This window comes from Cornus florida, unplaced genomic scaffold (genome assembly GCF_030987335.1).
Source record: "Cornus florida cultivar Cherokee Brave unplaced genomic scaffold, ASM3098733v1 CherokeeBrave_3.0.0_Hap2_Chr05, whole genome shotgun sequence".
In the NCBI taxonomy this organism is placed as follows: Eukaryota; Viridiplantae; Streptophyta; class Magnoliopsida; order Cornales; family Cornaceae; genus Cornus; species Cornus florida.
The window spans coordinates 41724911-41869089 of record NW_026775575.1 but is presented as its reverse complement, the minus strand read 5'-3'; the positions used below and the strand labels follow the sequence as shown (position 1 = coordinate 41869089).

Genomic DNA, 144179 nt, shown 5'->3' with positions numbered 1-144179 from the left:
AATCAAAACAAGTCATTAATCCTTTCATTAAGCTCACAATCCGAATACAACACAAGGATAGAGACATATGCTAATTGCATTCAAAAGCTTGGATTATCAAACAACAAGCATAGATTGTCCTCTCATTTAACACTACACTACAACTACACTACTAGGAAGATAATAAACTAGGGGAGAGGCACAATCCATCAAGAGATAAGTATGAACCATTAATAGAATCACAAAAGCATTCTTTTAAGCACAATGTTTTGACAATTTCCAAATCTATAGCATCAATACACATAGACATGCATCAATAACACAAAATTTAGAGATAAACACATGAACATCTATTCTAGCATACATAGACATATGGATAGAATGAAATGACCAATTGGAAGCATTAAACCACATAAATCATTGAATAAACAAGATCTATATATATCAAAGTGTCAAAACATCAATTACAACACTAATCCCTCAATAATACATAAGATTAAGATATATAAAGCATGCTTGGGGCTAACTCTAGCCCCAAAAGGATGTCTAGCCACTCATGGTGATGATGCTCCAACCCTCAAGGGCTAATTTCATGGTTGAAATCTGCTCCTTGTTGATGAAGAGTCTCCAATGGTGTCTCTAGCCTCCTCATCCTCTAAGCTTCCTCTCCAAAAGATGATATGAAAAATTAAATTGGCTCCCTTTTGTAAAAGCAATCCTTATCCTTATATAGGTAGGTCAAAATGACACCCAAAATGAGTTAGGGTCGTGCACACAATATTCCCTAATGATTGGATAAATGACAACTTTCAATGAGATGGAATTTTAACTTTTTTGCACTGGAGGAAGTTCGATCGATCGAATCTTGAACTTGGATCGATCGAAAGTAAGTGAGATCGATCGAACTTAGGCTGGATCGATCCAACTGGCTGAGCTTTTTGAAAAAAGACAAATCCGAGATATTTATGGGAGATATTTATGGGAAAAGGACAAAAGTGGTTAGTGGGTGGTACAGCTATGGATATGATCAATCATTTGAATAAGGACAAAAGTATTCGATCGATCGAAGGATGGTATTGGATCGATAAGTGCCTAAAAAAGGAAATAATACAAAATCAATTTAAAACGGTAAAGTAAGATAGATAAAGATACTAGAATGCCTAAACTTAAGGGGTTTAAATACACACTTTTCCTCATCAGCGCCACTCCATATTGTTGGACTCCCCTCATGCATTAATAGATCAAACTCCATAAATGCATTTACAAAATTATCTATAAATATTATAATTTTAATAAAATATTCTTGTTATTCAAGACCACCCTCTTTCGTAATTTTAAAATATTCTTGTTATTTAAAATATTCTTGTTACTCCATGGAATTTTATTTTATTTTTTTGTCTTTTCAAATTTCCACCGGTTCAGACAGCATCTTACAAATCAGACCGTTAGACGGCAGCGTTTTATCGATACAAATTTTCAAATATTCTTGTTACTCCGTGGATTTTTTTTTTTTTTTTGGGTCTTTTCGGAATTTTCTTGTTTTTATTTTTTATTTTTTTTGTCTTTTCAAATTTCCACCCGTTCAGACAGCATCTTACAAATCAGACCGTTAGACAGCAGCGTTTTATATTTACTCTAGGTTACCCATCGAAACAACCAAACCAGGAAATTTGAATTGATCGGAGGCGCGATCGAGTGTGTCCAAGAAGAAATTGATTCTTAGTATCATCGTCCTGTTGATTCTCCACTGATTTTGATTAGATATATCTATATACATATATATTGGTGATCAAGTGGGTTCAAAGGGAGTTTGTCCAAGGATAGATTAAATCAGTTTTTGAACAATTTGTTCCTGGGTTTTTGTTGGTTTTAGAAGTATTTTGTTGGGTTGAATCGTGGTTTTCGATCAGAGTGATATGTTGGACTTCAGGGAAGTTGATACATTGGGGCTAGGGTTTTGGGGTTGAAGTCAGAATTAGGGTTAGGGTTAGGGTTGGCTTTGGGGGTGAGATGGAGGAAACAGAGCTTGAAGAAGGCGAGGTTTACAAGGACAATACACTCGTTGATCCTGACGTCGCTTTCTCTTACATTGATGAGAAACTTAAAAGTGTGTTGGGTCATTTTCAGAAAGATTTTGAAGGCTTGATTTCGGCAGAGAATTTGGGGCCTAAATTTGGTGGGTATGGTTCGTTTTTACCTACCTATCAGCGGTCTCAACCAAAGCGTCCACAAAGAGTTCAGAATCATAGCCTTCCAAGATCTCCCTTATCTCAGAATTCCACAGCACTGTCAGATGCACCCTTATCTCAGAGGCTTCACACTGCTACCCACAGTTTGCAGTCATTGCATATTGCAAGGGTCGCATCTGGGGATGTTTCAGCCATACAAGTTCCTTGCTTGTCTTCTGGTCAAGTTGCTGACAAGTTATGCATGAAATTTGAACCATCTTCAAATAAGTCAATTTATCCAACTAACCAGAGAACACTAAAGGTTCGAATGAAAGTTGGTTCCGATTACAAAGTGCCGAAAAATGCGGCAATTTATAGTGGTATAGGGCTAATTTCTCCATCATCATCAACGGGGAACAGACCCGAGGAAAGTGGTGGGATAATATTAGAATCTGAAGAGCAAAGTGAATCTCCCACCAGTATTCTTCAGATTATGACTTCTTCACATGTTCCTGGGAGCCTACTGCTTTCGCCTCTCCAAGGCAGTGTGCTTTGCTTGATAAGGAAGGACAAACTCCCACAGAACAGTAAGCCTGTGCCTGCCCTCAAAAGCAAGGCCGATAAGGATGGAATAGAAGACAGATTATCATATACTGATTCTGGGAAGGAAGAGTCCTTGGAGTCAATATCTGGCCAACATGGTAAGAATGAGAAGCAAGAAGCTAGGGGTAATTGGGTGGAGAAAACCGGAGATCACAGAATGAGAAGTTCCCATAGAAATGTTTCAATTGATGATGACCGGAGCAAATCTATCAAAATTTATAGCCCATTTAAAGCTGGCTCTAATGTTTCTAGGTGCAAGGAAGATCCTAATGTTTGGACCATGAATCATCTTAAAGCAAAGGTTGTTCAGAAATCTACTTCCCATGAGCAAGATGAAAAAATGCCTAGTGGTAGGAAGTCGGTATTTGAGGGCAACAGGAAGTCAAGGGGAAGCCAAAGTAATGCTAAGGTGGCTTCTGATTTGGCAGAGGAAAGCTTGATGGTTGGAGTTTCTGCAGTGTCAAATGACAAGAAGAAAGCTATTAAAATGCATAATTTAAATTTAAAGTCACTAAAGGATATTTACAAGGCACATGATAAACATAGAGATGTGTTAGAGGACACAAGACGAGAGCAAATGGGTAATCAAATGGATCGATTTCAGAGGCGTACTGGTGATAGTGGAAAAGACTCTGAAGTTGGGGCTGTTGATAAAGAGCTACGTGCTTCCTCTGAAAAATTGAAAGGGAGATCAAGTTATAAGAAAGCTGATAACCAGCTGACATCTGAGACATTTCTAAAAGAGGATGGAAACGATTGCCCTCCTACCAGTGGGGCACTTGCTTCTGAGTTGGAACCAACTTTGGCGCCTTCTGTAGTTATTCAAGAAAATTGGGTCTGTTGTGACCAATGTCAGAGGTGGCGTCTTCTACCATTTGGTACGAAGCCTGAGGAACTTCCTGAGAAGTGGTTGTGTAGCATGCTTAACTGGCTGCCTGGAATGAATCGATGTGATATCAGTGAGGAAGAGACAACAAGAGCTCTCAATGAATTGTACCAACTTCCGCTTCCTGGAAGTCATAATGGCCTTCAAAATCATGCTGATAAAATTGTAACTGGAGGAAATTCAGCTGAAGTTCGGCATTTTGACCACAAGCACAAGAATCCCAATTCACATGCCATACCTATTAATCGAGGAAAGAAGAAACAGGTTTCAAAAGAAACACCCAACATGGCTAGTGATGGTGGCCAGATGCAGCTTTCCAACTTAAAAAAGAACTCACAACAAGAGGCAGTGAAAAGCAGAAGCATAAATGACATGAACAACTCTAGTGTTCAGCATTTGAGCAAGTCTTGCAACTTTGCTGTGGAAAAAAATAATATTAAACAGAAAGAGAAGCAAGAGAATGGAGCTGATGTGACAAGGAAAAAGCCAAAAAGCAAGAGAGAGGCTGAACAGCATGCATACGGGGCTAAAAAGAAAATCAAGACTGAAGGTGCAGTTGATACCAATAAGTATTGGAATTCGAAACATGATGAGTACCTTGTTAAGGCGGATTTCAGTTCCGGTGTTGAATTGCCAAATAAGGTAGCTGGTAAGAGTATGCAGAAACACAATGGAGATTATTATTCTATGGATGCAAAGTGTGACGCCAAGAACATATTACAAATTTCTGTAAAGAAACCGGGAGAGAGTGTTCAGATCTCTCGGGATACTGGGTCCTTGGATATGAAAAGTTACAACGGAAGGGAAATGTCTTTGAAGAAAAGAAAATTGGACTGGCATGATAGTCAGAAATGTTTAGAGACATTGCAAAGTAGTGGGAAGCATCTGCCGGACATCAAGTTCTCTGCAAAAGAGGAGCCTGTTGATGGTGAATTCAGAAAGGAAAAGAAATACAGGGAGGTCAGGGATCTCAATGCTTCAAGTCCTCAAAGATGGGATGCCTCTGGACATACTGCTAGTAATGCCCTGAAAGAAGCTGAAGATCTCAGAGAGTATGCTGATCAACTTAAGATCTCTGGGTTTGATTTTGAATGCAATGAGGCATACTTCCAAGCTGCATTAAAGTTTCTTCATTGTGCGTTGCTTCTAGAAACCTGCAATAGTGATAATTATAAACACGGGGAGATGTCTCCAATGCAAATCTATAATAGTAGTGCCAAACTCTGTGAAATTTGTGGCCATGAATATGAGAAGCGTCAAGAAATGGCTGCCGCTGCTTTGGCCTATAAATGCATGGAGGTGGCATACATGAAGGTTGTTTATTGCAAACATTCTAGTACAAGTAGAGATAGACTTGAAGTGCTAGCCAGTTTACAGGTGGTTCCTCAAGGAGAATCTCCATCATCTTCTGCATCAGAGGTTGATAACTTGAACAATGAAGCAATTGTGAATAAAGCTGGTCTATCCAAGGGCATTGGTTCTCATGCTGGAAACCATTTTATCATCGCTCGAAACCGTCCCAACTTTGTTCGGCTCCTTGATTTCACAAAGGATGTAAATTCTGCAATGGAGGCTTCCTGGAAATCCCAGAATGCTTTTGCCGCTGCTAATGTTATTCTGGAAGACGGTCAGAATAAAGAGGGCATTGTTTCTGTTAAGAGGGTTATTGACTTTGGCTTCCAAGATGTGGAGGAACTCATACGTTTGGTGAAGCTTGCAATTGGGGCCATCAGCCGCCAAGGTTTTAGTGGCAGTAGAAATTAAGTGAACCTTGTATATATTGTGCTTGTTCTGTTTATTATCTTTGTGTACATGTGTACAAAATGAGATTGATTTGAAATATACATAATGTATTAGTAACGTTCAGCTTATTTTTGACCTTGTATATATATTGCATGCTCACCCTTACATTTAATGGGGTTGGGGAGGATTGTGTAAATCTTCTAGTTGTTTGGTGATGGACTTGGAGGTAATGTGAGAGTGCGGTTTTAAATTTTTTAGGCTCAATTATTTTGGAGCCGGAGGAAGATGGTATTATAGAGATTAGGAACTTTAGGCAACCTAGCTGAGGAGGTTGAATTTTGATGTAGTTCTGAGTTATGACTGTTCCATTCTCACGAAGGACTTCATTTTTGTTACCATGTTGTTCAACTTATTTGGAATTAATGGTTTTTGTTTACTCCATTATTTTTGGCCTAATGGAAAAGCGACATGTGGCGAGTTCCAATGAACTTACCACTATATTTTAATGTCCGAAAGAGGAAGCATAGTATGATATTACTAAAGATTGATTTTTGTGTTATCCACCAATAAGGAGTTCCAATGGAACTTGCTAAGCTAGATCACAACTTTGGGAAAATTCCATTCTGAGTGTTTAAATTACATAATATCATGTGGAAGCAAGGACTATGTGGACCCACGAAAGTTTTATTATGTAAAATTCTCTATTACTAGAAGGAAAGAGGCAAGTCCATCTTTAAAGCAAGGGCCTACCTTTTCCTATATGGAATGATTTTTACCACACATGGCGAGTTTTACTAAGCTTACTATGGTGCTAACCACGATAGATCAATTTTTTTAAGAATTGATATTTTGGAAGGTTTTCATTTTACAAAACCAAGAGTTGACCAGGTCAAAAGAAGGGGAACGTGGGCTGGAATTTCTCCTAAATTTTAGGAAGCTCCAACAGCTATCTTAGCTAGATCAACAATGCTGCTAAAGGAAAAGGGATGACACACACACACACACACACACACACACACACACATATATATATACGCCATGTCTCGGCTTTCATGGCATTGTGACCCTTTCTTGAAAGGGTCACAATGCCATGAAAGCCGAGACCAGTTTGAAAAGTTTAACTAGAAGGAAGTTACCCAAAGATAGAGGGAGCGTGGGTCTGTAAATGATTCCTATATACGTGCATGTATATACGGAATTAGAGGAAAAGAAGGACTTTAAAGAAAGAAATCATGGGACACTTGATCAGTTGAAAGTGGTGGAACCATGAAAGGCAACTACCACTGTTTGAAGTCAATAATTAAATCGTGTCTGAGAAGAGGAAGAAATCTGCAACAAATAAATTAAGGAGACGTGGGTTTACAGAATTAGACTTTAATGACCCGAACCCGAAGGTCCGAATCACTAACCGGGTCCTTACCTGAACCTGAGGTCAACTAAGGGCACTACCGTTATTTCTTATATCATAATATACATATCATCACAGGGTTTATAAAATAATAATAATAATATCATAGTTACAAAGTATGTCTAAACGGTCTACTAACCTATCGAACCCTGTGGAGGAGCGTCGTCCGTCACTTCCTTTCCATGTCCTGAAAAATATTAATAATAAGGGGTGAGCAAAATTGCTCAGTAGGTGGTGCCTAAGACACACCTCTTATGACCCCGTGAATCCAAATAATGAATAGAGCAAAAGAGAACGAGATCATACAACTCCAGGGAGAAAATTTAATCATAATATCAACAACAAACAATTCAAGTCATAACAGACCATGCCATGCAATAGGATGCAATGTCATGCAATGTAATTCCCCATTTTTCAAAAAAATCATTTCTGCCATCATTTCCAAACCGTTAGTGCAACCCGTCCCATGGCAGCTCCATGGTGGCACGAGAGAAGGAATTGCCTAACTGTCCCTGACCACAAGGCAACTCCATGGAGTCATTTGGGGCCCAGTCAACTCAACCACACTAGGGCAGTCTCCCTAGTTCTCTTTGGGTCACATTAACGCCATGGACCTATAGGCAACTCCTAGGTGACCGGGTTTTTCGCAAACCTTTCATATATCAAAAACCTTTTTCCCAAAATCATTTTCATTTCCTTTAAAATCATTTTCCCATTCCTTCCCAATGCTTAAGCATGAAATGTATCATAAAATTATATAATTCTACTTTAACAACCTTGCATGCTTAATTAGGAAATTCATACACAACATCTCATACTCATAATTAGTACAATTTTCAACAACAACCCATTTAAATTAAGAACATAATCATTTAAGCATGCCTTTGTCATGTCCCTTCAACAAATTAATTATGTATACCATTTAAGCATGTAATTTACATAAAGATATATTTCATACATATAACTTCACAACAATTTTTAACACAATCTCAACAATTATACATCTAAATTAAAAATATAATCATTTAAGTATGTCTATATCATATTTCATCAACAAACAACATACACATCACTAAACATGAAATTTACATGGGATTATAACTCATACACATAACATCAAGACCATGAATTAATCATAATTTAATGTGTTATACTACAAATTAAGAGAGAATAATTCACCAAAGTCCAAGAGATTGTAGATTAAACCCCCCTACCTTGAAAAAGAAAATTTTCTCACTAGATCACCAAAACTTCAAGCTCCAAGACCTCCTCTGCAACTCTCAGGCCTCTTTGTGCACTCCTCAGTCTCGGTCCTCTCTTCGTTTCTCAAACTCTCTGTCTCTCTCTCTGCTTACTCTATCTTTCTCGACTCTTTTTCTTTCAATAACCATCAGTGCAAAACACCTATTTAAATAAACAATTTCACCGACCCAACCCACCATCTGCTTACCAAACCAATATATATATATATATATATATATATATATATATATATAATAAAAAAATAAAAAAATCAACATAATCATTATACAACAAGTCAGCCCACGTGAACAATTCAGGTTGAAAAGCTTTTTGCCCCCAAAAAAAGTATTTTCATGAGTCACGCCAATACCCATCACAACTGTCAGTTTTATCTTTATTCAACTAATCTCTCTTCCTTCATCAAACAAAGCAAATATATATATATATATATACAAACAATACACTCTTTCCAAACTGACAACCCACGTGAACAACCAACCTAATGAATATTTGCCCTAAAAAAATCTCCTTGTGGACCCAACATTTCATTTACTTTTCTCTTTTTCCTTTTTATCTCCCTATTTCGGCTATGCAACATAATATATATCCTTTCAACAAAAAAAAAAAAAATTAAAAAAATAATATATATATATATATATATATATATATATATATATATATATAAATGAAAACTTAAATCAAACTCATAATATCTTCCTGGGACCCGCAATTAACAAAACCCATTTATCTTCCCACAACATTTCGTATACCTGTTGCCATCTTTCTCCATGTGACAATATATATAGATATATACAATAAAATTAAATACATTATCATCAGTAAGTGAACCCCACAAAGACTATCACCATCTCAATCTTTCCTCCTTTATTTTTCCTTCGGCCTGCTCTGTTTCAAAACCCACTTTTCTTGTAGTGTCCCTTCCATTTCTTACCTCCATCAAAAATACAATACATATATAAATATATTATATAACAAAACTAAATTAAATTTCAAAACCCACTAACTTTAATAAATAAATAATTAATTTAGACGGTCTAAAAATTATAAAATAATTAAATTAAAATCTTAAAAATTCAGATCATCACAATCTCCACCACTTAAAAAGAATTTCGTCCTCGAAATTCAAATCCAACAGCCTTCGTATACCCGAAAATACCAATAACCACAAAACCAAAATCCAAATCCTTACCCCAGGCGATGTGAGATATCGTGATATGTAGGACATTGTGGTAGCTGCCAGTGCTAATCACATGCCCACACACTCCATAACCATTGTAGTAGCTAGTCGATACGTTACCCGCCCACTAAAAAAAAAAAAAAACAAAAAATGACAAACTCAGGCTACCTGCCCAACCACACTAACCAACCATCCCAATAGCTGCCAGTGAACGCCATCAGCCCACACACACCCTGCTACGAGTGGTAGCTAACCAGTACTACACACTCGCCCACTCACACCCGTCTACATCATCATTATACTCATACTTCCGGCTGGGTACAAGCTCTGTCAGACCAAACACTAGCTATCTAAGGCATAGCTACACCGTCACATATCGGTACAAGCGACCACCAACTGCACCATTCAGCAATCATTACACTTAACAATCTCAAGATGACTAAACAATGAATCTTCCAACAACTATATAATCACGAGTCACCAGAACAATAAAACGAGCTATCCTATACCTAGGACACAAATCCTCAAAACATGATCTTTAATAATCAATGGTCGTAACACAACCTTTTATCAGACACTTGGTCCTACCTAACACCTCTCTTCACCTGAGACCAATCATTTAAATCCACACTATCACATCGACACAACACGCAATACTGTGCTCTCACTATCCCTGACAAATTGAAATGATCATTGACCTTTGACCCAACATCGTGCTAAAGAGGGACTAATTCAAGACAAATGGTTGTCTAGGCCATCCTCATCCTCGATCCGGTCTTAGCACAGACGTCATTCCTGTCCTCATGAACAAACCTCAAATACAACCTCACACAGTCCATAAAACAACCATGAGATCTACTCACTATTCCTCAATCGTTCTACATAACTCCATAACTATACAATTACATACCAACTCTAAGAATCTCGATCATACTTTAATCACACAACCCTTAACCAGCTAGAAACAATACGGCACCAAGCGTCATGATCATGGACACCCGATCTCACCTGAATGAAATAAACTCCTTACGCACAAGGAGATGAACTAACCGGATACCCGTACAGAACTATGAACACAATTCTAGGCAATCTCGCCACTAACGGACCATCATACACTATCAACATCGAAACCTCGCACATGCTACTCTGCAACACCCATGCTAATCAAAACCAATCAGATAAGAGCACCCATTGCTCTCAGTGTACAAACACTAGGAATGATCACAGCCTACCGAACACTGTGTCTTGCTATATCTGGAACCTGTTACTCCCAAATGACAACCCCTATGCCATAAAATGACATTTTACCACCCATTTCATCTCTACCTCACTAGGCAACACTACCTCGAACACCATGCACAAGATTTGTGACGTTAGTCACATCAACCCACTACTCGTCAAAAGAAAAAGGTGCCTATTTGGCAACATCATCCTTACTGACTCTAAAAACTAATCAATCCCCAATCGCCTCAACCGATGCACAATCTCACCAACTACCTAACAACACACAACAAATAATCCCCAAACTACATTCGGATCATACCTTAAACCGTTCTGTTCATCGGCGCTAAACATTACACTATAACACCTCTATTACCATTCTTCCCAGAGGACAATTCGAACCTCTATTATCATCAAGCCGCTACTAAGTGATTCTTCCTCAAACATCCTTAAAATAATAACATCATAACAAAAAAATAAGCATTACTCTCGATACTCCCCCATAACAACCACTTTTATTATTATAAAAGAACCTCCATACGGCAATGTCATGCCGACAAACCCTCAAAACAAAATGAGCATAAATCTCAAAATGCTCAACACCCAATTGTCACCTTAATACCATCAACGATGCCCTCATTCATTAACGTTTAACCGACAACATCAAACCACTATTTCTAAGTGATCTACGCATCTAACCAAGGAAACTTCATACCCTAAGCTCAACATCGTTACTTTTCCTCATTCCCGTTCCTTAAAACATCCCTAGCCCGACAAAATCAAATAGGGCTACCAACTAACTTATAAGATCAACCTCGTCCCAATCACTCCAATCATTAGTCTATCTCTTCGAATCTTCAAACAACAAGCACTATCTCCTGGTACTCCAGACGTAATCTGAAATACAATCCCTAATCTACAACTTTTAAATTCTAAAACACAATTCATTTGATAACACAATACTCACCAGCTATCACTTCATCCGCAAACAACCAAGCACTCCAATGACCCCATACTACCTACCTTATTATACAATCCTGCACTACACAGCTAAAACTAACCATTATACACCACCTCAAGACTCTCTAGACAGCCGCACCAACCCAGAACCCCGCTGATCGACCGAGCCATGCAACAGACTCGCCAAGAGTCGATTACCCATAGCACACTCCCGCAACTTTTTGAAATGGAAAATCACCCCTCAACCAACCATAACCAATACACTTTCTTAAACTGCACCAGAACACCCGTAATACACATCTACAACCCATAGACTACATTCGCGACTCAAACAACTTCTGTCACACCTACAGCGATCGGTTTGAAAAGAACCTCCACACCAAACCATGACCTAAGTCGCAAACGCTGACTTCTTGAGGTTATACTGAAACCCTCACCTGCACAGTTGACCTCCACGGTCACCAGAACCCATCCACTAATGCACGAAACTTACATGCAACAAGGACACCATGTCATGAAATATGAACACATTCCCTAAACACCGCACAAAACGTAACACGAAAATCAGAATGACTACACACTGAATAGCTCAATCCACGAGCTAGAAGTCCACGCTATTTGTTCGATAAGAACCAACACTCTAAACACCCCTGGAGCAACCAAGCTCCTCGCTTACTCAGATCAAAAACCACATAACAATCCTTGCTCAACTGCATACTCCGATACATGTATACATATATATATACATATATATATATATATATATATATATATATATATAATAACCGTATCCCCTACCATGATACAATCATATCCCATCTTTTAAATTTATTTATTTATTTAAACACCCTGTCTTTTATATTAAAAAAATACTTGCATACCCATGCCTAATAACCATCACCATACAAAACAAGACATGCTTGCACTTACCGTGCTCAATACTTGTTACATTATCATTTAAAATAAAACTGCACATACCATGCCGACCACTTGCTATTGCCACCTAAATCACACTTGTCATCATATCATAATTAATTTATTTTCAATTATTTATACAGTTCATCATTATGACCATATAACACTCATTTTAGCAATTAAACATTTAAGCATGTGAACACTTAGCAAATAAGCACGCCTTTTTAAAACCGTAAACACATAAGCAATTAAACAAGTAAACATGCCTCTCATGTAACAAACACTTTAACACATAAGCACATAAACAATGCAATCCACCTTCCACACAACCCCAGGTAGGCCTTTACCCGTCGTCCTATTGGTTTTTGAACTATTACTCTGGTACCAATTTTGTAACGACCCGAACCCAAGGGTCCAAATCACTAACCGGGTCCTTACCCGAACCCGAGGGCAACTAAGGGCACTACCGTTATTTCCTATGTCATAATATACATATCATCACAGGGTTTATAAAATAATAATAAATAAATAAATAAATAATATCATAGTTACAAAGTATGTCTAAACGATCTACTAACCCATCGAAACCTTGTGGAGGAGTATCGTCCGTCACTTCCTTTCCATGTCCTGAAAAATATTAATAATAAGGGGTGAGCAAAATTGCTCAGTACGTGGTGCCTAAGACACACCTCTTGTAACCCCGTGAATCCAAATAATGAATAAAGCAAAAGAGAACGGGATCATACAACTCCGGGGAGAAAATATAATCATAATATCAACAACAAACAATTCAAGTCATAACAAACCATATTGTGCAATACGATAAAATGTCATGCAATGTCACTCCCCATTTTTCAAAAAACCATTTCTGCCATCATTTCCAAACAGTTAATGCAACCCGTCCCATGGCAGCTCCATGTCGGCACGAGAGAAGGAATTGGCGAACTATCCTTGACCACAAGGCAACTCCAAGGCGTCATTTGGGCCAAGTCAACTCAACCACGATAGGGCAATCTCCCTAATTCCTTCTAGGTCACATTAACGCCTCGGACCCATAGGCAACTCCTAGGCGACCTAGTTTCACAAACCTTTCATATATCAAAAACCTTTTTCCCAAAATCATTTTCATTTCCTTTAAAATCATTTTCCTATTCCTTCTCAATGTTTATGCATGAAATGTATCATAAAATTATATAATTCTACTTTAACAACCTTGCATCCTTAATAAGGAAATTCATACACAACATCTAATACTCACAATTAGTACAATTTTCAACAACAATCCATTTAAATTAAGAACATAATCATTTAAGCATGCCTTTGTCATGTCCCTTCAACAAATCAATTATATATACCATTTAAGCATGAAGTTCACATACAGATATATTTCATACATATAACTTCACAACAATTTTTAATACAATCTCAACAATTACACATCTAAATTAAAAATATAATCATTTAAGTATGTCTATATCATATTTCATCAATAAACAATATACACATTACTAAACATGAAATTTACATGAGATTATAACTCATACACATAACATCAAGACAACTTAACATGAATTAATCACAATTTAATGTGTTATACTACAAATTAAGAGAGAATAATTCATCAAAGTGCAAACGATTGTAGATTAAACACCCCTACCTTGAAAAAGAAATTTTTCTCACTAGATCACCAAAGCTTCAAGCTCTAAGACATCCTCTGCAACTCTCGGGCCTCTCTGTGCACTCCTCAGTCTTGGCCCTCTCTTTGTTTCTCAAACTCTCTGTCTCTCTCTCTGCTTACTCTATTTTTCTCGACTCTTTTTCTTTCAATAACCATCAATGCACAAACAACCCACCATCTGCTCACCAAACAAATATATATATAAAAATAATAATAATAAAAAAAATCAACATAATCATTATACAAGAAGTCAGCCCATGTGAACAATTCAGGGTGAAACTTTTTGCCCAAAAAAAAGTATTTTCATGGATCCCGCCAGTACCCATCACAACTGTCATTTTTCTCTTTATTCGGCTAATCTCTCTTCCTTCATCAGACAAAGCAAATATATATATATATATATATATATATATATATATAAACAATACACTCTTTCCAAACTGACAACCCACATGAACAACCAACCTAATGAATATTTGCCCTAAAAAAATCTCCTAGTGGACCCCATAATTCATTTACTTTTCTCTTTTTCCTTTTTATCTCCCCACTTCGGCTATGCAACATAATATATATCCTTTCAAAAAAAAAAAACATAATATATATATATATATATATATATATATATAGCATATATATAAATGAAAACTTAAATCAAACTCATAATATCTTCTTGGGACCCGCAATTAACAAAACCCATTTCTCTTCCCACAACATTTCGTGTACCTGTTGCCACCTTTCTCCACGTGACAATATATATAAATATATACAATAAAATTAAATTCATTATCGTCAGTAAGTGAACCCAATAAATACCATCACCATCTCAATCTTTCTTCCTTTATTTTTCCTTCGGCCAGCCACCTGCTCCCTTCCATTTCCTACCTCCATAAAAAATACAATACATATATAAATATATTATATAACAAAACAAAATTAAATTTCAAAACCCACTAACTTTAATAAATAAATAATTAATTTAGACGGTCTAAAAATCATAAATTAATTAAATTAAAATCTTAAAAATTCGAGTCATCACATAGACATATATATATGCATGTATATATGGACTTTCAAGGATCATGGGACACTTGGCCAAACAAGAATACGTTAGTTGAAGGTGGTGGTATTTCATGCAACTGCTACCACTAACTGAAGGGAAGTTGTCATAAATTATGGATGGTAAGGCTAATTAAATCGTGTCTGAATGGGAAGATATTTACGGCAGAAGAAAGGGAAAAAGAAAGCATGGAAGACAGAGTGGAAGATATGATAGCAAAAGATGGAAGGAAGAAGTTACATAACTGCCAAGAGAACATGGGACACTTGGCAATTCGAAATCAATACAAGTGGAAGTTGCTAAGGCTGCTATGCATGCAAGGAAAACTCTATAAATAGAACGTTTAGGCTTCACTTGTAAACCCTGTTCATGTAATGACTCAGTCATTTCCTTCCTTTCCTTTTTCCTCAAAATTTTACGGATGAATTTTTTTCGTTGAAATTTCTTTTCTGAGTTCAGTTTCTCGTCGCTTAGTGTCGTCTCGATTGCTTGGAAATGGTTTCTGAGACTCTTTCCTTTGAATTGACAACTTCCTTTGAGGACCGAGTCATTTCCACAATTTTCGTTTTTCGAAACTATTCATTTTTTTGTCCTTATTCCTATTTCATCCTTTTCCCTATTTCGTCTTTTTTCCGTTTGTCACTTTGTTAGTAAAACCTCACTTCTTATGCTCGGAGTTGGTTTTTGACTTCACGTATCTTTATTGTGAGTGGTTTTCACGAAATACATATCTTTATCGTGAGTGGTTTCCACGAAATACGTATCTTTACCTTTGTAGGAAAGTACTCTAGTTGCTCCCAATGTCCATAGGGGCATGGATGCATAATTCTTTGAAATTAATTTCTTTTCTTGGGGTATTTTTCATAAATATCTTTTGAAGATATTTTATTTTAGGGGTATCTAAGAAAATATCTTTTGGAAGATAATTTCATTCTGGGGCAGTTTTGCAGTTAACCCTTTTGTGGGGGCCATTGTGCAATTAATGAAAGTTGTTGCAAATTATCTTGTTTTGAGCTTGGATCCTCGTACGGGATTCATTTTCACTTTTCGTCGAGTCTTAAACTCTTAAAAGTCCCTTCTGGTCGATATTTTCCAGTTTCAGGGTTTTTGGCCCTGGTTTGCTCCAAACTTGTTTGGGGCATAACTTTCTGCTCAGGACTCAGTTTTTGACGCCGTTTCTTCCATTATTCTTATTTTCTCATTTTGAATCTTTTTCATTCACAGACTTTCATCATTTGAGCGCATCTACTCAAATTTCACTTTTCCGGACCCGGCGAGGCCCGTTCGGGGCACTTTTTGAGATTTCTATAAAAGGGGGATGAGATATTTTATTTTTTCATCTTCCCCACTCTCTTGCACGACCTGAAGCTTCCATGGCAGCCCAAGGGAGGCTGCCACCTTCTCTTTCCTCATTTGAACTTCATTTCTTTGTCAGAACATAGTAGGGCCTTTGCGTTTTGTGTTCGTGTTGACTACATGCATCTTTCCCCCTTATTAAAACCCGTTTTTGGCCAAATTTTGAGTTCGGGTTTTAAGTCAAGTTGTGATTTTGATGGGGCTTCTTGTGGGCTCATGTAGATCATGTTGTCCCCGACAAAACCCTTCGGTATCGTCGGATTCGAAGCACTTTTTTTTCGATGGGCTTTTGAGATTTTCATCTCAAATTGAGGTAGGGGATGTCTTAGGTTTATATTATTGTTGTATTGATTATTTTATAAACATATACAACTTGTGACCATGCCTTGTTCAAGTTTTTAAATTTTAATTTATTTATTTTCTTTGTTTAGGATTTAATTCTAGTGATGATATATAGTTTAGAATTAAATTGTGGCATGCTAGTAAATTAGGCCTTGGTGAGTTGTGTAACATATATTAAATTTGGAGCATTTGAGTAAGAATTGCAAAACTTATTTAATATTTATCTTTGTGAAAGATTAATTCACATAGTTGTATCAAGTATGAAACCAACTTGTAATGTGATATTAAAGTAGGCCTTTGTGAGTTCTTTAACATATATTAAATTGAGGACATTTGGATATGTTTGAAAATCTAAAGAAAAATTAATTCATGAGCTTAATTAATTTTATTTTAAGTGTGTTGGTCACTTAAATTGATATTGGAGGTAATAGGTTGATAATCCCTTGAAATGTAGTCTGTTTAATCACCTTGTGAGTATGTTACTAATTTGATGTAGAATTAGTACTTGAGACCTCTTGAAATGGTAATTAGACTTAGCATGATATAGAATATCATTGACTTGCATAGCTTGTTTAGATATTTCTTGTATATGTGTATAGCTTGTTAGAATATTACAATTGTTTACCTTGAAAGTTAGTTACTAAATTGGGACTTATTTAGTACTTGTGGCTTAGTGTGGTAATATGGTTCAATTGTTGTAAAATATTCTTATTTTGGTGTATAAATTGCATATTGGAGGCTTGACATGTCATATGTTATCTAGACTTGAATTATAGGACATGGTTTGTGTGGATTCAACCTTATTTGTGCATGGAAGATGGTTTTATGCATTAGTGGATTTGGGATAAGTTTGGTCTAACTTACTGGTTTTTGTATAAGTTTTGGACTTATTGATTTTGGAAAGCTTGTAAGGACATATTTCACGTGATGGCTAGGGTTTGGCTCTAGTACGGAGACAAGAGTCTTCTAAGTCATAAGTGCGCACTAGGTAGTACCTTGTGGGTCGTAATTGCCCGGAATAACTTATGCATGTGCGCACTAGGTAGTGCCTTGTGGGTCGTAATTACCCGGAAACACTTGCTTGGTCTAGTGACCACATGTCCTAGTCTTTCTACTTTGATTTCGCGTTCAATTTCAAGTTGTTAATCATGGATTACTTTTAACTTGAGAATTGGTGCTTGCCTATGTATTTTGATCTCATTTAGTATATTTGAAACTGTATACTTGAACTTGTATCCTTGTTGGTGTATCTAAACTCTATCTAGTGTATTTACGCTTAGTATGCTTGTCTTGTGTGTGCGGATTTCATTTTTGTATACTTGTGCCATGTATACTTGTCTTGTGCGTATGTATTTAGCTTAGTATACTTGTGTTATACTTGCTTTATGAGTACTCTATACATATATCTTATACTTGTGTATGTATGCTAGATATTGCTTATCCCGTTTAACATGATTTAGTATACTTGTGAGCATGTGTACTTGAATGTCGTGTATCATGTTTTAATACGGTTTAGTGTACTTTGGCATATATACTTGTATGTCATAGTTCATTTCAATTGCATAAGTAGCTTAGGATACTCCCCGAGTCTTATTTTGATATAGACGTTAGGTGGCATGAGCCCTTTTAACATGTTTCACCATAAGGTGATCTTATTGTAAAATGCTAGGTCGATGCATGCTCATCTCCTACGAGTAGCTTTATGTTACTCACCCACGTAGTGGGGACATTTTTCAGGTACATGAATCAAGATTCGAGATTCTCATATTGCTTGGATGATTTGTAGCCTTGAAGGTTTCAATTCTTGTAAAAGTTGGCTTGAAATGCCACTTGTAACCTTATATGTCAAAATGTGTATATTTGATTCCAATTATGTAATGTGTACATAAGTACACTCTATGCAATGTATTTTACATGTATGAGATGAGGACGGAAGCCAATGACATGTATCTTGTATTCTATACAACTTTAACTTTATGAAATATTATGAAAATATTGAAAAATGCTACGTCATTGCTTCATAACTTTTGCATCGGGTGTGGAAATTCCATTCTTATTCATTCATAGGGTCTTAAAAATCATGTTTGAAGTGTGGCCAAGGGCCAAACGGTAATTTGAAATCATTTGATAATTTTGGTTTTCAAATTTCCCTTTTCTTATTCATTTTTGCCTTTTTACCCGTTTGGAGGTCGGATTTTGTATCACTGGTATTTTTAAGCCATGGACCATTGTAGCGCATCCAAATAGGTAAGTTACGTTTGCGTCCATGGTCGTTTCTGGGCAAACCTTCTTCTTTGGTGAAATGAGCCTCCTATAGACTTATTTTGAAATTTTGTTGCATAATCTGATCTAGGGGCATTCTAGACCTTTCACATCATTTTTAATTTCTTCTTTTGACATGGTTGAATAGAAAATGTGATTTTGGGGGGGGGGGGGGTCTTCTACATGTTTTTCCAGAAAAATGTCGTCTTGGTACTGTAAATCCCTCATGAAGTTTCAGCTTCCAGTTACATTTTAGCAGCTTTTTGGCCTTCATGACTAGATTTCATGGAGGGGCATTTTGAGCATTTTACAGTGAGTTTTTTTTTTTAATTCTCTCACATGTCACATAGAAAACTCGATTTTAGGGGAGGTTTCTTCTTCGTGTTTTTCCAGAAAAACTCGTCTTGAGTTCCGTTTCAAGCCTCAGTTCTGGAAAACTTGTTTTGGACCCTTGCTGTCAGCATGGGCATGCAATTGGGCGCCGGGCACGCATGGGGCATGTCATGGCCTTCGTCGGGCCGCAGTGACATCAAAACTTCAAACACTCGTTTCTCCCTCGTCCGGACTCCAAATCGAGTGAACTTGTTTTTTAACTTGATTTATTTTTTGCTATCTTTCCAACGATGTGCTCAGTTACACCCGGATCTTCTTAGATAATTATCAGTTTACCCTTTTAGCCTTAAGTGCTCGTTTTTCTTCGTCATGTCGTTTCTCCTTCGTCCGGACTCCGAATCATGCGATTCTTGAGTCCATCTTGATTAGTTTTTCGTTGTCCTTCCAGTGGTGTGCTAGGTGGCACCCAAGTCCACAATTTTCAGAAATGACTATTTTTCCCCTGAGGATTTATTTGTCATATTTTTTATCTTTTGCTTCCGCATCAGTTCTCATTGAGTTCCACGACCTCATGGAAGGTCACTTTGACTTCTTAGAGTCTTTTTTTCTGTTTTCGCTTCCGCAATTCGGATCCATTATCGGGTCAGTCTTCGGTTCATCACTGGACGCACTGGCTTGAAAAACCACGGCCGTCACAATTTAAATCACACAGCAATACGACACTTCAATTTTTTGACATTCATGTAATGCACCTTCAATACGTTTAATTCAAGTCCTGCACTTATCTTTCTTACTTTCCAGCACCTTACTTTGAAGTCCTGCACTTTCAATACCGCTTTCCTTTCTACTAGCCATAGATCAGTCCAGAAGTCCTTTTTCAAGGCAAAAAGAACCTCTGAAGGTGATAATTCTAGTCCTTCGTACAATCGTCTGATCCCTACAATCTGCTACTGGATGATTGTTCGGATATCCACTTTGAAACAACAGTAGTTCTTGGCACGCCCGACATTCACCCTCCTTTCCGCAATTGGAAAGAACCACGGTTTTTAGGAGCCGAACAGTTTTATTATTAATGTTGAAAAAAAAAAAAAAAAAAAGATCAAATTTTACAACAGTACTGTCACGACCCGAATGTCTAATAAAATGCTCTGTTTACACAAATCCAAATACATCAAAATACACCCAGGATCATAAAATAAAAAAAATGCCCTCTTTTATACAAAATCAATTTCTTAAAAAATATACAAAAATTCTCCAAAATAAATAAAGTAAATCATGCAACGCCGACTCTTCACTCTAAGCCCGTGTCTAGTAATCCCCATTCATCATCGGTACCTGAAACTGGAGAGTGGTGAGCCCAAAAATCCTAGTAAGGAAAAACTATAACAAGAATTTCATAGAGGTTTAACAAATAACAAGAATTTCATGGAGGTTTAACAAACAACTTCACAAAATATACATACACAAGTAAATATATAAACAAAATACATATGCATTTAATAAAAACATTTGAAGTAAAATCACACCAAACTATGCAAGGTATAGAGAACCCTACACTAAAAAAGAATTTTCCTCACTGGATCATCAAAGCCTCAAGCTCCCGACTTCCTCTGCAACTCTTAGATCTCTCTCTGTCTGTCCATCTTGGCTCTCACTATCTCTCTCTCTGCTCACTTTATCTTTCTCGGCTCACTCTATCTTTCTCGGCTCACTCTCTCTGTGTCTTCACTCTAATTTTTCCTTCTATTACATTTTCCAAAGTCACAAAACTGATACTGATATTTAAAGGCAAACTCACCGACAAACCCACATGAACCCCACTACTTTCCTTCCTTACATTATCTTTCCAATTTCTTTCATTTTGTATACACTCCATCAAAACCCACGTGAAGGCAAAACAATTTTGCCCAAATAGTCACCCAGTGGGCCCCGCGAATCATCACAATTGTTTTCTCAATTCCCACTCTCGGCAGCCACCCATTTGCTTCTTTCCTTCGCCGAGAGTGAGAATTTTGCCCAAAATACCCTCTTTTTATGTATTTGGATTTGTACAAACAGAGCATTTTATTAGAAATTCAGGTCGTCACAAGTACCATGGCAAAACTTATCTTGATCTCTCTTTATCTTTCTTTCATTATCATCGCATCCGGCGAAGCCAGTATTTGAATTCACGGTGATCATCACAAAACAAAATGTAGTTGTTGGTGTTTTTATTTTGATAGCAAAGCATGAAATTACACCCATTAATAAATTTAAAAGAGAAGAAAAAAAAAATGCATACTACATACATTACGTAAGTGCAAAAAGAAGAATTTTAAGAAATAGACGGACAAGAAGAAAAATGAGAACTTTGATAGAAAAAAAATTACAATTTGGTTAAAGAAGGAAAATTTATCTTCTTTTTAAGTAAATCAAAGGAATTTGAAGAAAAAAATTTAAGAGTAAATTTTAGAATTTAAAATTTTTAGGGGATGTGTCCGCCAGCCCGTGCATGCAGTATTGCATGGTACAAAGTGATAATACCTGCTCATTTATACTGAAAAATTATTACATGATCTGCTACTACTATTTTTTTCCTCTGAACTTATATATGGTCCAAAGTTGAAAAAACGCAACCTAACATTAGAACCGCACATGCAACTTCCGGCACTTTCACGTGCGGGAACCAATCCTATCCTATTATTTCGCTACTCACTAACACAGTCAAATTGGCCCAAGATCCTTAAATGTGAACTCCTGACAAAATAAGTGTAAAATTTTGACAAATTGTACATGACATCAATTCAAGAGTAGGTAAACAAAGACTTTGTAGCCAATGCATTTCAAGTTAATGATGTATAAGCACACCCCTCTCGATTAACCTTCCAACACAACATTTGAGTAGAGTAACCATGGCAAATCTTCTCCTGGTCTCTCTTTATCTTTCTTTCATTATCATGTCAACCCTTCCATGTCCTGGAACCTCTAGTGATCCCAATTGTGTGCCATCTGGCCTGTTCAATTGCGCACCGTTCCATCCCTGTAAACCGTGCTCCCCTCCCCTCGCAAAACTTACCAACAATGATTTTAGCGAAGAAGGCGATAGCGCGAAAAATCGGAATTGATCGTTGCAAAAACAAAAAGAAAAAGAGAGAGAGAATCACCTTGTCTAAGACCTTATGAATTAAGATGTGGAAAGATGTTCGCATCACCTGAAATAATGCAATGAGTTTGTTGGCTAAGGTTGTCTTAGATAAGTGGAATTTTTTATATGCATGTTAATTGATTTTATTTATTTATTTTGGTTGTTGGTGTGGTTGTGGGAGTGCTGTTTTTTTCTCTTTGACATGCATTTATTTATTTTGGTTGTTGTTGAAATCAAGTCCTCAGAGCAAAATTACTAGAGGTCTCTAGTCAAATGATATAATTTGTATAATCTTTTCATTTTCAAAAAGAAGGGGACGAGTTGAAATCCGATGGTGAGAAAAATGTGCGTGTTTGTTTATCATTCAAAATAAATAAATAAAATAAAAATAGTTAGACCAAACTAACTAAAAAAAATTGAATGTTGTTTATTATTACTAATAATTAAGCATAGTGTTAGTTTGGATTGATGGAACTGAACTGAAAAGAAAAGAAAAGAAGGGAATGGATAATGTTTTTATGTTTATTTTGCCATTAATAAGAGAGAGGAGATCATAAAGAAAAATTTTATAAAAATACTAAAATTAACCCTAATATGTTAAAGAATAAAATTTAAAAGACATTTGGATCCATTAGTGCAAATAATCATTCTTCATTCACAACCCCATTCTTATCCTCTTTTCCAATGGTTCAATTTCACTAAAGTTCTATATATATATATATATATATATATAGCCCGAAAGATACGATTTAGTAGAGAGTGGTTCGAACCCAAAGTGAAACTGAGCAAGTAGGAGGCCCGAAAGATACGATTTAGTAGAGAGTGGTTCGAACCCAAAGTGAAACTGAGCAAGTAGGAGGATATATATATATATATATATATATATATATATATATTGTAATGTTTTTGGATTTTGTCATTTTTCATTTTCTGAAAGTTTCTTTTTAAGATTATTTTAGTCTTTTCTCGTTTTACGTGCCATGTGGGTCCCGGTGTTATTTTCCATTCCCATGCATTTATCTGTTTATGAGTTAATGTATTAGATGTGTATGTATATATATATATGTGTGTGTGTGTGTGTGTGCGCTCGCGTGTGTGTGTGCGCGCGCGCGCGTGTTATGTGGGTAGAGATGGATATTATGTGGTAATGGTGTAGTTTAGTGAGCTTTGGAGGGCATTTTTGGCATTTGCGCTTGGGTAGACTTTTGACTCATTTTAGGCCATACATTTTTAGGAGAAAATTGGCCAAGCTTAGGCCACATTTCATTTCCTCTCCCTCACTTTCAGCCACACACACTCTCTCTCATCCATTTCACTTCCTCTCTCTAAAATCTCAAGCTTCTCTCTAAGATTTGAGCTAGCTAAAGGAAGATCTAGGTGGGGAGCAAAAAGGAAAGGTTGTTCTACTCTTCAAGGTCTACATTTTTACTCCGGTCTTGCTTCCATTTGGGGATTTTCGAGCTTGGGAGCTAGGGACTTTGGGTTGTATCTTTGAGGTATGGATGTTTAAAGTACCATGCTTTATCTGTTGTTTGAGTTTCTTTTCTTGATTCCATGTCTTACTTTCTCTAAATGTTAAATTTTAAGTTGAAATGATGTTGTATGTTCAATAGAAAAAGCATGTCTAAATGTGATGTTAATTATATGTGTAATTTGGTTACTATGACTTTAAAAGCATGAAAATATTGATCACTATAATGCATGACTTCATTCATGGCATGAGCATGGTTGGGGAATTGTGGTTGAAATGTTTTTTTAAAAAAGAAAGTGATTTGGGAATGGTTGGGAAAGGGATCGGGTTTCGCGAGCCAGGGCTAATTCGACCTAGAGGGAGCGCGTGCCGAATTTGGATGTGTAACGTTGATTGTTAGGCCCCAAATAGTTGCCAGATTTGGAACTAAGGATAGTTAATCAATCTCACCTCAGTAAAGTCGGTTAGCGGTTTTCGGTGTGCGTTGAGTTGGGCTATAAATAGTGGTCAGGAAAGCATAACATTGCATAGCATGATTGTATGTTTATGTTGATTGTGGCTTATTAGTATTCCCGCGCATGACCTCGATTCCTTTTAACTATTCTTTGTTTGTTGACTCAAGGGAGCCCAAAGCTAATCCTTTAGGCATCCCCTACTGAGCCGTCGTGCTCACCATATATTTATCATTTTCAGGACACAACAAAGATATTGTAGACGATGCACCCTCACAAGTTTAGAAGTGTAGAATGGACTTTTGACATCTTTTGTAATAGACTAGTATTGACAATGATTTTATAATGTAATTATATTCTCTTGTGAGCTTCAAGCAAAGCCTTTGTAATTATGGCCATAGAGGCCTCATCATCTTGTAATCACATTCTTTTGCACTTGTATAAATGTTTCAAAGATGTATGAATGATGATATTTGTAGATTTTATGAAACGTTTAATGGTTGATGATGTTTATCAAGTTTTTAAATTCATGTTTAGGTGTTTGGGGATAACATTTGATTGGGTTTGGGAAGTAAAAATTTCATTAGATTCATCCTTGGGCATCATCTAACCGGTTAGATAGCAACATCTACCTGGTTAGATATATGGGCAGTGTGTTGGTTTGATAGGTTTTTCCCATCTAACTTGCTAGAAGGGTTTCTTAACCGGTTAGATAGGATTTTGGGTGTTCATCTACCCGGGTAAGAGATTCCTTGTACTCGGTTAGATGTATGGGGCAGAGAAGGGGATCATCTAACCAGTTAGATAGAGTTATCTAATCAGTTAGATATATTTTTTTTACAATTCTTACACTGAACCATTCATGTACTCAGTTAGAAGAATCTTCTAACCAAATAAATGAGGATTGTTACTTCCCTTAGTTACTGGCCATTCATGTACCCAGTTAGAAGAAATCTCCTAACTGGTTACATGTGATCTGAAAACTTATAAGCCTAGACCATTCATCTACCCGATTACAAGAAATCTTCTAATCGGTTAAATGAACTCATATTTGCACAATGACTTCATAATTCAATATAATTACTCAATGACCCCCAGACCCTAATCAAAGTGCAAAATGATCTTACAAAATGACAGAATTACCTCTGAAGGGTGTGAATGTTGTATTTTGACCAGAAAATGACTATTTTGCCCCCAAGGGCTTTTATATCACCATTTGAATACGGTAAAAGTCTATTTTACCCTTTTGGGTTTAATATTATTATTTGACTATGCAAAAAGACCATTATACCCCTATGAACTCTAGGAGCATTAGAAGGACGTGGTACAACTACAAGGCCTCCAAACCTCATTTAATTCATGGAATAACTCTAGTAAGTGACGATTTTACCCATAGTGGACCTTAAATCATTAAATTAATGTGGAATGACCATAATACCCTTGTGTCACCTCGGATCTGGGTAAGGACCCGTTTAGCAATTCGGACCCCCGGGTTTGGGTCGTTACATATATATATAGAACTTTAGTCTATCCGGTGGTTATTTTATACTTCCTCTTTAAAGAGTAGTGATACGTGCATAGATTTATTGCGGTGAATTACATAACTAAAAATTTCTGGTTGGTTATTTATGCACAATACAAGTAAGTGGAGGGTCCCACTTTCTTATTTGTTGCATAGATGAACCAATTAAAATAAATAAGTCTAACAATTTATTGCAATAAATCGGTGTATGAATCATTTTTCATATCTAAAATTAAGTTTGATTTTTTAAAAATATTTTATAAAAATATGTGAAATATATTATTTAAATTTAAAAAGTGGACAAATGTTTTGAAAAATCGGAAATAAAAAATAAAAATAAAAAAATAAAAAAATAAAAAATAAAAATGGACAACCAGCAAGGGGAGTACTATAGTGGCAAATCGTATCTTGTTCTCTCCTTACCCCTCTTTCAATATCATCTCATTCCTTCCATTAGATGGCAATGCTATCTCATAATGCAATGGTCCATTCCACAACAGTGATGACTGTGACGGCCAGCTCAATTGTATGATTATATTAAAGAAAAAGTTGACTGACTTATAGCTCGACAAATATAGTCTCTATTTTCAAATAAAAGAGAAGTTCAAATCGTAAACAAAGTGTGCGAGTACTTTAAAAAAAAAAAAAAAAAAAACTTTTGGGACCCACATGTACCATCCGGCACGGTCACGTGCAGGGACCAATCCTATCCTATTCACTATCACAATCAAAATATAATTGGCATAAATTGAATATTCTATATGTTTGGCAAACTTGTGCATGGTAAATCTTCTGTTGCTCTCTCTCTCTATATTTCTTTCATTATCATCTCAACCCTTCCTAATCCGGGAACCTCTCGTGTTTTCCCCGATCCCAGTTATCTCTGCCCATTCAAGTGCGGGCCAATCCATCCCTGTGGATGCTCCCCTCCCATCGGGTCCTCCACGCTCGCGAAACTTACAAACAATGATTTTAGCAAAGGAGGCGAAGGAGGGGGAAATCGGAAATGATCATGGCACTATCGATCGAAAGAAATGTGAAGCTTTCATTGGTGAGATATATATCACGTGACGAAATACCCCCTGGATATTCAATACTTTCTCATGGCCTATGTAATGTTAGTTTGTGCTGCTGTCACATGTATCTATACTTCAATCTGTCTATTGAAATAAGAATTTTCAGGGTGTTGTAAGAATTGCTAGGTCGATTACATATGGCCTAGCTATTAGTATCAGTTGTGACAAAAATGTGAAGCATGATACATTAATTAAAGTATTAAATCTGATTTATGTGGCTTATTTTTTTACCAGCCTTTTATGTTAATTGATTTTATTTATTTATTTATTTATTTATTTCGGTTGTTGGTGTGGTTGTATGTGGGAGTGCCTTTTTTCTTCATGGACATGCATTTAAGAATTTCTTGCTTTCCAGTTTCCACAAATACCAAGCTATGTAAACATTTAAGCTTAAAGCATCCCTCCTCATGCAAGAGTGTTGAAGAGCTTTGACAATAGATAAAAACCATAAAGACCCCAAAATGCAATTTTTTTTTTTCTTTTTATTTCCTCGAATGTTTCAGAGAGCAATGGGTTAGTGGCCTAACGGTATCAACCTCTTACTTTCCAAAGAGAGGTAAAGGGTTCAAGTTTCAGAAGAAACAAATGTGTGTGAGTACCAACTAGGAAAAAAAAATGTTCCAAAGGCTTTTTCACACCGTAGACATAACGTTTTGGTTGATAGGAGGGAAAACAAGTAAGTGATGAATGGGACGACCTTTCTTGAAATGAAATGCCACATTATAAGTTGGCTTTACTAGAAAACTCAGCCATTACAATTGAACGACTATATATTTTTATCCAAATTAGCAAATTCACTAATAGGAATCCTTTGAATAATCTTACAGTCTTCGTGGCCAAACAAATGCTACAATAAGTGAGTGTTCCAGTCCTTGGTATATGGATCAATAAATTCATGAATCGTTCGAAGTTCGCAACCAATAGGACAAGGAGTTTGAACCTTGAAATCCACATATTCTGGAATACGGGGATCAGTCCATATATTAATACTTTGACTATTAACCACATTCCACCCTATCAAATACCTTAGCCATTAACTCTACATAGTATGAAACAGTACTAATGCACTCCATGACCACCTTCACCCATTGACGAGCAAAACCCAATTTGAGCGCTCCAAATAACTCCATTACACCCTATCATACGTCTTAGTCATGTCCAATTTCACTGCAATGTATTTGTTATTTCTTCCCCTTCGTCTTTTAAGATAATGTAACACGTCATAGGCTACTCATAAATGCAAAGTTCTTTGGAAACTTTTTCTTTTCTTAGGGTATTTTTCATAAATATCTTTTAAAGATATTTTTTTTCAAGGGTATCTAAGAAAATATCTTTTGGAAGATATTTTCATTCTGTGGCAGTTTCGCAGTTTTCACTTTTTGGAGGGGTCATTGTGCAATTAACGAAAGTTATTGCTTAATGCCTTGTTTTGAGCCTGGATCCTCGTATGGGATTCATTTTCAAATTTCGTCAAGTCGTGGACTCTTAGAATTTCCTCCTGAATGATGTTTTCCAATTTCAGGGTTTCTGGCCCCGGTTTGCGCCAAACTTGTTTTGGGCATAACTCTCTGCTCGGGACTCGGTTTTTGACGCCGTTTCTTCCGTTGTTCATTATTTCTCATTTGGAATCTTTTTCGTTCACAGAGTTTTGCCATTTGAGCGCGTCTGCGCGAATTCCACTTTTTCGGACCCGACGGGATCCGTTCAAGGCACTTTTTGAGTTTTTCTATAAATAGGAGGTCTTAGAAAGAAAAATCAGATTTTTCTCTCTCTCTCCTCTCTCATGGCTGGTCCAAGCTCCATCCATGGCTTCCATCTTCTCTCTCCTCTTTTGGACTTATTCCTTTCATTAAAAAGTGGTGATGCCTTTGTGTTTATTGTTCCCCTCGGCGAGGCCTTCGATTCCAACCGATTGGAATCTCGTTTTGGCCATTTCTTGAGTTCGGGTTTGAAATCAAGTTGTGTTTTTGATGGGGCTTCCTTGGGATTCATGTTCGTGGTGTTGTCCCCGACAAAACCTAGGAGTTTGGTCGGATTCGGAGCCGATTTATTTTGGTGGGGAATGGAGGTAGGGAATGTTTTAGGCTTTTGTGTGTGTTGTATTCAGTGTTTAGCATGATTAAACAACTTATATATGTGTCTTGTATCAAATATAGAAAGTTAGAAATTTTTAATTCTTTGTATAAGATTTAAAATTCATGATGATATATAACTTTGATTTGAATTGTGGCATGGTAGAAAATCTTATTTTAACATGTTGGTTAACATATATTAAATTTGGATTAATTAAATAAGAATTGTTCTTTTTAATTAATATTTATCTTTTGTGAAAGATTAAAGTTCATGGCCGTACCTTGCATGAAATTGAGTTGTAATATGCTTCTAAATTAAGTTTTGGTATGTTTGTTAACATACTTTAATTTGAGAGTATTTGGTTGAGTTTGAAAATCTAGAGACTTTAATTAAGAGAATTAATTAAAATCTATTTTTGTGGTTTCATAGGCCTAATTAAGTTTTTGTGTGAATATATGTAATGACCATGATATGTCTTTTATCATATATTAAATTGAGGCCATTTGGAAATGATTTGTAATCTAGAGAGTTTAATTATTTTGATGTAATTAAATTCTATCTTGTTTATCCATGGATCTAATCATGTTTTAGAAGTTGTTTCTATTTTAAAAGTATAGATTGAGACTTGTGATGTATTCACTTGATTGTGTTGTATGCATTGAGGAGCATTATTGTTAAATTTATATTCATGAGAGTATGTTTTTAATATGAATATATTATTGGCTTGTGATTTCATAGCATTATGGATATGAAATGCTTATTATGCACAATTGAGAGTCATATTGCTAACTTGTTACTATGTAGTAGTAATGTGTATAAGTTATGAACTTATTTGGTTTATTTTGGAGTCTTAGGACATTATTGTTACATGTGATATGGCTAAAGTTCAGCTTTAGTGCGGGAGATATGAGTTCTCCCCAATTGAGATAGTGCGCACTTAGGGTGGTTTTCCCTACCGGTTAGTTCCCGGAACAACCATTTTGTTCTCGGCAGAAATCCGAGACGTGGTGTCCAAGTCTTCCGCTATTTGTTTTCGCATTCAATTCCAAGTTGACAATCATGTTTACCTTATTGACTTGCGATTTTGGTTATTGGCGATTTGATGTTGTTAAGTACATCCATACTAAATTGATATATTTAGTTGATTTCACACTTTTAGATTTCTAGTTGATAACCTACAGAATCTATGTCTTGATGTGTGGTATTAGGTATTCTAATTATGCTAAATTGTTATATTTAGTTGATGTTGCATTTTTAGACTTTAAGTTGATTACCTTGAGCATCTATATGTTGTTGCTTTGTGTAAGTATGCTCCTATGTTGTTGCTTTGTGTAAGCATGAACCTATGTTGTTAAAATTGCATGAATGGGGTGATTGGTGCTAAAAATGATCTTAGGTAGCTAGGATGCTCCTTGAGTCTCACATTTGACATAGACGTTAGGTGGAATGAACCACAATAATTAAATCATGCAAACTTGTAAAACGTAGGTCGATGCATGCTCATTTCCTACGAGTAGCTTTATGTTACTCACCCCCACGATACTGGGGCATATTTCAGGTACAAGAATCAAAATTGAGGTCTTCATTATGCTTGGATGGTTTATGGACTTGGAGACTTCCATTTTTGTGAAGGTTGGCTTGGAATGCCAATTGTAGCCTTATATGTCAACATGTGTACATTTGATTCCTTATATGTAATATGTACATGAGTACAATCTTTACGGTGTATTTGACATGTATGAAATGAGGCCGGAGGCCAATGACATGTAATTTGTATCCTATGTAATTTTTGACTTCATGGAATGTTATGAAAGTATTGAAAAATATTGAGTTTTTGCTTCACCATGTTTGCATTGGGTGTGGGAATTCCATTTTGATTCTTCCATTAGCATTCATTCACCATGTATGAAGTGTGGCCAAGGGCCAAACGGCATTTTGAAACCATCTCATGATTTTAAATTCCAAGTTTTCGATCCAAACTTCGTTTTTGGCATTTTGGCCGTTGAGGGGACATATTTTGTATTGGCCATATTTTTTGGCCATGGACCATTGTAGCACATCTTACTAAGTAAGTTACGTTTGCGTGCATGGTCGTTTCCGGGCAAAGCTTCTTCTTTGGTGAAATGAGCCTCCTACGGACTCATTTTACACTTTTGTTGCATATTCTGACTTAAGGGTATTTTGAAAAATTTTTTTGGGAAATAAATTCCGTTTTTCACATGGTCACTTATAAAATGTGATTTTAGGGGGGGTTTCTTCTTCGTGTTTTTCCAAAAAATGCCATCTTGGCATCGGAAATCGCATCCGAAGTTCAGTTCTTAGTTTTTAAATTTAACAGCTTTTTGGACCCTCTGGACCAGTTTTTTTGGGAGGGCATTTTGGGCATTTCACAGTGAGCTTTTTTCGATTTTTCTCATAATTTGTATAGAAAACTCGATTTTGAGGGGGGTTTCTTCTTTGAGATTTTCCATAAAATGCCAGCTTGGCCCTCAAATTTCCATTTTTTCCCGAAAAACCCATGCTGCCAGGTTTTTGGGCTGCCTATTCTGCCTCCTTCACATGTAAACGTTTAGATAGGGTCTCGTAACCGGTTACATGTACATGGGCAGTGTTTTGGTCGAATTTTTTGGCCTCCTAACCGATTAGGAAGGTCTCCTAACCGGTTAGATGTTCTTGGTTGTCACCTTTTTGACTGTTTTGCCCCTTCTTCTTCCGTTAGCCATATCTTCTTCATCTGGACTCCGAATCAAGTGATTCTTGAGTCTAAATTCATTAATTTTTCGTTGTCTTTCCAATGGTGTGCTCAGTGGCACCCACTTTTAAGCTAAAAATGATGATTTTGCCCCTAGGTTCATTCTTGTTTGTTTTTTAAACGTTACTTCCCCATTTGATTCCTTTGGGTTCCGTGACCTCGTTGAGGGTCATAATGGTGTCTTAGAGCCATGTTGTATCTCTAGAGACCATTGTTTTGCTTTTTCTTCCGCATTTCGGATCCGTTATCGGGTCATCTTTCGGTGCATCAATGACGCACCAGGTTGACAAACTTGGGTCGTCACACCCATACTAGTGCATATAATGCATACAATACATAAATGATGCTACAGTTATGATATCACATTAAATAAATCCATACATAGCATGTTATAACTCATACAGATATTTCTTTGTATTTAATTAAGCAAAATATAACAATTCTAAGTAGCATGCATTGAATTTATCTTATAAAAATTAACATGCATCTCAAATAATTCTACTTCTCCACAATTTGATCAAATTTATTTAAAATCAAATAATTGATTAAAATAATTTAATCCAACCATGTTTAATTAATTTATCATTTTAAATTAATTAAATTTTATACTTAACATGTGTACTTAAATCATGTTTTTAAAATCCACCATAAACCTAATTTAACAATTTAAAATCATTAAAACAGATTTAATAACAATTCAACCTCCCAGAACGTCCCAATAATTTCACCTTGGTTCATAAACATTATTTAAACATTGTAAAACATACATCATGCATCAATTAGTCCAAATTACCAAGCATATACACAAACCCATTACATATATACATACAATATAATTTCAATTTTAATCAGGCAATTAGGTTCAATTAATTTAATTAAATAATCCTGAAACTAATCTAGCATGTATATAATCTGAATAAAAGGAGAAGAGAAGAAAAGAACTTACCTTAAGGATTTTGATAAAAATTCTAACCTCCTTCTTCCTCTTTTCTTTCTTCTTTCTCTCTCTAAACTCTCTGCCTTTTTCCTCCAAAATATACTACGTAATTTAGTTTCTAACCCCTAGTCTAAATAAAATAACATAATCCTTTTTCCCAATCTAAGTCAACTTAATAAAAAAAAAATTAAAAAAATAAAATATTAAAAAGGTAACGAAAAATATTTTACGTACATAATCTATGTATATCCTTATTACATAAATATATAAAATATATATACATCAGATTATTAATACTAAGTTACAGTAATATTAATTAATTAATTACTTTCCTTATAGATATATATATATATATATATATATATATATATATATATATATATATATATATAACTATCCATCGGTAACTAAAAATATGTTAAGTATATAATCTTTGTATATCCTTATTATACAAATATAAAAATATATACCCCATCTCTTTATATTTCTTTCATTATCATCTCAACCCTTCCAAGTCCGGGAACCTCTCCTGTTTTCCCCGATGGCAATTGTTCTAAATCTGGCCGGTTAAAGTGCTGGCCAATGTATCCGTGTGTGTGCTCCCCTCCCATCGGGTCCTCCACGCACGCGAAACTTACTAACAATGATTTTAGCAAAGGAGGCGACGGTGGGGGAAATCGGAACTGATCGTGGCAGTATTGGTCGGAAAAAAATGCGAATCTTTCATTGGTGAGATATATATCACGTGACAAAATACACCCCCGAATATTCAATACTTTCTCACCTATGTAATGTAAGTTTGTGCTGCTGTCACATGTATCTATACTTCAATCTGTGTAAATTAATGAAATAAGAATTTTCAGGGTGTTGTAAGAATTGCTAGGTCGATTACATATGGCCTAGCTATTAATTTCAGTTGTAACAAAAATGTGAAGCATGATGCATTAATTAAAGTATTAAATCTGATTTATGTGGCTTATTTTATTACTAGCCTTCCATGTTAATTGATTTTATTTATTTAGGTTGTTGGTGTGGATGTATGGGCGTGCCTTTTTTCTTCTTGGACATGCATTTAAGAATTTCTTGCTTTCCAGTTTCCACAACTACCAAGCTATGTAAGCATTTAAGCTTAAAGTATCCCTCCTCATGCAAGAGTGTTGAAGAGCTCTGACAATAGATAAAAACCATAAAGACCACAAAATGCAATCATTTTTCTTTTGCTCGAATGTTCCAAAAGCTTTTCCACACTATAGACATAAACGTTTTGGTTGATAAGAGGGAAAACAAGTAAGTGATGAATGGGACGACCTTTCTTGAAATGAAATGCCACGTTATAAATTGACTTTACTGAAAATGAGCCATTACAAGTGAACGGCCATATATTTTTATCCAAACTAACAAATTCAATAATAGGAATCCTTTGAATAATGTTACAGTCTTTGTGGCCAAACAAATGCTGCAATAAGTGAGTGTTCCAACCCTTGGTATGTCGATCAATAAGTTCGCGAACCGTTTTGAAGTTCACAATCAATAGGACAAGGAGTTTGAACCTTAAAATTCACAGATTCTGGAGTCCAAGGATCAGTCCATATATTAATACTTCAATTATTTACCACATTCCACCCTATCAAACGCCTTAGCCATTCAACACTATGCAGTATGAAACAATACTTATGCACTCCATGACCACCTTCACCCATTTACGAGCAAAACCCAAAATTTGAGCGAAACCCGCTCCAAATAACTCCATTACACCCTATCATATGCCTTAGCCATGTCCATTTTCACTGCAATATATTTGTTGTTTCTTTCTCTTCGTCTTTTAAGATAATGCAACACGTCATAAACTACTAATATACCGTCAGCAATCAATCTGCCGGGAACAAAACACATTGTTCCTGGCATATAATGCAAAATCAACCCAAATGATCCAAATTCAAAATTCTAAAGCGGATCATATAAGTGGGCGAACTTGCAGGAATGAACCTTCTCTCTTTATTTGTAGAAAAGGTTTGTTGTTTCAATTGGTGTGTAGTACTCTTATAAATGGAAGGAGAGAAAAACATTAGAGAAGACCGTTTAGCACCGAAGCAGGGGAAAATTTGTATAGAATTCAATACTAGCTTAAGCACGATGTGCCTTGTAACCCAGGTGAAGGGCGAACCTCACGGAATAATATGAGTGCCAGAGTTCGAGCATTCTTTCCTCTAATATCTAACCTATTAACCCTTCTAACCACTGCCAGAACAAAAAAAATAAAATGCTTTCCGTCTATTAATATGTTATTTATTATAAAGTATGCTTAGTATAAAAATTATATATTTGATATACCGGCACTGTGATCATAAAATTTATGCATATTATAAAATGATAAAAACATAGTGAATTATTATTTTAAATTCGATTGAGCAAGCTAAATAATGTAAATGAATAAAATATATATGAGATCAAAATTTCAACAGTACCATGGCAAATCTTATCATCTCTCTCTCTTTTTCTTTCTTTCAATATCGTTCATTCCTTCCATTCCATGGCAACGTTAATATCATCACGCAATGGTCCATGCCACAACTGCCAGCTCATTTGCAAAAAACAAAAAAATTGACGATCCCCATTGACTCCAGCCAATCACTGGTTAGACACTTCAGTACAAAAACGAACACATTTATTCAAGTATCAAGTAGTGATGGATGGAAACCATGTAATGTGAAAAAATATATAGAATGTGTCCGGTGCATCGGACACATACATGGCGTATCTAGAGTAGAGTTGGGCTGGGCTAGGCTCCGGCCCACCCAAAAAAGCAAATATATATATATATATATATATATATATATATATATATATTTATTTATTTATTACTATGGATAATTTTAACTCAGTCCAAAAAAAAAAAAAAAAAATTATTATTAGTATTAGCCCATTCAAATAAGCTCAAGTCAGTTAAGCCACAATACTAAAATAAAGGCCCCAAGTCAAACAAGCCCAAGCCCTAATAGAAAATTTTGCTTAAAAAATTGTGTTATTAAATTTATGAATAATTTTAGCCCACACCATTCACAATTTCTGGATCCACTCTTGGACACATTGTTACCATTCTCGTGCACAGGACACATTCTTTATTTTCTCTGTATTGTAGTCATTCTCAAGGGGGGATCAATCCAATAATAGAGTCAAAAACTAATTGACATAGATGGCTAAATGGTAGATCAAAGATTCATAATTGTAAACTTTCGACAAAATAAGTGTAAACTTTTGACAAATTGTACATGACATCAATTCTAGAGTGTGTAAATAAAGACTTTGCAGGCAATGCATTTCAAGTTAATGATATATATAAGCACACCCTCTCTATTCACCTTCCAACAATATTTGAGTACCATGGCAAATCTTCTGCTGGTCTCTCTATTTCTTTCTTTCATTATCATCTCAACCCTTCCACTTCCGGGGGCCTCTGGTGATTCCCCCCGTTGTGTGCCATCTGGCTTGCTCAAGTGCGGGCACGTCATTCCCTGTTTCTGCTCTCCTCCCGCCGCACGTGCAAAACGCCGTCGACAAAAAGAAATGTGAAGTTTTCATTAGTGGTTATCACGTTGACAAAATACTCCCGGAATTGCTATGTCCATAATGTCCATTACGTATGGCCTAGCTATTGGTATCAATTGTGATGTGACAAAATGTAAAGCTTGATGCATTAAAGTATTAAATCTGATTTATGTGGCTTATTTTTTACTAGCCTTTCATGTTTGTTAATTTATTTTGGTTGTTGGTGTGGTTGTTTGGGAGTGGAGAAAAGATGGAGTAATGTTGTTAATCCTAAAAGTTTAAATAAAGGTTTGTTGAAATCGAATAAAATAAATCAAACAAACTTTTAATATTGTAACAACCCTAAACTGATACCATTTAAAAAAAATTCGGCATGACCCCCCTTTAAAAATGGGCCTACCACAACCTGTTTAAATACATTTTTAACCTGTCCCAACACAATAAACACAAAATATATATTCCAGCATCCCTTTCACCCATTCATCATGCCTTAATTTAATCCATTCCATAGTGGTACAACCGCGTACTATATCATCCAGATAGCATAATTACAGTCCCAAAATACAAGATTAATTTTAATGTCCATATTTTACAACTTTTAGACAGCTCACACAAAAGTTACGGTCCATAGGTACGATTATAATATTAAAAGTCCATAAGTCGTACAAAATACATTATGCTTAGTCTTACAAAAATAGTGAGGCCCAAGTACAAGAACAACAAAATAAGCTCCTAATCCATACTAAGTCTGTGGTAGAATGTCATCTGCCACTTCTTTCCCGTTTCCTGAAAAAAAATTATTAAATAATAGAGTGAGCATAAAGCTCAGTAGGTGACACTTAAGACACAATTCTTGTGTCCTTGTGAATCCAAACAAAGCATAGGCCAATGGGAAATAGGGATCATGCAATATAGGGAATTAAAACAATATGCACGTCAATTCCAATTATAAACCATGCAGTGTAATGAAATGCAATGCATGTTAATGTCACTCCCCATTTTCATTCACAAAACCATCACTTTCAAATGTTAATACAGCCCGCCCTTTGGTAACCCCACCGCGACACGAGAGGAGGATTGGCTATCATCCCTAGACCTTTGGTAACCCCACAGCGTCATCGATGGGCCCGAATAGCTTAACCACGCTAAGGCGACTCCCTAGTCTCCTCTAGGCTATATTAACCTCCGGCCCGTTGGTAACTCCGCAGCGACTGGGTTTATCAAAACTATTTTACAAAACTCTTCTCCCAAAATTTTCCCCATTTTCATTTCAAGACAAATTCTCCCATTTCATGCATCCCAATGACATGTGCATGGATGTACATATAATCTCAATATTATGACAATTGGAAATTTGGCACTATCTAAATAAACATGTTCTCATTAGTCATTTTCAGCATGTTAACACATAGTGGGCATGATAAAACAACATCTAAACATACTTTACACATGAAACAAGTCATATTCAAGATCTTGAAAATTCTCTAGACATCATTCATACAATCATAGATACAGTTAACTCCGAATTAAACATGTTTGACACAACAAGGAGGTGTAATTCACAATAGAACAAGAAAGGAGTGGATTAAGATGCCCCTACCTCAAAATGAGCAAAATCCCTAGAAATGGGTTCTTAAATTCGAGCTCCCAAAGAGGACCAAAAGCTGGAATTTCTGGTACTAGCACATAGAGCTCGTCGCGCTCGTCGTTTTGCCTCAAATGGCACTCAATTCCGATAAGAAATGAAGAAGGAATCAAGATCCCAAGTTTGGTTCTGAAAAGAAAAGAAAAAAGAAGAAAATGAGAGAGGAGAGAGTTCAGTGGGGAGAGAGAAAGATGGAGCAAAAAAAAAAATGGTCTCTAGACCTTTTATGGTGTGAGTGGCGGGTCCCGCCACTAGCTTTTCTTTTTGTTTTATCTTTATACTTCAATTATCTACACCACACAAATAATAATACACATTACCATAAAATTGTCACATAATTCACATAAATTAAAATGTGAAAAAAGCAACCGGACCCAACCACAATCCCGGACGAAAAGTGAAAGGACGAAAATACCCTTGTCTTCACAAATTTCCAGATAAATGGAAAATGCTGAAAATTGGAAATATTACAAATTCAATGGTATAACTTTTCTATTACCCAAAAAAAAACTGAGGAATTCAAACCTAAGCATGGACAAAAATATGTGCGAATTTGATTTAACGTTCTTTTTTTTTTTTTTTTCCTAAATGAAGGAATTTCAATGGAATATAAACAAAATAGTACAAGAGAAAAGTAAGGGCATCCCCTTACAAAAAGAAAAAACAAACCAATACCCTTAAATAAAGGATATACAAAACTCACAAACTAGCAAAAAGAAATAGAACTACAAAATGTCCTGAAGGCATACCCCAAGAACATCAAGTACCTCCCAAAGAATACATTTTGCTAAATCCTTAAACTCTCTCATTCTATCATTAAACATTCTGTCATTTCTTTCCCACCAAAGAAAATATAAAGTAGCTGTAAATATGATCCTTGCCATCTTCTTCCTACCCTTCCCTTAAGACTGCAACTTAAAATATTCTGCCAACTCAAGAATCCCATTACACTTTGGTAAATTCCAAACACAAGTATCAGAAAGAGAATCCCATACTTTCCTAGTATACTTGCACCAACAAAACATATGATCAATATTCTCAACTTCCTCGAAACATAGATAACATCTCAATGCCAAGGTAAACCCTTTTCGCTGAAGGTAAGATTGGGTTAATAGAGCATTCTGCATCAGCAAAACAGTATGTACTGACCACCTAGGCCTCCCCCCACTCTAGCACAACTCGGCCCATGTAACTTCCTGCAGTCTGTTACGAGTAGCTTCCCAAGCAGCTTTGAAACTGAATGTAGTTACCCATTGAATTTTATCATCCCCTCAATGAATCGTTTGAGTTTGAAACATCTGAATCATGTCTTGAGTAGTAGCAGACAATTTATCCATATTCCACTGCCCCTCTATAATAAGTTCATTCATAGGGATCTTTTTATCCCTACTCAAGCACCTTAACACCCTACGATTATATAAGTCACTGAGAAACTTACCTTCACACCATGGATCCAAGAAAACTTTTATATTTTGGCCATCACCAATTTTATACCTGCAGTTTACTTTAACAATATCTCTGACAGCCACAATACTTCTCCACACAGCAGATGAATTATCTCTAGGAACAACATTCCAAAAAGATGCATTTCTCAAATAGCAATGCTGAAACCAAGCAACCCAAATCCTATCTTTTGAAAGCAGAAAATCCCAAGCAAGACTTACTTTGGCAGCTTTATCAATATCCACAAGTTTTCTTAACCCCAAACCTTCTTCCTCTTTAGGTACTGTGAGATTCTTCCACCTGAGCCCATGCATCTTCTTTCTATTTTCAGTATGACCCCAAACAAAGTTCCTCATTCTCCTCTCAATCAAGTTTGAAACAGCTGCAGGTAAGGAAAAAATTGAAGTCCAATATTGTACCATTGGAAAAATCACAGCTCTGCTAAGCTCTAATCTCCCAGCCATTGATATATTCATACCATTCCATCTATAAGTAACAGCGATTACTTTATCAACCAGATTGAGACAATCGACTTTCCTCAACAATTTATCAGATATAGGCAGCCGCAAATAGATGAAAGGTAGTTTACCCACCCTACATCCTAAAGTTCTAATAATAGCAGCCCTTCTTCTCACCGTTCTAGTAAGATAAACCTCTAATCTTTCCTTATTGACAGCTAATCCTAAGGTCTTTTCAAATTGAATCAATAAACGTTTGACAGTTAGAATAGAGGCCATGTTAGCTCTTACCACCAATAACAGGTCATCAGCAAAAAACTGATGGGTAATTGGAATTCCATTCTTAACAGCAGCCTCTGAAGGAACCACCGTCCCTTTCCTCACCTCTCTTTCCATCATACCTGAAAAATATTCAGTAATCAATGTGAACAATAGAGGGGATAAAGGACATCCCTGCCTAAGACCTCTTTCAGGCTAAAAAAATCCCTGAGGTAAACCATTAACAAGAATAGAAAACCAAAGAGAGGAGATACATTCTTTTATCCATTTAATCCACTAATCACCAAATCCAAATAGTTTTAGCAACTGTAAAAGGAAGTTCCAGTTCACAGTATCATATGCCTTTCTCAAATCAATCTTCCAAGCTAAGGTTGGTTTAGCCCTTTTAGAACCAAAACCCCTCAAAAGTTCATTGGCCATAATGATGTTATCTTGGATCCTTCTATTCTAAATGAAAGCAGATTGTTCACTGCCAACAATCCTCCCCAAAACCTTGGACAATCTATTAGCAAGAATCTTGGAAATCGCTTTATAAAAAACATTGCATAGAGATATAGGCCTGAAGTCCCCAACTGTAATTGCATCCTTTTTCTTCTGAATTAAGGTAATGAATGTACTATTTATGCCTCTGCCCAGAACTGGTTGCTTGAAGAAGTGCAAAATAGCATCAGTGAAATCCTCCCCCACTATACTCCAATATTGTTTAAAGAAACGGGCTGTGAATCCATCTGGTCCTGGAGCTCTATCAGCTCCCATGCCAAAAACTGTCATCTTCAATTCTTCTTTAGAAACAGCAGCCTCCAACATACCAATTTCATCCATATCTAAAGTTTTCCTAATGTACCGAACCTCAGGATCACAATACAAACCATATATTGATCGGTTGAGTCGATTACAATTAAAAATCAACCTTCGCAATAGCACGAAATCATTGTAAAATAGGGCTATTGGTCGGGTAAGTCGAACCACTGGGACTGCGTTAATCTATGACAACCTAAGTGTCTAGAGTCTTGTTAGAATGATTGGGGTGTTCATAGAGGATTTGTTGGTTGTCACTTAAGCTATGAAATTAAGGTGCATAAATTAAAAGCTTGCAAGAATTTAAAGGAGATGAAATACAAGTAAAGAGGACTAGGGAAGTGAATCTAGCTCCATCCCTATACACATGCTAGATTAGAGCTAAATTGGGGGAAAAACAATATATACTATGGTCATGATACATAGCAACACTTGGTTGCTATAATATCCTCAAGAAGTTCATTAAATCTGAAGCAAGCATGATCCATCAAAGGTTAACATGTTTAGACTACCTAACTAAGGTGTAGCTTAACCACATTTACGTTAATGAAAGACTATCAAGCCCTAGATAAAATGATGAAGCACATGAAGGTAAGAAATAAGCATAAATCATCAAAGGTTTCACCTGAGCAATGATCTATCAAAGTCCTCCAACTCCATGCCATTAAAACAATTCCATGATCTCACTACCATTGTCACCATGAGAGTGCAAGCAATATGATTAAAAGAATAAACCATCTAAGATAGATAATTGACTCAACATTAATCATTTAAATACATGAAGATCCATTACAAAAGGCAAAATGCTCTAGACCGTGAAAAGACCAAAGAATATACATTGTAATCCCCAAAATATAGCCTAAATTAGAACATGCTTACAAGGGAGGGGCCTCATCACCTCCCTAGATGGAGGCTTAGTTACCCATGGGAGCCTTAGAAGAAGGAAGAAGCTTGGATGCAACCTCCATTTTCGAGCTCCCTTCCCTTGGCTTCAAGAACTCTATCTTTTTCTCCTTTTTCTCTCTCCAAAAATCTTGCAAAGATGAGATATGATATTGTTATGTGTGGTTTTCCTCCTTTATAGACATCCCCTCCCACCAAACAAGGCTCAACTCCCACCAAAAGACATCTCCAACCAACCCATAAAGATAGAAATCAGAAATGAGGGAAACAAGGTGCAAGTGGGCTGAAGTGATGGTTCCCGGAGAGTATTCTGCCCATAGTTCGAGCACTCGAACTAAGCACTTCGAGCGCTCGAAGTTGGACCAGTATGCTCCTTCCTCTTGACCTGCTTTGCACTACTTTGGTAGAACAGCCATAACTTTCTGCTCCGAACTCCAAATGATGAACCGTTTAAAGATTTGGAAAGCTAATTCAAAGCTCTAAATATTTCATGTTTTAATGGAAGTCCAGTTCTCGAGTTTGATAGGTCAAAAATGGCAAGCAAAGTCAGATTCCACTGCTGCCAGAACTTTAGCCTTGAGCACATTGCTATTCAAAGATTGAACAAAACACCATTTTTGCTCCTTTTTTGCCAATGAACCTGAAAATATATAAAAACGTGCAAATGAAGATAATTTATATAGAATAATCGAATAATGGATTTAACTAATGCAACTAAGGGCGCTTGAATATGCAATATTCGGCGCTTATCATATGTATCAGCAAAAGCATTCTTAAAATGCTCCACAAAGGTATTATTAATGACTACAGGATTAGAACTGGTTTCACCCTCAACTTGAATTGTTGTCACATTATTACCTACCATGTGTTGTTTGATTTTTTGATAGAAGAACTTAGTACATCGATCCTGATCTTTAACCCAACGAATTCTTGATTTCTGAGCCAATGTAATAGTTTCATTAGAAACTGCATTCTCCAAGTTCCTTCGACCTTCATCTTCTTGCTGTATTAATATTTCATTCATTGGATCATCAACCATTAGCTTCTGAATATTTCCCAACTCTTTTCTGCAAGATAAGACTTCTTCATATATAGAACCAAACTTCTCAGTGTTCCATTTTCTTACAGCTTGTTTGCATAGCTTCAATTTATACAACAGCTTTTTCATAGGATTACCATTAAACTTCGCCTTCTAAGCCTCAGCCACCACAACTTTGACTGTTGGTTGCTTATTCCAAACCATCAGAAACTTAAAAGGCTTAGGTCCTGTAGCAATCTTCATTGGGAACTTAATACACAACCCCCAATGGTCAGAGGTCAATAGAAGAGTTAAAAAAACATGAGAATCAGGGAAAGAAAGAGCTCACTCCTCATTCATAAGACCCCTATCAAGCTTGGCATAAATTCTCCTATTACAGAACCTCTTATTACACCATGTATATACACCATTTGCAGTAGGCATATCAGCTAAGCATAATTTATCAATTGTATTATTAAAATCCTGAAAGACCCTAGGAGGATGTACCCTACCCCCTTTCTTTTCATTGTTAAATCTAACAATATTCCAATCACCCAACAACAGCCAAGGACCATTGATCTTCTGAACAGAATCCTCCAAATCTTTCCACAGCTGGCATCTCTCCTTAGCAGTATTTTTAGCATATACAAAGGTAACAAAAACCTTTGTATTGGTCCCTCTGAGTCCCACCTCCAATAAAATCATCTGATCCTTAAACTCTAAAATAGACACATCAAGTTTTAAAGGATCCCAACCACTCCAAATACGACCTCCTGCATCTGCATTATAATTATTCACCCAAACCCAATTATTTCTAATTCTATCCTTTAGTCTATGGAACTTCACACTAGAAACCCTTGTTTCCACTAAACCACACAACGAAATAGAGGAACTACTCAACCAGGCTATCACTTCTTTTTGCATTACAAGCCTGTTGAGTCCTCGAACATTCCACATCCCTATCATTGAGGGAGGGAAAGTGGTGGCACAACCCCACCTGCAATCATTCCTCTGGTTATCCTCACCACACTAGAATCCATCTCCACTTCTTTCTTCCTACATTTCTTCTTTTGTTTCTTTGAAGAATTTCTGTCCCCAGTTGATGATGAGTCTCCACCTTTGATGATCTCTAAATGCCTTTCTCCCAGCCCATCATTTAATCCTGTACCATTAACCTCTTCCATTGCCTGTAATGAATCTTCGTTCTCCTTTGTAATCTGCACAGACTCTACACCTTTCACCTCCACCATGGAAGAAACATTATTCATCTCAACGTTAGTGGTCAAATCCTCCACCTCCACCTTTCTTTCAGAATTTTCACCAAGCACCCGGAATGCATTCACAGTCATAACCTGTATTTGGTTTTCTAATTGGCCTATTTTAGATTTACCCTTTGATTTCTTCTATACTGTAAAACCCTCCAAATCCTCTACTGCATCTTCTGGATTAACAATACTTGGTAATAGCACCAAATCTTTTTGACCTTGATCACTTGGTTTGCTCTTCACCACCCACTTTTCCTTCGGCTTTGAAACTTTAGCCTTATTTAGGGGACACATTGCTTCAGAATGATCCATTTTCTTACATAAAGAACACACTTGCGGCTTCCATTCGTATTCAATCTTCGCTCTACATGAGAAACCATGTAACCTTGTTTGTATAATCTCTGGGAATTTTCCATCTACCTCCATTTCTGCTAACACACAAACAAATAATCCCTTCTCGTGACTGAGGGTTATATCTTCCATATATAATGGTTTGGCAATATTTGACACAAGCTTTGATATTGATACCCCACTTTGAGCATGAACAAGTAGATCACACACCTTCACCCATATGGGAACTGTCTCTAAAATATCTCTTGCCAATTGAATACTCTTATGCCACTTCTTTACAATAATAACACAACCTTGGAACGTATGGAATCTCGATAGGACCTGAAGTAAATCCTCCTCTGAAGGAAACCTAACCTGAAAAAAGCCATCCTTCATGTATACCACAACCGCATCCTTGTGCCATCGTTTCTGCACATAAGCCTTAAAATATGGATAATAAGGTTTGTTCCCAAGCACATAACAAACAACTGAATTCTTCCAATATTGTAATTCTTCTTCGATATCTTCATCCTCAATAATAATGGATCACAAAATGGGTCATATACGGACCAGGTCAAGCGGGTTAACAAAACCCGCATTAAATGGGTTATATACGGATCGAGTGTCAACTGCCAAGCCGTTCAACGAAACCAGCAGATCTGTCAATATGGCATATAATGCAAAATCAGCCCAAATGATCCGGGTCCAAAATTCTAAGGCAGACCATATAAGCGGAAAAAGCAGCCCAAATGAAATCTCCCTCTAATGATAAAAAAAAATTGAATGAATCTGCCCTTTCTCAACTTCATCATGGGCATTATGCCATCATATCAAATCCCAAAAGACCTGATCCGTATATGACCCATTTTGTGATCCATTCAAAATAAATAAATAAAAACAGATAGAGCAAAATGACTAAAAAAAAATGGTAGTCTATTATTATTATCATTAATAAAAGAAATGGACGACATTCTCTAGGCTTAACAAATGGAAGGGCTTGGGCAAGTCAAAAATGGATCACAAAATGGGTCATATACGGATCAGGTCAAGCGGGTTAACAAAACCCACATTAAATGGGTTGTATATGGATCGAGTGTCAACTGTCAAGCCGTTCAACGAAACCCAGCAGATCTGTCAATATGGCATATAATGCAAAATCAGCCCAAATGATCCGGGTCCAAAATTCTAAAGCAGACCATATAAGCGGATAAAGTAGCCCAAATGAACCTTATCTCCCTCTAATGATAAAAAAAATTGGAACGAATCTACCCTTTCTCAACTTCATCATGGGCATTATGCCATCATATCAAATCCCAAAAGGCCCGATGAACATAAGTTGGATTTGGGTTTGGGTCTGGTTCAAACCGGAACCAGACCTTAAAGTTCGAACCAAATTATTACAACCTATCTGGAGAGGCAAAGAATAAATGCAAGATATTACAGGCCACTAGGCCAGTGTACTCTTTCATGCTGGAAGATAAAGTCTAGCTGAATATAAGAAAGGGTATAACTTTAATATACAACTACGAAAACAAGGAATGAACTGTGAACATACAAAATAAATTATCTAAAACATAAATTATGAATACATCCAATACAGTCTACTTCTTTTCTTCCTTCTATACGTTTTTCGAAGAAAAAGAAATGTTGCTTTCAACAGAACACAATCCAGGCAACGAATGAGACTTAATGCTGAGGGAGAAAAACAGAACCCTAAGTTTTGGGTACAAAAACAGGGAGGAGAAAATTACAAGAAGCTTTACAACCTATACAAAATTTTCTGTGTATTATGGTATATCTCCTCGATTCATGTTGAAAAAGGGAACTCTCTACTGTCATGATCCTTTAGGCCAAGGTGCCCCATCTTCAGTGTATATTGGTTGGGTATTATTTCTTTGTGTATGTGAGGTATGGATCCAGAGCAATAGATAGTACATCTGGCCTTTCTGCCTGGTTATATGTTAAACAACGGCGAATAAATTCCTGCGTAAAATCAAAGAAATACAAGATCATTTAAAATTAAGTGAAACTTCTATGATAAATATTCTAGGGACCAAAAACCTTGTACCTCAAGGATGATGAGTAAAAATTTAGATATCTTAAAGCAGATCCGATAACTAGAATTTCATGTACAAAACAAAATAAATTATACAATATTAACTATAGACCCTCTCGACGATTCAACATACCCATCTTGTGTTTAAGCCTTGAGAAGTCAGAAACATACAATTACACCACCCATGTCTCTTTGACAGAAATTTGACTGAAGACTTTTGCTAATTTTGAATTCGGGGGGGAATACAATCCAAAAAATAAGAAAAACCAATCTATTTTTTACCAATATTCATCACTGCTGCTTCTCTATTTTATTCATCAGTTGTTTCAACTCTTAATTTTTTTATTACATTAATTCTACTTTGAGAAAGATATGTCATTATTATTTTAACGAAAGATTAAGAAAAAAAATTGTAACATTTTAAATAAACAGAATTTCCCAAACTTGAACGAAACAGAATTATAGGAGCAAAATAAAAAGGTGTTTTAGTAACTTATACAAGGAATACCCATATAATTGGTCATCTAACAAGTGACAACTAAAAATATTAGCATATATGATAATATTATTTAATGAAAATGAATGGCAGGGAAAGGTTCATGCATTTTTACTAAATATAATGACTGTTATTTTCCCCTTTTATCCTTGCATTAATATAATGGATATTATACATGTGTATATATAAATTAGGGGTGGGCAAATAATCTATGAATCCGATCCGATCCGGTCCGATTTGTGCGGATCGGATCAGATTGCTACACCCACGGACCGGTGGCAAATTCAAAATAATTGAACCCGTAGCTCACAGATTCGGCTATTAAAAATCCGATCCAATACGTGAGTCCGATCCGATCCGATCCGTGAAATATATATATATATTTTCAAAGAATTTATTAGTTAATTTAATGGACTTTAAGGATGTATTAGTTAATAATTATTTAAATATATTAATTAATATTAATAAATTAAAATTTTATCTATTGGGTTCTGGTTAAAAGATAAATAAATAATATTAATTATAAAAATAATAATGGATAATTTAAATAAAACCCAATCCGCAGATTCAATCCGATCCGATCCGTTATTACACGGATCCGATCCGTGGGATAACGGATCGGTGGCGGATTAAGATTTGTTTGATCCTTTGGAGAGCGGATCGGATTAGGATTGATGCCTAATCTGATCCGATCAAATCCTTGGCCACCCCTAATATTAATGTATATGAAATAATGATACATTCCAGTCAGTACTACCATAACAATGAATTTATATTTTATTTGACATGATTTGCTTTCAAAAGTATGCTATAAAGGTCCAAATTAATTTTTTTTATGAGCTTTGAGAGGGGAAAACTTATAGATATTGAGGCCAATAAATAAGTATTTTAAAACTTTTGGGGCGCCAATTAAAATTTTATACAAGTTTTGGGGGTCACAAGTTAGGTACATTTATACTAACATTTTTTTCGAGGGTATAGAAGAAATTTCAATAACTTTCCATGCCCACCTCTAGCTCCGCCCCTTATTTCAGGTACCGGGCATACAATTTTCTATTTCCCAACGTTTGTTTTTGTGTGAAAGAAAACATATGGGGAAAAGATGGTGACTTGTTCGCTATAAATGAACACACACAAATATGGCAGCACTTAGCAAATGTGAAAAATTCACCTTTGCTTCGTTTGAGACAGCAGGTCTCGAAGGGAATTCCACCTTGCGGGCTTTGATAATGGTGTCTTCACGTAAAATTCTCTCTTGGGTTTGGTCATGCCCAAAAGGACGTCTGCCAAAGAGCATTTGGTAAAATAGAATACCAGCTGACCAAACATCAACCTGTTTAAAGAAGGGTAACATTTTAGGAGGTCTAAAATCTGAATAAAGCCAAAAAAAAAGATGATGAAAAAAAAAAAAAAAGAACAATTGTATGAACAACAAAGTAGCATTAACAAACATTCTGTTGAAGTGAGTACACTTCAAAAAGGTAACTTTCAGGTATTGAACAGACAATCTGTTGAAGTAAGTAACACTTCAAAATGGTAACTTTCAGGTATTGAACTACATGCTTAGAATGGAGCAGGCGAAAGACAGTTGGGTTGATTTTTTATAAGATATCCTTACAAGCAAAATCAAAGTTCATTGTCACTGACCTTTGATGATATGAGAGGAGTCTTGCTTAGCTCAAAGCATTCTGGAGGAAGATACCTGAATTTACAGGAGAAGAAAAACAGGTAAAATAAATCATGGAGCAGAAACCAGTAAACAGCTACAAAGTAAAGATCAAAGCTTACACAAAAAAAAAATATCAGAATAGGATGGGTTTAACTTCATTTATTCGTGTTCACAAGTGGGGGAACAAAGGTATGGAAGGATTCTTCATTACAAAATTCAACTCAATTTTATAAACTAATAGTTCCACTACTTATCATCAGCAACATGAGTTCTTTTATTACCATTCAACTTTATCTGGATTCTGCAGTACTCAATTAAATTTTTCAAAATCATCTTTCCAAGAGAAGAATACAGTTGCAGAGGGATGGGAATATGACAATTTGGATTAAGAGGGACGATCCAGAAACAGTCCTACAAGTATAACAGGTAAAACGTGAATATCACAAATTGGTTTCTAATATTATGAGGGAGATTATAATATTCCCACAATTTAAGTAGATGTGAGGTGTAGAAATCTTCCTGGAACTTTATTTATTTATTTCACTGTAGATAGTGTTGGATAAATGATCCATAAATACGTGAAATACCATTCGTTGTAGAAGCCTTACCTGAATCAAATTCCAATCACAACAAAGTTTTGACATCCTTTATGAGAAATCCAAAATCATATTAAGAATCAAGTCAGGCCATTCCTGTCAGAAAGCAAGAAGCAAGTCTGGCTACTTGTATTATGGTTGCCTAGACACCACAAAATTCATGTCCATTAGTTTTGTTTTACTTAGATTTTGAACTAAAACCATCTTGCTTATCATAGCAAGCGAACTGAAGCTAACAAATAAAACATGGGATTCCACTGGTACGTTTGGTAGATAGAGCCCCAAAAAAAAAAAATACAGAGAGAGAAGTAAAAAAAGACAGTTCATTTGACACTTTGACTCTTGGGCTTTATTATTTTGAACAAAAGTTCCTTCTCTGATACGTTTTTTTTTTTTGATAAGTAAATTGAATTAAAAGCGTTCAAAAAGGGGAACGCGACCCAAACTATACAAAGACAAAACGGAGCCTATGAATTCAAAGAACTCATAAAGTCAACAATCTCCTCAAGAGAGGAGTAGTCTCTCCCCTGACCCCAACAAAACAAATTACAAATGATAGAAAATTTTAACACCCCAATGGAGGATTCCTTTCCTTCAAAAGATCTTCCATTACGCTCTCTCCAAAGGCTCCACCAAATACAAAAAGGGATCACCCTCCAAAAAACTCTGACTTGAGCCCCCACCCATTGGCCCCTCCACATATCTAACAACTCCCAAGATGTCCGAGGCATGACCCAATGAATACCAAACAGGCCAAACATCAAACTCCAACAATCATGAGCCACAGGACAGTGCAACAAAAGATGATCCACCGACTCCCCATTAATCTTGCAAAGACAACACCTATTAACAATGATATGTCTTCTCTTCCTCAAGTTGTCCAACGTCAAAATCTTACTCCAAGCTGCAGTCCACACAAAAAAGGCCACCCTAAGAGGTGCCTTAGACCTCCACACCGTCTTCCATGGGAATGAGGTACCATGAAAACCAGAAAGGCACACAAAAAAGGATCGGACCTGGAACATCCCCTGAGAAGAAGGCACCCAAATCAAAGAATCTGCCCCAGACCCCTCCACCTCCTGTCTGTAAAGAAGAGCCAAAAACCCAGTGACATCATCCAGCTCCCAATCCTGAAAAGCTCGCCGGAAACGCACATCCTAAGACAACCTTCCACTATCAAGGCGATAATAGTCAGCAACCATTGCATGTTTGTCAACAGCAATCCTAAAAAGCCTGGGAAACAAAAGGGCCAAAGGCCTATCATCACACCATGGATCCTCCCAAAACCGGATAGTTCTTCCATCCCGAACTTTGAATCTAGTATGTTTGGAAAAGGCATCCCACCCCTTACCAATGGCCCTCCACACCCCCACTCCGCCAACAGACCTGACTGATCCAGCTGACCACCCTCCTCTCTCCTCCCCAAAGCGACATGAGATAACCTTTCTCCATAATCTATGTCTTTCCTTACCAAATCTCCAAAGCCACTTACCAAGAAGAGCACAATTGAAAGTGGCCAATCTCCTAATTCCAAGCCCTCCCAACCGAATAGGCCTGCAAACCTGTTCCCATTTGACAAGATGATACTTGAACTCTTCTCCGCGACCCCCCCAAAGGAAATTACGTTGGAGCATTTCTATTCTTCCAACAATAGAGGCTGGAATACGAAAAAGCGAAAGAAAGTACGTTGAAAGGCTTGACAAAGTGCTCTTCACTAACGTAACTTTACCGCCCTTTGACAGATATTGTTTTTTCCAACCCGCTAATCTTCTCTCGACCCGCTCAATCACCGGGTTCCAACTTCCCACCCTCCTAGCCGAGTCCCCCAGCGGCAAACCCAAGTACGAGATGGGAAAGCTTTGCGTCCCACATCCTAGAACAGCAGCCAGAGTGTCCACCTCCTGAACTTCCCCCACAGGAACAATCACACTCTTTCCCACGTTAACTTTCAAACTAGAAACAACCTGGAAGCAAACCAAGACACATCGCAGATACCTCAACTGGGAAATATCAGTCTCACAAAAAACAATAGTGTCATCCGCAAAAAGTAAATGAGAGATCTCCAACTGCTGAACTGATTCAGGGCCAATCTTGAAACCCCTAAGAAAACCCAAATCCACCGCCCTTCTCATCAGCCTGCTAAGGGCCTCCATAACAATAATAAAAAGAAAAGGGGAGAGAGGGTCCCCCTGTCTCAACCCACGAGAACTGCCAAAGAATCCCGAAGGAGAGCCATTCACCAACACCGAAAACCTGACAGTGGAAACACAAGAAACAATCCACTTCCTCCATCTCTCACCAAAACCCATCCTCTCCAACAGATAGAACAGGAAATTCCAACAAACATAATCATAGGCTTTCTCAATATCCAGCTTGCATAGAACACCAGGAATCCCACTACGAAGTCTAGAATCCACACATTCGCTAGCAATAAGAGCGGAATCCAGAATCTGTCTACCCCCAACGAAAGCATTCTGAGACTCAGAGATAACTCCATCCAGGTGCTCCCTCAATCTAAAGGCAAGGACTTTTGCAATGATCTTGTAAATGCACCCGATCAGACTAATGGGTCTAAAATCCTTGATATTAGAAGCACCACCCTTTTTAGGAATAAGGGCAATAAAAGATGCATTAAGCGATTTCTCAAATTGCCCCGTGGAATGAAACTGATGAAAAGTGCCCATAACCTCATATCAGACCACCTCCCAGCTTTCCAGCAAAAATCTCATCGTGAAACCATCTGGACCTGGAGCCTTATCACCATTGTAACTCTTTAAAGCCTTCAGCACTTCCTCCTCCGAAAAAGGATTTTCCAGCTCATCTCTCTCCAAGGCAGAAATAGAATCGAAGTGAAGCCCATCTAGACGAGGTCTCCAATGAAGAGGCTCAAAATAAAGTCCTTGATAGAAAGAGACAATAGCACTTCGCACCTCCTCCTCCGAAGACAAAACTGCACCATCCACACACATCCGCCCAATATGATTACTCCTCCTATTAGCATTAGCAGTTCTGTGAAAAAACTTCGTATTACGATCCCCCTCTTTGAGCCATAATGCCCGAGATTTCTGACGCCACGAGATTTCCTCCAAAAGAGCAATCTCCACACATTCTGCCTGGCAAGCTGCTCTTCTACTGCGTTGAGATTCCGAAATAGCACCCTCCCCTTCCAATCGATCAATCTCCGCAATATCAGCCAAAGCCCTATTCTTCCTCCACACCAAGCTCCCAAATACCTCCTTATTCCACCTTTTAAGATTTGTTTTCAAGATCCGAAGCTTTCCGGCAAGGATATGGCTCGATGTACCCACCACCAGATTCTCCTCCCACCAAGAATGGACAAGTTCCTGGAAGTTAACCGCACGAAGCCACATGTTCTCAAATCTGAAAGGAGTACTGCGAGGTCTCAAACCTCCACAATCCAAAACCAAAGGAATGTGATCCGACGTCACCCTAGCCAAAACTGCCTGAACAACATCCGGGAATTTCTCCTCCCATTCACCTGAAATCAAGAATCTATCAATGCGAGAGAGAGTTGGAACTTCCCTTCCGCTGGACCAAGTAAAGGAAGCTCCCTCAAGGGGGAGATCAATAAGCTGGTGGCCATCAATAAAATCAGAAAAGTGCATCATAGCCTGGGTCCATGGGCCAACTGTAGACCTCTCCGCCGGAGATCTAACCACATTAAAGTCACCTGCCATACACCAAGGAAGAGACCACCTCCCCTTCACCCCACTCAACTCCTCCCACAAACCATCCCTCTCAACATCATCAATCGGCCCATACACCCCAGAAAAACCCCAAGTGAAGCCATCCTCCTCCATCACAAAAGCACAAGATAAGGAAAATCTCCCTCTGCAAACATCAACTTTAGTCAGCCATCTCCTATCCCACATAATAAGAACACCTCCTGAAGTCCCAGCAGCATCCAACGCCTCCCATTCAACAAAGCGGTTGCCCCACAGACTTTTCACCACCCGATCAGACAAAGAATCAATCTTTGTTTCTTGAAGACACACCAAGTGCACCCCCCATTTCCTCACTGCCATCTTCACCACCCTGCGCTTGCCCGGATCGTTCAGACCGCGGACATTCCAAGATAAAATTCAAAACTTCATGAGGAAACAATCATCCCCTTCACCCCCCTACCCCTCCCTCCTCCCTTAGCATTACCCCTCTCCTTCTCCCCCCCACTCACTCTATCATAATTCACATCACAACACAAATTTCTAAGCTCCCTTTCCCCTTTTCCCGGAGTCAGGTTCTTCTTCTTCCTACTCCTCCTTCTGGAAAATTGAATCATCTCCCCTTCTCTCCCCTCTGCCGTGGCCTGAAGGATTGCCAAGGCTTGATCACGCTTTCCTTTACATGAGACCCCCAGTAGATCACAAGTAGCCCCAATGTTAGCCTTAACCCAATCCAATCCAGTGTCCTCACCTTCCTGCCTACACACCTTGGTGCCCATCTCCTCTGGATGAACTACAGACGAAGGGTCCACCACCCCCAAATTAGCAAAACCCTCCTCCTCCCACAAAATCATATCCAGAGAACTCCCCTGATCCATTCTGCTCCCATCAGCCATACCTCCCTTGGCCTCCACAGCTTCATCCACAGATGATAACCAGTCCTCTCTAATATCCAACACATCACTCTGTGTAACCGGGACCGAGTTACAGTCAACAGAATGGTCATCGATCGAGAATCTGTGCTTCTGCAGCTCCTTCACCAAAAGAAAAGCTGATTCCTCGCTGAGGGAGATGCGGATATCTTTACCCACGCAAACAGTCACCACATCAGGCACAAGATCCTTCAGACAAGCCACTGTATCACCCTTAAAAGAAGAACACACCCCTTCCGATCCACCCAAACGGAGCTTAGCCTCCCTACCCATCTCCTCCCCTGAAGAGTCAAACCTAGAGGCTGAGGAAAATTCCGAACAAGTCTCGGCGATCACTACAGAGTGTCTATCCACCTCCCTGTCACCAGACAAGCAAACCGTCCCATCCCTTTCTGACGGCCCAACAGTCCCAAACTCCGAGCCAACCGTAGAGATCATCCCTTCCACCAATTCAGCCTCAACAACAGGTGAAAGCAAATGATGCCTCCCAGCAACAATCTCACCCCCTTTCCTATTCAACTCGCAAGAGGGAGTAGAAGCAGAAATAGAAAAAGATGCAGGTTTCCGGGCATGAAAGGAACTCGACATACCTGGGCACGAATGAGACACCTTACGGGCCACCCATTTCTGTTTGTCCTTCCTAGTCCATTTCTTACTGGGAATAATCGGCAAACTCCGAGATGGAACATCCTTCTTAATAGAAACACATTCACCTTTCTCGTCATCTCCCAAAAAACCAGATTGAAGGATTTCAAATCTGTTACCCAATAGTCGATTCTGACAGCACGACCCATGCCGGAAATTCTTTGAGCTAGCCCCAGCCCCTTTTGACACCTTCGAACTCACCTTCACCCAATTCGCCTTCTCCTTTCTCGACCAAACATGTGAGATCGAAACTCTCTGTGACGAAACCAAGTCAAGTTCTGGAATGCCATGACTTTGACCTGCTTCTAAGGATGCAATGGGCTACCCACTGTGGAAGGAAATTGAGAGATGGTTGTTTGGGCCCCATTTAACCAACCTTCCTTTATCCACTCTTGTCTTCACCTGAACCGGTCCAGAGGAACAAAGAGGCCCAGATTGCTTAGATCGTCCATCCCGTTTAACGGACTTAATGACCCGCCTCGGCCCAATGGATGACCTAGGCCCACCCCACGCAAAAGAATCCTTCCCAGTGGCTTTTTAGACCGCTGCATGAGTCCCACGAAATCTAGGCCCAACACCACCCGGCCCAAAAGAAGATGAATTTAAAATATCAAGAGTAGCACGTGACTCGGCACGAGGGAGGGTAGCTGTCATCCACTCAAAACGGTTATCCTTTCTCCTCCAACCACGTGTCCCAGACGAAGCCTTCCCAATTCCACGTGCCTTGGGCGCGTGGCTGTTCACACGTCCCTGACCTTGGGTCTGGTTACTCTGCATCTCCCTCTGATGGAAAACCGGCTTAGCTCCATCCCCACCTCCATGACTGTAAACCGAACGAGAGATGCAAGCCAACGCCTCCGGTGATCCCGAATTACTTTCTCCGAAACATGTCCCAGTCAGCGAGACCATTATCGGATCGATCTCTTCAGAAAGCGAGATTCTGAACGCCCATCTTCCATCCTCCACAACCACACTCGCCGGAATCACTCCACCCCCAGCCACAGTGATCACAATTCTTTCCGTATCACTCATTTCGAAGGCCTCCACATCTCTAAACCCGCTACATGCGTCACCAATGGCAACGAAGAGCTTCTGACACCAAAGGTGCAGCGGCAGACCATACAGAATGACTCGCCGGAAATTGTGCCTCAATCTCAAACCAGAACACCCAACCCTAAAGTACCAGGGGTCAATAAGGAGTTGAGCCTCACCCCAAGATTTCTTGCCCCAATCCAGCACCTTATGAGCCTCCAACACCGACGGGAACCGGAACAACAGAAGTCCGTCCGGCAAAGAATTCACCCTAACTCCTCCCGAAATCAACCAAGTCTTCGTAGCCCAATCTTCAATGTCCTCCAAAGACCCCACCTCTCTATCGAATCTCCCAACCAGACAAGCCCTAAGAACACGTTCTCGAGAGGAAGAACTGTGAGTGTCCACTCTAAACACATGATCCCTCGAGGAAGGAATCCGTTCCACCTCTCCTTTTAGGTCCAGACGAGGTAAAAGAGCAACCTCCAAATAAGACTGCTTCTGACTCTCCAGCACTTTCATTAGCAAATCCACGCAACAGAAACCGAAAACACACAGCCGACAGAGAAAAGGGAAACAAAAAGAAAAATGACACAGGATTTCACCGGAGTTAATGACTCCGGTGACTGGTCGGAGCAGTGGACTCCGGCCGCATCTCTGCCACGACAAACTCTCTCTCGTTCCTTCCTCTCCTTCTCTGATACGTTTGGTCTGTCTTATTTGTTTATTCTTTTGAACAAAAGTCTCAGAAGTTAACAAAGGTTCCCTTCTTGGCTTAAGAATTAGAATAATCAAATTTTTTTTTAAATAATCAGGCTCGAGTTGTGCAACTAGGTGCGCCTGACAAACAGGAGGCGTATCCCAGGCACACACCTAGTAAACATCACTGCGCCTGGGCTGACAACAGGTGCTAGACCAGCGCCTCGCACCTAGGCACACCTAGGCGCACCTTTAACAACACCGGCAGCACTGAATCGGTGCCTTGGAATTGAAATTGGAGGAAATTTAGTTCAAACGCCAATTCAGTGCTCCCAAAGATAGCATCATTGGTTTTGTAATTTCTTATTTAAATAGATTTACTCCAAAAACAATTTCATGCATTCGGCCCATATTTCCATGAATCAAAACATGTATCTATTGTGCCCAAAAAAGAGTGATTATAAGGATGCATGGTTGTGAACCCTAATGAGTGAGTGAGTTATTTAAGAAGAAATTTTATCATTTTGCTCATTAATGTATCTTCTTCATTTTTTTTTTTTTTTGATAAGTAAGCTCATTGATGTACCTTCAAATTTTGATTCTGACCTTGGACATAGGTTCCACCACTAACTAACTAAACAAACTTTTGAAAATGAAACAAAAGTTATAGACTCTGGCTTCTGTTATAAATTTGTCAATGCGAAGTTCCAATTATAACAGTTACCTAATACAACTCTCCTTTTCTGGGCTTACAACCATCTGCAAACTAAAAAGCACAAGACTAGACACAGGATGAGTTTTGAGTTCTATGATACAGTAACATTTAAAAAATACTTGCATATTACATGGCCCAATGCCACAGTTAGAGAAGAGGGAGAAGTAAACAAGAATATTATGCAATTTAAACCTAGCATGCCAAGAAAGTTTCAAGATATACCATTATAAGCTCAAGATGCGAAGGAGTTGATTATTTTTTCCGTACACAAATAGAAAACATATTTCAACTATTTAAAAGAACAAGGAAATGCTAAACTAATACATTACTCACCAATAGGTTCCAGCTCCCTGGGATGTTAGTTCCATACCCTGGGATCCAACATCGTCCTCCACTATCTTGCTAAGACCAAAGTCAGTCACTTTGGCAACACCAAGTTCATCAAACAGAACATTCCCGGGCTTCAAATCATAATGGATAATCTTATGTGTTCTTTTATTCAAGTATACAAGGCCTTGAAATATTTGAACAATAATGATCCTAGCTTCTCTCTCCGGTAGTATAGGTGTTGCTTTAAGCACAGCATCAAGGTCTTTACCTGAGGGGAAAAAAAGGGATTTAAAGGTAACGAATTAAAGTGGAAATATTATAAAACAATTCCAAAGCAATAATATCATAAAACAATTCATCATTTTCCAATCAATGTAAAGGTAATCACTTCCAATGCATGGTTTGTTTGTTGGTGCAAAAATATTTCCCTAAGTTTGAATGTATGGTTTGGTTGTTGGTGCAAAAAAATAATTAAAAAAAAACCTATACAAACAAAATAAATTTATATGATTGATAAAATAGATGAGAAGGTACAAATACCACTACAATACTCTAAGACAGTGCAGAATGTATTTTGGTCAATCTCGAAAATGTCCCAAAGCCGCACAATGTGACGGTGCACCAAGGTCTTGTGAATGTTGTATTCCCGGATTGCATGTCGTATGTAACTTTGCTTCTTTTCTTCACTCCACTGAGCATTCAAACCATGAAGCTTACATGCAACGTATCTATGCTCCACCAAGTCATAAGCCTGCCATTTCTTACTTCAAATCATTGCAAGAAGGTGTATTCTCCCAATTGCCAATCTAGGCAAAGGAAAAATCTAGAATATTGATTCAACAAATGGAGCCTTTTGGCTTATTACACGTGCAAGGGAAAATATTTCATTAATCAAAACAGACTATAATTGCCAAAGGTCTGACCTTGTAAACCTCGCTAAATCCTCCTTTTCCAAGAAGGTTTAAGAGAGCATATCGGTGACTCAAAATTTGAAAATTGTTAAAACGTGAACCATCCTCATCTCGTATGCGTTTCATTTCACGTATAAGTCTTCCCTTTTCAAGTTCATATCGGTCCCTCTCACGAATTAAAGCCTCTTCTTCCTAGAGGAAATCCACAATAGCATAAGAACATGTGAAGGATCATAATGCAGTTATAGTAAGAAGGAAACTTACACGCTTGATGCTGGCTAGACGTGATTTATAGATTTCATCCTGTATGAGAATATCTTCTTCCTGAACACCTATTTCTGTGTCAATTCCATCGCCTTTATCTTAAAGGAATAATCAAAACCATTAGTACTCAGAACTTCACTAAATTGACAAAAAGAACAGGTATGATGACTACGAGAGGGAAAGGTATAGTGACAGACATTTCTTCTTAGATCAATACATCAACATTCACATGGATGATGAGGATCTGAAATACTTGAATGCAGTTCCATGCAAAAAGCAACTACTTAACCAAATCGGTTGAAAAAATGAACTGACACAGTTTGTTACCATTTTGTTAGCACACCAACTCACCAAGACAGACAGCCAGTCAGGGCAGTCTAACTGGATCAGTACTTAATCCAGGCTGAGTTTGCACACAATTGGAGAAAAAATTGCTTCAGAAAGGAGGACAAAAATAATGTAATACAACCAATCTAAGTGAGTTCTAGCATCCTAGATTGTAAGGAGGACATATAAAAGCAAGCATGATCACATGTGCTTGGGTGCCCAAATTAAAATATAACAAAAATAAAGAAAAAAGGAACAGCATTAGCACTAGCTTGTAACAAATCAAAGATAGTTTTTGCCCGAGGAGACTGAAGGGAGCCTCCTCAACTAGCCCAGTTGTACTGCAACATGATTGAGTGGGCTCTTAACATACACCGAAACAATTTAGAATTGGGCAAACAAAGTTCAAAAGTAGCATGAAAATAAAAATAGTAAATATATGAAGATCTTTTTAAAAATACACACACACACAGATACTCATATATACATATATATATATGAAGATAAAAACTTTAAAAAGGAAAACAAAAAAGAAATTTTACCAGATTGTCGTTTCTTCAACGATTTCCGCTGACGCTCAACAGCTTCCTTCATTTCTAACAAATGCCTCTAGAAGAAAAAAAAAAAACAATTACATCAATGTAGATTCCTCCCAAGATGTTTTCAGGTTGGATTCATTTTTAAGACAGAACTCAGAATAGCACAAAGGGCCCATTCCACAAATCACAAGACATGGCACATCATAGCTAAAAGAAGTAACGGGTTGCAAAAGCCATAACAAGAGATTATGGAGTTTACAAAACAGTATTAATGTCACAGGAAATAATGTTACCAATTCTCTAACAGAATTGAAGAACTCTAACACAGATATCCCTTCCATTAACAAGTACTGAAAAAAGTTCTCACTCAAAATACAGCAAAGATCAGTGGAAGGCAATGTGATACAATGGGGAGAAGAAATTTTCTCCTTTTTTTCGTCTTTTTTTTTTTTGGTTCCCCTTTTTTTGATTGAAATACTTAGTATAACAAAGGTAAGCATAAACATAAATGAGAACTATGTTATAACCAATCAGATTCAGAGTTCTTTAAGTATAATAAATGTAAAAGCTTTGCCTTTTCTCACAAGCAAATCAAAGAAGCCATAGAGAAGAACTAATGGACAGCCCGAACTTGACAATACAAGGCTCAACAGATACAGGAATATGACATAATTAGTCTTCCAATGTCTGAGGTTCATGATAATGTTAGGAAAGACTTCAGAAGATGTGGGGGTTCTTTATTGTGATGAAGCTACAAGTATCAAGGGTGATACCAAAACACAAACTTTGAGTGACCCGGATAGAAGCCCCAGGAAGGAAGGAGGAGGAGTAGAAGACTAGCCAATGAGAGCTGTGATGAAAGTAGGGATGTATTTGGCCTTGTCTGATGTTTTAAGGTTGTTCATTCTTAGATTCATGCATGCATGAGAGCCCTATTTATAGCCTCAGACAATTGCCTTGCCCTCGAGACTCATCTTGGAGCTCGAGCCTATCTCGCTAGGCAATCATGAGTCTCCTAGGTCTCATAGGGTTACAATGGTCTATTAGCTTGTGGAGATGCTCTTTAGCATTAAATGCACCGATCCCCTCCAAAGCGAAGGTAGCTGAGCGCATTAAATGCAATTGGAAGTGTCTTAGTCGAGGCACGTGATTTCATCATCTCATTGGCTAGGTCTAGCTAAGGCGAGCTCTAACTTCTCATCCTCCAAACCAAAGGTCCTTCTAGATCCCAAGTGAAGATTTGCAAGCCCTTGAGACCATCCTACCTTGGTCTCATTCTGGTGCGCTGCGTTTCTAGGTGTTATTCTCAAGCGCCTCTAGTAAGGCTTTGCTCTCAAACTCGTAATGTGGTCATGCGGTCTCTCTCGAGGTACCTTGTCAAGGTTTCCTTAAGCTCGACCTGTATCACACCGGCGTGGGCTCAAGGTCCATGTGGGTGACACGTGGACCTATGGGAATCTATTCCCTACATTTAGTTCCCTTGCGCGCATGCTTGTCCTGTTTGGGAGGGGGCGTGTGCATAGAGAAGGATCATGTACCGAGGGTTTCCAGCAGACATGATGGTTCAATTAATGTTGTCGTTTCAAGTGTGATTGAAAGTGTGCATAGTGATAGCCCATCATTAGGCGTCGCTTCGCGTACCATCGTGGTGGGTTATAAAAGTCGGGAAAGCCCCATGTGCATGGGTTGTTTGTGAGAATATTACATGCATAAGTGAGAAGAAAATGGTTATAATCTATAGGCAAAGTGAGTTGAGTTATAAGAGAACCGAAGTTAGTGAAGGTCGTCTGCCATTGTTAGAGCGTTCCAAAGCTTGAAAGAAACAACTGCAATGCCGCCCAGAAGAGAACTAAGCAAGAGAGATGAGCCACTGCCGCTTGTGATGCCGGATACCGAGTGGTATAGAGCCCCCTTTTTGGGGATACTAACATCTTTTGGTATCAATAGTATCGATCAAGAGTGTATGTAGGGGAGGGTGAGCCTTCCAAGGTGATGGAGGTGATGGAAGCCGAAGGGGACATTGGGGTTGAGCCGCTAGTGCCGCCATCTGACTGTGCTTCGTTTGAATATTGAGCAATGGCGTATTCCCTTCTTCTTTATTGATTTGCTGGGGCATCATAGCCCAAGTTATGTATGGGACGAATGGAAAGATAACATTATGACATCGCCGAAAATGGTGGGCCGTTTAGACGCCACAAGGGTTTTAGATCCGATTTGTCTGTTTTGGAATATGACGATCCCTAGAGATCATGATGTTGTAGAGTTGCTGGTGTTGAGATGGAGCACCTCTACTAATACTTTTGTTACCGCGTGGGACGAAATAACTCCTCAAAGATGTCTGTCAATTGCATGAGCTGAGTTGAGAAGGCAACAAGAATCCAGCTTCGCTCGCGCTTGATGACGATGAGCGGAATATCGCGAATAACCTGCGATGGCCATTGAGGAGGCAAAGACCTATGGCTCGAAATTTGGTAAGGGTGGCGTCAAGCTGTCACAATGCAGTGAAGAAGGGAGTGCCAAATGTGCGGCATTGAAGGCTTGACGGCAAATGGCTAGGTCGGGATGTCAAGCTTGTTGCATATCTTCTTTGTTGGCTTGCGAGATTCATTCTTGATGGCACACCCAAGGATACCATGCATGGACGGCTAGTCGAGATGGCAGTAAATTCTAGTGGGGTGCCCTTGCATTTTGCCCCACAATTTTTGGGGTCATTGTATCATAGGCTGGATATGATTGTGACAGACTCCATTCGCTTTGTGGGACGCTATTTGATTCACTCGTATGCATTGAGCTTGTTTCTACAAATCTTTTTGTATGAGAGGTTTCCTATTTATGCACCGCAGCCTCGAAGAATGCCAGCAAATCTTGTGTTGTGAGCCTTTCGATGGCTTGGTGGGGCCCCTCGTGTGGGCTTAACTCATGCGATAGACCTCAATCATGAGTTTGTGTGGCGCGCCTTTACAATTCCTATTCCAAGGGCTGGGTTATTTATCTATGTACTTTCATGGGGATGGTTTGATGGAAGGTGGTGCTAAGGAAATATCATACGAACACCTTATTTTCTTAGACTTTGTCCCACTGGGCCCGCTGCCGGCGCTCCTGGAGAACTCGACCTCGGTGGAGGTATATAACCCAAGGTAGTTGGACGCCAGTTTGGGTATGATCAAAAGGTTCCTCGAGCTCAGAATGTTGTGCAAGAACCAGGGAGTTACCGTAGTAGTTTTCTACGATTTATTGATACAAATTTCAATATTCTGACCGAGGGGCTAAATCAATGGTTTGTTCCTTTGCGACGAAGGTGAGGCGATTGGCACTCGAGGCCTTTAAGAATTTTTGTGATACTCACAGAGAGGGCTCCTGCACGCGCAGTGTGGGCAGGCGATTTGTCTTTGAGGTTGCCCCGAGAGGGGGATCGAGGAGGCTTTTCTCGGTTTGTGCCTCTCGATATCCAAGCCGTTGTTGAGGAGGGAGAAGTGCTCGAAGCAGAAGAGACAAAGGGAAATGAACAAGTAAGGGTGCTCGAAGGTGGAACTGTCGAGGTAAGGGCCCCTGTGATTGAAGTGCAAGGTGGCGCGAGCTCTTCGCGCACAAGAAAAGGTCCTGCTACCCGCTCTTCTACTTGAGCGAAGGCGAGCAGAGTTGATGAAGAGCTTAGGGAACTGCTTATGTAACCACCAATACCTTAATTGAGGTGCCGCCTCGTGAGAGGGTTATAGGGACCCGGGCCCCGTTGCTAGAGGAAGTGGTGGTGAGCTCTAAAGGGAACTTGGTGAATATGGCTCGATGGAACCATTGCTATCAACAGGGAGGAGGGAAGTAAGAAGGTGCTTGGCCGCTTTGAGAGAGAAATTCTGGGAGGTGAGTTTTATAATGTTCCTGTGTAACGGCTCTCACCCTACCCAGACACAATATTATCCGTTTTTTACTCCCCCGGACAAGAGACTTTCTAGGAGATCACCCATCCTGGTACTACTCCAGGTTAAGCACGCTCAACTTTGGAGTTCAGATAGATTCACGGTCATCACGGCTTTAAAATGCGTTGTGTCATAGAAGGGTGATAAACCTACATATGGCACTTCAACTTTCCACACCTAGGTGATGTGAGACTTGTGAGCACACGTAGCTCATACTAGAGCCTTGCCTCTCACAAGCCTGCTCCCGCCCACCGAACCTCACATCATGCCTTTGATTTTTCAAGAGTCCTGCAATCTTTTGACTATGCTCGGGACGGGCTAATGTGGCCAGTCGAGGCTATGTCTCGCGTTGTCACAGGCTAATAGCTACTAATGTTATCTCTGGGCAGGTGATGAGTCATTGGGACTTGGCGAGGAGGGAGAGGGTGAGTCGCCAAACTTAGAGCCATATTGTCTTGGTGCCATAGAGCCAGTAATAGCGGCACATGTGGTTCCCGGAGAAACAATGGTGGATGCTATTCAACCTTCTGAGGTTGATGTTACAAGTGCACCAATGGAGGAAGCATCCCGTGTTATGGTGGAGCTCGATTTTGTTAACGAGCAAAAGACAACCCAAGACACAATAGAAGTGGAGGGGGACCCAACACCGAGTTAGCGAAGGGAGTACTTCTCAGGAAGAGCCTATAGAAGTTGTGAGAGAAGATGAATTAGCAATGGCCATCACAGAATCTTTCATTCCACCCAGTCTGGCTCGAGTAGCCATTACTGTATCCTCAACGGGATGGGGTGTGAAGAATAAGCGATTTCAAGATTGAAAAGAATCTGTATATTGCCGTACAAAGAATGGTTTACAATGCTTTAGTTAAATAGGAAATACAATGAGCTAAAAAAAGGAAACTAACAGGCTGTAACAGGAAACTACATGATGTGACTACAGGCTGTACACTAACAGAAATCTTAGTCATTGACTATCTATATTTACACGCCTATCATATCCCCTAAAATCTGGTCTTATTAAAACCAAATATCTCTTTTTCAACACTCCCCCTCAAGCTGGCTTGTAGATGTCTTCCATAGCTAGCTTGCTTCTTAAAACTTCAAACTGTCTCTTATGTAGTCCTTTGGTAAGGATGTCTGCAGCTTTTTCAGTAGTAGAGACAAAATGAATGCAAATCATACCATAGTCAAGCTTTTCCTTGATAAAGTGTTTGTCAACTTCCACATGTTTGGTTCTGTCGTGGAGGACTGGATTATGAGCAATTGAAATGGTAGCCTTGTTGTCACAGTAGACTCTCATTGGAGGAGAAACAATAACCTTCAAATCTTCAAGGAGTCTTTTTAACCACATAGCTTCGCAAATCCCATGGGCAAGTGCTCTGAACTCGACTTCTGCACTACTCCTCGCTACTACATTTTGTTTCTTGCTTCGCCACGTGACTAAGTTTCCTCCAACGAAGGTGCAATATCCTGAGGTAGATCGTCTATCAACTATACTGCCTGCCCAATCAGCATTTGTGTACACCTTCACTTGCAAATGACCTTGTTTCTTGAACATAAGTCCTTTACTTGGTGAGCCCTTTAAGTACCTCAGAATCCTATACACTGCTTCAAAGTGTTCCTGTCCAGGAGAGTGAATGAACTGACTCACCATACTGACTGCAAATGCTATATCTAGGCGTGTGTGAGATAAGAAATTAGTTTTCCCACAAATCTCTGATATCTTTGACGATCAACCATATTCTCAGGTTTGGCAGCTTCTAACTTCAGGTTGACTTCAATTGGAGTGTCAGAGGCCTTACACCCGAGTAGTCCTGTCTCATTAAGCAAATCAAGTACATATTTTCGTTGATTCACGAAAATTCCTTCTCTTGACTTGGCAAATTCCATTCCAAGGAAGTATTTTAATGCTCCCAGATCTTTGACTTCAAAATCTTTAGCAAGTTTCTTCTTCAGTCTGGTCAACTCGTCAATGTCATCACCTGTCAAAATTATATCATCCACATACACAATTAAAATGGCAATTTTCCCTTCCTCACCGTGTTTGTAGAACATGGTATAGTCTGCCTAACTCTGATGATACCCATGACTCTTCACAGCCTTTCCAAAGCATTCAGACCACGCTCTTGGAGACTGTTTCAAACCGTACAGGGATTTTTTGAGTTTACAGACTTTGCTCTGACCGTGTTTTTCTTCGAACCCAAGTGGCAAGCTCATAAACACTTCTTCTTCCAAGTCTCCATTTAAAAAAGCATTTTTTATATCCAACTGTAATGGCCAGTTAGAATTGATTGCCAACGACAATAAGACTCGGATAGAATTTATTTTTGCTACAGGAGCAAACGTCTCTTGGTAATCAATGCCGTACATTTGCGTAAAACCTTTCGCCACAAGTCTTGCCTTGTACCTTTCCACACTACCATCAGCTTTACACTTAATAGTGAAAACCCATTTACACCCAACAGTTTTCTTTTCTTTGGGCAAGTCAACTATCTCCCACGTTCCATTCCTTTAAGAGCATTCATCTCCTCTAACACTACTGATTTCCAATTCGGATCATCTAATGCTTCCTGAATGTTTATTGGAACAAACAAGTGAGAAATATTTGAAGTAAAGGCCCTATGTTTATGGGAAAGTTTATCATAAGACAAGTATTTGGCAATGGGATGCTGGGTACAGGTTCGGATTCCTTTTCTAACAGCTATAGGGATATCAAGGTCTACAGGAACTTGGCTAGGTGACTCTGTACGATCAGAAATAGTAGGGACAACTGTAGACAAGTTAGGATTTAGAGTACCATGAGTGTTCAGGGAGTCATTGCTCGGGACCTCTGATTGGCCTTGCTCAGGTACAATAGTAGGCTCTCTACTATTTTGATGAGTCTTTTTCTTGTTATAAACCAGAAGCTCAGGATTCGGTTTTTTTTGAACCATTGGTAGGATTTCTCCCCCTGTTGGAGATACAGTAAGGCTCGGCAAATTAGGACTACGAGGCCCCAGGTTTCCTGATTCTAGATTATCATTTCCCTGTTTAAAAAGATCAGTGTTCGGAGTAATAGAGTGTGAGACAATAGTTTTAGGTAAGGGAATACTAGTAGAAATCTCCCAAAAAATTTCTTCACTCTCTTTTTCCCCCTGAAGAAAAGTTTTCTGAAAATAAGGATGATTTTCTAGAAAAAGACATCCATACTGATAAACATTTTTTTTGTTTTCGGATTGAAGCATTTGTACCCCTTTTTATTCGGGGCATGCCCAACAAATACACATTTTTCAGCCCGAGGATCCAATTTAGACCGAAGTCTACTAGGTAAATGGACAAAGACAATGCACCCAAATACTTTCAAAGGCAGGTTGGAATAAATCCGAGTTTCAGGAAAAAGATTTTTTAAGGCTTTCAAGGGGTGTAAAATAGTTAAGAACACGAGTAGGCATCCTGTTAATCAAATATGTTACTGTTAAATCGGCTTCACCCCGCAAATACTTAGGAACATTCATTGAAAACATGATGGCACAAGAAACTTCAAGTAAATGTTTATTCTTTCTTTCAGCAATTCCTTTTTGTTGGGGCATGTCAACACAAGTGGATTGGTGAAAAATTCCTTTTTTCTGTTAAAAAACTTCCTAAAACTTCATTAAAGTATTCGGTGCCGTTATCAGTATGAAGAATGCCAATTTTTGTTTGAAATTGATTTTCAATCATCATATAAAAATCCTTGAATAAATTTTCAACCTCAGATTTTTCATTCATTAAATACACCCAACACAAACGTGTATGATCATCAATAAAAGTCACAAACCATTTTTTTCCAGAAAGAGTTGTGATCCTAGAAGGGCTCCAAACATCGCTATGGATTAAATAAAATGGTTTTGATCTTTGGTAAGGTTTGGGAGAATACGTAGTACGATGACTCTTTGATAAAAAACAATTCTCACAATAAAAAGATGAACAATCCAATCCTTTAAACAAAGTAGGAAATAATTTTTTAAGATAAGGGAAACTAGGATGCCCTAGTCTAAAATGCCATAGCATTATTTGTTCTCTAACAGGGATAGAACAAAAACTACTCAGACCTTGAGCCTTTTTATTACTTGAAATATCATCTTCAAAATAGTAGAGACCATCTATCATCTTAGCACTGCCAATCGTCTTCCCCAAGCTCTGGTCCTGAAATTCACAATAGGATTCAAAAAAGATAACACGACAATTAGAGTCTTTGGACAATTTACTAACTGATAAAAGGTTACAAGCAAGCTTAGGGACATGAAGGACAGACTTAAGATCAATAATTTTTGAAAGTTTTACCAAACCTTTGCCTACAATAGGAGAATAAGAACCATCGGCTATTCTGATTTTTTCAGAGCCAGATCAGGGTGAATAAGTTTCAAATAAATGAGAAAAACTTGTCATATGGTCGAAAGCCCCTGAGTCAATGATCCATGGGGTAACACTAGAATTTGAACGACAAGATAAGGCCTTCGGGTTGTTACCTGTTTGAGCAAGAGAAGCATTAGGAGTACCAAACGAGGAATTGAATTTCAGCAATTTTAGAAGATGATCCATCTGTTCTTTGCTGAAGGGGAGTGCCTCGGCTTCATAAGCTGATGGGGCTCGGTTGAATCTGCCTTCCTGGTTGAATCTGCCTTCCTGCTTACTCTTCCAATTCGCTGGTTTACCATGAATTTTCCAGTAGGTTTCACGGGTATGGCGAGGCTTGTTGCAGTGGTCACACCAAAGACGAGGCTTTTCATCAGTTTTCTGCCAATATTCGCTTCAGATGCGACCAAGGCAAAGGTCTCAATAGCACCATTTGATAACTTTTTTCCAAGCATGACCAGCCTGCGACTTTCCTCTCTTCGAACCTCGGAGAAGACTTCACCGATTAAAGACAGGGGCTGTCGTCCAAGTATTCTGCCTCTCACTTCATCAAACTCGACATTGAGTCCTATGAGAAACTTGAAGATGCGGTTGTCTTCCACCTTCTTTTTATAATGGTTGCAATCTTCAAGCGATTTCCACTCATAATCGCTGAACAAATCAAGTCCTGCCACAAACGTTTTAGAGAGTTGAAATATTTTAAAACACTGTTATCTCCTTGACGAATCTCTTCGAGTTTCACCGTTAGTTCAGACTTGAGACTGATTTCCCAGGTCTGAATACATCTGGTTGACATTATCCCAGAGTTCTTTTGTTGTGTCGTAACACATATAATTAGAACTGATGTCCTCCTCCATAGAATTCACCAACCAGATCATCACCATCGAATTCTCTGCATCCCAGGTCGAGTAGGATGGATCTTCAGGTTTCGGTTCCTTCTTTTCTCCTGTCAAGTAGCCGATTTTGCCTCTACCTCGGATGTACATCCGCACGGACTGGGGCAAAGGAAGTTTTCACCGTTCAGCCGAATTGTGGTAATTTGGACCGAGTGTGTCTGAGAGTTTTGGACTTGGGACTCAAAGGTCTTGGTCTTGGACTCAGGTACGTCATCAAACATGGTGATTAGGGTTGTTTGGAAAAAAAAAAAAAAAAAAAGAGAGACGGCTAGGGGTTTTTTTTCCAGAAGAATCGGTAAGATGCTCTGATACCAAATAAGCGATTTCAAGATTGAAAAGAATCTGTATATTGCCGTACAAAGAATGGCTTACAATGCTTTAGTTAAATAAAAAATACAAGGAGCTAAAAAAAGGAAACTAACAGGATGTAACAGGAAACTACAGGCTGTGACTACAGGCTGTACACTAACAGAATTTCCTAATCTTAGTCATTGACTATCTATATTTACACGCCTATCATATCCCCTAAAATCTGGTCTTATTAAAACCAAATATCTCTTTTTCAACATTAAGACATCTACTATTACAGCTAGAGGTGGGGAGACGCGAGGAATAGTTGTGCAAACAGAGGAAGTATTGAGATTTGTGGTAGCTGCTACTGGGGGAGTCTGTGATACTCTTTTTGGGGAAGTCATGCAGACAATGGGTACCTTTATGGGGTACTGATTCCAACTGCCTTCATCCCTTTGCTAGAGGATGCGCTGCAAAGTCGTTGAGACATAGTGCTTGCCTTATCGGTGCGGCATCTGTTACTTCGTCATGGTGCATATGAGCTTCTGGGTCGAATCCTGCAGGCATTTACAGAGATTACTAATGGAGATGCCTCAGTGATTCTTTAAAATGAGGTCAAAGTTATTGTTGAGGACCTACGCTACTTGAAGGTAGAGTTGGGCTGGCTAGTGAGGAGACTAGCTATTGCCGAGCGTCGTCTACAAGCGGCACCAAGAGCACTGAAACCAGATGCTCGTATAGGCGAGGCCAGAGCCAAGCTAAAAGAGATGGAGGATGAGCGAGCGATGATGCAAGCTGTAATGGCAAAGGCAGAGGATGACCTGAGCCTTCTATCAACCTGACGAGGGTAGTGTATGGGATGTGTTGTCCCTTGACTGCTAGATTTTCTCAACAAATGTTTTTGTTTACTTTGTTTGTGTTTGCCCAACAATTCAGGCTACATTTTGTAATGTAAACATTGCTTCGGTAATGTGCAAGACTTTCAGTTTACATTGTGAGCAGTTTACTTTTTATGATGCACTTTTCATGCCAAAATTTTCTAAGTTATGAAATGAGAGCATTCGTTGAATCACCAAAATTTTTGAGTGTGAGAACTTGAGAAAAGTTTGGGGAATGGCCTAGTGGCCTTTAAGAGAATGTCTATATTTTTCAAACTTTCTAAGAACGAACTCGAGAAAGGTATTAAATGAGAGCATTAGTTGAACCGCCAAATTTTCTAAGTGTGAGAACTCGAGAAAAGTTTGGGGAATGGCCTGGTGGCCTTTGACAGAATGTCTATATTTTTCAAACATTCTAACTAAGAACATGAGAAAGTTTTGGAGTTGTATTGTCAAGAGATCGTGGGTGGAGTTTCTGATTCCTAGGTGTGGGTCCCCACATCTCAGGGGCACTTTGTTGTTCGGTCTTTCTATAGATATCTCATGGGGTGCCATAGGTTTCTTTTCCGTGGAAGGCGGTTTGGCAATCCAAAGCCCTTTTGAAGGTGGCTCAACACATGTTTTGTTTACTTCGTTTGTGTTTGCCCAGCTATTCAGGCTATATTTTGTAATGTAAGCATTGCTTTGGTAATGTGCATGACTTTCAGTTTACATTGTGAGCAGTTTACTTTTTGTGATGCATTTTTCTTGCCAAAATTTTGTAAGTGTGAGAACTCAAGAAAAGTTTGGATAATGGCCTAGTGGCCTTCGAGCTAATGTTTGTATTTTTCAAACTTTCTATGTAAGAACTCAAGAAAGGTATGAAATGAGAACATTTGTTGAACCGCCAAATTTTTAAGCGTGAGAACTCGAAAAGTTAGGGGAATGGCCTGGTGGCCTTTGAGAGAATGTCTATATTTTTTAAACTTTCTAAGTAAGAACTCGAGAAAGGTATTAAATGAGAGCATTCGTTGAACCGCCAAATTTTCCGTGAGACCTCAAGAAGAGTTTGGGGAATGGCCTCGTGGCCTTTGCGCGAATGTCTATATTTTTCAAACTTTATAAGTAATAACTTGAGAAAGGTACGAAATGAGAGCATTCGTTGAACCGCCAAATTTTTTAGGTGTAAGAACTAGAGAAAAGTTTGGGGAATGGCCTAGTGGCCTTTGAGAGAATTTCTCTATTTTTAAAACTCTCTAAGTAAAGAACTCAAGAAAGTTTTGAAGGAGTTGTATCGTGAGAAGATCGTGCAAGGAGTTTCTGATTCCTAGGTGTGGGTCCCCGCATCTCAGGGGCGCTTTGATGTTCGGTCCTTCTATCGATGACTTATTGGGGTGCCAAGGGTTTCTTTTCCAGGGAAGGCAGTTTAGCGATTCAAAGCCCTTTGAAGGTGGCTTTCTTTGCGTGGACATTTGTCTTGGGGAAGATCTTAACCCAGGATAATTTGAAGAGAAGAAATCAGGTTGTGGTCAATTGTTGTTCCATGTGTCTCAAAGGAGGACACGGTTGACCACCTCCTTTTGCATTGTCACGTCGCCAGGGACTATTGGAACCTGATGTTAGGTTTGTTCGGACTTCAGTGGGTTATGCCCAGGTCTTCCAGAGGTTTTGTTGAGGCCTAGAGAAGGAATATAGTGGGGGCCTAAGTCCCGAATGTGTGGAGGACTAAGCCTTCGTGCGTCTGGTGGTGTTTATGGCTTTAAAGAAACAAAAGGTCTTTTGAGGAAAAGGAGACTACATGGTGCACAAACTACAAAGGCAATTATTAGAACTTCCTTGACTATCTACTCACTTGAACTTGAGAAATAATCTAAACATGGGAATTACTTTACATCCTCTCTGATTAACTACTTCATCTTAAGCCATAAATTTTAGTTTCATGATATATTAAGTAAAAAATGAGGCAACTGAAGACAAAGTCAATAGTCTATAACAAAATAGACAAGAACATACAAGATGAGCACTGAGGTCCTTCAGAGTCTGACCATCTTCCCATGTCTCAGAAATGACAGTTCCAGCTCTACAATTCAAAAAAATAAAATAAAATTATTCAAACATAAATTAATGGAAAGCAAAATATTTTCCCCCTTTTTCCGATAATTACTGAATCACACCCATAATTCAATCTCCACTTTGGAGTGGCAGGAGACAGCACTTGGGGAACTGTACGTACATATTAACAGATCAGTTGACTATACAGCAAAGAATAACGTACAGCATTCTTTGGATACATAATTGCGATCGACAAAATCAGAAACCTTCATTAAGACAAAAAAATCCCAGCGAGACACATTTGTGCCAGATTCTACCCCAACAGACTTCCGGGAATCTGTCTCATATAGCTTGGCAAGGAAGTTTTGAGTAATGGGTACAGGACCCTTTACATGTAAGACTTATTGCATACCCAATTTAGTCAACAAGTTGCAGAAGCTTTTACTTGAGGGGTGTGCTCCTGCCCAATGAATATTGCTTATTCTAGTCTTTATCTGTGGTGGTATAAAACACTTATAAAAAATAAAGTAAAATAAAATCTTTGGTGGTATAAAACACTTATAAAAAAATAAATAAAATAAAATGATGTAGTACATGTGAACAGTGCATGAACAGTGTTTTCCAGAGTGTTTGCTAATTTCCTTTTTCATACTGTTTTAATAACCTAATAGCTAAGAGTCTGTTTTAGGAAGTTTTCATTGTTTTACTTTCCTAAATAGTTTAGTGTCAGTTTTAGGAAGTTTTCATTGTCTGTTTTAGAAAGTTTTCATTGTTTTAATTTCCTTAATAGTTTAAGACTTGCTTAGCCCTTTACTACAAAATGCTACTAAATCCATTAAGACAAATCCAATTGGTTTAATGCTTGTATAATGTCTCAAATGCATTAAAAAAAAAAAAAAAAAAAAAAAAAAAAAAAAAAAAAAAAAAAACACTTTTAAAGCTGAAAAAATAAGATGCCTCATACTGCCGAAAATTCTGGAGTGAAATCACTGAATAGGATTCATGCAGCTTCTTTAAGTTGAGTTGAATAATGATGAATACTTTTTGTCCTATCTTTTGATGATTTGTTCCAATATGGTTATAGATTTTTTATAAGAAAAAGTTTGAGAGGGCACAACCAGAGAGGGCACAACCAGTTTGAAATTAATATGTTACCAATATGACCATAGTGGATGATTTCTCTGGTTATGGATGGTACTAACTCATATGAATTTTCTTTTTCAAAAGAAATTGTAATTTGATATGATGCCGTGCAATTTATACTACAGTCTGGATATGATGCCGTGCAATTTATACTAAGGAATTCCTCTCGGATTTTCTCCGGAGCACCAAATAGGAGAGATGGCATGTTTCTATCTTTATTCTTTGGAGAGACCATTCATCATAGCATACTCGGTGTCACTTTTTGTTCTTTATATTTTGGGCACCAAAAGGGATAATAAAGTTTCCATTCTACGCATCTCTTGCTGAATAACAAAATGAATGGATGAGATACCTGATTACACCCACATTGCCAAGTCTCAGAGAATCCTGCCGTACTTTAGCCCTTGCTTCTTGTCTCTCAGCTTTTGAAACAGATATCAAAAGGTCAGATAATACTTTCATTCTCTGCATCAAAGAATATAACTGTCAGAACAATGAACCAACCAAAATCCTACTGCACATCATATTTTAAGAAAGCAAACAACAAGTACCAACTTTCCTGAATATCAAATTATCAGGCACATAAATGGAAAGTCCAATAGCAAATTGAAGGATAACAATTATAATACTAAGAGAGAAACAACTACATATTAGTCTAAACTGATGGATGTGCCTCATGTTATAGCTACTCTATGACAGCTGGTGCATTCACACTCCATAATATCTTTGACATCTTTCCCTTAACAACTTCATAGAGAACAGCTTGGACATCGAGGAATGTGATGAAGAAAATGTTACCCATTCAGCACCACCCAGAAAAAGTTCTGGATCCAAATTAACATCCTAACAGGAACCAAGCTGCTTTAGGTATGCATCCAAACAAAGGCTCTTGTACACATAGAAGCCACTTTTGAGTGACCTTTTATTTTATATGGAGATTAGTATGCCACTTTGCTATAACCGTACTACAAGGAAAATATACCATGTCTTTCAGCCATATACTTTGATAAGTAGTTAAGAGTTGAAAAACTAGGATCTCCGAAGTAAAGAAGTTATGAAAGAGAAGGAAAGGCTTTAGTACTCCATGGATGTACTCTCTTTCCTAGGGTAGTGCTTTGTTAGAGGGTATGCCCTGTCTTTACAGTGTACTCGATTACTATATCTTTGGACTAAAATTACCATCTCATTCATTAAAAAAAACAAAAACAAAAACAAAAAAGCGTCAGAGAACAAACCTTCGGCTTCATTTGCTGTTCGTGATCTTTGAGGTCCTTCAGTTCCTGCGAAATGATATGAAAACATGGATCTTTTATCACAATGAACAAAGTCACTCATCAACATGAAATCAGGTAAGAAGTAGAAGAGACTTAACCTTTTCTAACTGGCGGCAAAGATGCTGATACTCCAAAACCTCTTGACGTGATTTCCGAAGGTCCTCCTCTAATGATGCAACTTTTGCATGTAAGGACGTGATCTCTTCCTAATTACAGTTCATAGAAATAAATAGAATTGTGAGATCTCAAAACCTTGCTGTTTCTTTAGGCATAAAAATCTACCCAACGTGTAAATTTACATCCTTAGAAGAAAAGAACAATATAAATAATAATTTTTTCCATCCAACAAAATATATATATATATATATATTAAACTCTATACCTCTAATGAAGAGCGATTGTCATTCCTAAGTTGCTCTTTGGGCCAACCATCCTGCAAAATGAGATCAAGATGCGCCTTCTTATAATCAAAATGAATTATCACTTAGTGTTATCTAGCATATAATTACAAGCAACAGCGTCCTTCTTATATCATTGCACCTTCCACAAAAATTCTTGCATACTTTCAGGTTAGAAAGAACACTGATGTATAGGAATGTGGCTGATTCAGATTGCTAGACAGATTCTTTGGAATGTGGCTGATTCTATAGGCTTTCAGTTGCAGGATTGGGTGGTACTGTTCAACTGCTGAGTTGAGGTCTTTTTGTACCATCTGTTATGAGTTGTGGTCCTTGTGGAGTATGTGGTTTGTGAAGGAGATGTGGTCGAGGCCTATTTTTGGCTGCCTGCCCTCATCTAGCTTCTGGGATCCTGGTTGCAGCCTCTCTGTTATTCCTTTTCTTTTTTTTTTCACTTTTTTGTTATGCAATTCCTGTGTGCTTCTTTCTGGGGGTGGACCATTGTTAAGGTCTGATGTTCAGTATCTTGTGTCTTTGTGGTCCATTGTTTACTAATCAAATGTTACTTAGGAAAAAATTACACTGATCTATCAAAAAGGGAAATATTTAGAAATGCATAAAGCAAACATTAATCTGTCCAGTATTAATTGTTTCCATATACCCAGAAGCACGACCCAAGGGAGAATCATTACGCTCTTTACTGATGCCAGAAGGTCCAATAGGCCTTTAAAACCAAAAGATAAATTCATATACCTTAATCCCATGGAGAAAAGGCGAGTTTTACAAATAATAAGCTTCCAAGCAGGCCATAAGAGTATTCAAGGTATACATCACCCTAATGTTTTTCTATTACAATGTCACCTAAGCTTTGTAAATAACAGTAAAGGCAGAGAAATAATATCGGTCACATCAACACAGCAAAATACAATGGCCGTAACATAACAGACGCAACATCAGATTCGTGAAAATTTTCCTCCGTGAACAACTCCTTCAAAGTGTACTGAGACATATGTTTTAATCCCAAAAATCCTATAATGGGTTTTTAATAATTTTAGTGGATTTTGTTGAATTTATCAAGATGAGATAATGTGGGCTATGAATTTCGCATTGAATTTTAGGTTGCTGTCAGCAAGAACAGCTTTCATATTGAATTTTAGGTTGCTGACAGCAAGAACAGTTTACTACTTTTTACTTATAAAGGAAATTGTTTTCAGATTTATACTATTTAAACATAACGCATAAGTTGTTTGTGATGTAAGAACAAAAAGAATTTAAATAAGCATGTGAGTATACCTTCCTTCAAGTCTAATACTAATGAAACTAGCAAATTGTATAGACTTCTTTAGATTATATAGTAATAAATTTCATTCTATCCAACTGAGAGTTTATTCTTGCATAAACATGTTGCAAAATTAATTCAGATCATGAAAAGCACAAGATACCATAAGTTATGGAAACAATCCTCACTTCCCAAAAGTGCCTCACAGTTACTAACCAATTAAATGGTTATCATTTGATGCACAAAATAGGCAAAAGCAAATGCCATGCAGTAATAGTAATAATTTTAATTGTAACGAATGCATTGTGATGTTATTCCTCGGGTTAATGCTACTGCATGATACCCAATATCTCTATCCAATGCATACCAATATAAAAAAAATTTCTAGTGATTTCACAATTACGCTATGATTGGACTCCCTAAGAAAACTAAAAATGGCATATTAAGAATTCATTCTTGTTTTAAATTAAATACTTTTGTGGGAAAAATAGTTTATGGGTTAAGAAAGAGCCAGAAATGATGAAGAACAATGGTTTTAACCTTCAATGCTAGCTATGCACACTCTTTTAAGGACAATATTGAATATTCAAATTCAAATTCAAATATTATTTAATGTATCTAGTAAATACAGTGACCTTTATTCACAGTAAATGGTTGTTTTATTGATTTCCTTATTCTAATGAATGTTTCAATTTAAATATGTATATATTTTAATTTTATTTTGTTCCAGCGTATGAAGGCGCTAACCCACATCAAATCATGTTGCTGATGTGATATCAATGTCGTGCAACTATTAGTCCTCTCACACTTTTTCCATTTTTTTTATAAGTAAAATTGTATTAGAAAGTGTTCAAAAGGGGAACGCATCCCAAGGAACTACACAAGGCCAAAAAACCACTAAACTCAGAAAGAGTCCAACAAATCAACTATCTCCTCCGTGGATTTACAATTTCTCCCCAAAACCCAACAAAAAAATAATAAAGAACAGAGAATTTAAGTGCTCCAATAGGAGTCTTCTTGCCATCGAAGGATCTATTCCTTTTTGTCCATAAACACCACCAAACACAAAGAGGCGTTACCCTCCAAAAGTTGCGGGCTTGGCATCCACTATACATTCTCTCCAAGCCTCAATCAAACCCCTGGTGGACCTAAGCATAAGTTCATAACCCAACGGACCCCAAACAAACTCGACAAAAAGATAATCAATCGTCTCCTCATTTCTCTTGCACATACAACACCAATTAACCACAATTTGTTTCCTCCCTCTTAGGTTGTCTAAAGTAAGAATCTTTCCTAGCACAACCGTCCACACAAAAAAAAAAAAAAAAAAAAAAACCCACCTCCGGGGGGCCTTGGACCGCCACACAGCCTTCCACGGAAAAGGAGGCCATGAATCATCCGTGAGGTATCTGTACAGCGACCACACAGAAAATCTCTCCTATGGATAAGGAACCCAAATGCAGGAATCACATCCCTCTCCCACAATCTGCTGACGGTAAAGCAACTCCAAGAAACCAAAAACATCCTCCAATTCCCAATCCCAAAAGTGCCTCAAAAAATGAACATCCCAGAATGTCCTCCCACTATCAAGCCGATAACAGTCGGCCAGCAAGGCGTCTTTATCCGCAGCAATCCTGAAAAGACTAGGATAAGTGCAAGCCAAAGAACTCTTCGTAGATTTAGTGCTGGTTCTTATGGAAGAGACCCACCCTAACCCTGAAATGGTAGGGGGTGAATCAACTACATAGTCGAGGGGGTCTTGTGGGTAAACTATCTATCGCGCGCACACACGGACACTAGTGAATCAATACGTTTGTGCCGTTTGTCTCATAGCAGCCTCGGGAATAGCTCCCGTGAAAGGGTACTTCACATGCTTTACAACACGAACTTCTTCTAAGCCCTTAATCAACCTGGCAAACGAAGAAAATTGTCTATTCTAGAGTTTCCTGCACCAAATGTCCTTCCAGATCAGATTCTCCTACCATCCCCCACTCTGAATCTGAAGATGTGTTTAGAAAATTCGTCCCACCCTTTCCGGATGAATTTCCAAAAACCAACACCACCTGGAATCCTTTTTTCTTTTTCTTTTTTTTTCTTTTTTTTTGATAAATAAAATGTATTAGAAAGCGTTCAAAAGGGGAATGCATCCCAAGAGATATACAAGAAACCAAACAAAAAGCCCTATAGATCCAAAGAACCCAAAAAGTCCACAAACTCATATAAAGATATACAATTTCTCCCCATTACCCAACTAAAAAGAGAACTAATAATAGCAATTTTTTTTTTTTTTTTTGCCTAGTTGGTACTCACACACTTGTCTCTTTCGAGACTTGAACGTCTGACCTCCCTTTGGAAGGTAAAAGGCTGATACCGCTAGGTCACTGGCCTGTTGGTAATAATAGCAAATTTCAGCGCCCAATGGGGGTTTCCTCCCCATCAAAAGATCTTTTGTTTCGCTCTTTCCAAATACTCCACCAAACACAAAGGGGGGTCACCCTCCAACAGACACGAGCATGGTCCCCAACCCTTTGGCCCCTCCAAATGTCAATCAAATCCCTTGAAGACCGAGGCATAACCAATGGATGCCAAAAAGACCAAAAATAAGACTCCAGCAATCATAAGCCATAGGACAATGCAAGAGAAGGTGATCCATAGACTCTCCATCATTCTTAAACATACAACACCAGTTGACTGTGATCTATGTTTTTGATGTAGAACAACTCGCTCACGATTATCTGAGCATACAGGATCATCGCAAATCAGGGAGGCTGAAAAGGTAAGGAAAATAGAAGGAAATAAATAAATATGGAAAAGTCAAAAGAATCATCGAAAATCAGAGAGGCTGAAAGGGTAAGGAGAATAGAAGGAAATAAATAAATAAATAAGGAAAAGTCAAAAGGAGATTTAGTGTAGTTGCCAGTACAGAAGATATTATTCTCCATTGCAAGATTTAAGGAGGATTCTACTCTATCAAATCTCAGATTTCCCCTTTAATATTATTTCACGCATGCTTTCTTTTTTTATTTTATTTTTGACTTGCCTACAAAGGCAAGAGATGTAAGCATACAAACATCATCATTATCAATATAATTTCAATTTCTCTCTTGTGAGTATGTTCTTTGTGAGTTCAAGGGTTTAACCCTGTTCTTTATCGTTTCCGCTACGTTAGTTTTCTTTCTCAAATTGTCTAGTCATAATCTTACCCAAAGTCGCGGTCCAAACAAAAAATGCCACCCCGAGAGGAGCCTTTAAACACCAAACCGTCTTCCACGGGAAACTAAAGCCATGAAAACCGGCGAGGCAAAGGAATAAAGAACGGACGTCAAACCTCCCCTGAGGAGAAGGCATCCAAACCAAGGAGTCAGACCCTTTACCATCCACATCCTAGCTATACAAAAGATCCAAAAGGCCAAGGACATCATCAAGTTCCTAATCCTGGAAAGAACGCCGAAAACGCACATCCCATGTAAGCGTTCCACTATCAAGCCGATAACAGTCCGCTACCATAGCATGTCTATTCGCAGCAATCCTAAAAAGTCTTGGAAACAACCTAGACAAAGGGCAATCCCCACACCAATAATCCTCCCAGAACCGAACATCCCTGCCCTCCCGAACTTTGAACCTTATATGCTTAGACAGCTCTTCCCAACCCTTGTGAATAAATTTCCACCTGGAATCCTCACTTTGAGGGATCACCAACCTCTCCTCTCCTCACCAAATCTGCAGGCGATCACTCTCCTCCAATGTCTATCCCTCTCCGCACCAAACCTCCATAATCACTTTCCTAGAAGGGCCTTGTTTAAAGGCTCAGTCTCCTAATACCCAGACTTCCCATCCTGATTGATCTACAAACTTGACCCCAACAAACCAAGTGATACTTGAACTCCTCCGCCAAACCACCCCAAAGGAAATTTTGTTGAAGCTGCTCAATCCGACTAGCCACATAATAGGAAATTTGAAAACGAGATAGGAAATAGGTAAGGAGGCTCGACAACATGCTCTTCATCAAAGTAACCCTCCCACATTTCGATAATATTGCTTCTTCCATCCTGCAAACCTCTCCACCATGGGATCTCATCCACCCAAGCTCCTTAAGGGTGCCCCCAAAGGCAACCCCAGATACGAAAAAGGAAAAGAGATAACCCCGTAACCAAGCGTATCTGCAATCTTAGGAAATCCAAGGTATCATCAGCAAACAACAGGTGGGGGATCTCTAACTGACTAGGTAAGTCTCGCTTCACCCTAAAACCTCTAATAAAACCTAGATCTACTGCCTTCCTCAACATCCTGCTTAGAGCCTCCATCACAATGAGAAACAAAAAAGGAGAAAGAGGATCCCCCTGCCTCAAGCCCCTGCGAGCTACTGAAAAAACCAGTAAGAGCACCATTCACCGAAAATCTAACAATGGAAATGCAAAACTCAATTCACCTCCTCCCCCCAAAACTCATCATTTCTAACAAATAGAGAAAGAAGCTCCGGCTCACAGATCGTAAGCCTTCTCAATATCAAGCTTACCCAAAACTCCATGAACCCTACTACTCAATCTGGAATTAATGCACTCACTTGCAATAAAGACTGAGTCTAAAATATGACGTTCCCCCACGAAAGCATTTTGAGAATCTGAAATAATCACATCCATAACCTCCCTTAACCTCAAGGCCAGGACCTTGGCAATTAGTCTGTTAACACATCCCACCAAACTAATAGGTCTAAAGTCCCTAACTAATAGATCCTCTCACTCTTTAGCACCATGATCGAGACCAATTCATTATCATCATCCTTTCCTATATCAAATATGAACGGGGTTAGCCACATGAATTCTCTTTTTCATTCTTTCCTATTATATACCGTGCCTTCTCTTAGATTTAATTTTTTTAAAACGTTCTTTTTTCCCTGGGCATTTTTTAAAACGTTTTTAATTACTTCATCCCATGTAAGTTTTGGTCGGCCTCTTTGTCGCTTACCTTCTAGGCAAACAACTCTTCTTCTTCTAACCAGTGCATATTGAGACCAAATCCACACTACAATAAGAAGTACTCACATGTAAAATCGACTGATTTTTATTTGCAAGTTCACAATACAGACTTAAATGGATTTCTTCCAAATCATCTTATAATATAAGAAACAAAAAAAGTAAATTACACCAACCCCTCTAGGTTTGGCCCAATTACACATGCATGCTAATTGATGAAAAAACACAAAGACCTCTCCTAAGGTTTGGCCATTAATTTCATATAAATAGCCCTAGACAGCTTTATAAAATTACAAACTTTGCCATCATTCTAAGATTCTCAAATGGATAAACTACCCTAGATTTAATTATATTTTGCATATCAATCACATTACATTTAATTAAAATCGGTCAAATTTGGAAATGAATTTATCTTTATATAAATCAATTTTAAATGGTAACTAGTTTACATATAATATGATTATATTAGAATTTACATAAATTCGTCAAAATATGCAAATTGCAAATCATGAAATTCAAACCCTAATTTAGACATTAAATCTCCATTTTTAGAAGTTATCACAAAGTCTAAGAGGACTATAATATAGTTATTTTAACTATATATGGTAGATTACGATAATTCACAGTTCGGTGATTATGATGTGATGGTTGTAAATTGTTGAGCTGATTGAGTGATAGTTCAAGTGCAGGCTGATAGTTCTGTTACGAGTTTATGTTGTCCATAGGATCTTTTTTGGCTTCCGCCTTTGTGAATTCTCTAGGATGCGTTCTAATACATCTTTACTTATCCAAAAAAAAAAAAGCAGGCTAAAGTTATAGATAGAGAATCATATTATATGTTCTCTCTATTACAAACTTCATTTTGAATTGGGTGGCCAGACGTAAGTGTTGGTTGCCCTGTAATGGGAATGGTGGTGGTGGATGGGTCAAGGCAAGAACATACCAGTTTTAAAAACAAATTTGAACCAGCTAGTAGTGTGAAAATATTTTATTTTTTTAAATAAATAAATAAAATCATAAAAACTGAAAGTTGGGACTCAGTGTTGTACAAGGATGGAGCCACACCTTGTGCTGAGTGGGGGAATTCACCCCTACTGAATTTTTTTTATTTACATTTTACACCTGAATGGGATGATTTTATAAAATAAAAGTACAGAAAGAGGAAGCATACCACTTTAAAACAAAACTGGAATGGAGAAGGCCCATTTCTAGCAAAACCAAAAAAAGAACACAACACTACTAGCATCAAGTATGAAAAACAACCAACAGGTCTGAAAGATTTTATACCTAGGATTTTGTTAAAATCTAAATAAGATGCCACTAAATATTTACTAAAAACCCCCCATATATAAACCTGTCCCCACTGAAGGTTTAGTCTTCACTCTCACAACCCTCGCTCAGAGGCGGAGCCAGGATTTCAATTTAGGGGGGGGGGGGGGGGGGGGGGCGTAGTGAAAAAAAATATTAAAAAGAAAAACCAAGAAGAAGAAGAATTATTTTAGGAAGTAGAAGGAAAAAGAAGAAGAAAAATGACATGATTTTGAAAGGAAAAGAATTAGAGCGTGATTGAAGAAGGGAAATTTTACTTTTTTTAAGAAAATTAAAGGAATTTAAAGAGAAAATAGGGAAAAAAGGGAAAAAGTTATGAGATAACTTTAGAAACTAACAATTTAGGGGGGGGCACATGCCCTAATGGAGATCAATGGCAGAAATCTTTAAAGGTGTATAAAAGGCCAAAAGGAGCATTCTAAGATTCGAGCTGGCATAGGCTAGATAATATGGGTCCACATGGAGTTTGAATAATTGGGAGATTTGGTCAACTTTTACTAACTTTAATTATGTTATTCAATAAGTATTGATTACCTTAATTATGAGGTAATCCAAGGGTCAATTGATTGCCTCAATTATAGGGTAATCCTAGAGTCAAATATTGATTACCTCAATTATGGGGTGATTACTTTTATTATGTAGTTAAGTATTGATTGCGTCAATTAGGGGTAATCGAAGGGTCACAAGATGCTATAAAAGGGACAGAATGTAATATTGGTGAATCAGTCAATGAATGAAAAAAATTATCTTTGAGATTTCTTTGTGAGTGATTCACAAATTCTGAGGATGTGAGGCCTTCTCTAGGTGTGATGCCTAGACCCTATTGGAGTGATTCAAATAGGTAGCTCTATTCTATTTCTTTTCCCTTTGTTTTTTCTACATTTTTACTATCAAACCTCCAAATTTCAGCCCTAGTTCTTCGAAACTTAAGCCTTTGAATTCTGTACGTATTTATCTATTTAAGGCTGCTCTCTTGTCCTACATCAGTTTTTGGTATCAGAGCCTAAGTAGACATTTTGTTTACTCGATCTGGCAATGAAACATTGGATGATAATCAGGAGATTGAGTTGTTGTCACATACTTAAAGGGCTGAATGCTCGATGCGATAAGATAGGAGCTCGAATTTCGCGGCCTTTTAACAAATCGGCAGCCCTTGGACAAGGATCTGCATTTGGTACTAATGATGGCAGAAACTGCGAGCAACAACAGCCTTTACACTCTCTGCAAAGGTGTAATTTGAAGGCTGATCCACCACTCCATCCCATGTTGGAGTTTCCAAGAAATCCATTAGAGGTGAATCATCATGAGCCATATGATGTTGCTGGAGATATTACAAAGAAGTTATGTGATGGAACTTGCCGCACACAAACAACATCAATGCTGCCAAATGGTGGATCAAAACCATCTTTCTTAACATGGCTGATCCTGAAGGAAAGAGTACTGTGGCTAGCAAGGTTAATGAGAACCTGCTTGACCATGGAACCTACAACACTGATGATCCGGAAGAGGATGAAGAGAATGTTCCATCCATCTCTATTGGGAGGCAGATCCTTGCAGCCCCTAATGTTGAAGACGAAGATGGGCGGATCACCTCTAATTTTAAGATGCAAGTTCATTGTGGAAACCAAGCTCAGAAGCCTATTATTGATGGCAGTGGCAGCCCAAATGTTGTCTCCACAGCCATGGTTAAGTATATCATTTTTAAAATTGACACCCAACTAAAATTGACACCCAATTAAAATTCTTTTCCTTCACAGAGACGTGTCATGTAATGCAAGAAACCTCTATCTTAGGTGACAAAATTAAAGCCCCTAATTATCCACTCAAACTCATTACTTTGTCTTTTTTTTCTTTTAGTTGCTTTTATTAGATTTGAGTTCCTTTAATCACTACTATAATATTTAGTATACCTTTAGATATATAGAGTAATTTTGGTTGAGGGGGAAGGGTAAAGGAGAAGGATAGCACCTCCTCCATATTTGGTAGAGGAGGGAGACAAAGAGGGAAAATGAGGGAAGAGTTATCCACTCCCCATTCTACTTTTCTTTCCATCAGATTCTTATCATACGTCCCAAACACATTTATTCCCAATTCAGTATTTTGGCATATTTTGGTATGCAGAGGGACCGATTCCCCTTGCAAAAGGATCGATCCCTCAAGTGCTGAGAGCAAGAGATCGACCCCCCAGGCTAGTGATCTATCTCTGGGTGCTGGAACTCAGTTTCTAAGTCGTTTTGACTTCTAGATCTTTCCAAAAATCTATTTCTTGTGGCCAACTCTTTCAAAAAGCAATAAATACACTATGAGGGTTTTGTAAAACACAAGAGAAACATATAGAAGTGACATTGGTGCAGATTACTAAATAGAGATTTTTTATACATCAATATTATTTGGAGTCTGATTTTCGGCTTGTTTGGCGTTCAGTGGGTCATGCCCCGGTTATCAAGATGTTTGATTGACTCTTGGAGAGGGTGTGGTGTGGGTTCCCATGCTCGTCTTTTTTTGGAGGGTGGCAACCCTTTGTGTTTTGTGGTGCATTTGGAAGGAGCGGAATGGTAGATCTTTTGATGGGGAGGAGTCTCCCATAGGAACTTTAAAATTCCGCATTATTAGGTTGTTTTTTTGTTGGGGGATGGGCAGATATTGTACATCTTTAGGGGAGATAGTAGATTTTTTGGGCTCGTTGGGTCCTTGGGACCCCACTTTTGGCTTCAGCCTCTGTGTATTCGTGGGACGCGTTCCCCTTTTGAACGCTTTCTATTCTATTATTACTTATCAAAAAAATAAACTTCATTATTATTCAGTTCATCTAGATGAGGTGTGATTCATTGTTATTCCAAGGAACCAAATAAGATATACACATGAAGGATTACAAAAGAAGTGAATCCCAAAGTTTATTCATCAAACAAAATTGGTGGTTGGGATGAAGCATTGCTTGACGCTAAACAATCACTACGTGAAAGGGGCAAATCACGTGAAGAGAGGGTCGTTGATGGGACAGCAACAAAACTCAGGAGGAGTGTCTGGCGTTAGACTGGATCAGAAGTAAATCAACAAAGGTGATTATTAGGGGTGAGAAAAATGCAGAGACCTTTAAAAGCACAAAAGTTGTTAAAAATAAGAAAAATGCACATCGGAAAGGTGATCAGGAGGTTAAGAACCTTATTTCCAATATCAATTACGAAGGGAAGTATGGGGTGAATAAAGAAAGGGGAAGGACTAGAAGTGGGAAGCAGGGAGGAGGGGCACTAATTATCTTTGGTTCTCAATGAAGATAAGAATTATTACATGGAACGTCCGTGGATTAAATGATCCGGACAAAAGAAAGGTGGTTAAAGTTGCTTTGAAGAAGTGGAATGCCCATGTTATTTGTTTGCAAGAAACCAAGTTGGCTTCTATTTCTGATGCCGTGGTTAGAAGCCTTTGGGGAAGTAGGTTCGTGGATTGGGAAGCCTTGAACGCCTATGGTACATTAGGCGGCATTCTTATTATGTGGATCGTAGATGGATGTCCAGAACGAATATCTGGAAAGGGCTATTTTCTTTGTCTTGCGTGTTTCAGATGGAAGATGACAACTTCAGTTGGGTATTTTCTGGAGTTTATGGACCCGTTATTGATTGTGTTAGACCTGCTGTTTGGCAAGAACTCAGTTACATTAAGGAATTGTGGCCGTTGCCTTGGTGCTTAGGCGGGGATTTCAATTCTGTTCGATCTCCATTTGAAAGATCCACAGGGGGGAGGTGGTCTTCAGAGATGACCCAATTCTCTAATTTTATTGATGGTCACCTTCTTATTGACTTGCCTTTGGAAGGGGCAACTTTCACTTGGTCTAGTGGCAAAGACCCAGTTACTTTATCGAGGCTTGATAGATTCCTGATTTCTGGAGATTAGGAGGAGAAGTTTCCGGATGTCACTCAGTCAGCTTTGGTTAGAGTCACATCTGATCATGTGCCCTTAGTTCTTGATTGTGGAGGCATGAGATCTAGACGGACTCCATTTCATTTCGAAAATATGTGGTTGAGAGCTGAGGACTTCCAAGGGAAGGTCCAGTCCTAGTGGGAAGAAACAACGCTTACTGGCTCTACTAGCTATGTGCTTGCTAAGAAGTTTCAGATTCTCAAATCTGAGCTTAAGAAATGGAATAAAGAAGTGTTTGGGAATCTTGAATGGAAGAAAAATAGAGTCCTGGCTTATATCGCTGAACTTGATCGTCTTGATGAGACAGGGCAAGACACAGATTCTCTATGTTCTAGAAGAGCGTCTTGTCGGGTAACTTTTGCTGAGATTGCTACTATGGAGGAGATATCGTGCCGTCAGAAATCTCGGGCTTTGTGGCTTAAAAAAGGTGACCGTAATACTAAATTCTTTCACAGACTTGCTAACGCTCATAGACGATACAATAATATTGGGCGTATTCGTGTGAATGGTTCAGAGTTGTGGAAAGAAAATGAGGTGCGTGGGGGTATTGTTTCTTTTTATCAACAGCTCTATACTGAGTCTTTGGAATGGAGACCAAAACTTGATGGTTTGCACTTTGATGCTATTTCTACGCTGGATAGTGATATGCTTGAGGTTCCTTTCTCTAAAAAGGAAGTTCTTAAGGCGTTATCCAGTTGTAATGGTGATAAAGCTCCAAGGCAGATGGATTCACTATGCGATTTCTTAAAGAGAGTTGGGAGGTGGTACGCAATGAGGTAATGGGCACTTTTTAGGAATTTTATTCTCATGGCACATTCGAGAAATCATTAAATGCATCTTTTATTGCTCTTATTCCTAAAAAGAGCAACGCCTCTGACATTAAGGACTTTCGGCCAATTAGTTTAGTGGGGTGTATGTATAAGCTTATTGCCAAGGTCCTTGTTCTTAGAATGCGGAATGTTTTGGATGGAATCATCTCAGAGTCACAAAATGCTTTTGTTGGTGGTAGACAGATTTCAGATTATGTTCTTATTGCAGGAGAATGTGTCGATTCCAGGTTGAAGAGTGAAGTTCCTGGTGTTTTATGCAAACTAGATATCAAGAAAGCTTATGATCATGTGAATTGGAAATTTCTTCTTTACTTGCTTCGGAGAATGGGGTTCGGAGATCGATGGATAAAATGGATTGAATATTGCATCTCATCAGTTATGTTCTCTGTGCTTGTGAACGGCTCTCCTGCTGGTTTTTTTCCGAGTTCGCGTGGTTTGAGACAAGGAGATCCTTTGTCGTCTTTTCTTTTCCTTGTTGTCATGGAGGGATTGAGTAAATTAATGAAAAAGGCAGAGAATCTGGGTTACATAAGGGGGTTCACTGTTAGCAAAGATGTTGCTAACCAGATTGAGATATCCCATTTGTTGTTTGCAGATGATACCCTGGTTTTCTGTGATGCTGATGTTTCCCAACTCAGGTATTTGAGATGCATTCTTACATGCTTCCAAGCAGTGTCTAGTCTTAAGATTAATGTTGGAAAGAGTGTGCTTGTCCCAGTGGGGGAGGTCTCTAATATATCCACTTTAGCTGCTGTTCTTGGATGTGGAGTGGGTGCCTTTCCACTCCCTTATCTGGGCTTACCTTTGGGAATCTCCTCCAAGATAGTGGGGACTTGGGATCCGATGATTAACAGGTATGAAAAAAGATTGGCGGGATGCAAAAAACAATATCTTTCGAAAGGGGGGAAGGTCACTCTTATTAAGAGCACCCTCTCGTCCCTTCCCACATATGTCTTATCTCTGTTTCAAATCCCGTGTTCTGTTGCTAAACGAATTGAAAAAATTCAGAGAGATTTCCTTTGGGGTGGAAAAGGAGAGGAGTTTAAGTATCATCTTGTTAATTGGGAGCAGGTTTGCAAACCGTTGAAGTTTGGCGGTTTAGGTATCCGGAAGTTAGTCCCTTTCAATAGAGCCTTATTGGGGAAGTGGTTATGGAGATTCGGTAAAGAGCGTCATCGACAATGGAGAAGAGTTATCTCATGTCGTTTTGGGGAGGAGAGTGGAGGTTGGTCCTCTCGTCCTGTTTCTATTACCGGGGGCGTTGGCATTTGGAAGTTCATTCGGAAAGGTTGGGATGTGTTTTCCACCCATATTCGGTTCAAGATTCGTAATGATATGTATGTTAGATTTTGGGAAGACTTATGGTGTGGTGATCAGTTGTTGTCTCTTTCTTTTCCTCGTCTCTTTAGCATTGCCGAGAATAAGCATGCTTACGTAATTGACTATTATCATCTTGATAACAGTGGAGTTACGTGGGATGTGCGTTTTAGGCGTTCCTTTCAGGATTGGGAGATAGCTGAAGTTCGCGTCTTTTTAGACCTGTTGTATAGACAGAAGGATGTTGGCAGAGGTTGTGATGATATTTTGTGGACTCCCTCTCTTCATGGTAGATTCGAAGTTCGATCCATGTTCTTGTGTTTGTCTAATTTTATTGGATATGATTTCCCATGGAAGTGTATTTGGCGCTCTAAAGCTCCTCTTAGAGTTGCCTTCTTTGTTTGGACTGCTACCTGGGGAAAAATTCTAACATTGAATAATCTGCATCAGAGAGGTAATACCATTATTAATTGGTGCTATCTTAGTAAAAATGATGGTGAGTCCGTGGACCATCTTCTTATGCATTGTCCTGTTGCATCTGATTGCTGGGAATCTCATATTCAGTATTTTTGGCGTTCAGTGGGTAATGCCTAAGCACTCTTTCCAATTAATTAATGCTTGGAGAAGATGCCCTGTTTCTAGTCATGCTCGTGATTTTTGGAGGGTCGCCCCACATTGTGTTTGGTGGTGTATTTGGAGAGAGAGAAATAACAGAAACTTTGAAGGGTAGGAATCATCTTTTGCAAACCTTAAGTCTTTTATTCTACGCTCTCTTTTCTGTTATGTTAGAGGTAGCGCTTGCTCCTCGATCGATGACTTTTTTGTTCTATTGGACTTTGTTGGTCCGTAGGTTTGGCTTTTGCTCTTTCGTTATTGTGTATAAGGGACGCGTTCCCCTTTTGCATATTTTTCTAATATGCAACAAAAGTATTTCATGACCTATTAATTTAATAAAATGAGAAGGGGACACGAATAATATTTGGGTTTTATGACCTCTCTCTCAAGACTTGGGCTTCTGGAAGTAAGAGGTAGATCAGATTGGTAAGGTCCAAATAGGTCTGCAATCAAATGAGGAGGCACATGAGATTGGTAAGTATTACCAGATATCATATCGAGAACACAGCAGCAAAGTGGGGGCGCAATCAATTCAGGGCGTTGGCAGTGGCAAGTATGATGAACAGTTAGTGCATGAGGTGGTTAGGAACTAATGATGAGGTCGGCGGTCTTAACAATGGTGCATCCATGTATGTTGGAGCCATAGGCAATGCATTAATAATTGCAACATGATATATTAATTGAACAATTAACATTTATAACTATTTTGCTTCTTGTCAGTTTACCGGTAAAACGGAAAACCTTGGAAAAAGGTTGCTGCCATAATCTAGCTTCTTTCATTATGCAAGAAAACAGAAATGAGATTGTGGTTTATTAAGAAACAATTTCTGCACTAGTTGACCATAGAGGCAACCCCCTTAAAAAAGGTAAAATAAATACAATTTTAATAAGGATTCTTATTGATTTCGGACAACTTTCAATCCTGACTGAAATACATAACAGAGAAGTTTCAATCTAAATCAATTATCCAGAATCGCGTATCATAAAACCCCACTACAATTTTCTAAGTATCTTGATCGAAAAGGAAAAGATCAGCAGAAAATGAATTATCTATGCACTGGTAAGTGCTCCAAATATTTTGAGGGACGTGTTCCCCTTTTGAACGCTCTTTAATACATTATTTACTTATCAAACAAAAATAAGTACTCCAAAAATGTTCTGATGTCCCTCATTACACTAATTTTATTTCATCTACCAATGCTAACATAAATGTCACAACGATTAGTTTTATTTATTTATTTCATCTATCAATACAAACAGAAATGTCACAATGATTAGTTTTTTATTTCCAAAAGCATACCATCTACTTAAGGAAAATTGAAACAAATAATTGATACAAAAAGAGGCCATCTCGTCATTCTCTAATAGTTTAAGAAAGGAAATAAAAAAAAAAACATCCATGAACACCAAGTCACCAAACATATAGAGAGCAGTAACTTGGTAAAAGTTCATATTCTTTTAAATTTTCCATTTCTAAAAGTTACGTTTATTTTTTTTTTTTTTTTTGATAAGTAAAAATAACATTAAAAAAAGGCGTTCAAGAGGGGAACGCGTCCCAAGTACAAAAGTGGAATCGGGACTAAGGCCCCAAAGGATCCAAAAAAGTAATTAAATCATATGAAGAAGAACAAAAACTCCTCTTCACATAATTGAAGAGAGAACGAAGAATGTAAAGTTAGACCGTTTCCGTAGGCGACTCTTTTCCTTCGAACATTCTGCTATTTCTCTCCTTCCAAATGCACCATCATACACAATGTGGTACAATTCTCCAGAAATCGCAAACGTCTCCTCACTTAACAACCTCTCCAAACATGAATCAATTCCTTAGTAGATCGTGGCATAACCCAACACATGCCAAACAACCCAACAATAAGATTCCAACAATCAATCGCCACAGGGCAATGCAAAAGGAGGTGATTAACGGACTCCTCATCATCCTTGCATAGACAACAGCGATTAACTATACAATTGCCCCTTTTTCTCAAATTATCAATTGTCAGAATCTTTCTCCACACAGCAGTCCAAACAAAGAAAGCCACCCTATTTGGAGCCATAGACCGCCAAATAGTTTTCCACGGGAAGTCTCGATTAACAAAATTTGACAAACATAAGAACAAAGATCTAACTTCGAAACGACCATGAGAAGAGGGAACCCAAATTAAAACATCATTACCTCTGCCAACGCCCTGCTGTCGATACAGAAGATCCAAAAAAACACATACCTCGTCCATCTCCCAATCCTGAAAAGAGCGCCGAAAATGCACATCCCATATAATCCCGCTGCTATCAAGCCGGTAGCAGTCGACTATGTAGGCGTGTGTATCAACAGCAATACTAAATAATCTTGGAAATGTACGAGAAAGTGGCTGATCCCTACACCAGAGATCTTCCCAAAACCGAATACAACGTCCATCACGGAGTTTGAATCTGATATGAGCCAAAAAAACATCCCATCCCTTCCGAATAGCCTTCCACATCCCTACTCCTCCCACTAGGGTAACCGGACGCGTAGACCAACCTCCAGCCTCTTCGCCAAACCAACAAGAGACTAACCTGCGCCATGGTCGATGTCTTTCCCTCCCATATCTCCATAACCACTTACCCAGGAGAGCTTGATTGAAAGGAACTAATCGTCTTATTCCAAGTCCATTCAATTTTACAGGCTTACAAACTTCCTCCCATCTGACAAGGTGGTACTTGAACTCATCGCCCTTACCACCCCAAAGGAAACCCCTTTGAATTTTTTCAATCCTGTCTGCAATGGAACAAGGGATTTGGAACATAGAAAGAAAATAAGTGGGGAGGCTCGACAAGGTGCTCTTGATAAGAGTAACTTTACCCCCTTTTGACAAGTATTGCTTCTTCCAACCTACTAATCTCTTCGCATACCTGTCAGTCACGGAATCCCAACTCCCCACTAAACTTGAAGAGACCCCTAGGGGCAAACCCAAATAAGGAATAGGGAATGAGCTCACCCTGCATCCAAGGACTGCAGCTAAAGAGGAAATATCCGGAACATTCCCTACTGGGACAAGCACACTCTTTGCCACATTGACCTTTAGCCCAGAAACTGCCTGAAAACAAGTCAGAACACACCTCAAGTATCGAAGTTGAGACACATCAGCATCACAGAAAACCAGGGTCTCATCTGCAAAGAGTAAATGGGAAATCTCCATCTGATGGTCTAAATCTCTACCCACCCTGAAGCCCTTAATAAAACCAAGGTCCTCTGCCCTACGCATCAGTCTACTTAACCCCTCCATAACAACAAGAAAAAGGAAAGATGACAAAGAATCACCTTGTCTCATACCTCTAGAGCAACCAAAGAAACCGGCGGGAGAGCCATTCACAAGAACTGAAAACTTGACAGACGAAAGACAGGTCTCAATCCATTTCCTCCATTTACTTCCAAACCCCATTCTTTGTAACAAATAGAGTAGGAAATTCCAATTCACATGATCATATGCTTTCTCAATGTCAAGTTTGCATAGAACTCCAGGAATACCACTCCGCAATCTGGAATCCACACATTCGCCAGCAATAAGAACTAAATCAAGAATTTGTCGTCCGTCAATGAAAGCATTCTGGGAATCCGAAATAATTCCATCCATAACTTCCTTCATCCTTAAAGCAAGCACCTTAGCAAAGAGTTTGTAAGTAACAGAAAGTTCCGTTTATTAAGTAACAAATTTGAGCCCAACTTGGAGTTTCTTTGGGCTAGTAAACCATCAGATTCATTTAGAAACTTCCCATTTTTAAAAAAGTTGGTCAGTCACTATGGTGGTTAGTCTTACTTGGCTAGGATGTTTTCTGGAGTGTTTATAAATAAAGTCCATTAAACAAAAAGAGATCACTATAAACTGAAATTGAATTCGGAAAGTTCATTTGATTATAAAATTGGCAATTTTCAATTTCCCTTCCGCTATTTTTATTCTTCTCCTCCTTTTTTTTTACTTCTTATTTCTGTCAAGAAATTCCAGAAAGCTACTTACGTAAATCTAGCAACTTCTTGCCACCAAAGAACATCTATTTCAACCCAATTCATCTACAAACCACCAAACTCCCAATATATTTCTCAAATCGTAAAATTGTAAGAAATTCTTAGACTTACACTCCAAACAAGTGATTTCAGACATAATTTTCTTAGACTTGCATTGCTCTCTGGCTCGGGATTGTTGAGTTTTGTTGCTGGGCTTGTTTGGGGTTCAATGGGTTATGGCCAGGTCATCCAGAGGCTTGGAGAGGTTGTATAGTGGTGGCCCAAGTCCTTGATTTCTGGAGGGCTGCACCCTTGTGTGTCTGGTGGTGTGTATGACTTGAAAGAAATAGGAGATCCTTTGAAGGAAAGGAGACTCCTATTGGTGCACTGAAGTTCTCCATTATTAGCACTCTTGATTTTTTGGACTATTTGAGAGTTTAGAGGCCGTATTTGGCCTTGTGTGGCATTTGAGGGATGCGTTCCCCTTTTGAACGCCTTTTTTATATCAATCTTACTTATCAAAAGAAAAAAAAAGAAAAAAAAATTATCTTGAAAGATCATATTTGTTCTGCAACATTGATTTTGATAGAAACAATGCCACGTAGAGCAACATGCAGGATCATACAACAATTTATTCTATCATATGACATGATCAAATGGATACAAGTTCAATGAAGCCACCAGCTCATCTTATTAAGTTAGAAAATATTATATTAAAGTATAATTTTAATCAAGTTTCAATGGGATATATACTAATTTAGAATATCTGCCAAATAATGACATGCAAAGGATATCAATCATCTCATGATTCACTGCTTTGTGTCCACGAGTATTTGGGTCCATTTCCTCACTGGTTTGGCATGTATGAGAACATGTAAAGAGGAGAGTAGGCAACTTTGTTGAAATCTTCCATTCCAACGATTGGCTATCTAACTGTGTATCCTTTGACAGCGGCAAGTTATCACTTTTTGCCACTTCTTGCCAATTTGGAAAGAGTTTTCAATTACGCTACGATTTAAAAGAGATTATGACGATCAACTTATGAGCGATCGTCAAGTACTGACTTGATAGTCATAGACCATGGAACCAACATATTTCTAGCTGCAAAAGTTTATAGGCACAGGTGGCATATGCAAGACAGGAATTATAAAATACGATACCATCTCTCGTCCCCAAAGGGGAAGTTGAGAGTTCGGGCCACTCAAGGGCATGTTGTGAGTGTGTGTGCATTTGCTTTAAATTTCGGGGAAAAAAATGCTAGAAAAACATAATCAAATTAATATTAAATGCACAAACTATGCCATGGTTGAAAGTGAATCAAGCAACAAACTTATGGCACACTGCCAGCAATAACACCTAAGCAAAGGGGAAGTTGAGAGTTCGAGCCCCTCAAGGGCATTTTGTGAGTGTGTGCATTTGCTTTAACTTTCCAAAAAAAATATGCTAGAAAAACATAATCAAATTAATATTAAATGCACAAACTATATGCCATGGCTGCAAGTGAATCAAGCAACAAACTTATGGCACACTGCCAACAATAACACCTAAGCAGTAAGGTCATATGGAACTCCAGCTAACACCCACTACTATGTAGAAGTGCAGCCCTTTCTTGATATTTCTTAACATGAAATCATTAGTACTACTAGATATAGCAGTAGTAGTTGAAGAAGAAGAAGAAAATCTGAGCAATTCATGCACATACCTGGTGATAGGAGTTCTCAAGCTGACCATTTGACGGTGGAATTGTTGAAGGGGGTATTTGTGTTCTTGTCTGATCATTAACTCTGGAACCACGTCCTCTACCAGACACAGAATTTCCTTTACCACGGTTTCGCTTTTTCCTATGTAAATCAGAAACTGCTTTGGCGTCCACAGTTTCTACATGTTTTTGCTTCATGTCGGCCACTGCCTGATTTATTTGTCCTCAAACATCAGTACATAATCACTTTTTAGAAATAAAATCCAAGGGAGAATTTAAAATGATAGAAGCAAGCAAGAAAATATTTCATACCCTAGGAAAATCATGCCTAATAGGAATTCCATTAAATGACAGTATATCATCAACTACAAACAGACCACAAAGTTAAATTTAACTGCTCACATAGCATGGGCAATAAGAAAGATGAAGAACCAAACAATTATGAGAGCTAAAAGATCGAGAAATGAAACTAAACAACTATGCGCAAGCGCAATGGTATTTAACAACGAAATCACTCATTTTGAAGTTCCAACCAAATACCATTATCTAAGGATATTCTACCTCAACATCTTCAAAAGCAGTTGAGCTGTCATTTTCTTCAAGTTTTTGGCGCTTCTGAGTGTTTGCAATAACGCACCACCCCGCTACATTCTGGCATGAAAGTACAGACGTTGTCGAGGTAAGAAAAAGTGAAAAAAAAAAAAATATATATATATATATATATATATTAAAAAAATGACAAATATATTTAAAGGACATGTAAATCAGGTCATGATTAGTAACATTTGAAAGCAAAACTGTTCTTTATGAAAAAATTGTGAAAGTTTTAATAGAAAATATATATATATATATACCTTTTTTCATTTAAGGTTCCAATATTAATTAAATATTTGGTTACAGAACTTCTTAAAATGAAAATATATATATATAAAGACAGATGGAAAGACATGCACGTGCAGACATGTCAAGGAAGCATGTATCATCAGCTACAAGTAACCGTTCTTTAAATGCACGCAAGCACACACCTAAGTTATGTCATTGATGCAATAAATTTAATCTCTACCATCATTTATCAATCCAAAAATATTTTTTTCAATTTTATGCAAGTGTATGTGCATTTATGTGATTATGTTGTGTGTGCACTCATAAATCCCTAAAATAATTATTTTGTCTTTATAATTGGCTGTCCACTGGTGCAATGTCCCCATGCCATATCCACTTTGCCCCCCATACATCAGTTATTAATATTTATCAACCCCCTTATCCCCTACTTGCCCACATTTGGTCCAAAAACCACGTGAAACAACACTTAACTATATTTGATCTATAAGAGGGAAAAATAAAAATTGTAAAAAGCAAGTGTTTTGAAGTTCCAACTCATGTCACATAGAAAAGTACCAAAAAAAGAAATAAAGAACACAACACCGAATCCACTAATCAAATTCTGAATCCTAAAACTTGAGTCATCATAGATTTGCCCCTAGAAGAAGGCAATCCTAAACATCAACTCTGTGTGATGAATCCAACATTTAAAAATATATATATATGAAAAAATAATTCCAAGGTTTTGATAACAGTACAAACAAGCTGTTTTTCTTTTTTCTTTTTCTTTTTTTCGGTTGATAAGTAATAACAGTGTAAGCAAGCATTAATTTACAACAACAACCTGTTGCTACAAAAAAACATTAGTAAACAAGAGTAAAGGATAAATCATGTCTAACAGTATCAAGATTTCTCACAAATTCAAATCGATGTACAAATTCAAATCGATGTGAAACAAACAAAAGAGTTCAAAATGAGTAAAACCCAGGTTTGGACTTGACATTGGAAATGAAATGATGCAGACTTCAGCCATTAATTGGAATATTCTGCCAAAAAGGGTAAATTCATTATCAGAATTCAAGGGAAAATGGTTGCTTTTATATTTACTATTTGTTCAGCTGAAAATTTGAATCATTCTGGCACTTCAAGTTGTGGATAATCCAAAGTCAGTCGTAATTTCGATAGTTCAAATGCATTTTTAATTATTTAAAGCAGACTTCCGATTTGTCCGCAAATCTGCAACTTCAATTCCATTCCATTTTGCTGTACTAAAGTATCATAAACATGCTAATAACAAAACAACATGAAAAAACAAAGCAATTATAGTTGCAAGTTTTGACAGAAACCAAGACTCACATCTTCATCAGTATCACAATCACTGCAATCTGCCGAATCCTCCACATCAGCAACCTCAAACTTCGTCGCAGACGAAACAGAGGACCGTGTGGCCTGTGCAGGGGCAGGAGCGGCCAAGGAAGGCTTGCCAACCATCCGGGCTTCAAGCTTTGCAATCTTTGTAGACTGGTCGGATTGGTTGGAAGAGTTCGAAGAAAAATGTAGAAGCAAATCCTCTGACATTGCAGTCCCAGAGCAGATACGCTAGAGAGTACTCAGATCATACATACACTGCTTTCAACTCAAAGCAAACCCTAAAATGTTAATGTTCAATGCATACAAAGCAACTCTGGGTACGCCCTTTATGCCAAATACTTGATCAAGCAATGAAGAGCACAGTCCCAATTTAGTCCAAATCATAATCAAAATTCAACAGTAATATATATATATATATAGAGAGAGAGAGAGAGGGAGAGAGAGAGATAAAGCACTTACAATGAATGGTAGTATCAGAAGTCACTGAAATGATCGAAGGTCATAGAAATTGTATAACTCGAAAGGAAATGTGTGTGAAGTTTAGAGAGAGAAACAACTTTTAGAGTTTAATGAGAGAGAAAATTAGGGTTTCTTTGGGGGAAAGCGGTGAGTGTGGATGAATGCAAAATCAAGAAAGAGAAGATGGTGCAGGTGAGAGGATGGTCTGAGAGAAGGAGAGAGAAGGAATGTAAGATTTTAAAATTTGCTTTTGGTCTTTTGGGAGGAAAAGAGGTACCATGTGTTTGATTTGATCATGGTAATGGCTTTAGAGTTGTCACCTAAAAACAACAGAGGAAGAATACAACTACTACAGAAGAAAATAGAGTAGGAGGTAATTAGGTCATATGGAGGGGTGGCTTTGGAAAGAGGAAAATAAAGGTGCCTTTGTTGGAGTTTGAGGAATGTGATGTAGCTAGGAATAAATCTCCATTCTCTCCTTTGTGTTGAGTGTTTGGTACTTTGAACATAAATTTTATGTTCCATATGACCATAGAAGCAAGAGTAAATTGCAGATACATCCTTGAAGTTAATCACGATTACGAATACATCCTTTCTTATTTACAAAAATTCCACTCACCTTTCCATCAAAAACTTTGTATATTTTTGTTAGGGGTACAAGGCAAGACTATAATCTACTCCAAAAGCTTAAACCGTTGAAAAGTGTGCAACTTTAATATTTATATCATTCAACACACCCCATCACGTATAGCCTTCTTTTAGGTCTAACACTTGTTTTTCAATTTTAATTAGGATGACGGTGAAGTTTGAAATCGAGACCTTTAGCTCTGATACCAAGTTAATTGTCATCTACTTCAAAAGCTTAAGCTATTGGACAAGGTGTGACTTTAATATTTAAATCATTCAACAATAACCCAACATAAGTCAACTTTCAACTCGAGTCCAATCCGCTCTAAAGTCTTTGAACTTGGGTTTGGATCAAATTTGTAAATTGGGCTAGAAAATCAGTGTCGTAACCCAAAAAAATCATCATACGTGACGTCCCATTGGAGATATATACAAAGGGGATGGAGTGATTCATGATTGCCTTGGAAATGTGTTAGAGCCTAATGGATTTGTTTATGGGAGTCACCACCTGTGGACCATGTTTGACTACCATTTGGTTTACGTGAACCAAATTAATGAATTCAAAATTTGATTACGCTTCTCCATATGCTAGGCACCTCAATACCCCTGTACCAAGTAAAATTACCTATTTTTCATAATACATAATCCATTACATGGCCACACTCTTGGGCTCTAAGGGGATAAGAAAATGAGAGATGTGACTGAACCGAGAGATGGTCTAGGTTGCCTATGTATCCAATGCTATGAATAACGTAACTAAATTGTAATGTTTTCGATTTTTCTCTTTTTTCATTTTTTGGGAATTTGCTAATTTTTTAGGGTATTTTCGTCTTTTCTCGTTTTGCGTATAAGACACCGTAGGGTGTGCCGGGTGTGTCAGACTATTGGTTAGGACATTTCCTTGAGTTTAGAACTCTTGGAAATACAGTGGTTGTTATTTCAGCATTTTTTCATTTTTCGGACCGAAAGGTCCCAGGTGGGACCCGCTACCGGGGTTGTTGTGTACGGGAGTTGTGTCTTGGGTTCATTGCATTTTATGCATTGTCATTTTGTGCATAAATTAATTGTTTAAATTCTTAATTGTGGTTATAACATAATTATTGCATCTATATAAATTTTGTGGTGGAGAAGTAAAGTCAAAAGATTTTTTTTTAGTGGGACCCCCATCATTGCTTTTAATGGCCTTAAGGCCATCACACCATCACCACTTCTTCTCTCTCTCGGCAGAATCTCTCTCTCTCATTTCTTTCATTTTTTTTTTCTTTTGCCACCAATTCAAGGCTTGATCAAGCCTAGCCCTTTGGGAATTTGATAATACCACTTGAAGCAAAGTTGGAGAGCTCATCGAGGCTGTCATTTTGATTAGAGCCAATCACCATTTGGCCAACCTTGGAAATTTCGTAAATCTTGAGATTTTAGGGCTTTTCTTCTAGCTTTGATGTAGGAGTCTCTAATGCACACAATCTTTGATTTTGGTGAATTATTTCCTTGTAATTTGACTCCACCATGCCTCGATTTGCATTATTTTGGTTGTTGTTATATGGATTGCGTGTAATAAGCATGTTATTTGTATCCTTATATGAGAAATTGATCCCATAAACATGTCATTTGAAATTTTATGAAAAAGGTATGCTAAGTTTAAATTTTGTGTATGCCTAGAATGTCATATGTTACGAATTTGAGTTGGATTATGTTGAAGCTTTTGAGTTAATTACTTTTCAAGTATGCAAGAATGGTATAGATAAAATGTTTGGAAATTTTTATCGACATGGTTTGAAATATATGAGACATTCATGAATTCATTGGGAAAGAAAAGGGGAAAATGTTTTGAAAAATAAATGAAATTGTATTCGGAAAATGTCTTTGAAAGGTGTTTGCAAAAACCCGGACGCCTAAGAGTCGCTTAATGGTACGTGGTGTTCGTGTGGTCTAGAGAGTTTAGGGAGAGACCATAGCGAGGTTGAGCTACTTAGACCCGCGACGCCTTGGAGTTGCCATGTGGTCGGAGATAGCTAGTCAACCCTCGTCTCGTGATGCCATAGAGTCACCATGAGTCGGACTGCACTAACAGTTTGGAAAGGTGAAATGGTATTGTTTCAGAAACGAGGAGCGACATAACACGACATGACATTTCGTTGGCATATGTGGCACGTTTGGTAGTCGGATGACTTGTATACATACTTGTTGTTGTTGAGCTTTTCCCCGGTATGGTATCATCCCATTCTCTTTATTTTCTATTCGTTGTATGGATTCACGGGGTCATAAGAGGTGTGTCTTAAGCACCTCCTACTCAGCTTATTGTCACGCCCCGTAACCAAGAGGCTACGCCACGCAGACGCCTAGCAGACGATGACATGGAGCCTGCATGGACCGAAGCTTTCTAGACTTCTCTACACGAGTATGGAACTTTCTGAAATTCTCTAGAATAGTGTGGAGTTGTCTAGCCTTTTCTAGACTTGTCTAGAGTTGTATAAAATTCTCTAGAATTCTCTAGACTTGTCTTGAACATTGTACATAGTTCTAGAATTGTGTAGATATTTCTTTGGAGTGTTCTAGGCACTTAATCTAGGCCACACATTTGTATACATCTAGAATGTTCTTGTAAGGCCAAAGGCCTATAAATAGGAGGTGGGAGTTCATTGCTCACCAAGCAACCAAGTTGTAATCTTTCATCTTAAGCAATACAAGTTCTATACATTCCCAAACTCTCTTGCTCACTTATCTAACCTCTTCCTACACACCCAAGTAAGTAAAACACTTGTCTAGCCTTAGTCTTCACTAAGCTAGCACACTCGGGTAGGCTGACTTAGCGCTTCAAGAGGGCTTAGAAGTGTCTAAGGCCGCACGGGAGCTTGGAAAGGTTCAAGTCCGTGACAGTTGGTATCAGAGCTAAGGTCATGAGGCATCACACCTTGTGTGGAGGAAGCTATGACGGAGCTATCAGACGTGACTGGCACCCAAGAGGAGGATCTACGTGGAAGGGAAATAAATCCCCCTCCAATCGAAGTGAGGACGAGGGCTAGGTCGAAAGACATCATGGCGGGCTTAGAGGCACGTGTGGCAAACATAGAGGGGTCCATAGCCAACGTGTTGGAACAGTTTGAGGATGCTCACCAGCACAATGATGGGCTGGAGTCGGAGGACGCTGAGGTCTAGAATGCTGTCAAAGGGTCATTTAATGCCCTAAGTGGTGACTTTCGGCAGGAGCTCCAAGCATTTCAAGAACTTATGTTGGGGGAGTTTGCCATCCTACGTGGCTATGTTAATCAGGAGCTTGGCACTTTTCGCGAGCAAATGGAGGAAATGCGAGCGGACTGGACATTGTGCAAACGGCCGGTGGCGTCCGGCACAGCTACTACGGGGGTAGTAGCACCCCCGGTTGATATTCCCAAGCCTAAGTGCTATGGTGGGAACCAGGTAGCCAGGGAGTTGGAGAACTTCCTCTTCAGCATGGAGCAATACTTTGAGGCTACGGGCATGACCGATGAGACCATCAAGATACGCACGGCGACCCACTACCTCACCGACCATGCCATGCTATGGTGGAGGAAAAAGTATGATGACATAGGCAAAGGTACGATCTCTATTGATACTTGGGCTAATTTCACTAGGGAAATTAAGAAGCATTTCTATCCTAAGAATGCCGAGGATGAAGCCAGGGGCAGACTCCGAAAGCTAAAACAGGTTGGGTCGATTCGGGACTATGTGAAAGAATTCACTAACTTGACTCCTGAGATCCCGGATCTATCCGATAAGGACTCTCTTTTCTTCTTCATAGATGGCTTGCAGTTGTGGGCTAAAACGGAGTTGAGGCGGCGCAACGTGCAAGACCTTGCCACAGCTATTGCAGAAGCGGAGTCCTTTATTGATTTCAGCTCCAAGAAGGAACCCTCGTCCAAGCCAAAAGACAAAGACAAGGACAAAGGGAGGTATGCCGGCAAAGGTGGGGGAGACAAGGGCGCTGCACCCCACAAGGATTGGTCCCGTAAGCCAGGTGGTGGCCATGGTGGCAAAGAGGGAAGGGAGAACAAGGAAGGAGCACCCAAGCCTAAGGGTTCTAGCTTCATATGTGATGGACCATATTGGGTAAGAGATTGCCCAAAGAGGAAGACCCTCAATGCCATGACGAGCCACTACGAAGAGCAACAATAGGAGGAGGCGCAGATGGGTTCACTGCAAATCCTTAATGCCATCAAGGCTAAAACTGAAGTCCCTAAAGCGACGGCTAATGGGCTAATGTTCGTGGAGGCGAGCATTAATGGGACAACCACACGTACTTTGGTGGACATGGGTGCATCCCACAACTTTGTGAGCCTTGATGAGGCCAAGAGGTTGGGCCTCAAGTATAGCAAAGAAGGGGGCTCCATGAAGGCAGTTAACTCAGCGGCAAAAGGCTATACATGGTATGGCACACGGCGTCAGAGCATGCATTGGCGAGTGGGGTGGCCACATAGACCTATCGGTGGTACCCATAGATGACTTCAAACTAGTCCTTGGGTTAGAGTTCTTAGACAAGGTGAGAGCCTTCCCCATTCCTTTTGCTAACACTATGTGTATTATAGAAGGCAACACAGCATGCATGGTGCCGGTGGAGCGAGGCGCCAAGTTGGAAGCCTAAGCCTTGTCAGCTATGCAGTTCAAGAAGGGAGAGACTAGCTACCTCGCTACATTGTTGGAGACGCCCAATGATGAGCTAGTCCCTTCCCCACAAGAAGAGGTGCCTAAGGAGATACGAGCCGTGCTAGACGAGTACATAGACGTGATGCCTAAGGAGCTGCCTAAGAAGCTTCCACCTAGGAGGGAGGTGGATCATAAGATTGAGCTGGAACCGGGTTCTAAACCCCCTGCTTTGGTGCCTTACCGGATGGCACCCCCAGAGTTGGAGGAGTTGCGGAGGCAACTCAAGGAGCTGTTAGATGCGGGCTATATTCGACCCTCGAAGGCCCCATATGGCGCACCGGTGCTGTTTTAGAGGAGAAGGACGGGTCCTTGCGCATATGCATCGGCTGCCGGGCGCTCAACAAGGTGACTATAAAAAATAAGTACCCCATTCCTCTTATTGCCGATCTTTTTTATCAGCTTGGTGGAGCACGCTACTTCACTAAGCTAGACTTGCGCTCGGGGTACTACCAGGTGCAGATAGCGGATAGGGATAAGCCTAAGACTACATGTGTGACGACGTATGGCTCTTATGAGTTTCTTGTTATGCCGTTTGGCCTCACCAATGCACCTGTTACTTTCTGTACTTTGATGAACAAGCTCTTCCATCCCTACTTGGATCGCTTTATGGTGGTGTACTTGGATGATATTGTTGTGTATAGCACCACTCTAGAGGAGCACATGCAGCACTTGAAGGCGGTCTTCCAAGTCCTACGGGAGAATGACCTATATGTGAAGATAAAGAAATGCTCCTTTGCCAAAGAGGAGGTGTTGTTCCTAGGGCATAAGACACTAGATGGCAAGCTGATGATGGATGAGGCAAAGGTGAGGGCCATTCAAGAGTGGGAACCGCCCACTAAGGTGATAGAACTACGCTCATTTCTTGGGCTTGTCAATTATTACCACCGCTTCATCAAGGGTTACTCCGCAAGAGCAACCCCATTGACAGACCTTCTCAAGAAGGCCCCGTGCTTGGAGTTGGACAGAGTCATACCAGGGGGCATTTGATGACTTGAAGAGGGCAGTCACAGAGGAGCCGGTGCTTAGCTTGCCTGACCACTCCAAGCCATATGAGGTGCACACGGATGCCTCCGACTTCGCTATTGGGGGCATGTTGATGCAGGAAGAACACCCCATAGCTCATGAGAGCCGCAAGCTTAATGACACCGAGCGGCGCTATACTGTGCAGAAGAAAAAGATGACAGCAGTCATCCATTGCCTACGTACTTGGACGCACTACTTGCTCGGGGCACAATTTGTGATCAAGACGGATAATGTTGCCACCAGCTACTTCCAGACACAGAAGAAGCTCAGCCCCAAGCAAGCTCAATGGCAGGACTTCCCAGCGGAGTTCATTTATCATTTTGAATACAAGCTGGGCAAGGCCAACGTTGTGGCGGATGCGTTTAGTCGCAAGGCCGAGCTCGCTGCTATTAGTCGGGCCCAGCACCCTCTTGTGGAACGGATCAAGGAGGGGTTGCAGTATAACCCTCTAGCCAAAAGCCTTATTCAGCTGGCTAAGGAAGGGAAGACTCGGCGCTTTTGGCTAAGGGATGATTTACTTCTCACTACAGGGGACCGACTCTTTGTGCCCAGATGGGGCAACTTGCGAAAGGAGTTGATACGGGAGTGCCACGACACCAAATGGGCTGGTCACCCAGGTATGCGGCGCACATTAGCACTCCTTGAAGATTCATATTATTGGCCTCGGATGTGCGATGATGTGGAGACATATGTGAGGACTTGTCTTGTGTGCCAACAAGACAAGATTGAGCAACAGCATCCTGCAGGCCTACTGGAGCCATTGCCTATTCCAGAGAGACCATGGGTCAGTGTCTCTATGGATTTCATTACTTGTTTGCCCAAGTCAGAAGGTTGTGGGAGCATTATAGTAGTGGTAGATCGATTCAGCAAGTATACCACCTTCATACTTGCACCAGCAGACTGCATAGCAGAGAGGCAGCAGAGTTATTTATTGACCATGTTATCAAGCTTTGGGGAGTTCCACAAAACATTGTCAGTGAGAGGGACCCGCATTTCACGGGTAGATTTTGGACGGGGCTCTTCAAGAAGATGGGGACGGATCTCAACTTCTTTATGAGTTTCCACCCCCAATCAGATGGGTAGACGGAGCGCATCAACGCTCTCCTTGAGCTTTATTTGAGGCACTATGTGAGTGCCAATCAGCGAGATTGGGCCAAACTCCTTGGGGTGGCACAGTTTTCTTACAACTTACAGCGGAGTGAAGCTACCAATCACAGTCCATTTGAGGTTGTTACCGGACGGCAGCCTATGACACCCAACGCCATTACTTTAACTTGTGATGGTAAGAGTTCGACGGCCTACAAATTTGCCAAGAGGTGGCATGAGCAGTCCGACTTGGCTAGGGCGTACCTTAACAAGGCGGCAAAGAAGATGAAGAAGTGGGCCGACACCAAGCGAAGGCGGGTGGAGTACATAGTAGGAGACCAGGTGATGGTTAAGCTACTACCCCAGCAGTTCAAGTCTCTACGGAGCGTTCATAAGGGGTTAGTAAGGAAGTACGAGGGCCCATTCCCCATTGTCAAGAGGGTGGGCAAGGTCTCCTACATGGTGGAGCTTCCACCAAAGCCGAAGATACATCTAGTCTTCCATGTCAGCATGCTCAAGCCTTATCATGAAGACACAGAAGACCTTACTTGGGGCATATCGCATAGGGCACCCACGGCCGTTGTCACATCCTTTGACAAGGAAGTTGATTGCATCCTTGCAGATCATGTGATGAGTAGGAGAGGTGTGCCCAAGTATACAAAGTACTTAGTAAAATGGAAGAACCTGCCAGATAGCGAGGCAAGCTGGGAGAACAAGGATACACTTTGGCAGTTCGCGGAGCATATCCAGCGGTTCAAGCAAGAAGACGCGACGAGGGCGTCGCGAGTTTAGGTGGGGGAGAACATCATGCCCCGCAATCAAGAGGCTACGCCATGCAGGTGCCACGCAGACGCCCTGCAGACGATGACATGGAGCCTGTATGGACCGGAGCTTTCTAGACTTCTCTACACAAGTATAGAACTTTCCGGAATTCTCTAGAATAGTGTGGAGTTGTCTAGCCTTTTCTAGACTTGTCTAGAATTGTATAGAATTCTCTAGACTTGTCTTGAACATTGTACATAGTTCTAGAATTGTATAGATATTTCTTTGGAGTGTTCTAGGCACTTAATCTAGGCCACACATTTGTATACATCTAGAATGTTCTTGTAAGGCCAAAGGCCTATAAATAGGAGGTGGGAGTTCATTGCTCACCAAGCAACCAAGTTGTAATCTTTCATCTCAAGCAATACAAGTTCTATACATTCCCAAACTCTCTTGCTCACTTGCCTAACCTCTTCCTACACACCCAAGTAAGCAAAACACTTGTCTAGCCTTAGTCTTCACTAAGCTAGCACACTCGGGTAGGTTGACTTAGCGCTTCAAGAGGGCTTAGAAGTGTCTAAGGCCACACGGGAGCTTGGAAAGGTTCAAGTCCGTGACATTATGCTCACCCTATTATCTCAACATTTTTCACGTTTGGGAAAAGAAGTGGCAGATAACGACGTTTCACCGTAAACTTTGAATGTAATAGAGAGTCATTTTACTACCTTTTGTATATGAAGCACTATTATTTTATAGAACCTTAATGTGATTGGTGTTATGTTATATCAACTGAAAACTTATAAAACCCTGATGTTGTTTATGGTCTGTAAGCTATAAAATCTTTAGTCCTTTTGTAGATGATCATAAGGAATCATGTATGATTAAATTGTGATCTATTTTAAATGATGTTGTGGTGTTGGATTTAATGTTCCTACATATATTAAATCAGGTTTTACTTTGTTTAAAGTCCCATAGCAGACTAATATTTGTTTTCATAATCATAGCAATTCAGCAGCCGGACCTCAGCTCGCAAAGTCATTTCGGACGACCGAAATGACAGCTTCGGTCGACCGATCACATTGTACCCAATTCCAGTAGCCTCAAGGATTTTTGGCCACAACCGGTTAACCGGTTGGTCCACTCCGGACGACCGAAATGGGCATTCAGGTTGATCGAATTGCCATTTCGGAAAACCAAAGTGCTGTTCTCACTGGGTCTCATTTCCATCCATTTTAAAGTTGGATTCAAGCTATATTTTGGATCATTGGTGTTTGTAATGTGTTGTCTTGGTACAATGAGAGTGTCTTGGCATTTCTAAAGGACTATGATGCCCTTAAGTGACCTCGGGTTCGGGTAAGGATTCGTTTAGCGATTCGGACCTACAGGTTCGGGTCGTTACAAATTTGGTATCAGAACAATGGTTCGAAGACCATTAGGACGACGGGTAGAGGCCTACCTAGGATTGCATGGCAAGTTGAATTGCATGTTTATATGCTTATGTGTTAAGGTGTTTAATTGTTTAAAAAACATGTATAACTGATTATTTGCTTTATTGCTCATGTGTTTACGGTTTTAAAAGACATGCTTCCTTGCTAAGTGATGACATGCTTATGTGTTTAAATGTTAAAATATGTGTTACATGGCTAGAATGTTTATGTAATAATGATTGAAAGCATGTTATACATGATAAGATGGCAAACTGTGAGTGTGGTGCATGGTAATGTGACGGACAATTGAGCACGGATTGTGCAAGTGTGTATCATATGAAACGATGATGAGGATGAACGGTATAGTTAATTTCACGTAATGATTTAATGGACTTATTGTTTAAACTGATGTGATGGGACACGGTTGTGTTAAGGGTTATGTTCCGCTTATTTTGTATATATATATATATATATATATATATATATATATATAAGTATGTCTTGTATATATATGCCTTTGTACTTATGTGCATGTATACAGTCGAGTATGGGATGGTTGCTAGTACTGCAGCAAACTTGCGGTGGCATTGATGGTTGTGTCATTTTTTAACTAAATAGGTGAAGAGTTCAATTATTCCAGGGTAATTGGGTACTAGTTCTTATCGAACGAAAGGTGTTGATTCCAAGCTCATGGATTGAGCTACTCGATGTGTAGTCATGTGATAAGTGCTCAAATGTGATGCATTTTAGCACCTAAGTTAGGGTATTTTAGTCTATTCATCTATCTTACTTTCATGTCTTAGTACTTATTTGTGTTTTTTCCTATTTTAGGTCAATAAAGTTCAAACAAGCTAACAAGAGTCATTTAGTTCAATTTTGGAGCTAAGAAGCAAAGTTGGAAAGAAGCCAAGAAAATTGCACCAGAGGAACTTCGATCGATCGAAGGAAGTCCCGATCGATCGAAGTCGGCTACAATTGATCGAAATGAGGCGGTGCCAGCTAAGCAAAGTGGATAGGGCCAAGAAGATATTTTTGATGACACGTCAGCTTCGATCGATCGAAGCTACGTGTTTGATCGATCAAAAATCTTCGATCGATCGAGAATACTGCTAGCAGTGTGCTGTCTAATTCCCGAGCGCGCCAGACTCCACCTAACTTTGGTAGTTGCGAATTTCCTTCAATTATAGGCTGTATTTCTGACTTGGTGCCTACTCAAAGAGGCTTATAATCGATTCATTGAACCAGATTGTAAAGGATATCATATAGTTTTATCTTACCAATTATAAAAATAGTTTTCTCTCTATAGAACTAGGGTTTTGGGAAGAAATCAAGGATGAAGATGATGATGCCAACCTCCAAGCTAGCCCTTGAAGGTTCCATGACCACTACAATGAGTGGCTAAATCCTTCTCTTGGGGCTAGAGATAGCCCCTAGGCTTGCTTCCTAAATGTAGCTTTTGGGGATTTTAGTTGTAATTGATATTTTGGCCATGAATAAATATAGATCTTGTGATTTTGACTTGATTTATATGGATAAATGCTTTCAATTGATCATTGAATTCTATCCATATGTCTATGTATGCTAGAATGAATATTCATGTATTTTTCTCTAGATTTAATGAAATTGATGCATGTCTATGTGTGTTGATGTTGTTAATCTAGTGATGGTCAAAGCATGGTGTTTAATTGAATACTCTTGTGGTTTATTTGATTGTTCATACTTGTTTCTTGATGGATTGTGCCACATCTTTAGTTTAATTAGCTTAATTTTCATGTCACTAGCTCAGTTGTAGTGTAATTGCTTGGTGGGTCGCCGCACCACAAGCTTAAGAGTGTGTAATTTAGGCGAGGGCCAAGTTTTACATTTATAAAAGCCACTACTACCTTCACTAAAAATATAGTTAGGGTGAGTAGGGATCGTCCCAAGGGATTGGAGTCGAATTTGGTTGTGGAATCATTATTAGGGTTAGTAGGTCAAGTGATCAAACGAATAATTGGTTGGTTGATTAAACTAGAGAGCAAATTAAACTAAATAATTGAATGTAATAAAGAGTAAGTAAGAGAGAGAGAGGTCTTGGAGTTTAGAGGTCACCACCAAGCAATACTTTTTTACACCCTTAACAAGTGACTAATGAGGGAAATGTGTGTTGCAATATTGATATGTGTGTGTGTTTGGTTGATTTAATTAGTAAGGGTGACCAATTAAGTATATATTGTCTAAGCAACATGTGAAAAGCACAATATATCTAACAATTAAGTATATATTGTCTAAATAGCATATGAAAAGCACAATATATTTAGCAAGTCATTAATCCTTTCATTAAGCTCACAAACTAAATACACCACAAGGTTAGAGACATATGCTACTTGCATTCAAAAGTATGGAATATCAAACAACAAGCATGGATTGTCCTCCCATCTAACAACTATGCTACCACTACACTACAATTAAGCTAATGACATGAAATTAAACTAATTAAGCTAAGGGAGAGGCACAATCCATCAAGAAATGAGCATGAACCATCTAGAAAATTACAAGAGCATTCCATTAAGCACAATGTTTTGGCAATCTTTAGATCTATGGCATTAATACACATAGACATGCATCAATAACACAAGAAATACAGACAAACACATGAACATCTATTCTAGCATACATAGACATATGGATAGAATGAAATGATTAATTGGAAACATTAAACCACATAAATTATTGAATAAACAAGATCTATATATATAAAAGTGTCAAAACATATATTACAACACCAATCCCTCAATAATACACAAAATTAAGATGTAGAAAGCATGCTTGGGGCTAACTCTAGCCCCAAGAGGATGTCTAGCCACTCATGGTAGTGCTTCTCCAACCCTCAAGGACTAATTCCATGGTAGAAATTTGCTCCTTGGTTGATGAAGAGTCTCCAATGGTGTCTCTAGCCTCCTCATCCTCTAAGCTTGCTCTCCAGGAGTTCTTACAAGGTATGAGATGATATGATGTGATATGATATAAAAAGTAATCCTTATCCTTATATAGGTAGGTCAAATGACATCCAAAATAAGCTGGGGTCGTACATCAAATATTCCCCAATGATTGGATAAAGGACAACTTTTTGTGAGCTGGAAATTTAACTTTTTCACACTGGAGGAAGTTCGATCGATCGAACCTTGGACTTGGATCGATCGAACATGGCTAAGATCTATCGAACTGAAGTTTGATCGATCCTCAATGGCGGCGTTTTTTGGATAAAAACAAATTTGAGATATTTTGAAGATATTTTTGGGAAAATGACAAAAGTGGTTGGTAAGGTGGTATAACTGGATAAGATCAATCATTTGAATAAGGACAAGGTAGTTCGATCGATCGAAGAATGATGTTAGATCGATCGAACTTTTGAGATCTCTGAAAATGTCATCATGGCTCTGACCCATCTTGAAGTGTTGAGATCGATCATGTTGGATCGATCGAACTTTGATCTGAGATCGATCGAAGATGTTGATTTCCACCTTTTTCTTCCTTTTGCTTCTACTTGGCTCCTTTCTTTGATTCACCCCAGAATTGCTTCATTTCTGCTCTTATTTGGCTGAGTTAGCTTATTTTCAGGATAAGTGCCTGAAAATGGAAATAATACGAAATCAATCTAAAACGATAAAGTAAGATAGATAAAAGTGCTAGAATGCCTAAGTTTAAGGGGTTTAAATATGCACTTTTCAGCGTTCATCATTGCTTTAATTTCTTAGATAGGTGGACAATCCATTCTTGTGTTTGATGTTCCATACTTATAAGTACAAAGAGTACATTTCTCAAGATTATTATGTGTGCACTAATTGTGGTTTAATTGAATGGTTATTGGGCTCATTTGATAGGTTATGTTATTCACTAGATTGACTAGACAATCTATACTTATTTGCCATCCATTATGCTTTGTTTTCAATTGGTGTCACACACACATTTTTATAACTTGAATTTCTCCATTAATTTACAATTGCTAGTGTTTGGTGAAGTGAAGCTTAGTGGTGAACTCTAAGCCCCAAGACCTCTCTCTCATATATCTTTTCCTAATTTCTAGATTGTCATTTAATTGCATTATTTTAATTGAACAAATAGTTAATTAATCAACTCAAACCATCTTTTGATCATTCGACCTACTACTCCATCATTGATTTCAAAATACCGTTCATTTCCCTTGGGACGATCCCTACTCACTCTTACTATATTAATAGTTAGAAGTGGTAGTGGCATTCTATAAATTCAAACTTGGCCACATTTCACACACACCAATTTGGTGGTGCACACGACCTCTCACACCAAGTTTTGGCGTCGTTGCCGGGGATTCGGCAACGCCGTATTTTGGAACCAATTAGGAATTAGTACTCTTTTGATCTTTTTTTATTTTATTTTACTTTGTTTACTTATTGTGTTTGTTCTTGATTGGCTAGGTGCATTTAGCTAAGAGAAATGAAGCAAAGGGAATTTCAAAGCAAGGAAGCAAGCTAAGCTAAGTAAAGCAAAAGCATAAAAAGCTAAAGCTAAAAATAAAAAATAAAAATTGCAAAGCAAAGTAAGGCAAAAATTGAAAATAAATTTGAAGTTGCTTAAGGACCCTTTGTGAGCTTTTCTAACTCTCTTACTTAGTTAAATCGTGAGCCCGCATGGAGGCAAGTTTTAATTTCTTAGATAGATTGTCGACCCGCGTGAAGGCAATTTATTTTCTTGCATATTGTTGAAAGCATGGGAGTATGGGATCAATGTATGTGGAGGATTGTTGTTGATTGTTTTGTGTTGCGAAGGAGAAGTGTTTATTTTTATTGATTTTGTTGTTGTGTTGCTTGAGGTTTTGTGTGGTCCTTTCCCCACCCTTCATTTTAGCCACTCCAATGGAAAATCTAAAGGGTAATCTTGGTTATTTAGACCCAAATTTCATGGACCATCATTCTTTCGACCAATTTCCTCTCGGAGTTCAAGCTTCAATTCCTCCAATGATCCTTCATGATCATTACAATTTTCATGAGTACCATGCACTAAATTGTATCATGCTTCTTAATTTTGGGGCCGATCAATATGAAATTAAGCCTGAGACTATTCAAATATGTCCACTTTTCTTTGGCTTAGATGATGAGGAGCCATATAAACATCTTGATGAGTTTCTTGAAATATGCTCCACTGTGAAGTACATGAATGTCCCGGAAGAAGCCCTTAAGTTACTCCTCTTCCCTTTTACTCTTAAAAAAAGGCGAAACATTGGTTCAACAATTTGGGGGTAAATTCAATAACTTCTTGGATACAAATGCAAAATGAATTTTTGAAATTTTTTTACCCTGTGAGCTTGACCAATTTAATGAGAACCGTCATTAGAGAATTTTCTCACGAGGAGGGAGAATTTTTGCATCAGACTTGGGAAAGATTGAATGACTTGCTAAGGAAATGTCCACACCATGGCATTCCAAAATGGTAAGTGGTTCAATATTTCTATGAAAGCTTATCCGACACTCCCAAGGACATAGTTAATACATCATGTGGAGGTTCATATTTTGGGAAACATGAAGATGATGTTTGGCACCTTTTTGAAAAAAATGAGTGAAAATTCATTGCATAAATATCACACTTCTTCGATGAGTCATGATTCTATTGAAAAAAAGAAAAATTTGAAGGTGTGTCAAATTGAAAGTCCAATGGAGATTGTTGTCAAGGTCAAAACTCTCACTAAAAGACTTGATCAATTTCTATTGAGTTAAAAACTGGCAACTCAATCAACTCCTTTTCATAATCATCATCCTTATCATTCTTGTGAGCCTTGTATGACATGTTCAAGTGTGTTGCATACTACTTTCAATTGTCCCCATGGACATGTGCTTGATGAACACTATGAACAAGTCAATACTACATTTACTCACCCTCATTCAAATGCTTATGTTCCGGTATGGAGTGAAAATTCAAATCCTTTTCAAGTTAAAAATTTTCAAAGTCGGCATGTTCCTCCTCATAAAAGAAATGAAGGTTCTCAAGGATTTGTTTCATCTTCTTCTTATCATCAAAGAATGAATCACTATTTTCATCCTCAAGTGTATAATTCTCAAATTTGCTCTCATTATCCTCATGCACTTTCTAGTAATTCCACATTTGAAGATAAGGTTTTGGTGGCTTTGGGTAGTTTGGAAGTGAACACTCAATTGTTACATTCTCATTCTCAATCGATATCAAAGCTTGAATCCCAAATTAGGATGATAGCTAATTCTTTGAACGAAAGAGAAATTGGTAAACTACCTAGCCAACCCAAAAGAAACCCAACAACCCAATACTTTGTGGAAGCAAACCCTACATCGGGGTGCTTTTCCCAAGAGCAAGTGCAAGCAATTACCACTTTGAGAAATGGTAAGCAAATTAATAATAGGGTTGAAAGACTAAGTGAAGATAGTGAACCGGTGCAACCCAAAGTTAGCACCCGTCCCGTTTCCAATCTTATTTCTACTTCCTTAGATGAAAATGTTCCTACTAAAAATTCTCAATCTTCTTCCTCATCTCTTCAAGTTGCAAAATCTTATGAGCCAAAAGCTTTATTCCTATATGCTTTGAGAGAGACTTCGCTTTTTGGGAGGCAAGAAGGAAAAATCCATGACATGATGGAGGTGTTTAAACAAGTTAATATAAATCTTCCTCTCTTAGATGCAATTAGGCAAATTCTACCTTATGCAAAAATTTTGAAAGACCTTTGCACACAAAAGAGAAAAAACAAGGGACAAGGCCCTAAAAAATTGTTTCTCACGGAGTAAGTGAGCTCCATCATTCAACATAACACTCCACCTAAGTTCAAAGATTCCGGTGCTCCGACCATCTCATGTGTGATTGGAAACCATAAAATTCGTAGAGCTCTTCTTGACTTAGGAGCGAGTGTTCATTTGATTCCCTACTCCGTGTATGTCCAACTAGGTTTGAATGATTTGAAGCCAACCTCAGTGGTGCTTCAATTAGCCGATAGATCCATCAAAACACCTAGAGGCATGGTTTAGGCTATACTCATTAAGGTTGATAAGTTCTATTTCCCGGTTGATTTTGTGATTTTTGATACCAAACCGGTTGCCAACCCTACCAACCACATCCTAATCATCTTGGGAAGGCCATTTCTTGCCACCGCAAATGCAACCATTAATTGTAGATCTGGGGTTATGGACCTTTCTTTTGGTAACATGATGGTCAAGCTTAATGTTTTTAATGCAAGTTGACATCCTATAGATAGAGACAAGTGTTGTCTCATAGATGTCTTGGATGAAGTTATTGAGGAGTCCATTCCTTCCATGATTATGAAAAAACCAACCGAGGGTAATCTTTTATCTCTCTTCTCCGAGGACCCTCTTGCATCTTGTCTCCTTGAAGTGTATGGGAATTTTGGGTTCGACAATCAGGGATCAATGAGTGAAGTAAGCAATTTAATGGAATTCGTTGCAAGTTTGGATTTTCTACCTTAGAAAGCTCCAAAAGAACCTCTTCCACCACTTTCTAGCACTCCACTAGTTCCATCTTTAATCTCCACACCCAATCTTGAGCTTAAAACTCTTCCTTCGAATCTTAAGTATGCCTTTTTAGGCCCGAAAAAGACTCTTTCTGTTATCATTTCTTCAAGTCTTGAAGAGGACCAAGAGAATGATCTTTTAAATGTGCTTAAAGAAAATAAGGAAGCTATTGGATGGATTGTGGTGGATCTAAATGGGAATTGACCCTTCTATTTGCATGCATCGCATTCTTATGGAAGAGAATGAGAAACCTTTTAGAGATACCTAAAGGAGATTGAATCCAAACATGAAAGAAGTGGTTAAGAAGGAAGTTATTAAGCTTTTAGATGCCAGTATAATTTATCCAATCTCTGCTAGCATATAGGTGAGTTCAACTCAAGTAATTCCCAAGAAATCGGGGATTACGGTGGTTGAAAATTTAAAAGGTGAGGCAATTTCTAAGCGTATCGCCAATTCATGGCGTGTATGCATTGACTACCAAAAATTAAATTCCGCCATTAAAAAAAATCACTTTCCTTCACTATTCATTGATCAAATTCTAGAGAGATTAGCCGGGCAACAATATTACTGCTTTCTTGATGGCTATTCGGGTTACAATCAAGTAGCCCTTGACCCCTTAGACCAAGAGAAAACCACATTTACTTGTCCCTTTAGCAAATTTGCCTATAGACGGATGCCATTTGGTTTGATACCCCCACCACATTCTAAAGGTGTATGATGTCAATTTTTTGGACATGGTGGAAGAGTATCTGGAAGTTTTCATGGATGATTTTTTGGTCTTTAGGTCTTCATTTGATGCATGCCTTAAAAATCTGTCTTTGGTGCTTAAAAGATGTTGTGAAACAAACCTCGTTCTTAGTTGGGAAAAGAGTCATTTCATGGTTTAAAAGGGGATTATTTTGGGACATGTCATCTCACATAGGGTTATTGAGGTTGATAAAGTAAAAGTTGAGCTAATTTCTAAATTGCCTCCACCTTTTATGATCAGAGAGATCCGCTCCTTTCTAGGTTATGCCGGCTTCTATCGTCGTTTCATCAAAAACTTTAGCAAAATTGCTAGACCCTTGTGCAATCTTCTCGCCAAGGATACCCCTTTTATCTTTGATCAACCAAGCCTAGATGCTTTTTATACACTCTGTAGTTTATTATTATCTGCTCCCATCACGCAACCCCCCAATTGGTCATTACCATTTGAAATTATGTATGATACTTCTGACTATGCAATGGGAGCAGTTTTGGGATAAAGGGTAGGTAAACTTCTATGCACCATATACTATGCAAGCAAAACCTTCTTGGGAGTTTAATTGAATTACTCCATTACCGAGAAAGAATTACTTGCCATAGTGTATGCTCTTAATAAATTCCGGTCATATCTCTTAGGGTCAAAAGTCATTGTCTATTATAATCATGCCACTCTAAGGCATCTCTTGACCAAGAAAGAAACTAAGCCTCGTTTAATAAGATGGATTTTGCTTTTTCAAGAATTTGATTTCGAAATCAAGGATAAGAAAGGCACCGAAAATGTGGTTGCCGATCATCTTTCAAGATTAATGGTAGAATCTTCTCCAAGCCCACCAATTCATGACTCATTTTTGGATGAACAACTCTTCCAAATCTCTAATGGAAAAATGCCTTGGTTTGCCGACATTGTGAATTTTCTTGTAATAGGCAAGCTTCCAACTAATTGGTCAAGGCAAGAAAAAAAACATTTCTTTGCCAACATCCGGAAATACTATTGGGAAGATCCCATCTTATTTCGATATTGCCTGGATCAAATTGTGAGAAGATGCATTCTAGAGAGTGAGGTACCAAGTGTCCTCATGTTTTGTCATACCCTTGCATGCGGTGGATATTTTAGTGCAAAGAAGACTGCCTTGAAGGTTCTTCAAAGTGGGCTATTTTGGCCCACCATCTATAGAGATGCCTACAATTTTTGCAAAGAGTGCGAGCGATGTCAAAAGATGGGTTCGATGTCAAGAAAATACATGATGCCTTTAACAAATATTTTTGTGGTAGAAATTTTTGATGTTTGGGGCATTGATTTTATGGGTCCTTTTCATATATCTTATGGTTTTCAATACATTTTACTTGCCGTTGATTATGTTTCCAAGTGGGTGGAGGCTTGTGCTACCAAAACAAATGACCACTCCATGGTTGTTCAATTCATAAATCGAACATTTTTACTCATTTTGGTATGCCAAGAATAATGATTAGTGATGGAGGAAAATATTTTTGCAATTAATTTTTGAAGCAATTATTTCTCAAGCACTCCGTTACTCATAAAGTCGCAACCCCTTATCATCCTCAAACAAGTGGATAAGTAGAAGTGTCAAATCAGGAAATAAAATAAATTCTTAAGAAAACTGTAAACACAACCCGAAAAGATTGGTCACGCAAATTGAATGACGCTTTGTGGGCTTATCGGACGGCTTATAGGACTCCTTGATTAGTGCTCAAATGTGACGCATTTTAGCACCTAAGATAGGGTATTTTAGTCCATTCATCTATCTTACTTTCATTTCTTAGACACTTATTTGTGTTATTGCCTATTTCAGGTTAATAAAGTTCAAAAAGGCTAACAAGAGCCATTTAGCCCAATTTTGGAGCTAAGGAGCAAAGTTGGAAAGAAACCAAGAAAATGCACCAGAGGAGTTTCGATCAATCGAAGGGAATCCCGATTGATCGAAGATATCTACAATTGATCGAAATGAGGCGGTGCCAGCTCAGCAAAGTGGATAAGGCCCAGAAGATATTTTTGATGCCACGTCAGATTCAATCGATCGAAGTTAAGTGTTTGATCGATAGAAGTGCCTGCTGGCAGTGTGCTGTCTAATTCCCTAGCGCGCCGATTTCTACCTAACTCGAGTAGCTGCGAATTTCCTCTAATCATAGGCTGTATTTCTGACTTGGTGCCTACTCAAAGGGTAATGTATTGAATTAATTGAACATCTTTCAATTTTATCTTGTAATATTCATAGAGTAGATATTTTCCTCTCTAGAACTAGGGTTTTGAGAAGAAAGCAAGGATGAAGATGATGATGCCAACCTTTAAGCTAGCCCTTGAGGGTTCCATGACCACTACAATGAGTGGCTAAATCCTTCACTTGGGTTAAAGATAGCCCCTAGGCTTGTTTCCTAAACCTAGCTTTTGTATATTTTTGGGGATTTTAGTTATAATGGATGTTTTGATCATAAATAAATATAGATCTTGTGATTTCTACTTTATTTATATGGATTAATGCTTTCAATTGATCATTTATTTCTATCCATATGTCTATGTATGCTAGAATGGATATTCATATGCTTTTCTCTAGATTTAATGAAATTAATGCATGTCTATGTGTATTGATGTTATTAATCTAGTGATGGTGAAAACAGAGTACTTAATTGAATACTCTTGTGATTTATTTGATGATTTACACTTGTTTCTTGATGGATTATACCACACCTTTAGTTTAATTAGTTTAATTTGCATGTCTCTAGCCTAGATATAGTGTAATTGCTTTAATTTCTTAGATAGGTGGACAATCCATTTTTGTTTCTTGATGTTCCATACTTATAAATGCAAATGGTACATTTCTCTATACTATTATGTGTGTTCTAATTGTGGTTTAATTGAATGGGTTATGCTTTCATTTGATAGGTTGTGCTATTCACTGGATTGACTAGACAATCTATACTTATTTGCCTTCCATGCTTAGTTTTCAATTAGAGACACACACACACACACACACACACACACACACACACACACACACACATATTTTGCAACTTAAATGTCCCCATTAATTTACAATTGCTAGTGTTTGGTGAAGTGAAGCTTAGTGGTGAACTCTAAGCCGCAAGTCCTCTCTCTCATTTATTTTCCCTCTAATTTCTAGATTGATAATTGCGTTATTTTTAATTGGACTTAGTTTAATTAAATCAAACCCCTCTTTTGATCATTCGACCTACTAATCCAACAATTGATTCCAAAGCACGATTCATTTCCCTTGGGATGATCCCTACTCAATCTAGCTATATTTTAGTTAGTAGTGGTAGTGGTAGTGGCATTCTATAAATTCAAACTTGGCCACATTACACACTTCATTGCAACTTTGGTGCATTGACCGCGATGACTCACACCATTCCCATTGGCATGTCTCCTTATAGACTTGTATATAGAAAGCCTTGCCATCTTCTAGTTGAGTTGGAACATAAAGCTATGTGGGCAGTTAAAAAGCTCAATCTTGACCTTGACAAAGCTGGAGAAAATCGTTTACTTCAATTGAATGAGTTGGAAGAGTTGAGACACAATGCTTATGATAATATCAAACTCTACAAGGAAAGAACCAAAACTTTTCATGATAAACATATTGCGAAGAAATCTTTTGAACCCGGACAATAAGCATGGCTCTTCAACTCTCGGCTTAAAATCTTTCCCGGGAAGCTGCATACAAAATGGGAAGGCCCATATGAAATCATTTCTGTTGCACCTCATGAGGCAGTTGAGATAAAGAGCTGCAAATATGACAATACATTCAAAGTAAATGGGCAAAGGTTAAAGCCCTACATTGAAGGGTAAGTTTTTCAAAGACATATGGTATCCACCCTCTTGGTGGATCCAGTCTTTGTTGATGTTTGAGACTGTTTGAATGTCGTCTAGAGACGTTAAACCTAGTTTTAATAGAGTTTCCAAACTCCATTTCCTCATTTTCTCTCTTGCTTTTCATTTTTGTAGCATCTTAATAATGATCTTTAGTTGTTTCCTTGAAGTTTTCCAGGCATGTTGTAAGCTTTTCAAAATCTATATTCTTCAAATTTCTAGGCCGGGAGTCTTCGATTGATCGAGCTGAATTTCGATCGATCGAAAATGCATCGAAAAATTTCGATCGATCGAGCAGTGGTCTCAATCGATCGACAAGGATTTCAATCGATTGAGTTTGCGTTGAAAATTTTTGATCCTTAGCCTCAGCTTTTAGTGATCTCGATCGATCGTGGGAAAGTTCGATCAATAAAGGAAGTTTCGATCGATTAAAAAATATATATATATATATATATTATTTAATTTTTGCCCTTTTGTGTACTCTTGCTAATCTCATTTTGGGTTGCACTTTCTTCTATATTCCACCCCATGCCTTATATCTTCTCTCATTTATATCATTGATGCATATGCTTTGACAATTGCTAGTGTGACCATTTTCAGATAAGTTTTAAGAATCTAAGTTTGGGGGTGCGCCTTCCAAAGCTAAGCTTCCGTTGCCAGGTCCCTTTTGCTTCACCCTTTTGGTATACTCTTTCCATTATCTATTGCTTCTTTGCACATTGAGGACAATGCACAGATTAAGTTTGGGGGTGTGATAACATATTTTACATGTTGCACTTAGTTTCTATGCATGTGGTATGATTTGAGAGTCTTGAGCCATGATTTCGATCTTTTGAGGACCATGATACTTAGAATTTAAAATTACTTGATTTGAGAGTCCAATACTCCTTGTATACTTTGTGGATGCCATTTAGGAGTAAATTTTTTGAAAGATTGATATCTTGCTTGCATTTGTGGTTCACATTGTCCTGATCTTGTGATTGTTTTGAGATTCACTCTAGGATTCTACATTAGCATAGGCGCACACTAGCATTCATTTGTGGGGTACATGTTTTGTTGACTATTAATTTTATTATATCCCAATTGAGCTAGTAGTGTATTGAAAGCTTTGATTGCGACAAAGTGGATAACAAACCCTTTTCATTGAGTAGCCGGGATTCTAACCTCATCAAGCACTTAATTTTTTGTGCCGAAAGGTGGAGAGCCCAAACTCTAGTTAAAAAAAAAAAAAAAAACGAAATTGCGAAAGCAAATAAAAAAGTGGAACTTCTCCTAAAAGGTGAGAAGTAAGAAATGATTAGATGGAGGTTATTTTAATTTGTAGCCTAGTTGATTTGAGCTTGTAAGTCCTTAGGGGTGTTTAAACACCTAATGCCTTAAAGCCGTCCAGTTTGGGAGTCATTGGCTTAACGCTCAACCTCATGGATCGCTAGAAAGCTTAATAGATCAACACATTGCACTATGCTTCCATCTTTGATCCTTTAGGTTAGTTAAAAAAAAAAAAAAATCGAGTGAAAAGAATAAGCGCATCTAGATGAATAAAGCTTTAATAAAAAGTCAATTCTTTGTCTTGATGATCGGTACTAGATTTGTGTGCTAGTTTGAGGCCGGATGTGATTATTTCTTTAGTTGGCTTAGACAGCAATATATTTGATGCCAGTTCACTTAAAAAGGATTCCAGAGTTGTTTTGATTTGCATGATCATGATCTTGATGTGTGGAGGACCATACTTGCTTGCTTAATGTTGAGATTTTGGGAGATTACTTGGAAATGATTGAAAAATTGTATACGTTTTCTCCCAATGCTTGTTTGGTATAATTGATACCTCTTTAGTGAGAAAGAGCTCAATGTTTGTGGGTATTATTTCTGGAAACCCTCACAAGACTTCACTCGTCCACTAGGGGTAACCTAGGGGTTCAAAAGGCTTGTTGTATACGCTAAATGCAATCGTGTTCCCTACGAAAGTGGCATTATCATTTCATTGTTTTCTAGTTCATAGTTACTTAGTTGTTTATTTCTTTATTTCCTTGTAGTTCATTGTTAGGGACTAGCAATATCTAAGTTTGGGGGTGTGATAAGTGCTCAAAAGTGACGTATTCTAACACCTAAGTTATGGTATTTTAGTCTGTTCATCTATCTTACTTTCATATCTTAGTACTTATTTGTGTTTTTGCCTATTTCAGGTCAATAAAGTTTAAACAGGTTAAGAAGAGCCATTTAGCTCAATTTTGGAGCTAAGGAGTAAAGTCGGAAAGAAGCTAAGAAAATTGCACCAGAGGAACTTTGATCGATCGAAGGAAGTCCCGATCAATCGAAGTCGGCTACAATCGATCGAAATGAGGTGGTGCCAGCTCAACAAAGTGGATAGGGCCAAGAAGATATTTTTGATGACACGTCAGCTTCGATCGATCGAGGCTAAGTGTTTGATCGATCGAGAATACTGCTGGCAGTGTGCTGTCTAATTCCTGAGCGCATCGGACTCTACCTAACTTTGGTAGCTGTGAATTTCCTCCAATCATAGGTTGTATTTCTAACTTGGTGCCTACTCAAAGAGGCTTGTAATTGATTCATTGAACCAGAATGTAAATGATATCATATAGTTTTATCTTACCAATTATAGAAATAGTTCTCTCTATAGAACTAAGGTTTTGGAAAGAAATCAAGGATGAAGATGATGATGCCAACCTCCAAGCTAGCCCTTGAGGGTTCCATGACCACTACAATAAGTGACTAAATCCTTCTCTTGGGGCTAGAGATAGCCCCTAGGCTTGCTTCCTAAACCTAGCTTTTGTGTATTTTTGGGGATTTTAGTTGTAATTAATGTTTTGACCATGAATAAATATAGATGTTGTGATTTTGACTTGATTTGTATGGATTAATGCTTTCAATTGATCATATAATTCTATCCATATGTCTATGTATGTTAGAATGAATGTTCATGTATTTTTTTTCTAGATTTAATGAAATTGATGCATGTCTATGTGTGTTGATGTTGTTAATCTAGTGATGGTCAAGACATGGTACTTAATTGAATACTCTTGTGGTTTATTTGATTATTCATATTTATTTCTTGATGGATTGTGCCACATCTTTAGTTTAATTAGCTTAATTTTCATGTCACTAGCTTAGTTGTAGTGTAATTGCTTTAATTTCTTAGATAGGTAGACAATTCATTCTTGTTGTTTGATGTTCCATACTTATGAGTACAAAGAATACATTTCTCTATATTATTGTGTGTGCATAAATTATGGTTTAATTGAATGGTTATTGGTCTCATTTGATAACTTGTGTTATTCACTAAATTGACTAGACAATCTATACTTATTTGCCATCCATTAGGCTTTGATTTCAATTAGTGTCACACACACATTTTTACAACTTGAATTTCCCCATTAATTTACAATTGCTAGTGTTTGGTAAAGTGAAGCTTAGTGATGAACTCTAAGCCCCAAGACCTCTCTCCCATATATCTTTCCCTAATTTCTAGATTGTCATTTAATTGCATTGTTTTAATTGAACCAATAGTTAATTAATCAACTGAAACCATCTTTTGATCATTCGACCTACTACTTTATCACTGATTCGAAAATACCGTTCATTTCCCTTGGGATGATCCCTACTCACTCTTGCTATATTAATAGTTTGTAGTGGTAGTGGCATTCTATAAATTCAAACTTAGCCACATTTCACACACACCAATTTGGTGGTGCACACGACCTCTCACACCATCATACTGATCTTCTTGTTGTATTTTAGTGTGGTGCTAAGAGCGCAACTTTGGGTCGGTTTTATGTTTCATGGCACGGTGTCAATGGTGTGTGTGAGTTTCCTATATATGTGTATGGGGTCTTGTAATCATAGAGGTCGAGGTTGTGATGAGAGGTCTTGGTGAAGGACTTGTGTTTTTATGATTTCTGTACTTATGATGTAGGTCACGGTTTGGTATAAAGGTTCTCCTTGAACTCGTTTGTGGTTGGCGTGATTGAGACTGCTAGAGTCACGAGTGTAGTTTATGGGTTATAGACGTATATGTCGAGTATTCTAGTATAATCTAAGAAAGCGTGTTGGTTATGGTTGGTTTAGAAGTGATCCCTATTCCGAGAAACTATAGGAATATGTCGCGGGTAATTGACTCTTGAAGAGTTAATTGCATGGCTCGGCTAGCGAGCAAGATTAAGTTGGCACAGTTATTGAGAGAATCTTGAGGTGGTGTATAGTGGTCAATTTTAGCTGTGTAGTGTAGGATTACACGATAAAGCAGGTAGTATGTGGTCATCGATATGTTTGGTTATTGCAGATGAAGTGATAGATGGTAGGTACTGTGTTACCAAATGGACTGTGTTTTAGAAATTGAAAGCTGTGGAATGGAGTTGAATTTCATGTTGCGTCTGGGGTATAAGGATGTAGTGCTTGTTGTTTAAGGATTAAAAAAGATAGACTAACGATTGGAATGAGTAGGACGAAAATGATCCCGTAGGTTTTGCAGGTAGCCCCATTTGACTTTTGTCGGGGCAAGGGTGTTTTAAGGAACAGTGTGATACCCCTCGGATCCGAGACTCGGGTTGATCAGGCCCAGGCCCAAACCCGAGGGATATCAAACAATTAATATGTAACCAAACACAGAATACAAGATAAAATAAGAAACAAAAATAATAAGCTGAAAGAATGCTAATTGAAAATCCTTAAAATAATATAATTATTGAAATCTGTTAAATCCGAACTCCATAGGTTTACAACTTGGGAATCCATCCATTGGACCCCTTATTAAAGATTCTCAAACCGAAACTGAAATAATAGAAATAAAGTCTAAAGCTAACATAAAGAAGATTCCTACATAGTCGGAGGAATGAATATCTGTATATGCTCTGCACGTCCAAGCTCTAACCCTGGAACTGATGAACACTTGAAAAATAAAGAAGTGGGTCAGGCCCACATGCAAGTCCTGATCTACTACAATCTAAATAGTAATCCGATATGCAGATACATCCTAAGAAGACTCAACAATATCTAGAGTAGTCCATATAAGTATATAGTACACACTATAGGACGCTCGCTAGTCCAGTAGGTCTGTCTCAGCCTGAATAGAAGGCAACATGCGAATACGCACCCTAAGGTGGGCATGAGTACCTAGACCTACCAGGGAACAAGACCTATGTCCAGTTATCTATCCTAGGCGATATACGCGCCCTAACCATGGTCATAAGACTCAAGCTCGTACCACGGCACCATATAATATATATATAAAGTCCGTACTCCTCCTAATACAAAATATCATCCATCTGTGTAGTGGTCTGATATATGTATAACCAATCCATCCTGAAACCATAGTGGATCATTCAATTCACAATTGATATGACACATATAGGTGGTGGACTTAACCTTTGTGATTAATCCATAACTCAATCCAAGTTAGGTAGAACACAGTGTTTGAACTAGTCCATACCTAGTATGTCACCGTCCCATACCGGTGCATACAATCCTCCAGATAGGATAGTTAATAAAATGACACTATTTATATCCAACAACCATCCTTCAAAACATGCATCAATATAAATTAACACATATATATCAATATTAGGCAGTCATTATAAAGCCTAAAAATCCACTTCTAATAATGTAAACAGCTAAAACAAGTATAAGCGTTCACACCCTCCAAATTATCCATAAACTGATGCAGATGTATAGCAAAGTGAAAATTAATTTGATCCAACACAAGCATGGTTAAATTCAAGTAATCCATGTTACTTATAATCCTATCTAAATATGATTAATTAAAATTTAAATCATATATAAACAATTCTCCAAGTTCCAAAGTAGAAGCTAATTAACATTCAAAGCTTAACATGTAGAATCTTCCCCTAACTGTACACTGTCTATACCTTAATCCATTTATGAATCATTATTTACCTATATTCTTAAAGGTCTAAAACAATAATATACATCATTTAAAACAATTTAAACGAAGTCTTAACACTCTGTAAAGTCTAAACAGTGCACAAAAACCCCAAACTGGGCGTTTAAAACCAAAAATCCCAACTGTACAAGCTAAGTTACAACTGAGCAGGCTAAGTTGCTAACTTAGTCGGTTGAGTTGCTAACTCAGTCGGCTCAGTTCCCAACTCAGTCGGCTCAGTTGCCAACTTAGTTGGCTCAGTTTCTAACTGAGTCGGCTAAGTTGGTGCTGAAGCCGTCTTCTTCGTCTGTTTAGCCTCTGTAAATCCTAAAACTTCATTGTTAAGGCCTCTAAGCTTCCACCTATGTCCCATACGTCCATACTAAATTATTTTAGATGTTTTAGTAGGCAAGGATTCAATTTAAACAACAGTTTATGTATAAAGATCAAAGAAATAAAGAAAACACGAATAAGCATATACAATCATGCAACTCTCTGTTTTAGTCTAATTACGCATGCATTACTATTTCGTTTTAGCATTTATTTAATCCCTGGGGTCTAGCTAATCATGCACAGAACACAGATTAAAGAGATAGAGAAGAACAAGACTTGCCTTAAGTTTCAGATTTGAAATTCTAAACTGTCGTCTCCTGAATTTTTCGACGAAGTTTCCGACTGTTGTTCCACCTCCGTCACACTTGGTTTAGTCTTAGTTGAAGCCCACAACCCTAACTTCTCTCCTTAATCCCTCTCTGTTTCTCTACTCTCACAACTCTCTGTATCACTGTATACGGGAATAGAGTTTTATGTATTTTTTCTCCAACTCTAAACCCACATAAGGTCATATTTATAGGCGTAGTAATCCAACCCTAATCCTTGTATAAGTTGAGCCCTTATGCAACACTTAGTCGGCCCAAGAATAACCTAAATTATAACCTATGTCGGCTAATATGTGAATACACAGAAAACACAATCCTAATTTAAACCAATTTAATTAAATAAAACTAATTGTCAATTAAGTCAAATAAAACATCATAAAATAATTTAATTTAAAACAATTTAATAAAAGAAAATAAAACACTTTAATCAATTAATTAAAACAAAGTCAAATTTATATAACCATGGAAGAAACACACAATTAAAATAACCAATAAAATAAAATAACACGCAATTAAACAATTAAATAAAGGATTAAACAATTAAATAAATGCCAGGACTATCCTTTTAAAATTAGGGGTATTACAAACACTGCAGATGAGAGATAATGATGTTGAACCTAGGGCATGAAGTTTTCTTGTTTAGGCATATAGATTGCCTTAGGAAGAGTGGTTTGAGGGGTCAGTTAAGGGTTAGTGATTGATTGCATTGTAGATAGTTTTATAGAGATAGTTGAGTTTTAAGCATTCTGGGTTTTATGCACATTTTTGTTTTGAGGATTTGTCGACATCGCATTGCCGTATGGATGTTTTTTTTCTAGTTGTAAATAGTGGTCGTTCTGGGGAGTATCAAGAGTAATGCTTACTCTCTTGTTGAGATGGTGTCATCCTAGGGATGCTTGGGGAGAGATTGTTTGACGGTAGTCTGTTGAGTTGGTGGGATGTGAGTCCTAGTTGTCATTCGAGGATGATGGTAGTAGAGGCATTGTGACGTGATATCTTTGTACAGATGAGCAAAATGGTTTAGAGTATGATCAGAGGGTGGATTTGAGACTATGCGTTGTTTATCATATGTTATTAAGTAGGTGATGGGGGTTGTGCATTAGTCAAGGTGATTGTGGGCAGCTTAGTCTTTAGAGCCAGTAAGAGCGGTGTTGCCATATAGTCATCTTTTTCTTTTGAAGAGTTAGTGGGTTGTTATGATTGAGGTCACGGGTCTTGTGTGTATGGTGATCGAGGCAGTATCGCATGGGAAGGTAGAGATAGAACGGGTGGTAAAGTGTCATTTAATGGCTTAGAGCTTGTCATTTGGGAGTGACTGATTCTAGATAGAATGGGACGCGGTGTCCAATGTACTGTGATCGTTCCTAGTGTTGGTACGCTGTGAGCAATTGATGCTTTTATCTAATTGGTTTTGGTTAGCATGGGTGTTGCAGAGTATTGTATGCAAGGTTTCGGCGTTAAAAGTGTATGACAATCCGTTAGTGGTGAGGTCGCCTAGAACTGAGTTCATAGTTTTGTACGGGTATCTAGTTGGTTCTTCTCCTTGCGTGTAAGGAGTTCGGCTCTTCTCAGGTGAGATTAGGTGTCCACGGTTGGACGATTGGTGATTAGCGTGTGACAAGGTGTCAAGTGCATTTAGGTACAAATCGTTAGTCTCTTGTGAGAGCGGGGTTCATTACCCTTCCATTTGTTCTGGTTTTGGTAAAGACGTCGTTTGTCGTATGTCTTGTCCTTCATCTAAGAGTTGTGTGAGTCCGTGGATGGGCTGACCTATACGTGGTTTCTTGTGTTGTTAGAGTTTATCGGTAGAGGTTTTGTTGATTTGGTTGACTTACTTTCATGGAGGGAGATAAAGTCATTGGTTTTTAGTAGTGTCTGTTTTGAGAGTGGTTTTGACGGCACGAGTTGCTGAATAGGGATTGTAATGGTAATGGCTAGGAGTGTGTCATGAATTGTAAGTTTGAGGATGGTTAGGTGATGTGATGTGAGTCATGTACTCGGGTGTATTTATAGATGACGTTTGATTCCAGTAGTGTCTAGAGGACAAGTGCTGATATTGTTTGAGTGTTAAGCAGCTAAAAAGTAATTGATTATGGGATTCTGTTGAAGAATAATAAGAATGATTGACTTTGGTTTTGAGATTTCAGGCATGAGACAATCGAATTTTGTGTTTTGAAGAAGTAAGAATTGAACCGAATGATGTTCTGGAGTTGTCTACTTGGTATGGGTGCTATGAGATCATTAGAGAGCTTTTACGTTGGTCGATGATTGTGATGTTTGGTGCTGTGTTATTTCTAGCTTGTCAGGGGTTATGCGATTAAAGTGCTTAGGATTTTTAGAGTAGGTATGTGACTGTATAGTCGTTGTGGTTATGTAAAATGATGGATTGATAGTGAGTGAATGTCATGGTTGTTTTATGGACTGTGTGAAATTGTATTTGTGGTTGGGACCTGAGGACAGGAACGACGTCTGTGCTGAGACCAGATCGAGGATGAGAATGGCCTGGCCGACCATTTCTCTTAAATTAGTCCCTCCTTAGCATAATATCGGGTCAAAGGTCAATGATTGTTTCGACTTGGTAGTGACAGTAAGAGCACGGTATTACGCGTTGTGTCGGTGTGGCAGTGTGGATTCGGGTGGCTTGTCTCAAGTGGCGAGGTGTGTTAGGTAGTACCAAGTGTCTGTTAAAGGGTTTGCGGTACGATCATTGATTATTGAAGATCTTGTTTTGAGGATTTGGGTTCTAGGTACAGGATAATACATTTTATTGTTCTGGTGACTCATGTTTATGTAGTCGTTGGGAGAATTGTTGTTTGGTTATCTTGAGGATGAAAAGTATAGTAATTGTCGATTGGTGTGGTTGGTAGTCATTTATACGGATATGTAATGGTGTAGTTAAGTGTTAGATAGTGAGTGTTTGGTCTGATAGGGATGTGTAGATTAGAGTTGAGCTTGATTGCGAGATGGACGGGGTTTCTTGTCTGAAGTTTAGTGTGTCCATTGAAGGATGAGTTCGGTTTGGACGTTATCATGTTTGGTGGTCTGACGACTGTTCTTTTTCGGGCTTTGGAACCTTTCGTGGTAGTGTAGAGTGGATCGATGTCCGTCTTGAGACGAGTATAGTGTAAAGCGTACCAATTGGTTTTGTGCCGTTATGTTTTGAGTGATGAGTACCGTCATAGGGTGGTGAGCATTGGGTTATAGTGGCAGTGGTTTCTGATTGCCTGGTGACGTCCGGTGTCAAAGGCAGTAGCGTTGGTGAGTTCATGGTCTTATGGTTTTATGGAGTGTTTCTCGAGAAGGTTTATACTGTGGGCCTCTTTCTTTTAAAGAGGATAGATTTCGAGGACGGAATCTTTTAAGGAGGGTAGATTGTAATGTTTCCGATTTTTCTCTTTTTCCATTTTCTGGGAATTTTCTAATTTTTGAGGGTATTTTTGTCTTTTCTCCTTTTGCGTGTTGGACACTTTGGGGTGTGTTGGGTGTGTCAGACTATTGGTTGGGACATTTCCTTTAGTTTAGAACTCTTGGAAATATAGTGGTTGCTATTTCGGCAATTTTTTATTTTTTGGGCCAAAAGGTCCCAGGTGGGACCCGCTACCGGGGTTGTTGTGTACGGGAGTTGTGTCTTGGGTCCATTGCATTTTATGCATTGTTATTTTGTGCATAAATTAATTGTTTAAATTCTTAATTGTGGTTATAACATAATTATTGCTTGTATATGAATTTTGTGGTGGAGAAGTAAAGTCAAAAGATTTTTTTTTAGTGGGACCCCCCATTATTGCTTTTAATGGCCTTAAGGCCATCACACCATCACCACTTCCTCTCTCTCTTGGCAGAATCTTTCTCTCTCTCATTTCTTTCATTTTTTTTTTCTTTTTCTTTTGCCACCAATTCAAGGCTTTATCAAGCCTAACCCTTTAGGAATTTGATAGTACCACTTGAAGTAAAGTTGGAGAGCTCGTCGAGGCCATCGTATTGATTGGAGCCAATCACCATTTGGCTAACCTTGGGAATTTCAAAAATCTTGAGATTTTGGGGCTTTTCTTCTAGCTTTGAGGTAGAGGTCTCTAATGCACATAATCTTTGATTTTGGTGAATTATTTCCTTGTAATTTGACTCCACCATGCCTCGATTTCCATTATTTTGGTTGTGGTTATATGGATTATGTGTAATAAGTGACTGTGCACCTAACATGAAGCACAAAATGAAGTATAGTGTGGCCAAGTTTAAATTTAGAGATTGCCACTACCTCTTCTAACTATAAATATAGCTAGGGAGAGTAGGGATCATCCCAAGGGAAATGGAGTGTATTATGCTTGGAAATCAAGGTCGGATTAGTAGGTCGAGTGATCAAAGATGTTTTGATTGGTTAATTAAACTACAATGTCAACTAAATGGATCCAAGGTAAAACAATTCAAGTAGAGTAAAATGTAGAGAATATAAGAGAGGGATCTTAGGACTTAGAGGTCACCACTAAACATTACCTTCCTAGACACTCAATGTGTAATGAACAAGGGGGATTATATGTTGCAATACTAGTGTGTGTAATTAATTGAATCAACAAGCATGGATGACTAAATAAGTATACATTGTCTAGACAAACTAGTGAATAGCACAACATATCAAATTAAGTCATTATTCCTTCCTTTAAGTCCACAATCAATACACATCATCAAATTAGAGAAATATACTACTTGCATTTATAAGTATGTAACATCAAACAACAAGCATGGATTGTCCTCCCATCTAAGAAAGTAAGGCTACTACACTACAACTAAGCTAAGGACATGAAAATTAAACTAATTAAACTAAGGAAGAGGCACAATCCATCAAGAAATGAGTATGAACCATCAAACAAACCACAAGAGTATTCTATTTAAGCATCATGCTTTGACAATCACTAGATTCATAGCATCAACACACATAAACATGCATCAATATCACAAAACCTAGAGATAAACACATGAACATCTATTATAGCATACATAGACATATGAATATAATGAAATGATCAATTGGAAGTATTAAACCATACAAATCATTGTAGAAACAAGATTCATATATAAATCAAATGTCAAGACAAGAATTACAACACAAATCCCCTTAAAATACAAAACATCAAAGTCTAAGAGGCATGCTTAGGGCTATCTCTAGCCCCAAGAGAATGGTTGAGTCACTAATTGATGTAGTCATCCAACTCTCACATCTCCATGGTAGGAATGATCTTCTTCTCCTTGATGGAAACCCTAGATGAGTAGAAGAACTCCCAAAATGGTGTGTGTCTCTCTAATCTCTAGACTCCTTCAACATCTCTTGTGTGTATGGTTCCTTTCTCTATAATTGTATATGTGTAAAATGGCTCAAAATCCTTATATAGGTAGCTCAAGTGTCACACCCAGTAGTCAGACCTCGTGCACTAGGACCTCCAAATAATTGCACCATGAACACACCTTTTAATTGGCTAGAACCTTGTTTTTCTTGCATTTGAGGGGGTTCGATCGATCACAAGGGTGGTCAAATCGATCAAACCATGGCGACGTCTTTTTGGAAAAATGACAAATCTGAGATATTTTGGAGATATTTTAGGATATATATATATATATATATATATATATATATATATATATATATATATATTTGTGTGTTGATGAACAATGTGTATTGACATAAGGGTGTGTTTGGTTGTTAAAGAGGGTTTATTTATTTATTTTATTTTTATTAGAATACACTGCATTTTTGTGACTATATACATATATATGTGTGATTTGTGTTGATTATGATTATTGTGTGTTGATGATGAAATTGCTGGCCCAATTACTTGACCAAAGAAAAACACTCTCTACAATGATGGGGCGGTGGGTATGAAAAACAAAAGGGCCGGCGGGATAAAGGTGTGTTTGGGTCAGCAATTTAATTTTAATTTTAATTTTTTAATTTATCCGTTTGATGAGAAGAAGACGAACAATGTTTTTATCTCTCTATATATATATGTTGTCTCTGTCAATATATGTATATAGACAATATATATATACGCAGACAATATATAGATGATATATATTTATATACACAAAGACTTAGATCATCTAATGCAGATATATATATATATATATATATATATATATAAGGGCTTTTTGATATTTTTGTATGACAAGGGTGAAATGGGTATTTAGAAAAAAAGTGGCAAACATGCGCCTAATAACGGTCAAATTTTTTCTGACAGTGACCGGAGTGGGTAAATTACAACGAAGTACCATAGTTCAGGGGGTTAATTGAATTTTTTGTAGTTCAGGGGGTTTATTGCATTTTGGCCCATAGTTCAGGAGTTTTTTTTGCACTTTACCCTCATATTTATTTAAAAATCATCATTCTTACTTTTTGAGATGCAAAGTTATTAATTAGATTCTTGTATTCAAGTTCTATTATTTTGTTTTTCAATATATAATATAAGCAATCTAATAGATATATATTAAATAATTAATATAGCTGGCATATTGATAGAAGAGTAAGGGCTTTGTGGCCTAGTGGTATGTCATATACTTTCTAAAGTGGGTGTGTGTGAGTTTCTTGTCAAAAAAAAATAATAATAAAAAAAAATAAAAAAATAAAATGATAGAAGAGAGAGAAAACAAAGGTTTGATAAGAATTGAAAATAGGAGTTAATTCTTTGGGTCCACTATTAAAAATTTTCATTGGTTGGGATATTTATGATGGTAATAATATAAGGAAATAACAAATTTTGAGGTCTTTTTCAATTAGTTGGTATATAATAATATAAGGGAAGAAAATTTTAGAAAGGTAATAATACAAGGAAATAAAAAAATTGGAGGCTTCTACTATTGGTTGGAGTTAAATAATATAAGGAAAGAAAATTTTTAGGAAGGTACAATAGATAAGCAAATAAATACTTTGAAAAATTTCATTGGTTGGGAGTGGTATAAAGGCTCTAGCTGGCGTGATGGCCATTCAGAAAAAGAAGGAAAAACAGAGATGAACGAGAGCCCCTGACCGCTTTTTCTGTTTTTTAATGTCATTTCCCTCCTTTTGAATTCATGCATGCTAGAACTGGACCATTATTCACTTAGTGGACACATTGTAAATTCTACTTGAACATTGATATTGATCGACACTAAACTTTCGATTAACAAATCCAACCATGTGAATTTAATTTGAAATGGATTAAATAAGGACATATTCGAAGTTGTTGTCGAGGCCTAAAACAGAATCAAAACTGTATTTAGAGCTTGATTAAAATGAAATTATAGTTTAAAGTCACAAATTGACTAGCATTTTTGGATTGAGAATACTCGGTCAGTCAAACTTATCAACCGGTCTTGAACTTACATGATCTAAAATTGACCTTTTGACCGGTAAAAGGCAATGAGAAATTTTTTTTTTTCTCCCTTTAATACAAAAATCAAAAGATAAATTAGCAAAGGAAAAAAAAAATAGTTTGGCCCAAATGGCTGTTGCAGTGAAGGAAACAATAAAAAAAAAAAAAAGGAAACAATGAGTAGAGTAGTTGAAGTGAAGGAATTTAAAAAAAAAAAAAAAAAAAAAAACCATCTGTTTGGCGACCAAAATAGCTGTTGTAAATAAATAAAAAAAAAAAAAAAAAACGAAAAGAAAAGAAAAGAAAAGAAAAGATGAAGTTCGCTCACTCTCATTGCAATTTAAAAAGAAGAAGAAAAGAACGTGAGGCTGACCAAAGGTCCACAACATCCAATCAAATACCCAACTATCTGAAATTAAACTAATTTACCAACTGTTAAATGGTTTAGGATCATTTAATAATTTTTCTAAATAATGGTTTATGATTGTACACACAAATTTGCTCTCTGCAAATACAAACAAAATATGGAGCAAATAGTAATTTATTAATTTGAAAAATTTGAGTACAATCCTCTGTAATAATATTCTTTATAAAGAAGACAGTCCTCTGATTCGATCTCCTTTTTGTTGTTGGTTGGATCCAAAGGGGTGTACGAGCTTGATCTTAAATCACCTGGAATTTGGATGAAGAATGACACGATTTGATGTGCTTGTTGTTGATCACCGTGGAATTTGATGAAGAACGACACAATTTGATGTGTTTGATATTCTTCGTCTTTGGGTTTGGATGTTGGGACAGAGTTTCTGTATTTCTCTCTGGAATTTTGGAGTTTTGAATTCTGAATTTGTGTCTGAAGTTCTAAATTCTGAATTTATGTCTGAATTTCTGAACTTCTGAATTCTGAATTTGTGTCTTTTGTTGAATTTTAGGAAGACCATCCCGTCTTTGTCTTTGTATGTGCTTGTTGTTCTTCGTCTTCAAAGAGGAGCGATTGGATTTCTGAACCTTCTGGATTTCTGAACTCTGAATTTTTGTTCCCTTCCTTTTTCCTCCGGGCCTCAATTTATAAACTTCTTGGATCCATAGGATGATGACATGTGTCATCTCCTGATAAAGATAAAATAATAACTGGGCCGGGCCGGTTATATTATAATAATTATCCTAAAAATAATTATTCCAAATATATTTTATTAGGAATAACTACCTTTATACTTAATCATCTGGGCTGGACTAATTAAATAATTTAAGTGGACCAAACTTGGGCCAATTAAATAACTTAATTAAACATTAGCCCCATATTTAACGGGTCCATTTGTCAAAATCGAAGCCCACTAAAATTTTAGTGTCTACAAGGATCATTTAATAATTTTTCTAAATACCTGTGGCCAGCGCTAGCCATGTAAAGGCCCCATGTAATGTTCCTCAATTATTGTGGTAAAGACCTTCATTTGAAATTCTTTGGTGGGTTAATGGTAAGAATGTTAGGGATTATTTGTTAGAAGAGAGAGAAAGGGTGGAAAGTTCGAATACGAACTTCTTAACAATGAGAGCAACACAACTACTCGACAACACGACGAACTTATAATCCTTCAATTCATAAAAATTAGATCTCTTCTTTAGTAAAGTGAGATATCCGCACGTTTTTCCTCGTTATTTATTTATTTTTATTTTTTTTCTTTTTCTTTGTCCTGTTGAGAATGTAACTATACCTATTGGTTTGTCACAAAATCTACTAGAAAAAAAATTTTATATGAGTTTTTAGGTAGAAGTGCTAAACAAAAAAAAAAAAAAAAAATACCTGAACTATCCTAGAGTTACAAAATGCCCCCTTGAAGTATATCTATATATATATTTTGTGTGTGTATATGAATTCCTCAACTTTTCAGAATAGTTTAGGGGCCATCTTCCAATTCAGGATAATTCAGTATTTTTTCTTTTGTTTTGGCTTGTATTTAAATTAAATTAGATGTGATTAGACAGCCTATGAAATTTATATGGAATCAAAATTATTAAAACTTGTAATTGAGGAAAATGACATTGAAAAATCTTAAAGAAGCACAAGATCACATGTACATGATGTTACATATAGGGAGTATAACATATAAGTGAAGTCGACAACTGAACTACAATGTGTCGGTATAGTGTGCATTTGATATAATCCTAAAATCTATAATGCTACGTTTGGTGTGCAAGAATGGAATGGAATGTAAGTGGGAATGGAATGAGAATGGGAATGGAATTGAATGGAATGGTCATTCTCATTCTCATTCTATTGTTTGGCTGTAAATATGAAATGTGTATGAATGGAATGATAATAACCATTCTAGTGTTTGGTTGGACCAATTTCAAATTTAGAATTGAATAAATTTCTAATTGAATTATCCAAAATATCCCTCTTAGTAACAAATAAATTAAATTAAATTAACGATAGTGGTGGTGGTGGAAGGCGGTGACGGTGGTGAAAGGTGGTGGCAGTGGCGGTGGCGGTAGTGGAAGGTGGTGGTGGTGATGGTGGTGGTTGTGGAAGGTGGTAGAAGGCAATGGCGGTGGTGGAAGGCGATGACGGCGGCATTGCTGGTTATGGAAGGCAGCGGTGGTGGTGAAAGGCAGCGGTGGTGGTGTAGGGCTGTGGCGGTGACGGTGGTGGAAGGTGGTGGTGGTAGTGAAAGACGATAGCAGTGGTGGTGGTGGAAGGTAGTGGCAGTGGTGAAAGGCGATGGCGGCGACGGTGGTGGAAGGTGATGAAAGGCAATGGCAGTGGCGGTGGTAGAAGGTGGTGGTGGTGGAGGTAGAAGTGGTGAAAAGCGGCGGCAGTGGTTGTGGCAAATAGTGGCAATAGCGGTGGTGAAAGGAGGTGGTGGCGGTGGTGGTAGAAAGTGGTAGGCGATGGTGAAAGTCGGTGGTGGTGGAAGGCAGTGGTAGTGGTGGTGGTGGTGAAAGGCGGATATGATTGTGGTGGAAGGTAATGGTAGTTTTTGGACTTGGAAAATGAGGGTGTTTTGGGAAGTAGATTTTTTAAAATAAATTAATTGGGAATGGAATGGCCATTTCATAGGTTTAGTTATGAAATGGATTTTCATTCCCAAGAATGGATTTTCATTCTAATGGAATGGCCATTCCCACTTTAAGTTGCATACCAAATAAATGAATGGTTGGAATGGACATTCCATTCCATTCCATTCCTGCACACCAAACGTAGCATAAATGTCAGTGGGCTTCACTCATTAAATGCAGTGAATTGTATTTGTCGTGTGAATGCATTAATTTGTACAACAGGTTTCCTTCTTGCATAATATTTTTAAACTATTATTTTCTTTTGTGGGTCTCTCTCCTTATATTACTATTATTATATTTATAACAAGTTGTTAACATTGTCAATTGAGAAGAAATTTTTTATTATTCTTTCTCATTTCAAAAGGTCAAAAATTTAATTATTATATTAATAAAATATATTGCATTTGCCAACTAAGAAGAAAATTCTATTTTTCCTTCACTTCAAAAGGTAAAAAATTTAATTATTTATATTAGTGAAATAAATTGCTGAATTGCCTCTTTAAATGCAATATGATGATACATATACGTGATATATATATATATATATATATATTATTAAGTTAAGTTGTTTACTTTTTTTATTTTATTTTACTTTTTGTTAGAAATATGATAAGGGTGCCCATCGTTAGCTTTAACCATCTAAAATTATGGCAATCTAACTATCCACTTAGCCAATTTATTTTTTTAATTAATGATAAATGATATTATTATTATTTATAATTATGAAGTCCAAATTGAGCAAATCATAGACCATTGAAAAGCTTGTTAAGTATACTTTTTAATGACTATTAACATAGGATTATGGACAGAAAATATGTAGGTCATTATTTTCTAACTAAGTTGTTAATCATATTGCAATCACGTGTTGCTTCAATAATTTTGATTTAATTATTCTTTGATTATAATGCATTCATTAGGTCGATAATGGAATATATGTTCATTTATTTATATGATTTAAAAATGTGTTATTATACATTTATCATATATAAATATTTTGACAATGTTGAACTTTATAAAGTTGGAATTCGTTGCCTTGATAGCATGTGGATGTCCATTATAGTGGATGAAATGTGCTATTTTGAAGAAACTTTATGAAGATTTTGGAGTAGCAGCTTTGCTTCATATCTCTAAACGGAGGAATTGATCGAGAAGTTAAATTAGATCGTGGAGGATATGTTTGAGGCATATATCATAGGTTTTCATGAACAATTGAAAATATTTACTTCACTTTTAAGAATTTGTTTATGGTAATGTTGGCATAGGGATGTTGGTGTAACAACATTTGAAGTTTTATAGATTACATAATGCAGGCCTCTTATTTGTTGGTTTGACGTTGAAACAAGAGATGTACAATCAGACCTTGCCTTCATTTCAGACACGTCGGAGAGACATACTCTCCTTTGTAATGGTTTACGCGCGGTTTGGAAGCAACAACAGATTTTCATAAATAGTCGAATTCGTATACTTGAGTTTAATACCAGGAAGCGGTTTGCTCGTGATGTCTTCCATATAGGAAGAAATGCGATTTTTGGAGGAAAGTCAATTTTTATTTAATTTATTGACTTTTCGTGGATTTGGTTTATAAATTGAGGCAGTTGCCTATCGATTAGTGTTACCAAATCGTTAGCGCTGGATGCATAGGAGTTTTGTGCATATATGCTATGGAACTTGGAGGAATATGGATCATTACCTTTGACTAAATATTGGGTAAGATTGAATTATTGTTAAATACAATCTACGTGTAGTACGGTTATTGTGTTTCTTAAATATAAGAACCATGTATACTATTTGATACATTGGAGTTTAGTAGAGTCCATATATAAAGGTTGAGACCACATCAGAATGGAAATGAATTAAAAATAAAATAATTCAGAGTTTTGTGAATTCCGAGGACGAAATTCCTTTTGTTAGGGGAGAAGAATGTAATACCCATAATTTTAAAAGAATAGTCTCGGTATTTATTTATTTGTTTTATATTTGGCTATTTATTTATATGATTAATTGAATTAATTGATTAAATTAAATTGTGTGTGCTTTAATGGTTTATTTTAACAAATTGATGTGCTTGCTTAAATGATGTATTTGTCTAATTGTAATCAATTGTTAGATTAAATAATTTAAATGTTTATTTTATTTTTATGGATTTGGATAGTAGTAATGGACCAATCAATGGATCGCATGGACTACTTGGATAGAATTTTAATGAGTACGAATTTTTACCTATGGATAGTTGTACATATATATATATGGGTATATATGTAATTAGGACATTATATTTATTAGTATTTTAAATAGTTAATATTAATAGATATAGCCAGTTTATATATATAGTTAAAAAGATATATTATATATAGACATATATATACATCATGTATTAGACTATGACTTATATATGTTTATTACTTTTATTTTCCTTTTATTTTAATTAGTATTAAGGCAATTAGAATTGGGAAGGGAATAGGATTTGTAGTATTATATATATGTATTATATAGTCTGCTAGGGTTTTATTATTATGTGACTAATACATAGACTAGTAGATAAATAGAAAGGAGAAAGAACAGAGAGTTTAGATAGAGAAATCGAGGGAGAAAAAGAGAGGACTCGACCAAGGTTTAAGGCCGAACCTTAGGAGGGAGAAAGAGGCTTGCTTGTGGGTGAACCAAGAGCAGTAAAGGGTCATGACGGCAGCCAAGGATCGCTGGAAAAGCTAGGAAGAAGGAGGTTTAAGGTTTCAATTTGAAATCCTTAAAAATGAGTTCTTCTTCTAACTCTTTCCTTTAAATCTCGTGTTCTATACATGCTTAGGACAGATTTCAGGATGATTAATCTATAAAATCAACCATGTATGCATATTTAAAAAGATGAATTACAATATATATGTTGATAGGTATATCTTTGTTTGTTCTTGATTTTCTTTTCATGATTGGTTGTTTTAATTTGTCTAAATTACGCATAAAGGGTTAAAATAACTATTGGGGATCGTTTGGGACTTAGTACAATCAATTAGGACCCTTAACGGAGGATAACGGAGCAGACAGAGGTCGCCGGAGACGAAGAAGACACTTACAACAACAACCGAGCCGACTCGGTTGAGAACAAGCCGACTCAATTGGTAAAGGAGCCGACTCGGTTGAGAACGAGCCTGCTCAGTTGGGCTGTGACCTGGGTACTTCGTTTTAATTGCCCAGAATGGTTTTAAACCATTTTAATAAATCTAAATGGGTTAAATGGACTTGGGAAAGACCCAGAATGCATAATATACCTTTAGATGCAATAGGATTGGACAGTAAGGGATTTTTAATAAACTTCTATGTGGATTAATGGATGCTATAATTGTTTTAACAAGTTAAATAAAGTGTTTAAATGATTTAATCATGCTTAGGAGGACTAGTATAATTTAATTGAGATGTGGGTTAATTATTCTACATGTAAGTTAACTACATGCTATTTAAATTGTTACTATTGCTTAATTACATGTAATGAATATCTGTATATTTTATATTATGCTATGTATGGATAATTTGATGTATAATTATATTTATTTCATCAATTGTTGGATTTTGGATTTACGCACCATTGTCAGGATATGTGGGCATATTAGGGACGGATTAATTAAAAGAAGTTAAGTCCTACTTATTCGTGTCAGACCACGAAACTAGTGGATGGCATGCTATTGAAATAATATGGTTGGATAGTTTATTTTTCTGTTATGGATTGGATTGATTATATATATATATATATATATATATATATATATATATATATATATGTGCCATGATATGGGCTTGAGTCTCAAGATCAGTGGTTATGGTGTGTATATTGACAGGGATATGTAGCTGGATATAGTGGATAGTTGTGTGCCCTAGTAGGTCTATGTACCCATGCCCACTATATATGCATTTTGCATGTTGCCTACTATTCAGGTTGAGGCAATCCTATAGTTCAGTAAGGTTCCTTTAGTGTGTATCTATATATATATGGACTACTTAGTTATTGTTGAGTTGACTAGGATATATACATATATTGGATCTCTGTTTGGAATGTAGTAGAGTAGAACTTGTTCGTGGGCCTGACCAACTATTATTTTTCTGGAGTTCGTCAGGTGTAGAGATGATTCGTGCTGAGTAGAGATGAGTCTACTTCATTCTTCCGATTCTACTTAGGAGATTCATTTATGTTTCAGTCTTAAGATGTGGATAGTTATTGCTGTTACTTGTTCAGTTTGGATTTTATATGTAATACCCCTAGTTTTCAAAAGTATATAATTGGAATTTAATTTTTATTTCTTGTGCATTTTTAGTTGCTTACGTGGCTATGTGTTTATATAGCTTCATGTTATATGTTAAATGAATTAATTGTTTAATTATAAGTGTGTGCTTAAGTGTTTTTTTAATTAATTGTTGTATGGAATTATTTGTTAAAAAATGATGTATTGGTTTAAATATAATTTTATTTGCTTGTTTAAATGTGTGTTTTATTTTATTTTTAGTTTACAAAGGAGGAATTTAGATAGTAGTTATGGATTTGAATAGGGGTTGCTTATGGGTACGGATAATTCCCATATATGGTTGGTTGTATATATATGTATACTTGAGTATATATATTTGAGAGTATAGTTTATTATTATTATTCGTTATTTATTTTTAATGATAATAGTAGTAATATTATGTTATTAGGTTATATATATATAATTGGTTATTATGTATAGGACCATATATGTATATATAATTATATTTTATTTTCTTTTAGGATTGGCTGACTTAATATCGGTTTGGAATTTAGGTTTTTTATTTTTATTTTTTATAAACCTATATATATATATATATATATATATATATATAGTGTTGTCTGCCTTAGGGTTCATAAAACCTTATTCACGCCACCTTATAGAAGAGAGTGGTAGCAAAGAATTGAGAGAGAGAACAGAGAAGAGAGAAGAGAAACTGAGAGACAAAAGAGTGGGTTTAGGCCAAAGAATTAGGCCGGACCAAGGAGGAAGGTTGAGGGCTGTTCGAGGGTTAGAACCAGAGTAGAGGAGTCCTTGACGGCAGTCGCAATCGCCGGGAAAAACTAGGAAGAAGAAGTTAAGGTTTCAAATTCGAAACCTAGAGGGTTTGGTGGGACATGGATTAGATCCTAGGAACTGTAACAAAGGAGTACAGAGAGATTTTTACATCACCGGAGGTGAAGAAGATGAACGGGACCAGTATATGGCTCTCAGGGAGAGAGAGCCAGCTCTCTAATGAAGGGAGCAGGCTCCCTCATGGACAGAGTCGGGTCCTACTTTGAGGGAGCCGGCTCCGAACAAGGCAGAGCTTGCTCCGTTGTTTTGGGAGCTTGTTCTCGGGCTGGGACTTTTACGGGATAACTATTTTTGATACCGTGGTAAGATTTTAAGATTCCAGGGTAGTTTTGAATGGTCATAGGGGTTTTAAATGATAAAAACAGACTTGTTAAAATCCTTAAAAGCATAACTTATATTCTTATGCTAATGTCTTAAACAATATGGATTTTTAATTTAATTTGCATATTGTTAAATGGATGATTTGTTTTGCTTAAAATTTACTTTAAAAATGTAAGTGGTTATCGAATGACAGTAAGCCTATGTTGGAAGTATAATGTAATCGTGTGTTATCTCTGATTCTATTATGCTAAAGGATTTAAATCAGTATGAATTTATAAGGGAATTTGTAGGCTGGTAATGGAAGACGTAATTGCTTAGATTTACCTTAGCAATTAGTATGGATATTAGATGGTTTTAATCATGGACTGACAGTATAATATGATCATGTTAATATTTGATTTTTATCATGATTAATTGTGGAATTTATTGATGTAATGTTTTATTTATTTCATCAATTATTGAATTGGATGGATGTAATGCACCGGTATAGGAAGGTGGCATTCTAGGAACGGATTAACTAAAGAAGTTAAATCTTACCTATTATGGATTACATACACCGGTATAGGATGGTGGCATATTAGGTACGGATTAGATCAAAACGTTAATTCCTACCTATTCTGGAATAAGGAAATGGATTAATTATAACATTAAATCCTAATTATATGTCGTGTCAAGGCAACGAACAGTTGAGCGGCACTACTTTGGTTTCGGATAGAATTTATATATATAATTATGGTTCCGCGATATGAGCTTGAGTCTCAGGATCAATAGTTAGGGAGCGTATATGCATTGGGATGCATAGTTGGCTGTGATGGTAGAGGTATACCCTGTTAGGCTTAGGTACTCATGCCCACTTCAGGTGCGTTTTGTATGTTGTCTTTTATTCAGGTTGAGACCCCCTTTGTAGTCTAGTGAGAGTTCTTTAGTGTGGATATATATATATATATATATATATATATATATATATGGACTATATAGCTATTGTTGGGGTTATCTAGGATGTATCTGCGTTTCGAGTTTCTGATTGGACTATAGTTGAGTAAAACTTATTTGTGGGCCTGACCCACCATCAATTTTTTTTTTTTTTTTTTTTTTTTTTCAGGTATTCATCAGGCGTAGGGATTGTTCGTGCTGAGCAAGGATCGTTTACTTCATTCTTTCGGATTGTCTATATAGGAGTTTTCTTTTAAGATTTCATTATTTAGTTATAAACCGTTGGTTGTTCAATTTGGGTTTTCTAGGGGTCCACATATTATGGATTCCCGAGTTATATAAATTGGAAGATTTCTTGTATCTGAAGAATTTATTAATGGAAATTTTATTATGAGGTATTATTTATCATTTTAGTTTCTAATCAGCATTTTAGTTATTCTTATTTTCATTTGTTGTATTCTGTGTTCGATTATTGCCAGTTGTTTTTGATATCCTCGGGTATTCGGGTATAGGCTTGGCCAACCCATATTCGAAAATCTGGGGGTATCACAGTTGGTATCAGAGCACTCCAGGTTCAAGTGTCCTTAGGAGTGTCTTTCATTATATGACTTCCGCATTACGTCTCTTAAAAACCTAGAGCCCATATTAGGATTCATTGTACTCTATTTATGGTTCGTTAAGAGGAGCTGATGTCAACTACATTCTGTAGTTATAGAATGGTTGGCATCAGGAGGTGGATTTAGTCCAAGGCGAAAGTGATAAAGACCCAAACAAATAAAGGAGTACGTTATCGATTATTTGCCTGAAGGCAGAATTAGGGATCGAAGGTGTAGTTCTGGTTGGCGCTACCTTAAAGTATAAGCCAAGGAAGGAATTAGGTGTACGTGTTAGGTCACCGCACATCGGGGCCAACACAACTTCAGTTGTTCTAAAAAAGGAGACAAACAAGGAGTAGGAGTCCGAAGAGGATCTTAATGGAGGAGGTTTCAGCGTATCCGAGGAAGAGGGTACTAAATATGGAAGATGAATGATTGATTGAGGATAATCTTATTTTGCTAGTATAGTGATTGATACTAGTCGAGTTGGTGTGGATCAATCTACATATACTTAAACCTTTGTATCATCTCTAAAAGAGATATACTCTTCAGGAGTTTAGGGATCGGATGGAGTTCAGAATGAAGAAATGATTTCATGTCACGTCCAGAAAAGCATTGATATTATGTTGTGACGTTCTAATAGGCTTTATAAAGCCAAGATAGACAGTTTACATTCTATGTATAAGGAGGATAAGAGTTAAGCTCTTAGTATTTGCTTAGGCAAACATATGTTGCTTTTAAAGCTATGTTTAAAAAGGAGGTGTTTCGAGGTTGGATGAGTACTTAAGAAACTAGAAAATAAAATTTTGTGAAACAATTTTTGCAAGTTGATTTCAGAGGAGGTTTTCTTTTCTAGAAAGAGCGATGTTTTAAGTAGGATTATATTTTGTTTTATTGTGTGTATCGTACGTGTTTTATTTTTGTTATTTATTTAGGATTTGATATGTGGTTTAGTTGGGGACACAAGTGTGTGATCAGCCCGACTACTGTTTTTCAATAACATGGAGTAAAAGCACTATTTACGCTAGGATAGCGAGCATGAGGTCATAGGATTGGGTGGATACACATAAATCTAGCCAATCTATTGGACCTGGATATGCGTCATTATGGTAGGCTATTTAGGATGGGATAGTTAAACCATCAATACGAGTCAAATAATCTAGAACGATTAGTTTGTTATACTTTATGCTAGGTATGGATTCGTATAATATTTCAACGCCATGATAATGGTGGTTGTTGTATTTCGTTATTCGTGCGGTTGTGGTAAATAAAGACCACTGTAATGCCACGATAGTTTATCAGCGGTGTTGAAGTTGCAAAATATTTTCTTGGAAATTCCATAAGTTGTCACCAAGTCAGAAGGAGTATTTCGTACTGGTTGAAGTACCTATTGGAGTGATGCCACGTAAGGATAGCTGATTGAATAAATCTTTATCAGTCTATTCTTAATCAAGAATCTTAGTCACGGGGGCGTGTCATTAGGAGG

At 37.8% G+C, this 144179-nt stretch overlaps 2 protein-coding genes across 3 annotated transcripts; one reads left to right on the top strand and one right to left on the bottom strand.

Moving 5' to 3' along the window:
- The first annotated feature begins 1220 nt into the window (after nt 1–1220).
- On the top strand, nt 1221–5400 carry LOC132309196 (cysteine-tryptophan domain-containing zinc finger protein 7-like). Its single transcript, XM_059807527.1, has one exon. It carries the CDS (start codon nt 1990–1992, stop codon nt 5398–5400), a length of 3411 nt encoding a protein of 1136 aa, XP_059663510.1. The 5' UTR covers nt 1221–1989.
- A 40584-nt stretch (nt 5401–45984) lies between these two features.
- LOC132306359 (serine/threonine-protein kinase TOUSLED) lies at nt 45985–97562 on the bottom strand. 2 transcript variants are annotated; one of them, XM_059803722.1, is made up of 17 exons: nt 97125–97562; nt 96651–96920; nt 95034–95123; nt 94476–94682; nt 74518–74568; nt 74234–74341; nt 74097–74141; nt 73214–73326; nt 71680–71746; nt 59341–59407; nt 58472–58569; nt 58220–58399; nt 57837–58047; nt 57300–57564; nt 48643–48697; nt 48167–48328; nt 45985–46426 (listed from the first exon to the last, which is right to left on the bottom strand). In XM_059803722.1, exons 2-17 carry the CDS (start codon nt 96870–96872, stop codon nt 46331–46333), a joined length of 2037 nt encoding a protein of 678 aa, XP_059659705.1. In that variant the 5' UTR covers nt 96873–96920; nt 97125–97562; the 3' UTR covers nt 45985–46330. The 2 variants fall into 2 exon arrangements, with proteins under 2 accessions (XP_059659705.1, XP_059659706.1); XM_059803723.1 differs by lacking the exon at nt 95034–95123.
- Nucleotides 97563–144179: the final 46617 nt, after the last annotated feature.

Bases quoted from the DNA above. Each gene is read 5' to 3' on its own strand.
- LOC132309196 (XM_059807527.1), top strand. From the start codon at position 1,990: ATGGAGGAAACAGAGCTTGAAGAAGGCGAGGTTTACAAGGACAATACA.
- LOC132306359 (XM_059803722.1), bottom strand. From the start codon at position 96,872: ATGTCAGAGGATTTGCTTCTACATTTTTCTTCGAACTCTTCCAACCAA. The intron at 95,124-96,650 runs GTGAGTCTTGGT...CTTTCATGCCAG, and splicing joins ATTGTGATACTGATGAAGAT to AATGTAGCGGGGTGGTGCGT. The intron at 73,327-74,096 runs GTTTGTTCTCTG...TCTTTGATGCAG, and splicing joins AACAGCAAATGAAGCCGAAG to AGAATGAAAGTATTATCTGA.